At 26.4% G+C, this 144,179-nt stretch overlaps 11 protein-coding genes and 1 non-coding gene across 14 annotated transcripts; 6 read left to right on the forward strand and 6 right to left on the reverse strand.

Moving 5' to 3' along the window:
- Nucleotides 1–4,046: 4,046 nt before the first annotated feature.
- On the reverse strand, nt 4,047–16,891 carry LOC113553099 (adiponectin receptor protein-like). Of its 2 annotated transcripts, XM_026956249.1 has the most exons (9): nt 16,643–16,887; nt 16,401–16,557; nt 10,963–11,119; nt 9,751–9,816; nt 9,333–9,600; nt 9,077–9,257; nt 8,831–9,018; nt 6,912–7,105; nt 4,047–4,365 (listed from the first exon to the last, which is right to left on the reverse strand). In XM_026956249.1, the coding sequence occupies exons 3-9, from the start codon at nt 11,086–11,088 to the stop codon at nt 4,237–4,239; spliced, it is 1,152 nt and encodes a 383-aa protein (XP_026812050.1). In that variant the 5' UTR covers nt 11,089–11,119; nt 16,401–16,557; nt 16,643–16,887; the 3' UTR covers nt 4,047–4,236. The 2 variants fall into 2 exon arrangements, with proteins under 2 accessions (XP_026812050.1, XP_026812049.1); XM_026956248.1 differs by having other exon boundaries at nt 16,401–16,891.
- Nucleotides 16,892–23,549: 6,658 nt separating this feature from the next.
- On the reverse strand, nt 23,550–29,344 carry LOC113555127 (phosphoglucomutase). Its single transcript, XM_026959462.1, has 10 exons — nt 28,963–29,344; nt 26,912–27,074; nt 26,710–26,828; nt 26,492–26,648; nt 26,081–26,271; nt 25,385–25,539; nt 25,210–25,320; nt 24,827–25,151; nt 24,542–24,700; nt 23,550–23,814 (listed from the first exon to the last, which is right to left on the reverse strand). The coding sequence occupies exons 1-10, from the start codon at nt 29,197–29,199 to the stop codon at nt 23,749–23,751; spliced, it is 1,683 nt and encodes a 560-aa protein (XP_026815263.1). The 5' UTR covers nt 29,200–29,344; the 3' UTR covers nt 23,550–23,748.
- A 13,618-nt stretch (nt 29,345–42,962) lies between these two features.
- Nucleotides 42,963–60,196, forward strand: LOC113555128 (sodium-coupled neutral amino acid transporter 9-like). Of its 2 annotated transcripts, none has more exons than XM_026959463.1 (12): nt 42,963–43,234; nt 43,308–43,460; nt 43,515–43,596; nt 50,617–50,657; nt 55,938–56,095; nt 56,327–56,488; nt 56,587–56,640; nt 56,905–57,081; nt 58,368–58,582; nt 58,652–58,756; nt 59,675–59,913; nt 59,995–60,196. In XM_026959463.1, the coding sequence occupies exons 1-12, from the start codon at nt 43,116–43,118 to the stop codon at nt 60,158–60,160; spliced, it is 1,671 nt and encodes a 556-aa protein (XP_026815264.1). In that variant the 5' UTR covers nt 42,963–43,115; the 3' UTR covers nt 60,161–60,196. The 2 variants fall into 2 exon arrangements, with proteins under 2 accessions (XP_026815264.1, XP_026815265.1); XM_026959464.1 differs by having other exon boundaries at nt 42,966–43,234; nt 43,308–43,418.
- Nucleotides 60,197–60,900: 704 nt separating this feature from the next.
- LOC113552136 (protein N-lysine methyltransferase FAM173B) lies at nt 60,901–66,385 on the reverse strand. The gene is made up of 5 exons (XM_026954846.1): nt 66,096–66,385; nt 63,010–63,119; nt 62,746–62,918; nt 62,461–62,649; nt 60,901–61,169 (listed from the first exon to the last, which is right to left on the reverse strand). The coding sequence occupies exons 2-5, from the start codon at nt 63,116–63,118 to the stop codon at nt 61,014–61,016; spliced, it is 627 nt and encodes a 208-aa protein (XP_026810647.1). The 5' UTR covers nt 63,119; nt 66,096–66,385; the 3' UTR covers nt 60,901–61,013.
- A 624-nt stretch (nt 66,386–67,009) lies between these two features.
- Nucleotides 67,010–70,775, forward strand: LOC113551062 (beta-ureidopropionase). Its single transcript, XM_026953092.1, has 10 exons — nt 67,010–67,190; nt 67,301–67,455; nt 67,684–67,782; nt 69,059–69,213; nt 69,275–69,369; nt 69,435–69,635; nt 69,704–69,828; nt 69,898–70,090; nt 70,388–70,474; nt 70,540–70,775. Exons 2-10 carry the CDS (start codon nt 67,364–67,366, stop codon nt 70,597–70,599), a joined length of 1,107 nt encoding a protein of 368 aa, XP_026808893.1. The 5' UTR covers nt 67,010–67,190; nt 67,301–67,363; the 3' UTR covers nt 70,600–70,775.
- Nucleotides 69,852–82,207, reverse strand: LOC113551061 (integrator complex subunit 10). The gene is made up of 14 exons (XM_026953091.1): nt 81,803–82,207; nt 81,672–81,739; nt 81,483–81,616; nt 80,455–80,570; nt 79,518–79,599; nt 79,216–79,340; nt 79,046–79,158; nt 78,814–78,965; nt 78,432–78,644; nt 78,187–78,362; nt 77,929–78,102; nt 77,549–77,805; nt 77,290–77,470; nt 69,852–70,088 (listed from the first exon to the last, which is right to left on the reverse strand). The coding sequence occupies exons 1-13, from the start codon at nt 81,941–81,943 to the stop codon at nt 77,290–77,292; spliced, it is 1,932 nt and encodes a 643-aa protein (XP_026808892.1). The 5' UTR covers nt 81,944–82,207; the 3' UTR covers nt 69,852–70,088.
- Nucleotides 70,930–71,549, forward strand: LOC113551063. The gene is made up of 2 exons (XM_026953093.1): nt 70,930–71,317; nt 71,380–71,549. Exons 1-2 carry the CDS (start codon nt 70,956–70,958, stop codon nt 71,522–71,524), a joined length of 507 nt encoding a protein of 168 aa, XP_026808894.1. The 5' UTR covers nt 70,930–70,955; the 3' UTR covers nt 71,525–71,549.
- LOC113551064 lies at nt 74,276–75,018 on the forward strand. The gene is made up of 3 exons (XM_026953094.1): nt 74,276–74,588; nt 74,656–74,809; nt 74,886–75,018. Exons 1-3 carry the CDS (start codon nt 74,393–74,395, stop codon nt 74,992–74,994), a joined length of 459 nt encoding a protein of 152 aa, XP_026808895.1. The 5' UTR covers nt 74,276–74,392; the 3' UTR covers nt 74,995–75,018.
- A 371-nt stretch (nt 82,208–82,578) lies between the features above and the next one.
- On the forward strand, nt 82,579–83,437 carry LOC113551456 (coiled-coil-helix-coiled-coil-helix domain-containing protein 7). Its single transcript, XM_026953706.1, has 3 exons — nt 82,579–82,822; nt 83,078–83,176; nt 83,277–83,437. The coding sequence occupies exons 1-3, from the start codon at nt 82,781–82,783 to the stop codon at nt 83,376–83,378; spliced, it is 243 nt and encodes an 80-aa protein (XP_026809507.1). The 5' UTR covers nt 82,579–82,780; the 3' UTR covers nt 83,379–83,437.
- Nucleotides 83,438–83,461: 24 nt separating this feature from the next.
- Nucleotides 83,462–92,410, reverse strand: LOC113551454 (AP-1 complex subunit beta-1). Its single transcript, XM_026953704.1, has 15 exons — nt 92,273–92,410; nt 91,974–92,106; nt 91,772–91,897; nt 90,373–90,543; nt 90,063–90,308; nt 89,799–89,992; nt 87,792–87,966; nt 87,524–87,711; nt 86,756–87,460; nt 86,343–86,675; nt 86,191–86,277; nt 84,774–84,903; nt 84,523–84,694; nt 84,156–84,310; nt 83,462–83,938 (listed from the first exon to the last, which is right to left on the reverse strand). The coding sequence occupies exons 3-15, from the start codon at nt 91,877–91,879 to the stop codon at nt 83,864–83,866; spliced, it is 2,739 nt and encodes a 912-aa protein (XP_026809505.1). The 5' UTR covers nt 91,880–91,897; nt 91,974–92,106; nt 92,273–92,410; the 3' UTR covers nt 83,462–83,863.
- A 3,506-nt stretch (nt 92,411–95,916) lies between these two features.
- Nucleotides 95,917–97,707, forward strand: LOC113551455 (transmembrane emp24 domain-containing protein 3). The gene is made up of 3 exons (XM_026953705.1): nt 95,917–96,243; nt 96,314–96,559; nt 96,634–97,707. The coding sequence occupies exons 1-3, from the start codon at nt 96,082–96,084 to the stop codon at nt 96,874–96,876; spliced, it is 651 nt and encodes a 216-aa protein (XP_026809506.1). The 5' UTR covers nt 95,917–96,081; the 3' UTR covers nt 96,877–97,707.
- A 45,220-nt stretch (nt 97,708–142,927) lies between these two features.
- On the reverse strand, nt 142,928–143,009 carry Trnas-uga. The gene has a single exon. It is a non-coding gene; the product is annotated as a tRNA-Ser (tRNA).
- Nucleotides 143,010–144,179: the final 1,170 nt, after the last annotated feature.

Below are 144,179 nucleotides of genomic sequence, written 5' to 3' on the forward strand. Positions count from 1 at the left end.
GTCAATTACAGGCGTCTAAATAGACAGACACGAAGGCAGAACTTTCCACTACCGAGCATGGACGAACAGATTGAGTCATTTGGAGCCGGGCACTTGTTTGTACAGCTGGACCTCGCAAACGAATATTTCCAAGTGTCGCTAGCGAAAGAGTCTAGGGAAAAGACTGCCTTCATTACACCGGACGATACAACCATACAATTGATAAACTTAATAGATGTTGTGACCAACAAACTCAATATCAAATACAAAACAGCGGCAACCTTCCTAGACATCCAGAAAACCTTTGATAAAGTCTAGCACGAGGGCCTTATGTTTAAACTATAGATATCCCTCATCAACTTATCAACCTCCTCAGATCATTCCTTCAAGACAGAATATTCAAAGTCAAAATTGGAGACTCATTTTCAACTACAAGGAAAATAAGTGCAGGCGTCCCTCAGGGCTCTTGCCTATCACCACATCTTTCTATATATATTAAAGACATGCCAAAAGATCAAGAGGCCAACATCACTCTTTTTGCAAACGATACAGTTTTCTACGATTCAGGCCAAATAAACAATGCAGTAATTAAAAAGAGTTCAAAAACAATTTTTAATCATACCCTTAAAAGTCACGGACAATCCATAACTGACCATAAGTCTGTCACAATGAGAGGGAAAAATGGATTAATAAAATACTATCCAGTACTCAAACGCATTATAGGACATTAAAAAAAGTCACCAAAATACGTTTTAAAATCACTAGCCCAACGCATTTTTCAAAATTGCCCAAAACACAAATTACCCATTTTTATATACTTACATTATGATACGAAATTTTCAATAATCCTGAAATATCTGATATAATTATTAAAAATTATAATTTTTAATAACAAATATTCATCATATAGATATATTTTCACACTTATAGGAACGATATAAAATATACTTATGTTCACCCATCGAATATATAAACGCTTTACCTCTGCAAACGTCACGTGCGAACAAAAATTCGCTAAAACACTCACAGCTTATTGCAATGACAAGTGTTGAAGCTTATGTATGAGCTATGTTGTTGCCGTCATACGTAAAAGCCAACATTAATATGACAAATATCAATCCAAATTAAAGTATATAACCTAACCTCGGTACATTTTTCATATTTTTTCTGTAATTAATTGTTTTTATTTGAGCAAAAAAAACAAAAATATTATGTAATCTATATAATATTGATAATTATTTATTATTGTGTAGGTAATTTTTTAGAAATAACATACTCTTTTATTATAAGCGCCGACCAAAATATAGTCATTGCGATTACAGTATAATGTATATTACCTATATAATAGTCTAAATATTACAATATATTATATTAATCATAAAATTTTATTATCACAGCGATAACATATTATATTATATAGTATAGATTCAATGCAATTACATTATTACAACATTATAATCGTAGTTTATACACTATTTCAAAATAAACGAGCATACAATAATATAATATATTATATTATAATATTATTCATGTTTGTATACAATCTAGCCATACATTCTTTTCACAATAATGATAAAAAATTATTATCATTACACTTTCAAAAAAATCACCCCATTCGTAATACTAACAATATTGAACATACCCCATAATTTTCTTGTTTTAATAATAATAGTATTCGTATGTGTTTTAAACGAAAATCATTATTTGTACAAAATGTGAGTGTGTATATTACTATAATATAATGAAGTACTGTACTTTTCTTTGTAAATTAATATTTTTGAAACTATTTTGTTTTTATATTATTTAAATTTATTAAAAAAACATTTGTATTGTTATTTATTTTCAAGCTATTACTTTTTTGAATAACAATATTCAATATACTTATTTTGATTTATATTCTAAAGCAGAAATTTTAAAATATAAAAATTGAATTTTGAATCAGTGGTTAAAAAAAAGGTTAAAACTTATAAGTGTTTAAAATTTAGATGAGTAGAATGGGTAATAAAAACCTGCAAAATTCATGCATGCACTAACTACTGATTTAAATTCGATTTTTATAATACACATCAACATTTCTCAAAGAAGTATTCTTCTTAAGAATATGAAATTATAAAAATATATCTATTTAAAAAAGTAAAAACTTGAAAAATAATAATACTAAACACAATAAAAGGTACTTATCAGATTACTATAGTAAAATAAAAGAATCTATTGTGGTATTAAAATATTTACTAAGACAACTTTATAAAAAAATAACTTGAAACAATACGGTCACAATTTTTGTTTCAAAAACTAGATAACAACAATATAATATAGCAACTGTATTATTAATTATTAAAAGTAAATTATTGTGTTTAAGATGTATAGAAATCACAATCATAGATAGGTAGTCTATAATTATGATAGAAAGTAATGTACAATGATACTCATATTCCAAAAATGAATTATTTTAACACATATAGTTATTATAATAAAGTTAAAAAGGCAATATTATATTTTTGAAGTTGTTGTCTTAATTGTCTTTGCTACAATTTGTGGTTTTCTGTTGTTTAAAATGAAATATACTATGTACCTACTATTATGACTTAAGTTTACAATAATCTGATTTTATAGCAATACTTAAAAATAGGCTAGATAATAATTAGAAGAATATTACAATACTATTTTTTTTTTACTTTCATAATTTTCTAATGACTAAATTTTGATTTAATTTTGTAACTGCTGTTGACATTATGTCAATCAGTGGTGTAATTAGGAATTTTCCATGGGGAGATTTTTTTTCATAGAAAATTGTTCTTTACATCAATTCCAAAAAAAAAAAAATAATAACCTTTAACTCTATTAAAAACACAATTATTTATAATATTATATTTGGATTACTAATAAATTATAATATAAGTAAAATAAAGCTCTGGGGGATCTATTCCCTTCACTCACTCTTAATTATTACATTTCTGACAAATACATGTGTAAGTATCATAGTTTGTTTTAAAAAATTATTATAAATAAAACATTTTAATTTAAAATGCATTAAAAAATATAATTATTAATTATTTAAAACGAATAAAAAAAAATTATTATGCCATTAACAAAAAAAACTAATCGTTTTAGTAAAAAGTATAGATAGACAAACAAATTTCAAAACCACGGCAGTCATAATAATGAAAAAATGATATAAACTACAATTTTAAAACCTATACATTTATTTCAACTTATATATTATATAAATTGTTTTTAGATAATATAGAAAAAGTGTACACTAAAATGAAATTGTTGAGCGTACATAATTATTGCACCTTTAATTTGTATTAATCAAAACAAAATTATATTTTAGAATAGTAATTATAAAGGATTGCTAAAAACAAAAGCATAACCAATCCTTTGAAAAATTAAAAAATAGTTTAAGGTATACTTAAGTTACGACTTTCAAATCAACTGTATTGTTCAAAAGTTTTAATCAATAATACAAGCAACATACACATATATACAGTGGTTAATTTTATGAAAAATACTTGTAACCTAAACAATGCTATGAATAATGTGTTACATTTAATGAATCACAGTGTATATAAGACATATATAACATATTGAATATGTACCAAATGCACTATTAAATCCAAATACTATATGATTAAGTATAAAAATTCAATGATGTATATTTTTTTCATAAATTTAAAAAAAATCAAAACAGTTAGTTCCATTTATGGAATTGATTCATGATTGATTAATAAAAATAATGAAGTTTTAAAAAAAAGTTTTAATAAAAATTGTTATTAAGGAGTAAGGTGAAGTCATAGAGCAGTATATTATCTATATTCCAATACCATAGTTCAAACAACATTTATACTTTATAACATCAATAATTTTGGTACATTATTACCATCTCTAATAATATAATGTACAAGATAGTAACAATATAATTATTGAATGAAATCTAATTTTAATTTATAAATGTATACTATGAATTTTTATAATGATACATACTATAAACATATGTATAAGTAGTAAAAATATATGCATATTTTTTTAATTGAATTATAATTTAAACATAAGACTACATAAAAAAAAAACTAAATTTTAACGTAATCTTTAAAAAAAATTTTCTTTTAGTTTTTAGGTTATACATTTTTATCTGAATTAAATAACATAATTGTATTTTAATCATTTCTGTCAGAATGGAAACTCGGTTCTCCTTCAAATTGGACAACTAACAGTTGAATAATTTAAAAGAAGTCCATCACCTACCAAAATCTAGTACTAAACAACAGCAGGACGTACTTCACATTCACCTTTGCTCAGCCGGTATTCTGCCATTTTGGTAATACCGTGGTAATGAACAAATGCCGCCAATATAACAAGTACGTGGAATATCTGATGACTTTGAAACTATAAAGAAAAAAATGGTCAAAACATTATAATATAATAATAATATTATATATTGAATATTATATGTTTTCTATATTTTGAAGATTTTTATAAACACTAAAATGTGAGTTTTGAAAACAAATTTAAGTATCTATTTTAAAAAAAATTAACTGGTTCATTTATGTTAACCTAATTTTATCAGGGATGGTTTGTAATATTACTTTTTAAATTATTTGTTTAAAAAAATAATGTAATACAATAATCGTGATGAAATAATGAAGTTATTGACATATTATCTAGTACTGTGCATTTATATACTTTTTTCTAGTGTATTTTAATTTTTAATATATAATTAGTATAGTATTATATTGAAACATCATTATAGCCATTTATAAGTGTACGGTGTACGGGTCGGGTAAATTAAATATGCGTGTATTACAGCCGATAAGTAGGCACCGGTGGTAGGACAATACGGCAATGATAATGAATAATCGATTACACACACTAATGTTCATTCACTACTCACACAATGACACCGTTCAAATATGCATGTAATATAAACTGCTTAAATACTTATGCTGTTTCAGATTTATAAATGAACATCTTAGCAAATCAATGTTCAACAGTTTAAATATTGTGTAATAACTTTAAGCTAACAGTGTTAACATATTATTAAACTTTAAAATAAGAATATATAAATGTTCTTACTTTTAAGTACGATAATAGGTAAATTCACTATAATATTTAAACTAAGAAAATAAATTTGAAACTACTAAATATAAATTATGGAATTGTATGCAATAATAGGATGAAGAAAACATATATAGGTATGATATCCTCCTTAATATTTAGTTTTCTTTAGGGTGAAATACAAATAAATAAATAAGTAGATAAATGAGTATAATATAATATGTTATAACTAACTAAGATAATTAAACTGAGAGAGTGCAACTACCATTAAGTATATTAATAAGTCATCCAGTTTTTAATTGTAATCCCATGCCTAACGTATTCATTGTTTTTAATTTTATATTTATTTATAAAATATAAATACCTGAGACTCAAGTAAAAATACAAACTAACAAATTGTTATAACATTAATTATTTTTTTTTAACAAAAACAGAGGTGAATGATAAGTAAATAGATATTTAGTTAACTAGGATACATAACATTGGATAATTAATACAAAAATATTAAGTAATATTACTTATGATTTTAACTTTATAACTAAGAAATCAAATGAACAGGATACAAATATGGTTTAAATAAAAGGTTTATTAAGTGACTAGTAAAGAATGAGTTTTTAAATATAAATCTTTTATACTAAATTTTTAAATTTGTCAATTTATTACCATCATAAGCCATACAACCAAAGCAGTTATTACAACTGTAGGAAATATGATGAAAGGAAATAGATAGGGACAGTGGCTAATATTGAAGTACATGAAAATTTAATGATTGTATTAACTCAAGACAGGATATTATGCCATTTACAAGCTTGACTATAAAACAAATAACATTGTATCTGCGTATAGAAGTAAGAAAATCAATATTAATTAATTTTAAAAAGGAAGAAAGCAAGTAATTATACTACTATATGGTAGGAGTCAAGTAAACCTCACCATTGATTGGACAATAGGCATTGTAATGAATCTAAAATTATTTAAATTATTTATTTTTAAGAAAAAAAAATTCTCCCAACTACTACTATCTACTATTCTCCTATCTATTATAATATATACAATAACTAAAAACTTTCTATGTAGTATTGTAATTGTGTATCATAGAATGAAACAAATTATTTGGCATTGGATATATTAAGCCAGCCAAAAAATCTAATTGCCAAACTTCTATGTCATCTCAACTCTCAATTTGATAACCAACCTTAACCTAAGTAATATAATTTAAGTATAGATAGATACAAAGTAATTCACCAAGCATGCTCAATCCAGTTTTCTTCTTCAATAATACAGTTATTAAAAATCTGATTTTAAGATTTTTTTTTTAAATATATTCACTAATTATTCAGACTAAATTTTAAAAATGTTGAGATTTTAATATTACTTAAAAGTTAAAGAGCATATAATGGAAATTTAAATCAAAAATCTCAAGAATTAAAAAAAAAAAGTTTATATTCAAATTTTCCAAAACTGAATTTGATTAATTTAATATTAAATGAAAAAATAAAATTGAACATGATTCAATGAAACAGAGACAAAATTATTAATATAAATCCTCTATAAGGCATCCTAAGCAGTAAAATTTAACGCCTTATTTTACATGAATAGTTTTCTGTACTTTCAAGATTTGATTGTATGGTTATAATTAAGGTTATCAAACCTATAATAAAAGTTATTAATATTATTATTAATCAGTTTTGTTAAAGGTATTTTTTTTAAATTTCGATTTTTAACAAAAATAATAATAACTTTCACTATAGATTATGATATATTTAATTCCAATCACAATTTTAATATAAAATAGGACAGCAGATTTACTATACACCACTTGTATAAATAGAGAACTAATTTTTCTTATAATGTAATATATTAAAGTATATTCTCACCAATAAATCACATCTTCCAGGAAAAAATCTTTCTGGTACTCTTAACGCATATAACAAAGCACCAGAGATATATAAAAAGCCCATGAGTAACAGCCAACCAAGACTTATCAATGTAAAGTTAGAAAAGAATCCTTCGACAGCTCCATAATGAAGTGCTGGTATAACACCAATCAATCCAAATGTTGTAAAAACACCTAAAATTAAAAAATTAAAATAGACTTTCACTTAAAATCATTTTATTAACTAACAAAACTAAATAGAAAAATAGTTATTACAATTTGAAATATAAAATTAATAATAAAAGATAATTTTGCAATTCCACATAACAAATTAACTAGTAAAAAATATAAGGTAAATAACAATAACTAAAAAGTTTAAAATGATATGTATATATGATATGCATTAAGAAACCTTAAAATATACAACTAATATGCTATTAATTTTAAATATTTATTTTAAAAAATAAGCAAAAATATTTTCTTCATAAAAATATTGCCTACCATTCCTTCAATAAAAATTTAACTAATTTTTGGTTAAAATTAAAAAAGATAAATTTAAATTTTTTATCATATGGATAATAAGACAATTAATAAACAATTAAAAGCATACATAAAAGTTAAAGCAGTCCTTTTTTCAAATATTATTCAGTTAAAGATTTTCATAAAATTATAAAAAAAATATGTTATATCACATATCCTTTATAAATATATATATATATATAAGAACAAGCCTTTTTTATGTTTCAATTTTGTGATGTCACTATTTAGTTTTTACCATTTTTTTTCATAGAGATGTTCCAAATACTCTTTCGAGTGTCACCACGTCGCTCGATTTTTCATTTCTTTTGTCAGAAGAGAGGGAGAGGGAGGTTTTTATTTAAAGGTTATGGTTTTTTTGCATATTATTTAAATAATTTAATGATTTTTTTTTCACAAGGTTGTGAACCAAATGAGCCTACGAGTAAATCACTCTTATTATTTCCAATTTCATTTTATATGTAATTTTAGTTATAAACATAATAAATTAAGTTAAATTATAAAAAATATATATTACATGGCTAGGCTTTAAATAGTTTAACTAAAATAAAAAACCAATTTATATACAGATCGATTAATTAACACTCAAGCAAAGCTAGGTTAAGTTAGGTTATATGACATATGAATATTATATCATATGTCACTTATAATTTAACAAGTGCTTTCCTATCAATACAGCCATGTAAAATCTAAAATTCCGGAATATATAAATTTTAAAACTAAGAAATTTTATAATTTATTTTATATACATAAAAAAAATATATATCTTTTAAATATATAAAATTCTTCAAATAAAAAATATGTATTCATATGCAATTTAACTATATTTTGTATGCACTTAATAACTTGTATTCATATATTCCGTGTTGATAAAAATAAACATTTCTTATTGAACAAACTTTCAAAAAAAGTAAATGAAAATGCATATAAATATAAATCAAATTGTACATAATATAAAATAAGATGTATACAAAAAGAAGTTATGTGGCAAAAAAACAAACCAAAATGTATAAAATATAATCATTCATGATAAAATCAAAAAAAGTTAAATTTTGTAAGTTTGCTTTAAAAATATTAATGACACTGTTGATTTAATTGTTATTTGAAAATATGATATAAATGGTTTTTAGAGTAGCAATAATCTACTAATACACTGTTCAATATAAGGGACTCTGACTATTTGACCATATTTTTAACTACTGGCTCTTGATATAATACAGCTTATTGTCTTGGTAAAGGTCTTATAACTAGTAATGGCAGATATTCCTTTTCATACCGAACAGAATGAGTAGGTACCCAACTGAATTTGTAATAGGATAATTATTAATAAACAACTAACTTTTACTTTATAATCAACTATACATATTTTTAATATTAGTATACCTGCTCTGAGTGGCCTAAGGCCAGGATCACTGAATTTGTCCCATAGTGCTACGACCATTGCCACCATTCCCAGTGCAACAATCAATATTAAATACAATATCCATGAATATGGCTCGCAATAAAATCCATAGTATAACCATGGCACAAATGAACCCATTATTAGTATGGCAATTCCACAATAATCCAATCTTCATAAATATATAATTAATTAATTTACTATTAAAATAATCAAAATGATTTATTTACTTGCTAAAAAATTTGCCAACAGTTTCTGAATGGCAATGAACAGTATGAAACACAAATGAAAAACCCATGCAAGTAATTGCTCCGATAAAGTATATAATGAAAACTAATTTGTCTTGAAACGAAAGTTCTTCTTCAGGTCTAGATGCAAAGTAAAGAGTCATAACAAAAAACGCAATACATCCTGTAAAATAATAGAAATTTATTAAATCTCGGTTTGTCATAATAAATTAACGCAATAAATAATTTTTATAATCACCTAACAAATGTGTCCATATGTTTCCAGTTTCAGTATGAATTCGAAAAATAGATTGAAAACATGCCTGAAATGAATTCAATGGTGGTCTGTGCCCTGTATGTAAGAAATCATTATCCTGGAGCCATTGAGGTAAGTTGTGGAAATTACACACATTCCACATTTTACGGCCAAGATCACGGGCTTGAGCAGCAACATGCTGAAACTCTGCTTGGGCCATAGTGCCAATATCCATATTTTCATTTGTTTCATTGGATAAGCTACATACCATCTAAAAATACAACGCCCTCAACTATTATTTTATATAATCAAAAATCATTATGTTGAAAAAGTATAGTAAATTTCAAAAGAACAAAAATAATAATTCCCTATGAAAAATAAAAATAAAATCAGTGATTGTGTGTATAAAATAAATCCTTACATCATTGTTTCCATTTGAAGGGCCAGATAATAAATCAGTTTTCTCTGCTATTAATTCATCTGATTTCTATAAAACATATACATAAAACAGCATACAAAAGCAAACAAATCAATATTATTTTTTGGTAGAATGAATATGTGAAAAAAAAAATATCAATCTTACTCAGTATATTCATCCAATATGTTAAAGTAACTTTTTTTTTTTGTATACATGTGTAAAAAAATATCACAAAAATAAAAAATAAATACTGACCAAACACTCAAAACCGGCCTACCGAGTTTTATTTGGTAGCTCACCAGACCAATCTGGCCCTGGTGACACATATTAACATGCTACTAACACATTATTTATTATTCTAGAGCAGTGGTGGGCAAACTTTTTTAATGGGGAGCCACAAAGTTTAAGAAATTCTAGAGGAGAGCCAGAATTATAGAAAAAATGCATTTTGTGTTAAAGCTTTAAATCAAATAATATTATAAAAACATGACACTTTTATACTATGCAGACCATATACTGTCCATGTCGATGGACCCTTGGCGGACCAAATTAAATACTTTTGTGGGCCATAATTTGCCCATCACTGTTCTAGAGCATAATTGTTCATATTTTTTTCTAGTGTAAAACAAGTATTTTTGGTTCATTTTAGAGATTTATAATAATCTAAAGTAAATTATGAATAATTCTGTAAAATTAAATATGCCTTCAAAAAATTTAAAAGGCAGAACACTTCTGATCCCCTTTAATCAGGCTAAAGCGTTATTATTTAGTAGACAATTTATTCATATAATACAATAAAGTAATTAAGACATATTTCTCTCCACTATACCTAATATTATTACTATAATATACTCATTTACAAAATAAATATCAATGCTGACAATATGACAGATAAAAAGTTAATGCTTACTATAAAAATATAAATAAATTATATGTACATTGACCTTCTTTTTCAAATTTAAGATTAAAATACCTACTAATATTAGCAGCTTGATTAACTCCAATGATAACTTAAAGACAGATATCTAATATTTGTATACATCTGAGATTTTTGATTAATAAAGCCAAAGGTTATCTTTCTATATTTTACCATAAAACAGTATTAAAACTAAAATACCTAACCATTTTTTAAAAACGATATCAGTAAGAAAGATTTTAGGTTTTTAAAAATTGTATAGTTAAACTAAATAAAAAAATTATAAGGAATATACTTACATTATTTAAATCAGCAGAGGGTATTTTACGGTGTCTAAGAATACTATTTTTTTTTGCTATTGAAGTACTATCGGCTGCATTTTTTTCAGGCTTTGTAATTGTTTCAGTCTGTACACTTTCAGACATCTTGAAATTAAATTATATATCACTCAACAATCTGAAATAATTTTTTTTTTACATTTATTTTATATCATTCTTTAGTTAATTAAATAATTTAAAACTAATATCTTCAAACAAATAAATAATAATTAAGTTTGGAATTTATTAAATTAGTTAATTGTGAATAAACTATTCAATATGCTTATAACTAAAACAATTCAATTTATTTTACTGAAATTTAAATTATTTGATAGTTAGAAATCTAGTTAATATATTAAAGGTACCCAGTTAAAAATGAAGTACAAGAAGTACAAAAATAAATCAATTCTGCAATCAACTTGGGAAATCTAAGCTATTGATAATCAACTTCAGTAGGTAGTTAAATGTTGACCTTCAAAAGTGTTTAATTCAATTTTCACTAAACAATTAATTCTTTGACATTTATTCAAAACAGAATGGATTAATAATATAAACCATCATTGTTTTAAACCTTGAAAAAGTATGCTAACATATGTTTTTATACATAAAACAAATAAATTAAGTGAGATAATTAATGCAGACATTGCAAATAAAAATGAAATACAATAAAACTACTTTAGACAAAGATATGACTTATTATATAAACAAAAAATTAAGTATTTTTGGTAAGAAACTAAGAATAAACTATTATTATTCACCTTTATATGTTCTATATTAATGATCTACTATTAAAAAATTGTAAATATTATTTAATAAATAATACATATTATATATTAATGTTACACATTTTCTAATTCATAACCAAAGTATAAATTTGGAATTCAAATTTATAAATACCTATAAGTTTTGTATACACCTTTCAAAGATATTGGTTGATCAATCATCAGCAATTTAAAAAATAAATAAATTTAATATAGTTTATAAGTTAAGAATAGATCAAAAGTATTGAATAATATGTATTATAAGTCCATAGGGCATCACAAGTATTTGTCAGGAGAGCCGTAACAAAGAAGCAAAAAAAATTGTTATTTTGTTAAGACATTTGGGTAATAATTTTAATTTTTTATGCATAATTATTATTAAATTTGTTCTCTTGTATATTTAATATATATTATCATAAATGATTAATTATTATAAACTGTGTCCTAAATAATTTGAAAGCTACCAAAATTCTATGAAAAGAATTAGAAGCTGTGAGAAGAAAAAATTTGAATACCTCTGGCTTATATGTAATATAAATCAAGTTTTACCAGTTATATTTATGATAAGTTAGACGACATCATACTTAACATTCAGGTTAGATACATTAAACTTGTAGAGTTATAAAAAGTTTCTAAGTGAAGGGAAGGGGTGAACTTCCCCTTCTTTTCTATTGGCATAGTTATATTTTTAATCAACAGTTACCTCAACTATATTTTATACCAGTACAAAACTGCATGTTTTATAAAATACCAAAATCTATTTTAATTTTTTTTATAAATGTAATCAAAAATTAAAAATTAAAAGATCTTTTATTATTTTTTAATATTGTGTAGCTTTTATTATTTATTAAATTAATAGTTTATAACCTCTCATTCATCGATATATCAGCTTTACCGTTTAATTAATGCCATTTCTTTTTCTCTCTAAAATAAAAGCTACTGCTCCTGCATGTTTTAATTAACATTTTAAATAACAAAAAAATAAATATATAACAAGTTAGGGCAGTGTTACCACAGGGTAACTCCTTCTATTATACTCAGTACTCGTGTATATATAAAAAAAAAAAATGCTGTAATCAAATTTTTTTTATTTTTCCTTGGAGAACAGATTGTATATATATTTAAATAAAAAAAAAAGTGGGAAAGTGGGTATCGCTCTGCTGTATAGTGAAGATGAAGAGTAGGTCTCTGGTCACTATAATGGATGTATTAAATTTGATTGCAATGACAGGTATCATTGTATACGAAAAACGATTCTGAACGGAGATGATTTGTCAGTCAATGATAATTAATTGGATGTATATTATTACCTATATTTAAATTTTAATATATCGTTATTAATGCGATTTTGTAAAAAATTAAATTTCATACGCTCATAAAATGTTTTCTATATTGACGCTGGAATTTATTTTTACACACATCATTGTAAAATCAATACATTCATCACTCTGTTCAGAATGTAAAATGAATAAATAACAATTGTTTGAACAAAATTTTTTTTATAAAATAAAAAAATATAGTTTTTCTAGCATAATTTATTATTTATTAATTAATTTAAAATCGAACTATTTATACAATATACTATTGATCAGGCATAATAAATAACTTATTTACATAATAATATTGTTTAATGGTGCCAATGTGTAGCTACATGTGACCAGCGAAAGTAGCTAAATGGCCTATTATAAATTTTTAGAATAAAATATGGAAACCAAAAGTAAGTTATTGTTTAGCAATTACCAAATTTAAAATTAAATTCATGTTTCTAATGATTTAAAATAATAATTGATATCACTGAATTTGTAGTATTTTCATTAATTACATGGTAAATAATTAAAATGACCATCACAACGGTGTCATAATGTAAATACTGTAAGTATATGACAATAAATAAATCTTTCTTAAATTTGAATTGAAGAAAAGCAAATAAATAATAAATTTATTTAGTTTGGCGTAACATAATGTTTCATACGCTACAGTTATAGAAAATAGTAAAATACATATTCCATATTTATTTTAATACAAAAGCATTCAGTATAAAAAGTCAAAACAAATAAAACCAACAATCAATTAGTTATTTTAATTTTTTAGTTGTAATATTAACTGATTTTATATCATGTTAATAATAAAAGAATTTTACAAAATTAAAACATTATAATTTAACAATTAAACAATATAATGATCAGAAAAACAAATAATTAATTAGTAATCAACTACCTATTATTTTTTTTTATCCTAGTTTTTGAAAAATAATAGAATGAAAAAATGTTTAAACTAAGTATTTTTTTTATCAAAAGAAGAATGATTGTGAATGCCCATCTTTTTAACAATTTTCATTAAAAACTTCTGTTTACATAACATTAGTTTTAAAAAATTAAGACAAGTCACACCTTGTGCTCAGTGTCAACCTGACACACCAGAGGCCCATGGGTCAGTTTTTTTAAGGGGCCCCCATAAAATGTATATGATATTTTATTGAAACAACACATTAAGATACTTCTATAAATATCTTTTACATTTTTACCAATATGGATCATAATAAAAATGTATATTATAATCATTAATAAACTTTCATAATATAATTTAGTGTAAATGCATAATAATTAATAATGATATAAGCAATTTTACAACTAATTATTTTTGACAGTAAGAAATAAGAATTCTTTAGTAGTAAAACCCAATTTTTAAATGAATATTTTTTTTAATTCATTAGATGAATAAGTTATTGTCTCAATCAGTATTTGAGTAAAAATAGCTATTTTTTTTTATAGCTATCAACATTAATGGGGTAAGGTGATTTTGGTGTAACGTTGAGCAAAGTTTGATTTTTATGCATTTAAGCTTTGAAAATACCCTTTCACAAGTTGTTTGTGTTGATGGCAACAACAAAGCAAACTTATAAATGACAAATAAATTTGACTGGAATGATAATTCTTGTACAATTAAAAATGCATAGTGAATACATTTGTTGCATTTATTACAATTAACTGATTTTGATATTTCATCATTATTATATTATACAGGTTTAGGCGTATAGTATTGTAAATTAATACTTTATAAATATTTTTGTATGCAATATTTGTATGATCGCTGAATCCAACAGTCTTTCATGGCCTCTACAGGGTCAGGCAAGCGGGGTCCTTGTCCAAGCTCATTGTTATTAAGAAGAAAGATAAAACCTAACTTAACTTACAGTAGTGTAATTATAATAAAACATCCTCCAACTTGTTACTTGACAATTGTACTATTATGCACTGCTCAAACTATAGGTAATGGGCAAGCATCTAATTATTGATTCAATTTTTAATTTCCTAGGCCCCAAAAGAAAAATTGCTCTTCAAAATTACAGCTGAATATTTCGATAAATACTTTATAGGGTCCTTATTATCTATATATCTACCAAGAATAAAATTTACAAAAAAAAAAAACGGAGGGGCTCCAACCACATTTGCTGCCCAGTGTACATGGCTACTGGTACCTATTATAAGTATAATCCAGTATTAATAATAAATGTAGTTATATGTTTAAACTAAAAACTATATCAAACAAAATTACATTTATATCCAATAATTTCTAGATAAATTAATAACTATGAACAATTAATTTCTTACAATAGAATGTATATAAGATTTTAGCAAACGATTTAAGTTTGTCAAAGTATATAGGTAGGTACCATCTAACTTAATGAATATTTACCTACAGTATATTATATTAGCCTGATTGGGAATTCTGTAAATATTTTTTTAATTTAATAACTTAATCAATTAATAAAATGTAAAAACAAACAATTTAAAATTCATAAATAATTGCCTAGACCTGATTATGTGTGACCTCTCATTGTGATAATATTTCTCAAACAAACTAATTACTTATACCTATAGTACAGTATTTGGACTAATGTTATGAACTATTAGTTATTACTATTGATCTATGATTGTAACTATAATATGTCCGGCGAGAGAACGCGCCAATTCTGTGCAACCCCCAGCGTCAGCATGCTATCAAAAACTGGTTTGCTAATGGCTAGGTATCATTGGGGAATGTGCAGAAAAACTGATTTTGGTCGGTCTACGGCGTGTTCTGTCGCTGCACAGAGTATACTTACCTCAGTAAATTGTATTCATTCATATATTATTAAACTTAACTATAGTATACTGTATAAATAATTAACAAATAAAATAACATAAATTATATGTATTTTTTAAGTAATTGAATTCAGTAAATTAAAAAAATAATGAACACCTAATTTTTTTATACATTTCCAAATAAACAATTTACAAACATTATAGCTTAAAATATAAGATCACTTCGGGCAGCAAGATTTTAGCTTTAATTGACGTAACTTATCAATAGTGATCGAAAAAGAAATCAAAATCTAGAAATACTTGTACTGGTTAAACCCATACTTAGTTATCTTCTTCTGATCCTTTTTATGTTCATTCAACGCCGGTTTAAATAGGTTTCAAAAAAATGTTAAGTATCTATAACCTATATTCAGTTTCAGTTTCATAACTTTACTAACATCGCTTACACACAATTTACCAGGATTTCAAATACATTTGTGATCACGCTTGACAACATTAAAATAGAAAAATGTAAGGTATAAATATATGATTATTACTTACCTAAATAATAATATTAAAATAGACGAAAACGTACCTGTTGCAATTAGTTGAAAAACTCCGTAGACCGGCCAGGAAATCACAAAACCATACACTACTCGACAAGTCGTTTAATCGTCGGCAATCGATTGACCGACGACGCGCGATAAATTATACTATTAATGAGCTCGCCGTAAATAATCGCTACGGTACGACTAAAAAACAGACAAGTTACAACTTACAACGTGTTATCACTACGAGAGAAATGAATAAAATACGTTTTAACAATAATTTTATTACGTAAAAAGGCAGCGATGTGCGCAATGTCCACTGTAACAAGTATCGAACGCCGTTATCAACAATGACAACAACAATAATAATAGGTACTCAATATGTAGTAACTAAATAAATAATGAGGATAGTAAAAAATGTGTCTATTATTGGAGGGGGATGGTAGTAACTGGTATTTGGTTGTCCAATGTCCGGTAGTAGAATGTCAGACGGTCGATCCAGCCTTCGCGGACATCTATTCTGTCGACTGTCACATTGACTTTGTCAAACTCATGGAGCTGTAACAAATAGTGACCTAATCAGACACCGGTGATGGGCTATGAGTAAAATGTGATAGGTGTTTTAAGTCGTTGATAATTATTATCTATCTAATAAAATAGTAAAATACCCGCTTGGGCCCGTAGAGTAATTACTCTTACTCTATAGCTTGGCGCAGGCGGTAGCTAGGAAATAAAAAACCGACAGACCTGAGTGAGTTGTGACGCACATGAATGTCGCAGAAAAGAAACTTTTTTTGATTATAATACGCCGCGCGGCGAACGGGAAATATCAAATGATAATGATAGTAATAATTTAATTCGGTGATAACGGGATTATAGCATTCGACATTTCGACCCCAATGTGTACTCTGTAATAATCTTATTATATATTAATAAATGAAATAATTATTAAATATTAATTAATGTTGACTGATGATCGTGGCTGTGGCTGTAAAAAAATAATCTGTAACTTTTTTGAGAAGTGGTGGACTATTACAACCTATTTTACAACTCGCCAGATAAATGACGTTTTATGCTGCTGCCTACTCGAACCTATTATCAAAATTAAATATTTGAACAAGTTGTATACTAATTATATATAACAGATATAATAGTATACTGATTATACGTGTGTAAGATAAATATGTGAAAAAGTGAGATATATGTTCCCGTTGTTTCAAGGAATGGCTTTCTTGTAATAATAATACATAATAATATATAAGATATAACATCTGTATATAATTGTTGATAACCGGTAAAAAAATACCCGAAGCTAAGAAGGCCGGTAATTAAAAATCCTGAAATTTTCAGTAAAAATTAAAAAAAAATATGCTTTGAAAGATTAAAAATTCAAAAAAAGTATAAATTTATGAAAACATTTTAAATGTTTGGTAACACTGTATAGATGCATAATTTAGCTGTAACAAAAATAAAATACCACGTTCATGTCATTCATGATAAAAATGTGGTATTAATTTTGTTAACTATTAGGCCATATTACTGCCATGCTATTAGGTAAATGACTATTGACTAATGAGTATCGGCAGTATCGCTCTGCTATGCATTATTGCAGTGTATGTTGTGTATAGTGTATATGAATTATTATTTATTAAGTATCAAGTGGATGGTGGGTCACTATTATAGTCAATATATGTTAAATTTGAATGTAATGATTAATTTTATGGGTATCAGGCAGTATATAAATTATCATAATTCATTTTATACGAAAAACCAGTGGCGCACTTGCCCCCCTGACAATTTTTTGAGAAATAAAGGTATATATTTTAACCGGAGGGAGGAGTGTTAGGGTTTTGATAATAATACATTTATTACATTCATTATACATTGCTCCCCCTTAGATTTTTTCCCAGTTACGCCACTGCGAAAAACGATTGAGTGGAAATACTGGAAATGGTCTATCAGCCTATATCACCAAATGATAATAATTTTTTGAAATATTTTATTTTGATATATTAGCAGCTAATAAAGTCAATTATTTTTAACATGGATCACATAGTCTATTTTATATAGAAATCTGTGGTTCATTAACGCTAACCGGCTGATAACAGATTTTATTACCGGCAGAATTTCGCCAATTAACTTAAACCGCACATTGTATGAACGGCCCTTGTAAGTTAATATCATTTTGCCCAAAAATATTGCATTTATAATATTATTATTTATTATTAGTATTTAATTATTATAATAATGTATATTTTTACCATATTAGATCAACTAATAAAACTCAAAATATTATTAAAAACATCTTTCTGAAAATACCGATTTTTTTCACGATTTTTAACGAATTTTGTAAAAATTCTAACTTTAAATGCATATAAAAATAAATTTGTGCCTATGTATTTTTTAATATTTGTATACAAACATAAAAATATCTTTTATAGAAAGGATCTTGTATTAAATTTTCAAATATTTCTAACCAGCAAATAATTTTTAATCGACATTTAGAAAATGAGTATACCTTTATAATAAAGGGCAGTCTGCAATTTTAAAATTAAATACCTTGTAAAGCCTTAGCACATTACACATCTTTAAATTTTTGGCTATTTTAAAGTGAATCAACTTTAAAGTGTATTATTAGTTGTTTGGTAGATAAGTCGATTTTATTTGTTTTGTGCATGGGCGTTTTTATGGGGGGGATTTCTGGATAAGGGGGTAGATCCTCCCATAGTCTATTTTTTTAAAGTTAGTAAATACAACAAATAAAATATAAATAAAAAAATTAATTTAATTAATATTTTAATCACAAATATATGTGATAATTTAATAAATTTTGTTTTCATATAAAAAAAAAAAGGGTGTGTGGGGCTTAGTTCTCGCGGTTCATTTTTTAATATATTTTCATATCCCTCTCCAATAAAAAAATCCTAAGAACGTCACTGGTTTTGTGGGCTAGTACCTGTAGGAATCAATTCTGAAGTTCAATTTTGGTTGAATAAATAAGTTAGGTATGGATTCAAAAATTTCAAAATTTCTAAATGATTGAACCATATTCTAATTTCTAGGATAAAACGAATTAAAGAAAAATATAGGTAACATTTTTCGGCAATTAAGATTATTGAACTTCGATAGATACATTTCTTTATATGAAACCAAATATACGAAGAACTTTATTGCACATTGTATCTATATTCTATATGGCTATTAAAAGATAGATCACTTGATAATAAAAAACTTACATTTTTTATTTGTGAAACAATAGTTAAATCAGATCCATTAATTCTGCATTAGAATTTTAAGTTTAACTAATAAGTGACCACGTGAAAGAGATTTGAGAACATTTCTCAGCGTTTATACTAAGGGCGTTTATTGAGTAGGTACCATAAATAAAATTAATCAAACTCATATTGAAGTTTATGACAATCATTAAATGAATGAATAGGCATTTTGCATTTTTGCTTATAGATTTTCCGAGGAATTTTCTGAAAAAATCTAGAAAAAGTAGAAAAAGTACAACTTAAAAGACGAATGTAGGTAATATAAAAAAATGTTATTTGTATTAAATATACAATATGATGTAATGTATCATAAAAAAAATTTCATTGACTATAGAACCATTGAACTTAGGTTATTGCAAAAAAAAAATTTATTTTTTATTTTTTATCCTGTGTATATTTAAGCTATTTTTTATAAGTTATAACTAAAAGATAAATAAATGTATAAATGTTAAATAATAATAATAATTGGTAAAAAAGGTGAGCAAGTGGGTATCGATCTGCTGTATAGTATAGAGATGAAGAGTATGTCACTGGTCACTATAACGGATGTGTTAAATTTGAATGCAATAACAGATATCATATTGTATACGAAAAACGATTCTGAACGGAGTTGATTTGTCAGTCAATCATAATTAGTAGAATATATTATATTATTAAATATATTTAAACTAAAATATATCGTTATTTTAGTTGATTTCGAAAAAAATTTTCATTTCATAGATACGCTTATAAAATTGTTTCTATATTGACGATGGAATTTTTTTTTTACAGTAACTTGAAGGAAAACTTATGGATAACCTTATATTGGGTTTTTTAATCTTAAGTATAAATCACAAAATTTTTATGAATTTTCAACTTCAAAATTCCTTTCAAATTTTCGCGATTTTGATATATTTCGTAAACATTTGAATATTAAATGCTGCTTATAAACAAAAATTGTGACTAACGATTTTTGATTTTTTTTTTTACTACAATAAATCAACTTATAATAAACCTTGTATTAAATTTTAAAATTTTTTTGAAAAGCCAAATTTTTTTATCTGGATTTCAAAAAAAAATTTAGAAAAATCGAAAATTTTAATGGTTTATAAATAGTTTAATAAAATTCTAAATATTTTGAAAATTTAATCGTAAATAGATAACGCTAATATAAACATTTGGTGAACAATTTCAAGTATTTACAATGATTTGTTTTTGAGTTACAGCAAAATCAAAAAATCGATATTGTCGAAAAGTGGTTATACGTACGTAAAAATTCCCGTTTTCCGTTATTTTTTCAGGGTTTAATTAAAGTACCAACTAAATGAATTTTCCTTTTTAAAGAGGGGCTGAAGTTAAAAATCAAAGCATTATTACTACTCCAAAATGTGATGACAGACACAAAAATAAAAATGAAACACACACATTATTGTAGAACCAATACATTTATCACTCTGTTTAGAATCTAAAATATTATCTACATTTTGAAAAAGAAAATTTTATTTACAAAAACCAGTCACTAGATAATTATATTTATCAAGTATATAATATATAAAGTATTACAAAAACGTCAAAAACAACAAACAGTTAGATAGTTAGAATTAATATTACATCAAACCCATAACAAATAATATTAAAATACAAAACTTAAGACATAAATATAGTTATTTTCTCTTAAATTTCTATCTTTAAGTGTAAATTGAATTCAATTATATCTCAATAAGACTAACATATGTAACAACAATGAATAATACAAATAGTTATGTATTCTAAGTACCTACAACATAAAAACCTAGGCAATGGATAAGAAGTAATTAATAATTATTAAGAACTAAGAAGTAAAAATGAGAATTTATTAATACTTCATGTATTAATACTTGTTATACTATGTTGTAAATATAAATATTTATTTTTTTAATATTTTATCTCCATAAGATATTTTTATTAGTTAACATGATATATGATAATCAATAGTTAAGAATATACATATTAAGTATTTATTTATGAATTTTTCAGTAACTACATTCAAAGTATAGTTTTATAATTTATAATATTAAATTATTAAATATTTAAAACAATTTAAATTTTAATATACATAAAAAACAATCTATGTTCTTGTAGATAAATTACAATAAAATATAATCCTAAGAAAAAAAAATGTGTTTTACATGTGAGTGCTTATCTTAAAATATTAATAACATTAGTTACACATAAATAGTTGTTTTAATTTATTATCACTTATATAGTTATATTAATTTAGTGTTATACAAATACATTTTATTTTTGTTAAATAAAATATCTTTTTAGATAGTTATCAACTAAAATATGTTGTGAAGTATCAAGTAAATATCTAAGGACTTAAATTAATTGTTATTCAATAATTTGAAACATACTCACATAAATGTAAGTATATTATAAATTGAACAAATTGTTAACTACTAAAACTATTAATTAAATAGCGCAGACACAATATATAGAGTTTGACTTCAAAATAAGTTAAGAGGATGTCAGCACTCTATTAGTATTATCTTAGACCAGCGGTTCCCAAACTTTCTTAGTCTCAAAGTCTTTTTTTAAGTAGAAATTTCTCATGGAGCCTCCAAAAAAATATTTAATGTTAATTTTTATTTACCTGTATTCTGTGTAAATGTTTTGTGGTATTATGAATGGAGCCTATGTTAAGCCATTGCAGAGCACCAAGGACTCTGCGGAGCACAGTTTGGGAACTGCTATCTTAGATCTACCAAACATAGCAAATTTTCATTTAACAGAATCAATCTTGTATAGTTAACTTTAATATTTAGGTGAATTGTTCAGATTCTAGTACAAAACTTAAAGTTAAGAAAAACATCTGCGTTGGTATCTTGGAATTTTTTTTTATATTATTTTAATAAAGTGATATACTTATGAGCATATTTAAATTGTAACAGTTTGAAATATTACAAAAAGCCAATATACAAATACAAGTTTGATTTAATATAGATACATTTAAATATTAAAGTTAACCATACAATGTTAAGCGCAAATTTGTAATGTTACACATGGACTAGAGATAGAAAACAAATAGTACTCCTAGATCCTTTTAGATAAAAAATAATACAAATTTATTTATTTAAACTATGTGGTTACACATATTCAAATATCACATTTATACTATTACGATATTTAATTTATACAGTACATAGCATATTATAATTTTAAAATACGCTATATATAATATACAACTAAAACACATTTAAGATTTATATTAGAATAATATTAATAATTATAGTTTATAACATTAATCGAGTCAACATTTAAAATCCCATCGGGCAAATTAGACTCCACAAGCTATTGGCAGTATCAACTGGTTAAAGAGTTTTAATTACCCTTTACAGATCAAAAACAACATCAACAAAAACTTTCAAAGGTAACCCCACCTAATATTTTTAAGTTTTAGAGTAAGATTAAACTTACAAATTAATAACTGATTTAAACAAATTCTTAAGACTTAGTTCAAAATACAGCTGTACATAAATATAGCTGTATTAAAATATTTTAAAAACAAAATAAAATAATTTACATAATGTGGTAATTATAAATGAATCAGATATGATGAATTATTGATGATTCAAGTTTTTTATACTGAACTTGGTCTATAGATTTATTTGTATAAAAAACTAATAACAAAATATAATAAGAATCATAACAAGACTTAATAAAAGAAAACAACATAATACAATTTTATGTTTAACAGTTTAAAAAAAAAATATTGAGGAGAAGGATTTTTAAAACTTTTATTCATCAAAATTATCATTGTTTTTAACAATAATATAATAAAATTTTATCAACATTCTTTCAAATAAATAATAATTTTATAAATTATATATATATATATAATATATACACATATATATTATATATATACACACATATATATATATGTAGAAATAAATACCTTTAATAAATATAATGTATTTTTATTAAGTATTTACTATTTATAATTAGTTAAAATATAAATTACTTTAATCATATTATTTAACGGATAACTAATATATTTATACATTAACTAATTAATTGTTATAATATGAAAAAATCACAACATTTTAACAACAAACATTTTTGAAGAAAACTAAATTTTGAATAAAGAAACTCAGGATCCTTACGTAATCACAGTTGGAGAAGTACGTCCAGTAAATTGCACCAATTTAGAAATCTCTAATGCTATCTGTAATTTAAACATGTCTTTAGTCAATAATATATATATATATAATTTGTTTTCAATAAGAAAGTAATTGAGAACATAATGTTTAAAATTTAACATAACTAAGTATAGCAACAGACCAGTAGGGTATATTAGATTTTTTTTTTTTTTTTGGTGGGGGGGGTGTCCAAAATATCACCAAGTGGAAATTGAACAATTCCTGGATATTCCAATAAACTTTACAATTTCAGACCACTTAAAGAACTATTAATCTGTCTTAGATCACTTTCATTTTAGTCACTTTAATTATTTAATATTTGTTAACATTATTAAAAAGAATAAAAATTAATATATAGTTAGTTCATTTCATAAACTGTTGATTATTACCTTTACAAACAGTATCACTAGTATCAGTATACATATTATATAACTTTTAGTTTTTACAATATTATTTTTTAAGTGTACACAATTTATGTTTATTATTTATTTAATGGATTTATATTTCAGTTCCCATCTCAAAAAATATTGATTATACTCCACGCCACAAGAGAAGTAACCCGTGTCCCAACCAAAATGCAATTGAATTCGCGCATCCCCCATTTATTTAACATACCGTCGTCATAGCCGCTGTTAGTCTGCATACGCGAAACGGGTTCCTACTCTTGTGGCGCGGAGTTTAGTATCATAATTGTTAACTTTTATGAAATTTATAACTTTCCCTACTACTCTATATTTATTTAATACTACATACTTGAACAAGAGGATTAAGAGCCACTTGAGCATCTTCTAAAATATTTGAGGTTGGTGGTTCATATGATTCAGCATATAAACGAATAGTAGCACCACTGCTGCCAGTACCACTTAATCGAAACACAAACCTGGATCCATCTTCAAATAACACTCTTATACCCTATTTATAAATTAGACAAATAAACCAATCAATCACAATATTTTATTTTTATTTTTGTTATTAGAGTATATATAATTAAATTTTTCTCTGCAAATTATCATTAATGTTTTCTACAAACTTATTTACCTGTTTTTTAGTGACACTATTATCAATCGGATCACAATATTCAAAATTATCAGCTTGCTTGAATACATAAACCTTTGAACCATAAATAAATTTCTGACCCTTAATTGCAGGATCAGTAACTTTTTTTTCCAAATCTGACATAAGTTGGTTAGACGGTTCAGATTCACAATTTTCATAGTCATATCTAGTGAAGTAATTACGTCCAAAAGTTTTCCAATGATTAGTAAGTATAGTTTCTACAGACTCTCCAGTATTAGCTAACACTGATAACCATGCCAAGACAGCCCATATTCCATCTTTTTCACGAATATGATCAGAACCAGTTCTACAAATAAAATGTAAAACAATTATTTTGAATAAACATAAGAATATCTCAGTATTACCCAAAGCTTTCTTCCCCACAAAGTGACAAACGACCTGCATCCATCAAATTTCCAAAAAATTTCCAACCAGTAGGTACTTCAAAAAGTTCTTTTCCTTGCTTAGCAGCCACCCTACAATATATTTTTAAAATTATGTAAAAAAATATATTTGAAAAGATAATAAAAAATATTTTACCTATCCACAGCTGCACCTGTTGGCATACTTCTAGCAAACCCTCTGACACCATTCACTTTAAAGTAAGGGATACATTCTAGATTGTTTGCTAAAACAGCTAATGAATCACTGGGGTTGATGAAAAATGCTTTTTTACCAAGAATCATATTACGATCCTAAAATCAAATCAGATAAATTAAAATAAAAAAGTAAAAATATATAGTTATAAGTATTTTACTGTTTTTTTTATATAAATGCCTAAACTCCAAATCCCAAGTTTACCACAATATATTTTCTAGGTTTCAATTATTTAATCATAGAACCCTTTTATGTTAGGTTAAAATTAAACAATTTCACTTAATTATCTTCTAATTTTATTATATTCAAAAATTTAGTAGTTTACAAATTTAGATTATGATCTACAACATTCAATATACTTTGATTATTATTTCTTGTTTACTAAAACATATTAATCTACAGATTAACAAACTACAATAGGGTTTCAACAAGTTTTCTTTTTTGGATCGGCATTGGTTTTAAATTAGAAAGTTACTCAGTAAAATAATATTAACTTTTAAACTTGAAAAAAAATACCTAGTTTGATTCAATAAACGCCTAGGTTAAAATTCAGATTAATTTAAAATGTAAATACTAATTTGTTCTGTTAGTTCATAGAATGAATTTTAAATTATCATATTATGTTGTACAAATACTTACACCGTCTCCATCAAAAGCAGCACCAAGATCATACTCCCCTTCTTGTAATGCTTTTACAAGGCCAAAAGCATAAGTAAGATTAGGGTCTGGATGAATTCCACCAAAGTCAGTTAAAGGTACTACATTGATGGCATTATTAGATGGTGCACATAATTCTTCAATAAAAATCTTCTTTACATAAGGTCCAGTAACTAAAAACATGAGTATTTTTAGTTTTTTATTAGATAAATTGTTACTTCATTTTTTATTTTAAATTTTTTATTGGAATAAATTACAAATCTAAATTTGGTTAGGTCAAATTAATTATAGATCAGATAAAATTTTAACTATAAAAATATAATGAAATTATACTAAAGTATAATAAATCAATTTGATTGAAATCATGCCAATTAACATGTTTTATATTTTTACCTCCATTCATTGAATCAATAAGAATATTAAAAGGTGCTTTATTATTGGACCCTTGAATTAACTTGCGGATAACATCAAAATCAAAAATGCTTTTCATCAACTGAAGATAATCCACAACAGAGTCAATGACTTCTACTTCAAATTCTTTACCACTAACCTAAAAATAACATTTTTATTTCTTATTTTCAAGATTATAAATGGGGTGTAAAAATAAATACTTTGAAAAATTGTAAACCACAATATTCTATTGAACATTTCAAATCTGGTACAATACTATAAGAAGTGATATTTTTAGTAAGCTCATATATGGCATTTGTAACAGATTCTGGAGCAGGACCTTTAAAAAAGAAAAAAATTAATATCAGTATTAAATAATTAGTATGGTTTGTAAAATTTGTTCTACCAGAAATTAGAACTCACCTCCATTAGCTGTGTTGTACTTAATACCAAAATCATTGTTAGGACCTCCTGGGTTATGACTAGCTGTAAGTACTATACCTCCGGTTGCTTTATATTTTCGAATGATGCAGGATACAGCTGGAGTTGATAAAATTCCTTTGTGTCCAACAATTAATTTTTTTACCTGAAAATTAAATAAAAATAAAATTTTAAACAGATAATTTAAATAGCAAACAAACTTAGCACATAATTACTACAGTATTACTAAAATTCTAAATTTTCATATTTAGGAGCATTATCAAATAATTTAGCTTTATACTATCATGGAATATTAGTAGGCATGATGTTAGTACACTTAATATTCAATATTTAAAAATAAAGAATTACATCAAGTATTATTTATAGATTATACAAAACTCATTAATTATTATTTATTTTAAAAGACAATGTGAAGCCAATGGTTTTTAAATATCTATTTGCTTACTACTTATTTTGTATTTATAACTATTTAATGTGAACTTCAACCATTTATTTACATAGTTAATAATTTATCACTGTATAAATATTAAGATTAAATATGTATACAACAAATACATTAATTAATAACTTAACTTATCGATAAACAAATTTTATAGATATTATTAATATTGACAATTCACCTTCAATATTTATTACAAAATATTTTTTCAAAAATAATTAATACAAATATAAGAATGTATGTTTTTTAATACTGGTTTGATCACCGTTCTATGAAAGGAGAGTCAGAAGCCATGAGCTTTTTATAATATATCCAATTACTAAAAAGTATTGTACAAGACTAAACATTGCATGATTTTATAGAAACACATTGGAAATTATTTTAACGAGGGTATCTGATCGTACCTAAGAGCCATGTAGGTATCTTGTAATCTAAATTATTATTGTAAAATATATCGAATATAGACTTAAGTATCAACTTATTATAAAAAATAGTATTATTATTTTACGTATTATATAAAACTGACTATTGACGTATTATGAATTCGATCAGAAAAAATATAATAGAATCAATCGAAAATCATTTTTTTTTGTTCGCAACGACGTATTATTTCTATAGTATATCATATATTATTATCATTACCGCCATTTAACGGCATTAATAAGGAGGGGGAAGGTTATATTTTGTGTATTATTAAATTATAATATTTATCTTTACATACATATATATATATATATAAAGAGAGAAATAGAGATAAAGAGATAACACGATGTAATTTATTCATAGCACAAAGCTCTGCTGATATACGTGTATTACGTTATTAGGTGCGAGTCTTATCGTGTAATTAAGTAATTTTATAATTCATATTACAAAAAAAGAATATTGAATAATACTAATTCAAACTCTGTGTGTTAGGCTGTTTTGGGTTTGATATTGATACTAGATACTATACAATTATTTGAAAAACTTAAACGCCTACTTCAAAACACTGATGACTTACCTACTATATATATAGGTAAATGATAAAATAGTTTTTAAGTATAATATTAATTATTAATACACTTATATTAAATAAGAATTGAGAGTACATTTTCAAATATCTACTATCGAGTATAGCTAGTTATAGTATTTAATAATACTAATTGGTGTATTAATATTATAATAAAGACACCCGTGTATCATTACCATATTTTTATGTAAGTAAATGACACAAACTTTTAAAAATAAAACCGAGCATGCCATGCATACTGTGATAATATGGAATAAATGCAAGGAAACCAAAAAATAAAACAACTAACTACTTTTGTGACATAAATATAAATTTCAAAAAATCCGTAATAACCAACAAACAGTGTCGAAAAAAGCAACAGTTTACCGTGTGGATTTCACGGAAAAGGAAAAATAAAATGTTTATCATTCAATGGTATCTGGGTGCTTCGGTTACGCGAAAAGGTTTTGAAATCACACCGGTTCAAAGGTGTAAATATAAGTTTGAAAAACGATATTAAAAAAACAAAATTGCAACGGCGCTATTGAATTTTGAAATAACTGACATAAATTAAATTATATAATATTCTATAGTCACATCACATACCCCATTGGCAGCAGCGATTTTAATTATCACGTCCACGGCTTCAGCGCAAAAGAACCGACCGTCGCCGCCGACAACTAAGGTGCTACCAGCGGCCGCCGGTTGGACGGCGCCGAGCACTGCCTGCACGAAGTTTTCCGTGTAATTGGGCTGCTGAAATACTTTGACAGCCTTGCGTAACCCGCTGGTTCCTGGCTTTTGGCCTTCATATGGCGTTGTTTTTACTACCACCGGTTCCATGGCGAAACGAAATACGAGTTAATACCGAAGCACTCAAATGGGAATGAAGTGATCGGTCGTATTCAGTAACGGAAGACGACGAAAGCGGAGCGATAACTGACAACACAACTGTGAACGTTCTGAATGTCTGATGTTTAGTCGACTTCGATTCCGAAGCGCGGCACGCGCACGCCGCCGTCCCGTCAGCTGATTGACGCCTGTGGCGGTGGAAGGGGCAGTTTCAAGGTTGTCGGTGACGTCTTTTTTTTAACAACAATATCGCTTTTTGCCTTTTATACTGTATTAACAATTATTGTTGTTGACGTTGTTATTGTTGTTGACGACTGTCGATTATCAGATTGTACATTTGTACAATGTACAACAGGACTATTTTTTACTTATACAACTTATTATATAACTATATAAGTTGTACTTTTTAAACGCACATTTCTACAATAATACTCAATTTGGTTTTCTTCAAAAGCCAGAGTGCCCCAGAGTTCAACCCTCAATTTAGTGAAAAGTAACGAATTTAGTACTTCCGTCGATTAAACATTTTCTCCTGAAATCCATAAGAACTTATCATGAGTGAAAAATTAAATTTGATTCGGGACAAACCACATTGAGATCAATCTACTCATAAGCGTATATTTAATAAATTAAAACTTATGATTCAAATATAACATATTTTCCCTTAGATATCATATAATTTAATATCATTATTCCTTAAAGAGTGAGATCACCTAACTATACGAAACAAAATCAGAAATGCAGGTTAAGTGCGCGATGGAAATGGGCATGTGGCATGCGCCCATGGGCGTCCTCATCAGGGGTCAAGAGGGGCACTTGCCCCCCCCACTAGAATATACATAATAATTTACTATAAATAAAATGTAAGTATGAAATGTATAAAAAATCTTCACCTATTTTTTTAATTAATTTTGCCCCTCCCCTAAAAAAATTTCAGGGGACGTCCATGGTCTTTATAAACACGGTCTTACAAGTTACAGTTTACTGTTTAATACTTTAATGACAATTATTCTTCTATCTTATGAAATCCGCGCGTCTCGGGATTTCTCATGTTCTTGCTTCACGACATTCAGAGACCCGAACGTTGAAAGCAATATTTCAATAATAGAGTCATGAAATATGAAAATTAAATGATTATTGACCGCCAACGGTAAAAGACAAAGTCACGCGTATGCCATGCACGTAATACCATTGATTATAATACCTGCCTACGTATATTGTGATAAAATAACAATACTACAATAATTGATTTAAATATATATAATTAGTATATTTAATCAATGATATAGTCTATAGTCTATAATTGTGAATAATACTTAAAATATAACTATGTGTATGACACTTGTGGCTTATAACAGTTGTAACATTTAACGGAATTTTTTCATGTATCACCGACGATGTAAGGTTTACGAGGTTCACGTTCATGTCCCATGTATAGGTATTGTTTCAATGACATTTTTATTTCTATTTATTTATAAGCTTAATAATATCACGTGTTTAGCAGTCATGTTATTAATGTATTTCCCTAGATGGCTAGATCTAACATTTAAAATATTCCCATGAAATTTGTGATGATAATACTACTACCTATGATATAGTACAATATGTTTTAACATTCTAGTATTAAGATGTGAATAAATTAACATCAATTTGATATATCATAGTATTAATTATTGGACTAGATATCTCGAAGGTCGAATTAGGATGAAAACAAAGTTTGATATTTCCACTTTCCGTCAGAAATAGGTAATTATCAAATGGATGAAAACTATTGATGAATGCATGATTGTTATTATTTTTGAGATTAGGTATTAAATTATTATTCTAATGAGCAATGACTTATTAGATGCCTACTGCCAATTTATCTTGAAATTAATTTTATATTAAATGTATTAGCTAATCATTTTATCTACACTTGAATAATATAATCAATAAATTATATCACATATTAATAAATAAATTAAGCAAATGAATAAATGATCCAACCTAACCTAACACAATATGGCTTGTTATTCTAAAATAGTAAAATACTAAAATGGATATTAATCATCAAATGTACAATATTGTACAAATAGGTACTTTAAAATGTTTATATTTAGGTAGGTACCTATCTAGTAGCATTCTTTCGAATTCAAAATAAGCGAAGTATTAGGAATTTCTCGTAGCCTACCTTATAGTAGGTTATCTATCATAGCATATAGGTATCTATCATATTATCTACAACTAGTCCTCGAATTGTGTGGGGAGGGGTGCGCAGGGGGACGGACCATCTCTACTAATTTTTTTTTTGCGTACTCCAACAACAGTGCTGGATTTAGAACAGGTACCTCCCCTATCCTAAGAAAAAATGTATTATTTATTTCTAATGAATTTATTTAATTTTTAATTTTTAAAGAAATTAGGTCAGTATAGTCATTATAAACATAACAAGTAATTATAAATTCTAATAAACAATAAACCAATGTGTCAAATTCATGGATTTACTTTTATGTTTTTTAAATATATATATTAAATATTATATAATATTAATTTACGCAGTTACATACATGCATAAAATATTTATATTATTTTTTTTCCATTTCTAACAAAATTTGACACCCTAGGCCCGGGCCTCAAGGGCCTATGCGTAAATCTGGCCATGCCAACAATATTTTTTCACTAAAACGAGGAGATGGTAAAAATGTATGTTCAAAATAATTTTTACTAAAATGTGCATTTCAATTTACGTCAATTATAAAACGAATTTTATGATTTTAATATCAAAAATAATAACTATTAATTTTATTATATATTTAGTATATTGAATAAATTATGTTTTTTACTGTAACATTTAGGACGTAGGTATTACTATCAAAAGAAATTATACTTGGAATTTAAATATCTGTGTAGCTAAAAAGTTGTATTCAAAATATAAGTAAGGTTGGTGAGGGTTTGGGTTTAAGTAATTGTGCACTTATAACGCAGTTTTTAAACGTTGGATTGAGCTCCTTTACTTAATTTTTCCTAATTCGAGTATTGTTTAATGTCTATACAACAGACAATAACAAGCCTGGACATTAACGAGTTACTTTTATTTTCATAAGTAACTTCTAACTTAACGAGAAAACTCAGAATGATTTTAACATATTACCTCGTCATACCCGCATGTGTGTTGTTTCCGTCTACGTCATAGACAAGGGATGGGCAACTGAAAGATATTAAAGGTCCAATTTTTAGAAAATTAAAATTTAACAGGCCAGAGTATAGAGCAAAAAAAAGTCATTCAAAATATGCATTTTAATTTAGCATGGACGTAGAATAGAGTATAGACGATTGACTTTGAAATTGTAATATTGTATGATGTAATTTGAAAATGTAGCGCGGGACAGATAAAAAAGGTTTGCGGGCCGGATGCGGCTCGCACAGGCCCCAAGTTTCCCACCCCTGAGTCATAGACAATATGCGTTTACACAGTCTAAGTAGAACTAACTCAATTTTGGTTCTAGAGTAAATATACCTATTGGCTATTATACAATTAAAATATGACAATATTTTAGAGGGCAAGACTCGGTTTTTTTTTTTTAAAACTAAAATTTTGAAAAGGTAAAGGTTGTTTAAAAATTTGAATTTTTCGCTAATTCTAAACGATTATAATATAATGAATGTTATATTGAGAATAATGGAAAAGACTCCGCGTCTTTTCTTCCGAAATATTGTCATATTTTATAACTTTATAATAGGTACATTTACAATTTACTATAAAATCAAAATTGAACGAGTTCTTCTCAAACCTAACGCGTTTTATGTCGTACGTGTGTAAGACACATGGGGTATGACAACCTCTTAAGCAATAAATTCATCGTGTCGTCAACAATTATTATTTGTTCATAACATTTTGTTCGTATTGCTTCCTGTGACCTTTCATGTAATTAATTTTACATGAAAAAAAAGTAACTTATTTTAACGAGTTAAATAAATAAGAAAAGTAACTTTTAAACAACTTATTTTTTTCTGTATTAGTTAACTTTCCCAACCTTGGACAGCAATACAGTTATGTCAAAATCATAGAATAGGTAGGTAGATAATAAGAATATAATATATAATATATAATATATACATCAGGGGTGGCTAAACTTTTTTTGGTCATGATATCTACTAAAAATATATTTCACCTTTGAGGATCGACTTTCATAGAAAATGTATAAAATATATAAAAATTATACAGATAAAACTTATCGACAATTTGTTCACTACAACCTTGATTAATTTTCGTGTACGTGGCTCTAAAAATAAATTCTAACATGATCGACTTTGAAATTGTCCGCGTTTGACCGTTTGGCCGCCCCTGATATACATAATACATAATAATATAACGCTATATACTATTCTTATAGACTTATGGTAGTGTGGTCTAAGAATGTTAAGATACCGAACTAATACAAAATTATTACTACACTAATAACATAAACATTTTTTCTTTAATAAACAAACAATACCCATGTTACCTAGTCTCTAAATGGACCGTGGCAAGTCCTGAGTTAAAAACGCATTTCACTGTATGTACAATGATTATTGAACTGATTAGAAAGTATTGCGTTTCGCTGTACTACATGTACCAGTAAAATATGTATGGCTTCTTTCAAATTAAAATGTATATTTTTATACGTCGCAAATCGCAATACTCACAGTTATAATGAATTTCTAAATTGTTCGTTTCGTTTCATACAATATTTGTTACAAAAATATAACCAATGTATCCAAAAAATCACACTAATTATACGATTGGTTTTTACTCAAACCATAAAAGTAATACCTACTTAGTAAAATTAAATACAGATTTTTAAAATCAACAACTGCTTATAACATATAGAGGGTAAATAATGAATATAGAGGATAATATAAACTATAAAATAATATATTGTATTTGTCATTTCACTACATTCACTAAATAAAAAAAATATTTTTACAAATTTGAGGAGAAAATTAAAAATTATCATTCATTTTTAAACTAAAGCCATATACCTAAAATTTAAAGTAACAACTGAGACAAAAACATTTCAAAGAAATAAAGTATTTTTTTTAATATTTGCAAAATAAAATAGTAAAAATCATTAAGAATCCTAATTTATACATAATTATTAACACCGCGAAACACTTACTAGGGCATCTAGATCACTAGATCTATAGTTATGTAAAATATTAAAACTATAAAATACTACGAACTCACTTTAAAATTAAAATATCAATAAAAGCTTTGTATACAAAAAAACATACAATGATATATCATTGAATTCAAATTTAACAGACCTATAATAGAGATCAACTCGACATAAAGTACAGCAGACGTGAGGTACCTTTTTTAAAAATTAATAGATTTTTTTTTCAAGAAATTCAATAATAATTTTGAATAATACATATTGTTTGAAAGTATAATCAATAATATAGAATTTTAAAATTAATTTCCAATTATAAGTACACGTTTTTACTTCAAATAATAATCAACCACACTTTTTTTTCAAAACAACTGAATCTTTATTACGGTTAAATGCAACTATTTTTGTATATTTTAAGTAAATTAAGACTACAATATTATATAGCACAAAACATTCTTACTGCGAAAATTGTTTGACTTATTCATTTTTAACAAAATGTTTTAAATTATTATTACAAACACAGTCGATGGATGATAATCGATGGAATTTGGAATCAGATTTGGCACCGTTATCTTTAATAACCAATAAAAGGTACGATGGTTTATAAAAAATAACCTATCAAGTTAATATATTTTATATTAAATAGGATATAAAAGTCACGTAGACACAAAAAATTACATCACATCAGGATCAGTTGCATTAGTTGCAATGATCACAAATGAAAAGGAAATAAAATATTAATATTATGACAATGGCATATAAGTACAAAAGAAAAAATAACATTATGGCTACTTATTTTATTGATTATAAAAATGCATTTTGTTGATTTTACTTCAAAAATACATTACTAGAATAATATATTTGTAGAAGCAATCAATTTTGATTTTGATTTTTTTTAAATAATTGAGAGAAATATTATATATTATCCAAAATGAATCTTGTTTTTCAATATTTTATTATCAAACTTTATAGTATATCTTCAAAAAAATTCAGGTTTAAACCTTTTTTTAATAAACTCTTTTAGTATTCTATTTCCATACCAGTATACCATTATTTAAAAAAAGATAAGATTACAAAGCGGGCTGTAGAATATATTGTTGGTACCTATCAATTAAAAAATAATTGATCTAAAAATATTCAATTGACAATGAGTTATCCTTTTTACTGTGGTTATTTACTTATTTTCGTTTACCGAAATGGCCAATTAAAAAGTTCATTATTTGTTAGTATATACTACCTATGTTATGAACATATGCTTACTTTAGATAGTTTGTAGAATCCTTTCTCCAACCCTCTAAACCACCAGAGCATTACAAGAAAATATAGGAATATGTTATAATGTGTATTATGAATAGATATATTTAGTATACAAATAATGTCTAATGTCTAACCAAAAAATAAGGGTGACTAAAAACAAATATATTAAAATTTTGTAAAATAAAATAATATCTAAAAGTTAAATAGTTAAATTATTATAGTGATATGTTTAGTATTTACATTTTTGTAAAAAATTTTTTACATTTTACATAATTATGTATTTCTATCAAAATATGCAGTTACAGATAGGTGATAAGGTATAACCTATTAATAAGTACGCAACTGAAAAACGAATAACCGTAAATAGATCAGTGGTTCTTAACATTGTTTTTATTCGTGTCACTTATTCTTATATTTAAAAAAAAATATACAATACGCAGAAAAATAATAAGTGTACATTTTAATTGAGTTGTTAGGTTCAATAAATATTAACACTTCAAACTTTAAATTGAAAAACAAAATAAAAGGAAAAATAATAATAATTTGTATAAATTTAATGGGAAAATTGACACTGGTGGAAATTTTGTGTCACCCCGATTGAGAACGATAGCAACCGCAGATACTTAAAATTATTAGCAAATGTTTATATTATCAATTTAATCGTACAGTAAAATTTTAAAAATATTTAAAATATTTTGTCCCTTTTTTAAATATTTATATAAAGACATTAAAAATGTAAGACATTTTTAAAAATTATTATTAATAAACAATTTTTGCTGGGTCAAAAAGCATGATTTAATAGAAAATTTCACATCATTTTTTGTTATTATAGCTGTATAAAAATAACAATACATATATAAGCCCGATTTCTTCTTACATACATTTCAAATTCAAATTTATAAACAATTGTCAAAATTATGAACATTCATAAACTATTTTGTAGTTAAAAAATCATCTTCAATTTTTATACTATTTATAGTTAAGGTTTTGATTTGATACAATTTTCTTCATAGCTATTTATTACTTGACCAAGAAATCCAAAAAATTTATATACCTAATTATTTTTTATAGACATAATTTCAACATCACACTTGGACAAGATTTTTAAACGAAGAAAATTAGAAAAACGATTTTATTGATTTAAAACTTATACGTATGACGTACCTACTCAATAGTATAGTATTATACTACATATTATATTAATTTTAAACTATGAACCAATTTATATTGTTTTATGGTAAGGTGGTATTGACAAAGTAAATAATAATATTATTATGATATACCAACATGGTATAAATATATAATTATTATTATAATACTGAAATATTAAAATACAATGTTTTCGAGCATAATTGAATCAACTTACTATGTCCTACTATTAAATTAATAGTAAAATATATTAATAATTTACTTTAATAACATTACCAAAATCATATTTTCATGAAATATACTTCCTGTTATAGGTTGACTGATCCATTCAGTTAAGAATATTTTTTGTAGACCATGATATATTATTGAATTCAAATTTAACTCAAATAAAAAAGGGTACATTTTTATGACCACCCATTTGCGCCATTTAACTTGCATTATACAAATAACTGTCAATAATATTTTTAATATTCTTTTTAATAATAAGTTATAACTAATAATACAATAAAATAATTTCTCTCTTCAAATTATTGACTATTCATAGTTAATATTTTTTTTTTATAGTAGTTAGAATACCATATTTTAGAAATTATAATAAATGTATACCTAGGTTTTTTCTTCTTAAATACATTTTTTTTAATTATTGTAAATAATATATTGGTATAAATAATAATCAATTACGCACACAAAACATATCCTCATCTTTATTATAGTTAAATGCAACTGTTTGTACAGATTTATTTTTTTTTACATAATTATAACGCATTCAATTTTTGTTTGTATAGTTATCTGAATTTTGTGATGGTTGACCTGATTGAGGTATTGTATAATGGTATTGTATGGTATGGTATGGTATAATATAAACACTTGTTTGAACTAATTTAATGAAAATTTCTAAAATTGTAAAAATATTAGGTGCATCTTAATATAAATTACAATTTTATAAAAATTTTCATTCAAGTGAGTGTGAAAGAATTCATAGTTATTGGAGGGTTCTAAACTTTAGTTAAATTTGTATTATAACTATATTAAAAAGTTAAAAGTAAAATATATTTAAATGGTTATTATTATCATGTAAAATCACGTAGATAATATTTGACGTATAAATAGATGATCGAAAAAAACGTACCAGATGGGGTGTACCCAAAATGAATTAATTTTTTTGGCATAAATGGCCAATGGCCTTTCATACATCATTGAATTGAAATATAACACATCCATTAAACCATACAGTGATTCACTCGACATCTACTGTCCTACTGTACAGTGAGTGGTGTACACGTCTTGCTCTCCTTTTTTTTAAAGTTAAATTGATAAATTTATAAAGTATTTATATTTATGCGTCATTGTTAGAGATTTGCATAGCAGAGCCCAGTGCGCTACTGTGTTGTTAAAATAAATTATATTCAAGTAAAATAATTGGAAAAATTGAAATAAATCAAATCAAGATTAATAATTTTTAATAGAATATTTAATGAATTTTAATTTGTAGATAATATACGCTATTTTAGGATAGTGCTATTACTTAATTATTGAATTATATTCAATTTATAATAAAAAATAAAATTATTTTTATTATTTATAATTTTACCTTTATGTTATAAGATAAGCAACTAAACTTACATACAATTAAAATAAAAACCAGTAAAGTCATTGATATATGTTGTATAATAGGCCTAAGACAAATCGGCGCGACTTATTAATTAGTTACCGGATATTTTCATATTCATTACCATAATTAAAAAAATATTAAATACTCATTAAAGTCATAGATTCTTAACTAGTGGTACCATTTGGGGGTCCACGGAATGACTATAAGTTTTTTTTTTTTAAATAACCAAAAAATAAATGTGATGAGTTTTTACAATTTTCTATTTCAAAAAAGGAATCCATGACCCAGAAAAAGTTAAGCACTTAATACTTATGTCTTATGCTATAAGTAAAGGAATTAAAATAAATCTAAAAGAGATAAAATAGTTGGTCAATGTATAATTTAACAGATTGTCACGAGATACATGTTGTTATTTTGTACTGGTATTTTGAAGTTTGAGTTCATTCGAATAAAATGTCCAATTAACTAACAAATCGTGGTTGTGACATTTTTGTACCTACAAAATGGTGTTATATACATATTTCATATTTGAAAAATTTAATTTTAATCGTATAAAACGTTTTTGGAGATGTCATAATAAAGGTAATTCTCGAACATTTAAAACTCCGCACCGAAAATCCCATGCCCTTAAATAGACGTATAAGTCAAGGCCGTAACTGAAAACAATGTAAAGGGTCCAACATTTTTTTTAAATATAAATGCTGAAAACGTATAGTCAATAAACACTGTATTCACAACTAAAATATTTCTACTTTTAAAAATTCGGGGGGGGGGGGGTCGGACCCCTAGACTCTCCTCACAGTTACGGCCTTGTAGATAATTGATACGATTACGGAACTACCTACCTCAACATTCAGTAGGTCACTGTGTCTGTAATGGATGTATATAACTCATAGAAAACGATGTTATGAAAAACAATTCTGAACAAGAAGCAGCAAGTTATTAATTTTCTATTAGTAGTACGGTATTTTAAAAAATATTTTTCAAAAAACATCAAATACATTGTATAATAATCATTAAAATATTTTTTGTATTAATTTATAAGTTAACACCAACACTATAAAGTATTCAATTAAGTAACTTAGAATGTACTAAATACTAATATAGTGATCGTGATCGTCTTATAATTTTCAAATTTTCTGATAAAATTATTAGGTAAAGATCAGGTTAAACAAGTTAAACTATATTTTATAATTATTAATTGCTAGCAACCTAAAATTTCCTCTACAATTTTATTGGACATTTTTTCTTAAGCTTATAGGGATACTATAAATCTAGCATACCTATTATACAGAGAAAATAAAGATACGACCTCTTAAAATCGTCAACTCAATCATCAATCACTATCACCTTACAATTTTTTTTCATAGTTCATACCATATTGTCTATTTTATATATTTATATTCTATATTATACACATTTTTTTATTCAGTATTCATAAATGTGCTACAAATTCCATTAGAGATCTTTTACTATACGAAAATGTTACATAAAATACTTTTAAGAAAATGTTATCGCAACAAAACTAATATAAACCTCTCAATATGCCTATGTATATTTATTCCTCTCAATGCAAAAATAATCTGAATTATATTAATATACTCTAAAAAAGAGACTTATTGAAATTTATAATATAATTTATTATTATTAATGTTGTGTATTTAATATTTTTAAGCTTATAGGTAAATTTTTGAGTCAAAGCAGCGTGAAAAATAGTAATCACTAATCAGAAACAGAAAATTATAGGTACAAAACAAATAGTTAAACATAAAAACATGATACGAAGCTATACAATATAATTGATATTTTTATGCGAATTGTATAAATTGAATAAGAGCTTGGAATAATGTATAGTTTGGTGGCATGATTTGGTCTGCACTGTTTACAGCCACCTGATAAATATTATTATAGAATAATTCTACCACATTCTACACTACTATTTATTAGCAATCTTTAAGCTCGTTATTTTAATAATATATTATACATATATACATATATATGGATCGTCTTATCAATAAGTTTTATCTTCCAAATACTAATACTTATTTTAGTTTTGTATTTCAAAATTTCCTAATCATATAATGTTATATCAATAATATACTGATCTAGTGATCTGGATTCTATTCAATATACACATATAGTATACAAATAACATATGAAACATTAACAGACCGTAATTCTATATAACGAGTAATTAATAATGACCCTCACGGCCATATTATATCGTGCACGTTTGGATATCATAATGTTGCTTATTCGTACAGATTTACGGGTAAATTAAATCCACCCGTATTCTGATTTTTGAGTAATAATAGTAATATACAACGATTAAAATATTAAATTTACCAAGTTTATTAAAAAAAAAAAAAAATTTAATTTATTTTCAATACAATTAATACAAAATTTATCACATCTAACCTAGAACCATTATTATTTATGAGCTCAGATCAAAGTCCGTTTAATGGATGTACACCTCTATTGGTAAGTAATTTATATTAAATTTTTTTACCCAATTACTTATTTATGCAATAGTATTACAAACGATTGTTATTAATTATACTTAATACTTTTTAAAATTAAATTAGCCATTTTATTTTAATTGATAACACTTCGGTACTATAAATATAACTATACGTATAGCTAGTATAATTAAAATTATTTTTTTATAAAGAAATAAAAACTATAAGTAATTAGGAATTATACAACAATAATATTAGCCAATATAGGTAATTACTAATTAGTAACTACCGAATATAAATATTCACTATATTTTGAAAATTCTAATTTATTATGACTGTTAGACCGTTCATAGATATTAAATATTGTAAATTGTAATAAAATATGTGATATAATATTATATATTACCATATTCAAAATATTCCTACTTGAGTTTTGTGTATGATACAATTTTTAGATTAAATCATTTAAACTTATTAACAGTAGTGGATTTAAAGAAGGTTCACAAAAGACTGAACCCCGTTCCCCATTAACTTAATGTATAACGTACCTAACTAGACCAATTTTTAATAGTTGTAATTTAAAACTACGAATACTAAAACTTAAAATTTAAGTAAATGTATTAAAATTACAAAGATTCTATTAGTTGCTCTTAAAAGTGAAAGAACACAGAAAGATGTAAAATTCACTAACATTTATAATCGAACAAATTCTATTAAGTTGATACTTGATATTGTCATATATTAAAATGTCGTGAATATGTTATAAACAAAAAGCTACCGCCTATCATCATTCACTACTCAAATTAAACGACTTCAAAGATAGAAGAGTACTTTAAAATTATTATAAATTTCACAATTTTGAATAAATTTATAATGTTTCTCCCCCAACCCAAAGAAAATTTTAGTTCCACTACTGTTCCTTTATGAAGTTTGATTTTATCTTTAATCCGGCAAGACAGCTATACGCTGCAGACAATAACAACTCCCACCACCGCCATATAAACAAACTATAAAAATAAGGATGGTTTATTATAAGTCATCTAAGATTAGTTTTCTATCCATACCATGTCATATGTACATCATACGTCACCTCTCTGTATAATAGAATGTCAAACTAGTCATAAATCACAGTAATATTGTACATAAACACTTTGTATCATACACGTTTATATAGACTATATAGATCTACAGTTTAATGGTTATTATATTTGTATCTTCCAACAATTTATATTTTATATAATATGTATTAATGTATTATTACTATAATAACTCTTTATACATATTTTGTATAGCATAGAATCTAAGCTGCAACCTGCAAGATGTAAATGTGATAAGTATAATTAATTATTATTTTTTAACATTTTAATTGACTCAAGAATTATAATAAATGAACCAACTCTTTGAATAATATTAAAGTTGGATTAATTATTTATCTGCTCATTACTTTTAGCTATATGCGTCATGCTTTCATAGTTTATGTCATGATTTTTTATTTATATTACTCGATATTTTACTTAAAAATACTAGTAAATAAGTACCAAATAAACTATAGGATTTGACTAAATAGGTTATGGGCTATTGATATTAGCTAACATATATTATATATAATATATTACGTCTAAGTATGCACCTATATATTAACGGCATATCACGATAACATGTTATTTAGCATCTATAAATATCGAACTGACTGATTGGCCATGAAAATCGTTTAACAATAATATAATATCTAAGATTGCACAAAATACGTTAGCGAAACGCACTTAGTACATACAACATACCTTAGAAATAATTAGCAATTACATTTTTATCACGCAAATGTATAGGTTTTATGCATTATATTATAGGTATGTACATCGGTATTTGGTGCTGACTATATAATAATTACTGAATTTAATCTGTCCTTGTTTTCAATCTCAGTTTTTGCATAAGCATTGTTATTATCTTTTGTAACCACGCCTTCTTTTTTGCGCCTTTGACCAAACTGATTAAATGATAGTATAATATAATATTGCCCGAAAATTATTGACGATATACTATAATATAATAATATAAACGCATGTGTTTCCATAAAGTAGGCTACGAGTACAAGGTGAATAGGGTTCAAGGGTCATTGTTGAAATTGATAAGATTTGAACAACATAGTTCAGTAGCAGTAGTGTAAATGGAAAAATAAAAGACATGGCTCTGAGTGAGTCTTACGAGTGCGTTAGATATGAAACCATGTGGAGTAAATATATTGCATTTTATTATTAAAACAATTATCCCATTTGTTTTTATTATGAACACTTAAAAGCAATGGGTCGAGTTTCTAAGAAATCGTTTAAAAGGTCTAGCAGACCCAGAGCTAAGTCTATGATTACAGATTGTGAAATTCAACCATTATTAAATTCAGATTTGAGCAGAACAAGCATAGCGTAAGTCCACTATTTTTACACTATATTGTACACAGTACCAATAATTTATATGACAGCTTATTTTTTTTTTCAGAGACAATGGATTCATATTCAAATATGATTCAGAAAACAGTGATTTAGAGAATAATAAAACACCTGCTACTCCATCAAAGGCCAATGAATTATTATATCCGTATTACTTGAGGTATGCTCGACATTCAGATACATTGTTAAATACATGTTCTAAGTAAATATAGTAATCATTTGTTAAACTTATAACGTGAATGTAATTATTTTTCAGGTCTTTTAGTTTGGACTATGATATATTAAACAGGCCAAAATTTTATCGAAAACTACAACCTTACATTCCATTAGGCGATACAGTAAGTTTACATTTTTAATTTTTCAGTAGGTATACAATTTTGTATAATCTACAAACGAATAATTAATAAAAATATATTACTTAACTTAACCTAAGTTAAGAACTCAGGTACATACAACAAAATAATAATGTTATTTAAGAAGAATTAAATTAATTAAATATAATCATCAAAACTAATTAATTACTAATATTTTTATTTTTTAGTATTTTATGTTTAACAGTTACTTTAACCTAACGTTTTACATTTTGTATTTACTTTTGTTGGCATTTATAGCTTATAAATTATAACAGTACCTATATTTATAGGTACCTAATAATTAATTTTAAATTGATTATAATTTATTATAAACTAATATTTACGATAAGCAATATACTGATTATTAATGTTTGCTATACATGCGTAAGTAAGTAAATACAAATGTATGAATAAAATATATTTATGATACATTTAAAATAAATATGTATTTACATAACTATGTGAATAAAAAAATAATTGCATATTATTTTTATGTATAGATAATGTCCATTCGCTATGACGCTATAACTAAAATGTTAGTATAAACTATAAGATATTATATCCGCATGTTTGTCTCCGTCTTACACACGTACGATATAGACAAAACGCGTTTACACAGTCTGAGTAGAACTCGCTCAATTTTGGTTCTAATATAAATATACCTATTATAAAATTAAAAGATGACAATATTTCAAAGAGCAAGACGCTGAGTTATTTTTAGAAAATTAAAAAATTTTAAAAAGTTAATGGTTATTCAAAATTGTTGAAAATTTTGTTCATTCTAAATATTTATAATGAAATATTAGAAATAATGGAAAAAACTCAGTTTCGCTCTCCGAAATATTGTCATCTTTTCATTTTAATATTTTATAATAGGTATATCTACTCTAGAACCAACATTGAACGAGTTCTACTATTAGACTGCATAAACGCATTTTGTCTATGTCATACGTGTGTAAGACGGAGACAACACATGCGGGTATGACGTCCTCTTATTTATTACGTAATAACCTTAGGTACTATAGTTTCTATGTATATTATACAGTGTCCTGTAAGGATTTACTTATTGCAATATCTCCTGAAATAACGAAGATATAAAAAATTATTTTTATTTTATAAGACTTACAAGGACAAGGACTGCAAGTATTTTATATTTTAATTTAATAAAAAGTTTGATAAAAAGTTAAAAATATAAATTGTTATTTAATTATTTTCGAAAAAAATTGAAGAACCATTTTTTAAGGTTTATTTTTCTAAAAATTATGACTTTCAACATTTTATTTTCATTAATCTTATGAATTTTAATAATTTTTTTTAGTTTCCAGAAAAATAATGAATTATAAGTGTACCTGTAATAATACAAAAATATTCTTATAACTAAAAAAAATATATTAAAAATCACAAGATTAATGAAAATAAAATGTTGAAACGTCAATATTTTGACTACAAAATGGTTATATTCGATTTTATTGAAAATAATTAAAAACAATTTATTTTTAATTTTTTTTATCAAAACAATAAAAACATTTTAAAAAATATAATTTTAACATCTGCATTATTTCAAGAGATATTGCAATGAGTAAGTCCTTATGGGACACTGTATATAGTTTTTTTTATACTATGTTAGGTATTAAATATTATTAAATATCGTAAATATAAATATGGTATATACCCTTGAAAATAATATCGTATTATATTTTTTCGTGGCGATTATTGATCTGGAATCAAATGAAAAGGGAATTATTCATTTATTTATAAATTTTATTTCATATTTTCTGAAAACTTTAATTTGTAAGTTAACAGATTAGAATATTATTTGTATATTAGTTTATCATTTTTCAATTTTTATTATTGAAGTTTTATATTTTCAAAGAAAAAATAATATTTTTGGTAAAGTTATGCTGTAAATATTAATATTGTAGATTCTTATTGAATAATATGTTAATTATAATATTATTATTTGATAAAATAGAGAAAGTTTATATTCAAAAAAACTAAAAAATAAGATATTTACTTATATTAGTTATAGCTCCTACTCAGTACTCATCTCTTCAAACTAAAATTTAAATTATTGTTACTAATTATAACATTTATTAGTATTTGTAAGGTATTACAATTCATACATTTATAAATATATTTTTTATTTATTTTTTTTTACATAAAAAGGATTTATTTAGAATATAAAAGTAAAACAAAGTATAACAAATAAATTTGATGAATGATGAGTGATGGTTATGTAACTTATGTTAGGTATACATATATAACATTATAGTAAAAAAATATTAGTGATTATGGGTAGACATTCAGTATATTATCACCCAACCTGAAACTAAATTATTTATTTTAACAATGAATAACAATGTTAATTATTTTGTTAGAAACATTATTTATGGGTACTTTTATATATACATTGTATTATTTTAAATTGTATTAATCGCAATGAAATTTTTGATTAAGTTTAAGATATAATTTATTTATATATAAATCTATTTTACATTGTAGCCATAAATATATCGATTTTACAATAATAGTTTTATTTTTAATTTTTTTTGTGTTTTTGTACACGATAAGAAGTCAATAAAATGTATTGATTTTCAAAAATGGAGGTGATTTCTGGTAGAAAATTGAATCCAGTTGGTACTTTCATAATCTAAAAATTTATATATCACTTTTTTTAAAATCGGGAAAAACAAAAAATTAATAATGAGAAACGGAAATATTTACGCTAAACCAGTTTTCGACCCTATTAATTTTTTTATTTTGTTTTAATTCAAAAACGAATATCCTCAGAAACTTGAAATTTATACCAAATGTTACATCATCATTTTATATATAAGTACTGTAAAATTCAAAAATATTTTGATTTTTTTAAAGTTATTAATAGACACCATATAAATTCTTAATTTTTTTTAGTTTTTTACCATAATTATTGAAAAATTATTCACCGAGTCAAAATTCTTGAACATTTAAACTGCAGCAAATTAGTATTAACCAGGAAACTTTTTTCATCATTAATATTTTAGTAATTTGGTATGTTGAACTAATTTTTACTAAAAATATTTCATGCATTATATAATAATTATTTTAATATTTTATCTTATGGTCCGTTTTTAAAAATAAAAAGTCTCTGGCTAAAACCAGAATACATCTAATATGTCCAATTCTCAATTAATAACCAATTATTAATTTATAAATCAATATTTAAATCTGAACTTACGGTATTCAAATATGGAGATGTTCTAACTTTACACCTTCCCAAAAAGGAATCATTTAGCCATTTCAAACAATCTTCCTTTGACAAATAAAATCTGTACAATGTACGTCTCAAATCTCTCATTACGTTGCAAGTACTTAAGTTTCTAGTGTTTCTCAGTGGCGTGTCCAAGAATTGTTTATGGAGGGGGATATATGTTATAAGAAAAGGCCGGATTTAATTGCATCAAAAACACACAAAAATTGTATATTAAAATTGTAATTATACCAGATAATACATAAGAATTGCACTGTAAAAATACAAAAGTCATATAAAAACTTTAAATTCTTAATTATAATTAAATTAATTAAAAAAAAAAATTGATTAAATGTATTACTTTTTAGAACTAAAATTGATAATTAAATATATTTCAAAATTATGTTCATTAAAATTAAATCTCTTATTATCACATACAAATATTTTTGTACAAAGACAAAATACGTTCTACTTTTACACTAGTTATTGGTGCATGTTTTAAAAAATTCAATAAGTTAGTCGTTATATCTAAATAAACATCTGCTTTCTGCTGACATGATTTCATAGTAAGATTTAATTGTTTTATATCCTTTATTTTTATTCAATTACAATAATTATATATTAGTATATTACATACATTTATCTTTAGTTTTTTCCATTTGAACCAAGAATATTTATTTATTTTTATTTATTTATATAATTATATATGCCCACAATTGGGCTCAGAACAGTTTTTTTTTTATCATATACGATATACATAACAAAAATAAAACATAATAACATAGACAAATTAACTGAATATTAAACAAATTAGTTTTACATATTATATCAGTATTTATATTTATAATACATACTAGTAGGTACATTATAGTACTGTTAACATTTGAATAATATTGATTTAAATTTGATTAAATTGTCATGGAAAAAATCGAAATTATTGATTGAGTTACCAGAAATTAGCATTCTATTGATCGGCGCGAATTGACTATAATTATTACGATAAGTAGGTACATAAAATGTTTTTAATACACGACTATTAGTTTGAGGGATATTTAGAGGTATTTGGCTAAGTAGTTCTGGACAAATTATTTGAGAATTTAGAAGTTTATACAACCAAGACACATCATGAAAAGTTCTTCTATTCTTAAGCGATTCAATATTGTATTCACTAGCTAGCTACTCGAGCGAGACTTCAGTTCTATTAGACTTATATGCAAGTACTCTTAAAACCGTTTTTGGACCCGTTCAATTTTACTTATTAGTCCAGTTTAGTACGGATTCCAAATAACTTAGCCATATTCTAGAATAAAGCGGACTAAGGAACAATATAATAATTTAAAACAATTAGGGTCATTAAATTCTAAGCTGTTTCGTCGTATAAAACCAAATACTCTGAGAGCTTTATTATACGATATGGTTATGTGATTATTAAATGATAAGTCGTTTGATAAAAGAATACCTAGATCCTTTATCTGGGTTACATTCGTTAAATTAGAATTATTCATTTTATATTGAAATTGGGTATTTGTTTTTCTTCGCGAAAATGAAATTTGCGAACATTTTTCGGCGTTTATAGTCAACCCATTTACCGAACACCATAAGCAAAAATAGTCTAAATCGGATTGTAATTTAAGGCAATCATCGTGAGAGTGAATGGGCATATATAGTTTTAAATCGTCCGCAAACATTAAGAAATTACTGCTTTTAAAGATATCTTTAATGTCGTTTATAAAGAGTGTAAATAGTATAGGTGATAAGTGCCCGCCTTGAGGGACTCCAGATGTAACATTGGCAATGAGACACTATCACCTAGTTTTACTTGCTGAATTCTACCATTCAAGTATGATTTAAGCCATAATTGCATTTTTCCAACAATACTGACATATACTAATTTTTGTACCAGAATAGATAAGTCAACACTATCAAACGTTTTCTTAATTTCGGTATATACAGCATCAACCTATATACCTTTACTAATTAGCGATATGAGAGTATAGTAGATTAATAAATTGATTGTTGTTGACTTCGAATGTCGAAACCCGTGTTGGTTATCTGAAACTACTTTATTAAAAACTGTTATATTTGGGTTCTAACAATTTTTCAAAAGTTTTAGGCAATGACCTTAATTGGGAAATAGGGTGGTAGCTTAAAACATTATTTCGATTACCTGATTTAAACACAGGATAAATAAAGCTGGATTTCCATTGATCAGGAAAACAACCAGATGATAAAGAAAGATTAAATAGATAATCAATAGGACGCGTTAATGAAAATTAACACTTTTTATATATTATTTCGGAAATTTGGTCTGGACCACCTTTAGTTTTATATGATAAATTACAAACCTAAAATATCTTCAATTTTTCTAAATATATTCATACGTTTAAGTAGCTCACTATTCTATTCTTCTAAGTTTGTAAGATTAATGGATAAATCAGATAAGTTTCATTTTATGAGTGCTATAAACCACATTTGACTGATTATTTTGTACAAGCTGTTTCAGATTTTTTACACTTATCAGGATTAACATTGTCTTTTAAACTTTTAATCACAATTAACAATTTTTCAAAACTATTTGCATAGAAAAGTGCAGCGTTTAACCATGTCCTCCACCTTGTAACAATAGGTTTGAGAGGAAAGGTACCTAGCATTTCTTTTCTGTATTTATTTTTTCTCGGTGGTATTTTTAGGAAAACTTTTTTTCTAAAAATAAACGAAATAAGATATAAATGTATTTAGACTTTATATACTAAATTAATTATAATTGTTAAATAATTTACTTATTTAATAAACCTAACCTTAGTTTAGTTAAGTATTTTTTTCATTAAAACGCACAAAATTTAAAAAAAAATCTAAAAACATGGGAAATTGCAAAAAATTGCATTTTAAATTTAAATAGACGGATAATGAGAGAACATAAAGTATAAAGATTATATATTTGGTCAAATTTAATTTAACTTAACTGCAAAAGAAGTTGCAAGGTTAGTCTTCTACGATAAATATTTTTATAATTACAGCAATAACATATTTAAAAGAGTTAAAGAAAAGATCGTATTTTTTTAATTAAATTTCCAATCTTATCAACATTTATAATATCCAAATACCTATATACAAAAAAAAAACTGTTAAAATTAATTTAAGATACCCATTTCTTAATTACTGTATGATTAATTTCGTATTAAATATTAAGCTTATTAACACAGAAAAAAAATAGTCTAGAGAATCATAATATTTAGTGAATATTTCAAGTACCTGAGGTAGTTTGTTTTTGAGTTACAACAAAAGTTGTGTAAGTATTCTCATTTTCCGTAATATTACAAAATTGATCCAATTTCATACCAGAAATTAGCTTTAAGGATGAAGATTGGAGCATTTTTACTTTTTACTTTTTCAAAAGGTAATGACGGATATTAACATAAAAATATATATAAAAAAATAAAACACCATTATTGTTAAATAACCTATATGCTATGTTAGAAGTTACCACTGTCATCATTCAAATCAAAATTAAAAATAACATAATATAATTTTAAAAATTTAAATTATTTATACACATATGTATAGCTGATATATACTATTATGTCTAATGTCTAATATATTATAATGTATATAACTTGATTTAAATCAATAATACTATTTTAAACAAAATATAGATTAAGAATTTTATTTTAATGAATATTTTTACAAATGTACTAGTTATTAATTTATACAATGACACATTGTGTCACTTTACATTTATTATTAAATTAATAAAAATATGTTTAAATATTTTATAGATTACCAACGAACCATACACCCAAAATAGTATAATTACCATGTAAGTATTTATTTTAAATATATATTAGATTTTATTATCATAAATTTGTATAATCTAAGTATTAAGTATTGGGTTTTTATTTTACTAATTATGTTTCATGTAAATCAATAAATCACAGCTCAGGTATTTTTAAAATATCCTACATAGTACGACAAAAATTATGTAAAATTAAAAAGATCGAATAAAATTTTTAGATTTATCTTTTCGATCTTTCATCGCATTGCAATATGGCTTAACATATTAATAACGAAACCAACGTTTTAAAATCGATTAAATTATAGATAATTATTAGTTATTACTTATTACCTAATAAATATTTATGTATAAAACATTGATATAACTTGAAAATTGTATTTAATGTTACGACATTTGCTAAAAAGAGTTAAAAATAAGTCTATACTATAGGTATATCACCAATAATACGCCACTAATTTTAGCAAAAGTCTATCAACATTTTACTGTAGATTATACTGGTAAATTTAAATGTATAAAATAAACGAAACAATAGGATTCTAGAGGTTTAAAAACTTAAATTAGAATAACGTATAATCAATATTTCTAAGAAAACAAAAATGTTTTACCTTTATACACATAATATGTATAATATTATCCATTGCAACTTACGGCACGTGGCGACATGCAGTGTCGTCTATTAAATTTACCAATACATATGTAATACTTACATTAAGTCTACTACGTATTTACGTTTTAAGTCATAGTACATTTGAGTCTTGCGCAGTGGCGTAGCCATAGGGAGGGCTGAGGGGGCTGCAGCCCCCCCCCCCCGAAATATCAAGAAAATAAATAAGACTCTTACGTGAGTTATGTGTACAAATCATGCGTGTAAATTGGGTTAAAAACAAAATTCAGGATTTAGTCCAGAGGATTTTTTTAAAACCACATACCATTACAATTCATATGCAATATATTATGTGTATTTGCACAATTAATATGCGTATTACTGTATTAAATTACATACTGATTTAATTATACACACGTCTACTGACTACTCTACATCAGTTAATATTTATGCGCGTGTGCATTACCTTACTATTCGATGTAATCTGACGTCTACTGTTGCAGTTTCATCCCCGCCGAGGTTGTGTATAAACGAACGATTATTCTGTATATATTTTAGAGATGGAGAGCTGACAAGATAGAGAAAGATCGTTAAAAATGTAGACACTGATAATCTATTTATTTTTTATTGCGGTTGAAGAGTGACGGAAGTCGTAAACAAGCATGTCTTGTATATTATATGTATATGTATAAATATATAATAGTGACCGCCGACCGGCCGGCCGGTCGGCTCTCGATGAATGAAGGTAAAGCCGCGGTACAACGTCGGCGACGGAATGCGCACGGTTCCCCGAGACTAACGTAGACAGTGGCGGCGGCGAAATGGGGTTTATTGATCTGCCAAACTAACCCCGGAGAGTCTGGGGTCGTTGCACCTCATGCACGCTGGGTCTGCAGACGTAGGGTTCAACAACCCGTAAAATATAAGCGACTACAGGGTTTCACTATATATATATATATATATAATGTAATAGTTTAATGAATTAATAAGTAGTATATAGAGGACACTCGAATTTTCAAAATAAAAATGCAGTATTATTTTTGCACTAAGTTGATCATATAAGTTAAGTCATAAAATGTGATTTTTATGAGCATTGACGCATTGTAGTCTACACCCAAGGTCAACGGAATATTTACGTGACAAGCAAAATAGGGTTATGTAGAGATAATTAGATTAATAAAATGCTACAGCTACACCCGCATGTATTGTCGCCGTTTTACAAACGTACAATATATTAGGCAGGTATACATTTGCTTTTTGTAGATCCGATTTTGTATTGTTAACTTTAAAATTAGAGCGAATTGAATTATTATCAAATTATTTAAACTCATAGAGAAAAACGAAGAACATTATCTATTATCCTTCGTCAGTTTTGTACAATATTTTAATTTTTAAGTAAATAATGAGTTCAAGAGGTAACAGATAATTTTTTACTTATAAGTTTAATATTAAGTCAATTTGCTTTAAGCTCTAATATTAAAGTTAACTACTAAAAATTGGTTCTATTAAAAACAAATTTTCCGTGTTGTGCGTTTATGAGACAAAGACAATTCAATATTTGTATAACATCCTCTTTATTATAATTATTCACTCACACAACAAATGTAGTATTATAAAATATTAATGAAAAATTTTAATATTATAACTATAATTAATAATTATACGAATTTTAGATTTTAAAGTATTTTCGTAATGCTTCTTTATATCAGATGGATAATTACTTCAGTTAATTATATAAATTATAAAGTAATCGGTTTACAATGTGATCACGATTTCAGATACCATTAAATATCTCATCCGGATGATTTTGTATTGAAATGTGATTTTCAGGATATGAACGGTAGTACCAAAATACAAATTTTAAATGTTTAACACTATTTTTTCTATAGATTCTAGTAGATTTATTTTTAAAACTATTTTTGTATAAAGTTCTTTTCTAATTACAAAATTTGCAAGTTAAATTTAACGTTGATGTTTAGTACTTACGAATAATCTGTTTTTGACGAAATGTTAACTATTCTCCGGTTATAACTTATAACTTGGGAGAAGATCAAATAAACGCTAAAATGTCACAATTTAAAAAAGTTAGTTGTATACAACCCGAAAGGGTTAACAATTTGAAATTTGTTTAAAAATTAAAAATGTGTATTTTAATATTACTTTTCAAAAATTTCATTTCAATACAGTATAATCCAGATAAGATATTTAGTGGTATCTGAAATCAAGATTATAATATATACATAATATATAAATATTGAATAATCATCATTAGTAAAGGTCTTTAGATTTTAAATGGAACGATGAATGTATTGATTTTACAATAAAGGTTTATTGGTGTATTTTTTTTTTTTTGTTTATGTGTACACGGCATGTAGGTGATAAATGCTTTGATTTTCAAACATGAGAGTTGTTTTTGATAGAAAATTTAAAACAATTAAGGAAAAACAAGAATTTTTACGCAATTTCAATTTTCTACAAAATCGTTTTATTTGTGTGTGTATGGGTAACTTAAATGAATAACTGTAGATACTTGAAATTTTTAACTAAAAACTAAAGTATCATTTTTATTATATTGATAAAATTATTAAAATATTTTGATTCTTTTTGAGCTATTTATGTACATGAGAAATTTTTAAATTGTTTAGTTTTTTTTTCTATAGTTGCTGATAAAAAATTATTTACTTGATCAAAATTTTTGAAAACTTAATGCAAGATCCCACATAAGTAATTAAATCTATATACAAGTATTAAAAGTTCGTAGTCATAATTTTTTTCTAAGCATTTGAAGTTAAAATTTCGATACAATTCGTTTGTCGTCAAAATAACAATAAATTTCAAACTATTCTGTAATTTACGTAGATATATTTAAATATGTATTACGAGTTTTTTACGCAATGATATTTTTGATTTATTTTAAGATATTATCTATTTATACAATGAATCTATTTTTACTGTTTTATGGTGTTTATAGGAAAATCATACTAAATTTTGAGTTTAATAAGTTTATATGATATAGGTAAATATATATTATTATAATAATCAAATACTAATAAAATAATGAATGCAATATTTTTGGAAAAAATTATATTAACCTATCATATTGATAAAACTAAAATAAATTACTTCAATATAGCTATGTTTATCAAAAAAACATATCATGAAAATTGGCCAGTACTGAAAGTGGCAAGTTAAACAAAATACATATATTAATGACGTATATAATTTGATTTGATTTGATTAGTTTTTTTTTTTTTTATTAGTAAAAGAAGAATATTTTATCTATAATAATTTTTATTGAATATTGAAACTATGTATTTATTTTTACAAGTACCTATTACCATTGTGGCATTTAGAGTTGCATAAAATTCCAGTAGCTTTACATTTGCATCTTCTTGTTTCACATTTCTGGCTATAAGTACAGCGGCCATAGACCATAGTCAGTAGCGGCGCTAGGATTTTTTTCTTGATAGGACCAATGGGAGGCTAACAATTATATGGTAGGGCCACAAAAAATTAAAAATGAATACACTATAATGTCTAAGGTTAGGCCAGTGGTACCTGCAGACGCCGCCACTGGTCATAGTTATAAAATATAACACTCTAAGATTATAACTCTAATATTCACATTGCCTACGCCAGTATTAGCATTGTTTACTAAAAACATTGTATACAGTGACTAGTCTATATGGGAATTACATACCTATATATTATTTACTTTGCCCAAACATCTTAGACGTTGTATACTATGTCCGATTTATCCATTTGGACCGTAACATACACACATTGTGACCAGATGCATTATTCTTCGTGGGGAAAGTATTCTTTTTCGATGCATGTCCTAGTGTTCTTAACAATAGTGTTAATCACATCAAAATGTACTCTTTTTTTTTTTTTGATAATATTATTATGGGCTAATACATGTTTTTGATTTTTATAATTTGATATTAATTTATATTTTATGGTTCGAGCTAATACAATCTAATTGGTTGGTAATATAGTTAATTTAATTTGTTATCTGTTAATATGTTTCCTACATATTGTATTTATTTATTCAAATTTTACACGTAGTATTTTTACCAAAAAAGAAACTTCTTTTAAATTTTTATATCTGGTCACCATGTATATACATGCAAAGCGGTAATTTAAACATGGTTTAAATATATTCCTAATACATCAGTTAAAATAATAGGTGTAAAAGAATAAAAGGTACAAAAATATAAATAAATAAATATTTTTATCATACATAAAATAAAATAAAATATTAAACACTTGTAATCCTTGTCTCTGAGTATTATAAAAAAAAAATCACGATATCTCCATTATCTACTTCAGGAGATATCGCAATAGGTAAATCCTTAGTCACGGTACATTGTATAAAAAAAAAGTACTTGGTACCTATATAAGTTAAGTAAATATTAAATAACCACCACTATTTCCCCCTAAATAAAATAAAAATTATACATTAAAATTGTTGATTATCTAAAAACATGAACAATCACGATTAGATATTTTATTACCGTAAGAGTATATAAAATCAACAATCATCTATATAAATCCGTGTATTTAATTTTATGTAGAAAATTATCAAAAAAATTATATCGACCTATAATAATAATGAGTGTCGATTCATCCTGTACACATATTTATTCAATAGATAGTAGGTATTAGGTAGTATAAATAATGTAATTTTTTGATTATAGTTTTGCAATATGGAACACGATAATGGGAACATCTCTATTAGCAATGCCTTGGAGCGTGGAACGAGCAGGACTATTGATGGGGTTATTACTAATGTTCGTTATAGCTGCACTATGCTTATACACGTCCAATCGTATTCTTAAAGTGCAAGTACTTCACGGTAAATAATATTGAAAAACTATGATTATTTAATGATCTGCGGCTTATTATATTATAGCCCAAAAATAAAACTGGTAAAAGATAATTGATAGATATTAGTGTTTACCTATATCTATATTGTCATAAATGAAAAATGTGATAAATATTGTCTAAGTAAAAGCGATTGAGCGATAAAAAGATTAAGCAATTATCATATTTTCTAATATTGTGATGTTCATTTGTCTTTTTTAAGGGAACGATACCGGCGAAGTAGCACAATTAAGCAAAAATTTATTGGGCCCTTGGGCCGAAGTCATAGCGAAATTATTTTCGTTCATAATTTTACTTGGTGCAAACATAGTGTACTGGATATTGATGTCAAACTTTTTATATTATTCGGTCGGATATGTTCATGGTAAGGCAAATTGTATTGTTTTCCAAACAAAATTATAATAATATTGTGACCGACTGATAAACCTATATTCATAAAATAAACTTTTGGCGTGGATGCAGATTTGCTCTTTGCAGACGAAAACACTGGGGTGTTCGAGTTCAACACTACTAACCGTAAGTTGGGGTATTGAAATTTAAATTCATTATATATGCCTCCGAATAATTTTTTTTCGACATTTCGACTGCATTATTATGTGAACTTTTAAAGTTTTGACGTAGTGGTGCAATTTCAACAAAAAAAACGGAAGTGCTGAAGCGCTCTTTATTTTTCAGTTGGTCTATAAATAGTATAAACTATAAGCGTGCTAATCACGCTAAATCCCCTTTAAATTGCGCTTATACGTAAGTGATATGTAAATCGGAATCATTTCATTTCAGTAATATGCCCAAACAATGCGGACTACATAAATGCTATATCAAACTCAACCAGGCCGTGGACATTGTATGAACGAATTTGGGATCTCAACACGACAGTACCCATATTTCTTGTCGTGATCGTTGCTCCGCTGTTGAACTTCAGATCAGCCACGTTTTTTACGAAGTTTAATTCTTTAGGTAAATTAATGAGCATCCAATTGCACACGTGGTGTTTCTATGTATCAGTCTGCAGGGTAAACGGACACTTTGCACTATCTATTTTTTGAGTTGCATACCGCGGTCACTTTGTACGGTTAAAATAAATATGAAAATATATTTTGCAAGATAAGATTAAAACTTTAGAATTTAGATCATGAATCGTGATCGCAATCAGTATGACACATGAATTTTGTGATACAGTAGAACATAACTTATACACTCTGAAATGAATCAAAACCAAACTACAAAACTAAATCCAAACATTTTTAAATGTGGTTATGATTATACCACTTAAAAATAAATAAATCAAATATTCGTTGAACGTATTATTTCACCTCCGTTGTGTACAACTATAATTATTATTATTTGGTTAAAATCAAATGATTACATGAAAATATTTATCAGAACATCAAAAATAATATATTTGTATATTACCTAAATTTGATCATTGATTATATAAATACTATAGATCGCTCACTGCAGTATAAATATTAGTCTGCACAAGTGGCGGGCGCCGCTATGTAGTGCCTTCGTCGCCCGTCTGGTTCTGCCAACCACCTCGCGGCATCCGCCACTTTTTGCGCAGACTAATTTATAATTTATTTGTAGACCGTTTATCCATTTAATCTATTATCTATCCATCAAACGAAATATAAGATAACATTCACCAGTTTGTGTTGACTGTTGGTCACTCATTATTCCACATCATAATACCTATTTGATTATTTTATTATTGTTAGTTATTAGATACGGTTCATACAAAGTTATCGAAACAGGGGCGGATTGGTGAATTTCTTCGACTCGGGAAATATGGATTAAACCGACCCATGTGCCACAAATGTAATTTTCCCCTCTCCCTACCATAACAGGACATTACAAATTCACTTAAATTTCAAAATGTCTTTAGTTTCACCAACGGCGTAACTAGGTGGTCAATGGGGGGCTTAACTGTCCTGTAAGGTTTTACTTATTAGCCTCAATCAGCCTTCAAATTATTTTTAATTTTGGTTTTCTAGAACTCTAGCCCCTGTAACTAACAAATCCTAGTTCCGCCCGTGAGTTTCACACCTAAATTAGTAAAAATATAATACCTATAATTACAGCTATAACAGTCTTGGGTTAGTCAGATGAGGTTAATCTATTCTAACTTGAACTTGAAATTTGATCTTGTAATATTTTTAAATATACACAAAAACACAATAGAACACTGTGTATAACTGTTAACATCCACGGACAACTTAAATACATTTAAATTTATTTTTTAGGAACGCTGGCTGTGCTGTACCTATTCATATTTGTCATAATAAAATCATATAGTTGGGGAATAAATATGTCCGCACCAACGATAGGAGGATTAACAGACTATTCTGAATTTTATAAAAACACATTTCCTGCAACATCTGGAATGCTTACGTTATCGATGTTCATACATAATATCATAATAACAATAATGAGAAATAATGAAAATCAAAAACACAATGCAAGTAACCATATCATTGCCTATTTGAAAATTAAATAGTAATTGTGAATTTTTTTTCAATTATTTTAGGGCCGCGATCTATCAATAGCATTCACTCTAGTTCTTCTAACATATATATTAATTGGAATTACTTTCTATGTGTGTTTTCCATTAGCTAAATCATGTATCGAGGATGTAAGTATGTTATATCTAACCTTAAACCAAACAATTAATATACAGTAAACTGTTTTATACTGAACACTCACGGGACTAAAGTACAGAGTTCGTTAAAACTCATTAATATAATATATTATAACTGTATTGTAGATTTGTAGATAATATAAATATATAATACTGTAAATAAACTAGAATAATAAATAAGAATATAGGTACATTTTAAAATTTAAATTTAAATAAATTATTTCATTACCTACCTACGTTTTACTTTATATTGAAAGGATATAACAGACCTAACGGAAACAATGGTACTATTGGTACTTACCTATTTAATTGTAGAAACCTATCTAAACAGCATTAACTATTTGTCAATTTGCGATAAAATAAAAACTGCGCATTACTTATTCAGCTCTATAGAATACAATTATAATAAAAGTTCTTTTTTTAATTCAGAATTGTTGAAATTTACATTTTTGTTAGTTTAACATTTTTGTACATAATCGAATCCGATTCAACAAATTAAATACTTTATAGACTATAAATTATAGTTCATTAATTATTGCCTAACCTAATCTAAATTACTAAATTAGATAGGTACCTACTGTAGGCATATTATTAAGTGAACTTCATACTCGTATTCATATCCACTTATAGTTATTAGTTGTATAGATTTTTACAAATCAAATTACAACGTAAAACATACCAATTTTGCGTCAAGCGTGTTGTGAATATTTTTACATTTTAATATTTTACAAATTCGTAACATGCATAACAGTTATTATTGTTTAGGGAGGAAGGAGGGGCTATGCTTTATTTTGAGGGGGATTAGCCCCCCTCAAATTGCGCTTATGTAAATACATACTACAAAATAACACAAATAAATTGCTAAAGTAATAACTAATAAATAATAAAAACACTATAAATTTTTTTTTTCAGAACTTTTTAAACAACTTTCCTAGAACAGATGTCTTTAGCATTATTGCTCGAGTTTTTCTATTCTTTCAATTATTGACTGTCTATCCTTTGATATCATACATGTTACGAGTACAAGTGTTTGCAGCCCTTGAACTATCAATATATCCAAGTGTTTTACATGTTATTGCACTTAATTGCTTTGTAATTTTTATATGTATATTGTTTGCAATTTTCATGCCACATATAGGAACAGTAATACGGTTAGAAAATCCTTATATTTATGTTTTATAACTATGTCATATTGATTAGATCTGTGTATATAATTACTATTTTTTCCTTAGATTTAGTGGAGCAATTTGTGGATTTGTATACATATATACATTACCAACCATGTTACATTTGGCATCACAAAGAAGACGCAATCTTTTAACATTTGGATCAGTCATTTTTCACATTTCAATATCATTAATTGGACTAGCTAATCTAATTGCCCAATTTTTTGTTTGAAGAATAAATTAACATTTTGTTAAAAAAAAGTTAAAAGTAAAAAGTGTAATTTATTATTGACATTACTATATCCAATTTATTTTCATTTTATTTACTAGTTGTCTTTAATTTTTCATCAAAAGGCATTTTTTTTTTTTTTTTTACTGTGATCTCTTTATGATAAGAGTGTTATATCCAATGACATTTAATTGCGTATTTTTTTAACTTAAATTATTTATTTAAACTATTTTTTATTATTATCTTATTATATAATAAAAAAAATTAAAATACATTGATTTGATCCTATTTTTATTTTATTTAAAATATTCAGTTATAGGGTAATTATATAGTTAAATTGTATATATTAATTGTTTGTATCATCACCTATTAAATACCTGTTATTTGTTAACTACTTTAATATCTACTATATATTATACGATACAACTTAGTAAGTACTATCAGTGAAATATATACATATTAACAAAATACATAAAAACTTATTAGTAATTCATTTTAATTATAATAAATATAGAATATTTAAGATATTTTAAATACATATTCTGAGCTATCTAAACTAAAATTTTATCTCCACTCATTCAAGGTTAGGTTAAAATTACATAATATAGTCATATTAAATTATTCATTTGTTTCATTTTTTGAAATAATATTATTATTTATTCATAGTTTTATTAATTAACTCATTTTTAAAATGTAATTAAAAATTCAATAACTAATTTTGTTCTAAATATTATATTTAAAAATCATTAATTTTATTTTTTATTTAACTATACATCAAAAACGCATATCAGTTTGTCAGCTATATAATAGTATACTAAAATAAATAATAAGATTAGCTATAACATATTTTTATGGATTATGGTTTGGTCTTAGATATTCTATATGCCCAAACTCTGTCAATACCTGTACCAATGACTAAATAAGGTTCTAAATTTGGGAGAGGAAAGCGACAAGCAACTATTACTGTTCCCTCTGATAATTCTGCAGCAAATTTTTTTTCTAGATCCATCATCTAAAAAAAATGTATTTTTTATTTTTTAATTAAAATTTACAATATTTAGACAATTGCATATTTATAATTAAATTATAATAAAGAAAGTTTAATAAATTAACTAAATTTTTAACTCTTAATTATGCGTTTATGGACATAAACACACTAAAACACTGGTATGGACAAGCTAAATGTATCATATTTAGGGCTAGGATTTACGAGTATATATATTAAAAAAAAAATAAATAAATATATATGTAATAAAAAATCGCTTTATATGTGACAAAAAAATGAAAATAAAAAAATTAAGATACTTGAATTGAAATTAGTAAATTTAACCTTATACATCTTGATCTTGATAGCAATGAGATAACATATATATGCTCAAATTGTCAAAGTAAAATATCTACATTCTACAGTTTTGTCATAACACAGATTTGTATTGACTTCAACAGAGGTAATGAGTACAAATGTCATATTAGCAATGACCAAAGGATTGAGCTCAGCCTGCAATATTACCCCATTCATTCCGAAATGTATACATCTAATTTATTTTAGGCAGTCTAAACCAGGATTTTTATTTAATACATTGTAAATATGTAAGAAATAATGGAATTATTGAGAAATATGTAAAAAAGTATAAAATAAAATATAGTTAATTTCATTTGAAATTGCTTGAAACAAATTTATTACTTATCTAAATTCATTTATCATGTCACAGTAAAAATATGTACTTACATATAAATCCGAGCCCTAATCATATTTAATCAATTTTTAAATGTTATTATACCAGAAATGTTGACAATTTATGAAATGATGAGAATTCCTAATAGCTAAAGGAAATTATATCATTGTTACACCTAACCTAACCTGGTACATACACATACAGTAGAGCCTCGATAGTCTGATACTTTGACGAACGTGGTAATCCAGACGGTAAATAAATCTTTTTGTTCGTAAATACAATGAACTTATTTAGTTTATTCGGAATTCCCAGAACCTAATTATCTACAAAATAATATTATTATTAACAAAAACCATTTCGTCATTTTTATTACCTATAGGTTAGGTTAGTTACTTAACCTAAGGTTAATGTATTTTTTAGGCATATTAATTAAGGTATATCATTTAGGTTAGTTACCTAACCTAACCTAAATATAATGTAGGTGGAAATAAAAATCATTAGTAATTAATATTAATTAGTAAGTAATCTTGAAAAACCTCTGGTAATCTGGACGATGCTCAGTCTGAATTCGTTTGGACTATAAAGGCTCTATTGTATACTCATTAAACTTATTAAATTACTACTAACCATTTCTTCAACACCAAATATTACAACATTTGAGAAAGGTCCCAAGTGATATTTCCACAAATCTGTTTGAATAAATTTCGGAGAAGGCTGAATTTTAGATTTCATGGCAACTAAACGTGAATATAACACTAACCAAAAATTCAACTCTACACCAACTGATTCAAACCCTGCTTTTGCTGTATTTATAACCTATGTAAAAAATTATTTAAAAATTTAAAACATAAATATAGTTAAACAAAAGTATACAAAACTATAAATGTATAAACAATACTAAATATCACATACTATTCTTCCATCACCACTGCCTAAGTCAATTAATTTCCCTTTTCGTCCTTTAATTACATTCAAAACATTTTGGATTTGCAAGTTGGTTGCTGGGACATATGGTAAACATACTTTCCGTAAAGCTGGTGATATGAACGGATAACAAATTATGCTTAGTGCAATAGAAATACCACCTAAAATAACCAATAACAATAATCTAAATTTAAAAAAACATCATGAAACACTAACATTGTAGGAATGCAAGAGAAAAATATTAATACATACCAGTTAATCCCACTAAAAACAATCCTTTAAGACTTCTATTATTATTATTACTAGCTGATTGCACATTTTCAAATAATTGATTTGAATCAATAGGAAAATCACTGGTCATACTGAAAGATTAAAAAATAAACCATTTGTATAAATAATTAAATACTAAAAAATTATTTACTTAACTATTAATGTTGCCATAATTTTGTATGTCACAATGTTTAATTTAAATACACTGTAGTATAATATTACAAATAAGTATAATTATATAATAATATTGTTTATTACAGAAAAAAAATTTCAATTACATATAAAATAAGATAAATTTAAGTGCATGTACACAAATATATAATGAATACTAATACTATGTATATTATTATATAATAAATATAAATATTAAAGGTAATAAATAAACACAGTCAAATCTTTTAGTGAACTAAGTGAAGTATGAAATTTATCTTTATTTATAAAATTTCTTATAGACATAATAAAATATTATATGGGGACAATAACATATATTTAGCTTATATTATATTCATCAGTACATAAAATAGAAGTTTAGATCTAGAGTTATAAGTTAGTTTTGAGCCTTAATCATTCAATGAGTTCTGAAAAATCTACAACAGCGGTTCCAAACCATTTGTTGTGCAGACCATCAATGTTATAAAAAAAAATCTTTGAGGCTTACTAATAACTAATAGCACACCTTATTTTAAATATATATGTTACTAATGTTAGTATTATATAATCCACAGCCCAGTTTCAAGCTGCCCACGGTCAATGGTTTGAAAACCACTGATCTATAATATTATTTAATAATTTGTACAACAATTTTAAGTTAAATAGTTGAATCTATTAATTTAAATGAGGAGCTCTGTTTATTTTACATAAAAATCTTAGAAAATTTACGTATTCTGTACTAAAGTCATTACTCATTATTCAGTGTACTAAATTAGATTTGCATGTTCTAATCAAGAGTATACCAATGAAAAATATAATAATATAATGAGAATAATGGAAGTTTTTATAAATACGTTTTATTAATCCTAGACTAGACTACTGATGCTTTGTTAATAATGCTATTGGTATGAAGTTTAAGGTTAAGTTTTGAATTAAAAATAAAACCTAAATCTTTAATTGAATTTACTTAAAGTATTTTAATAATCTTTAAGTTTTAATCAAAAATAAATGTTTTTTTTTTTAAAGAAAAAATACTAGTAGCACATTTTTCTATATTTATAGACGTACCATTTTTTGGAATGGAATTAACCCATCTGAAAGAAGTTAAATATAATTTTAACAATAAGTTTTTTTAAAATATTTTGAAATTGTTTGCTAATAATAAAAAGTAATAATAATAATCCCTCTTCTAAGTTCCTACATACAATACATCCTATGGAAAAAATCACCCTTTACATAGAATGCTTCATAGTATAAACTTAATTTTGATTTTAATATGTAATTAATTATATTAGTTATAAGTTTCCTATATTATAGTACGATATTACCATTTAGTGAATATTGAGTTGTCTTTTCTACATGTTCTGTGTCACCGTATTTTATTAATATCTATCACTTATACACTAATATTTAAACTTTTATCATAAAATTGCCGTTTGGCGTTTATAAATAAATAAATAATGGTGATAAATGATCTTCTTTAGAGATATTTGATACAACACCAATATTATGTGAAATAGTTTTCATATTTAACAAATTGAGTACCATTGTGTAAAAAAGATTCAAAACAAGTAAGTAATGGAATACAAAACCAGGAGATTTTCAGTTTTAAAATTAGCAGTTTACTATGATTTATACATTTATTGTAATATTTAATTGTTTTAGAATGTTTTAATAATAAATATTCATGTTTTAAAATCAGAAATGACTGTAGCAAGAAACTACACAAATCAAACCTTTTATCAAACCAGATTTTGATATTAATGATATCAGAAAAGTGATCGAAAACATGTTTATTCTAATTTTTATAAGTTGTTACAAGTAGCAATAAATATTTCCATAAGCTCAGCCACTTGTGACAGATCGTTTTCTTCTATGAAGCGTATCAAAAATTGATTACGAACCCGTATGTTACAAGACCGTTTCACAAATTTGGCAGTTCTGAATATTGAGAGAGATGTTGTTAACTTAATAAACAATGAAGACATTTTAGAAGTGTAGTATATAGTATATACTGAAGACAGAACATTTTTATTAAAATCATTGAGTTGAATTTGTATATATGTATTATTAATGTGAATTACAGTGGATATGGGAGTGTAAGGGCTTAGCTCCGCGAATTTGTGTTGTTTTGGTACTTTTAGGATTTAGCCACCCCCCCCCCCCACCAAAAAAAAAAAAATAATAAAAAAAAAAAACTAGTTGCGCCACTGAGAATAAGGAATTCAAACCACTTCTAAAAATGTGTAGCATTATAAACAGTGAATATAAATCAAAAGAAAAAGTTATCACTTAAAATCTAGGACAAATTACGTCATTTAAATATACTTCAACAACATTGTGTGATGTAAAAAGGAGTTTCAGCCAAGATAAATCTATTCTTGATCTAATCACTGGTCATTCACATTAGAGAATTTTAAAAAACATAATAATAGCATGTAATAATAATGATTAATAAGTAATAATATAAACTAATACTTAAAAAAAAAGTTGTTGTAGCATATTTTACTGCATAGAAATCTTAGCACTATTTATAAATTTAAAAATATTTTGGGTTTAATTGTAAATTTGAGATGGATGATAATTTAAGTTAAAATTCCTATTTTTGTTTTTATGAACAAGTGATGTGGAATTTTTATATTATGCTGTATTCTTCACTTTTTCTTTATTTTTTAATCAAACAAATATAGTTAATGAATTATAAGCACGAATTAAAATTTAAAATATTATATTTTAATTATTATAATTTGTGGTTATAAGTACTCATCTACTTTAAAGTGTTCATGGATAATAACAAATAAACTGATAAATGATTTACGTTCACCCTTAGATAATAATATGTACAATAACAATAGTATCTAAGCGTTTACCTTTCTCAATAGTTTTTTCCTAATACCGATACAATCAAAATTACTTACTTAAATGTTTTGGGGTTTTGTAACAATTCATAAATGATTATTTAATTGATACATAACTTGTTAAGATATCAAGTACGATTTATTTATTGACTAAAATTCGACTCCAATCTTGAAATTCTAAATCAGTCTTATTCCGTTTCCTAACTATGAAATATGAATTACAAACTACAACTTATATTTACACAAATCATTATTAAATTTATTCATTACAACCTACAGGTTTTAGCTGTTTTAAATTTTATATACAGGTATACATATCTGTGGTTATTCACTAATAAAAAAAACATGTGTGAAATTTGATGATTATTTTTCAGACTAGTGATAAGGTTAGGTATAAAAAACGATATTTTTTTTTTCCAACAGTTATAAATAATAGAATTAAAAGTTTGAGAACCCATACTTAAAGATTTAATAACACTAAATTTTTCACTTTTTTAGTAACTAATAACTATAATGTGTATATAGGTACTAAACTACTAATTACTAGGTACATTCTTTACAGTTAAATAACAATTGTACATTTACAACTATTTAAATTAAAACGCACGATTTTTTTTAAATCCAAAATTCATTGCTCAAGAATACCAAATTACCAAGATTTAAATGTTTTAAATATTGAAACAAAACAAAAAGAAAATTTCTTATTATTAAATAATGGAAAAAGGATAAAATTATTTTTTCGTGATACCAAAATAGTTACATATAAGTGAAATCACAGATATATACTAATATAATATATTAGTATATATCTATGAGGTGAACATAATATGTGTTCCTTTATCATACTATTATCTATAGCTGTGGTAATCACGTGCTCGTATGAATTTTTTCTTATCTAAATTCGTAAATCGCTTATCAGGTTGTTAAACTAATTTGGGTGGAGTATTATTAAATATTAATTAATATTTATTATTTAATTAATATTATAAATATATGATTGTATTAACTATGATTTATGAAGTACTTATGCACTATGCAAACTAAAAAGTTTAAACGTCATTAATCTCCTTATACATCGGGTTGAATTTTAAATACTTACTTATAGTTCATTATTATAATATATACTTTTATTCAGCATCCAACTGGTTTATAAACGTAAGTGTTTATAGACATACATAAAACATAACTATTGAACACCTACATAATATTTCTATACTAAAGTAATCGATGTATTAACATTTTTATTATTTTATTATTTTAACAAGATATCCTAAGGTATCACCACCAAGACATTCTATAGATATTTTGGCTGCACACTACATTTGAAGATGTTTCAAAATCTTGAGACTTGTTTGGAGAAATATATTCCACAAGAAGAATTAAATCATGTACAAAGGATTTTATATGGAAAAAAATTAGAGTGAGTTTATTTTATCCATTGTAAATTAGGATAAAAAATAATAATTTGATGATTAAACCTATATCCTGTTGGTAATAGGATGTTTATTATCTTAATAACTAATGAAAAATAAGCAACAAAAACTAGAACAAAAAACTTGATTTTTAAAAAATATGTTCAATCCATACATAACTAAAATTGTATTATAGTTATATATTATGTGATATAGTTTTAATCTATATTTTTCAGAGAACTTCAGCTACCAGAATCCTGTTTAAATAATAAAGATGATGTGGAAGTTAAAGGCTTCAAATTTGATAGTTTAACTGAAGAGTTACGAGAAAAACGGTATCATAATTTATTGACTGTATCTTAGTTATGTTCTTAAAATCTTGTTTAATTATACATTATTAAATAAAAAATGTGAGCAAGTAGGTAGCATTGCTGTATCAAGTAAATGTTGATTATTTTTCATTGTTAAGTAGGTCACTGTGACACTATTGAACTTTCAGACTGTAATGGATGTATTCAATAATATTTCACTATATATGAAAAAGATTCTGAGTATATCCAATGTAACAACTCATATTACTATGTACATTTTATCATACATTTGTATTGTTATTCATAGGCGCTTAGGGGGTATTAGCACTTCCAATTTTAAAGTAGCACCCTAAAATATTTTTTTTATACTATTACAATCTATGCACAGAAAATGAAGAGATTAAGAACCCTAAGTTTTTTTTATTGAAATTGCGCCTATGTTGTTATTACTTAAAGTAATTCATTTTACTATTAGTAATACATTATAAACAAAAAATAGCTTAAGAAAACTCACATGTTCAACATGAGTACATGTTGTACTCACATACATGTGTTTTCTTTGTTTTAAAAACACATACCAATCTGTACCACAAAAAAATAACCCCATATGAGATTTTGTAAGATTTTGCAAATTAATCTAAATATTAGTATTAGGTCATTGTGTATAATACAATTGATATAACATACATACGTACAATTTTTATGTCTCCACAAATAATATTAAATTTGGATTCAATGATAAATTATTGTTTACCTACAAAAAATTTATGAAAATTTTGACTATTTGTTTAAAATTATTATATTATTGAAATTGTATTATGCACTTATTGTGAATTTTTATTTATTTATATATTATTGACATTTCAAACTAATTACCGTGATTTAAAATATTGATTATTTGTTTTATATTTATAAATTTATAATTATTGACATTGTATTACACATTTATAATTAGGTAGAAACACAATCATTTTCATTATAGGGTTATCTTTTCCGTGGTTGTATTTTCATTAAATTTCTACTGTTATTTGTTTATGAATTATAATAAAATAGGAAAATTTATTTTATTGTAAACTGGTTTTATACATAAATTTCTGTTTTCCCCAATCATTGAGAATATAAGTATTGGATATTTTTTACTTTTGACCCCCTTAAATATAAACTACCAACTAGATTCACTTTTTTACCAACAAATTGGGGTTAAACATTTAAACCATTTTTATTTTTTACTGCTTAAAAATATGACAGATATAATAATAAAAAAACATATAATTAAAAAAAATATATATTATGTTATAAGGATTGTAAGAGTTGGAGTTATTCAAAATCAAATTGTCCTTCCAACAACCGCCCCTTTAGCCGAACAACGTAATGCAATTTATCAAAAGATTAGCAAAATAATATCACTTGCTGCTGAAGCAAATGTGAATGTGTTATGCCTTCAAGAAGCCTGGCGTAAGATACCCATGATAAATGCATATTATGTTTACTTTTAAATAAAATATATATTTTTTAGCAATGCCTTTTGTGTTTTGTACAAGAGAAAAATTTCCATGGTGCGAGTTCGCAGAATCAGTTGAAACAGGGCCTACAACTTTATTTCTAAAAGACGTAAGTATTGCATAACATTACAATCCATGTATTTAAAATTAAATAAATTGTATATTATTCAATAGATTTGTAAACAGTACAACATGGTCATTGTATCACCAATTCTAGAACGTGATGAACAAGAAGTGATATGGAATACAGCTGTGGTCATAGATAACTTTGGTAAAGTAATCGGAAAGCATAGAAAGAACCATATACCTAGAGTGGGTGATTTTAACGAGTCTACTTACTACATGGAAGGAAACACAGGACATCCTGTTTTTGAGGTATATAATTTCTGAAATTAGTCTAGAAAATAAAAACAACAAAAACCCCCAATAGTAGATTAATTTAGACAGCGTTTGGTCGAATTGCAATCAATATTTGTTATGGACGTCACCACCCACTGAATTGGTTGATGTTTGGGTTGAATGGAGCTGAAATTGTTTTTAACCCTTCAGCTACAATTGATGGTTTAAGGTAATTATGAATAAAATGCTTAAATTAAAAAATTCAAATTTATTATAATTAATTTAATGTTACATGCAGTGAAACACTTTGGGGAATTGAAGCCAGAACAGCTGCAGTTGCCAATAGTTATTTTTCTTGTGCCATCAACAGAGTGGGTACAGAAACCTTCCCATCAGAGTTTACTAGTGGTGATGGTAAGCCGGCGCATAAAAGTTTTGGCCATTTTTATGGATCAAGCTATATTACTGCTCCTGATGGTTCAAGAACACCTGTAAGAAATTTTATTATTTATTATAGAATATTATATTAAAATTATAAAAAAAAAGATTCCAAATCAACAATAATATTTAATTGTTCACAAAAATTATATTTTACTAGATTTTACTAAACAAAAACAAAATTTATTATATAGCTTATATATTATATTATGTAAGATTTATTTATTGATTATGGAAATAGGATAAAGTCGTCATTTATCACTGTCAAGGATTTTTGTTTTTAATAACAAAAATATTTGTTATTTTAGGTTTATTATAATATAATATTATTATAATATTGTACGTTTTAGGGCCTTTCTAGGACTCGTGATGGATTATTAATTTCAGAAATAGACTTGAATCTTTGTAGACAAGTAAAGGATCATTGGGGTTTCCAAGTAATATAATTATTTTCAAACCAATTTTTGGAATAAGATTTTTTTAAATATTCTATTTTTTTTAGATGACTCGAAGACTAGATTTATATGCAGATTCATTGGCAGACATAGTAAACTCTAAATAATTATATTAATTTCAAAAGGGAATATTAATAGTTAATAAACATTATATCTAATATATGCTTCAAATTACATTGCTATACACTTTAAGTCTGTCTACTTAGTTTATAACACATTGTCATTTTTTATTTTGAATATTATGATCATATAATATACAATAAATAACACTTATTTGTCAATATATAAGGGTACTGTGTTGTGTAATCAACATTTTAAAACATATAGTAACTGTTGTTTTCAGTTTAAATACACACCTTTCCAGCTAAGTCCCCACCCAAAAAAATTATACCAATAGACATATTACATTAGACCGGAACTATCATTGTATGGAATACAGTTACCATTTCATAGTCTCGCAACAATGTTGGTCTACACTTTAATGTATTTGCTCTTTATAATTGGTCAATGTTTAGCATATAACAGTCAATGGGTGCCTAGTTTTTACTTGGGTACTTATCCTGAAAGGTTTCAAACATTAAGAATGTCTCGGGGATCGTGTATTGTTTCTTTGAACACTTTTAGAACCAAACATTATAATGTAGAAATACCTTTAATCAATGGATCGACACCAGCAGGTTTTTGTTCAATATTGATTAACAGCATTGAGAACTCAAGTCTAGCAATAGCAATAGATCAAGGATTGACAGACTTAAACAACAGTATAATGAATCAAAGCATCAAGCTATTTAGAGTCAAGAATGGAAATTTGAACCTTATCCAAGAGTAAGGTGTCATTCATAACATTAATAGCTATATTTATATTTAATTTAATTTTTATGTTTCAGTGTCTGTGGATCAACTCGATCAACTGATTTTCCTGGTCTAACATTGGCTGAATCAAATATTGCAATACTTTTAATAAAAGCAGACCAAAGTATTAATTTTTCATTAAGCGTATACACTTATCAATCTTTAAATATTAAAATGTAAACAGACTATTTATGATAAAAATAGCTTTTCAATCAAAATTTTATTGTGTATTGAATATTTATAATAATATATCTAAAATGTATAATAAATAATTATTTATAACAGAATATTATATCGTGTTTTTATTTAAATAAAAAATTATCATTTAGAGGTTATGTATTAATTATTAGTTATGTGATATTGTAAAATTAAATGTATAATTTGGTTGACATTGTAAAATTGATAGTTTTATTATTTGAAAACCCAAATGTCAAAAAAAAAATTCATACTTATGTCTTTATTATTGAAAGATCAACTTACAAAATAACTTCTAATAACAAATTTTTTTTTTTTAATTGTATAATGTCAAGTATAAATTATATTCTATTAGTTGATATGCATTAATTAGGAGGTATAATTAAAAAGTCATTCTGTCTAATTATGTTTCGTAAAGTAAATAATTTTTTTTTTTTAAAGTGCAAAAAAAAGTAGTCCCAGCGGAGGTTCAAACGCTGGATACTTGGCTAAGAGGATGTCAGCACACTGTTTTCTCTTTCTAGCCCACGCGCAACATAGACAAAAACACATTTATGCAGTCTGAGTAGAACTCGCTCAATTTTGGTTCTAGAGTAAATATACTTATTATAAAATTAAATTTTGATAATATTTCTGAGTACAAGATGATGAGTTTTTTCCATTATTCCCAATACAACGTTAATTTTTTTTTTGACCTAAAATACATCGACAACTAGGCCATTAGTATAAGAATTTTTGATAAATTACATTGTTAGTATTTACATTTTTTTTTTACATTAAATTATACAATTTTGTTTTTTTTAAGAATAAAATTAAGTTTTTTACGTCCTGTGGGTTTGGTCCAAGTGCTTGACAAATTTAAAAATACTTTAATCATATCATTTAGAAATAGCTATAAATTACTACAATTTTAAAATTTAAATTTTTTTAAAAAAACTCATCGTCTTGTACTCAGAAATATTGTCAAAATTTAATTTTATAATAGGTATATTTACTCTATAACCAAAATTGAGCAAATTCTACTCAGACTGCGTAAATGCATTTTGTCTATATTGCGCGTGGCTAGAGAGAGAAAACAAACAGTGCGCTGACATCCTCTTAATTTTACTGCAAAGTTACCACTGTGCAGCAGTTCAATATAAAAGAGCTCAAGCAAAATGGCTATTTAAGGATTATAGTATAAACAGAAAAATTCAATTAGCTATAACTTTGAAAGTAAGTTTGTGCCCCAAATTCTGATTTCACCATCATTTTTTTTGTCAAAAATATGACAAAGTTCCTCCAAAAAATGAGGTGTCCCATTAAGTAGAAATGTTCCTACAATATTTTCTTTTTAGTCTGCATGAAGGATTTAGAAATTATGCCTGTCTTAAGTTTGCCGGTTCTATTGATAAGAAAGTAAAAGTACAATATTTTGAGGTTTCAGGGATTCAGGCCCCACCTGAATTTATATTCAGTTATGGCCATGAAGTAAGAAAACTAATTCTCACACAAAATCATGAGTGTGGTTTTATTAAACACTAAATATTAATTTATACAATTAAAGGTTTGAACATAAAAATCATAACAGTTTTCAGACATTTAAATTTTATTGTCATATTTGAGTGTTTAATTTGTTTGAGGTTGACATATATATTTGACCCAGTTGCACAGCCATTATTTTCACAGAATAAACCAACAACCATTATTAAATATGTCTTTTGTCTTATCATTAGACAATATAAAATTATATAAAATAACACAATAGGTTAGGCAAGGGCGTATTTAAGAGAGAAGCCTGTGCCTCCCCTCATTCACTGTATTTTATAGATATTTTTTTTACTATAATATGAGATATTTTACAACTCTATGCCACATGTATGCAAATTTGAACTTTTTGTTTGTGCCTCCCCTATAAGACATTTCTAAATATGCCTCTGAGGTTAAGTATATTATTCCAATATTTTGTTTGCTTAAAGAATATTGAAAATAATAAAAAAAAAAAAAATATTTAATTTTAATTTAAGAGTAGAAATCTTCACAGAAACAACTGTCTCCTTTGACTCCTCTCTCATGCACATACTTATGATGTCAGTTATATGTTTTATGATATTTGTGATATTGATGAATTAGTACAAGCCTGTTATTTTAAGTAACTTATTTTATAAAGTAAATAGTTTCAATTTTAAAATTAATGAAAAGTATTGAACTCAATACATAATATAAATGTATAATATACTGTATGTATAGTATATTTCAAATGGAAAAAACATTCAACTAGAATGCTAGTATATTACAAGTTGGGGTGGAGAATTGTACATGTATTTATAGATAATTGAATTTCAAGTAATACTTCATATTTTTTTTAGGAGCCTAAATAAAAAATTTAAATTTTTATTATTACAGTATACAATTAACATTGTTACAACATAATATTTTGAGAAACAGTGGTCTAATGATTAAAAACATAACGCTGAGTGAACTCTAAATATATTGGACAATTTAATAACCATAAAAAGAAAAATATAGAATAAATTATAAATTATAAAAAATAGACTTTTTCATTTAAGGTCTTGTAAATAATATAATTTCATAATGTAAAACTAGAGAGAAAAAAAAACACCCAGACTAAGTAAAAACAACAAAATAGAAAATGTATGTAATCAAACATAAATACATTTTACATGATTATTTAAGTATGTTAATTGACCCTCATATTATTTTCTATAGATTGTACTGCCCATATAACTTATACAGTTTTTCATATGGGTTCTTATAAATATTATATTATTTAACTTTCACTATTTAGTTTTACACTAAATCTAAAAGCTTAACATTTATTATTACATATTTTAGTTTGTAATTGATACAAAAATGATATTCTTATATGAAAAAATGTATTTTGGACAAATCTTTTTTATATTCTTTAACTTATATAGTAATAGCATGCAATTAAATTTCAAATGGCCAGAAAGTCATATACAGTTAACTCCTTGTCATTCAACATATACAATATCTTCAGGGAATTATGTGTTAGACTATGATTCAAAAGTAACTGGGAATTATCACAGTAAATATTACAATCAACTTATTAAAATTAACAAATATAATGCAAAAATAATATATTTATTTTCTAGATGATTGCACTTTTTTAATAGAAGGCCCACCAGGAACACAGGTTCAATTGAATGCAACAATTACGATATTAAATAAGACAAATGAAGATGAATGTATGGACTGGATTAAGTTTTACGATTTCTATAGTAATACAACATTAGTACCTTTAGGAGAGTAAGTAAAATTATTATAATTAAAAAGTTCAATACTAATAATTAATTGTATGATGTTATTATTTGTATGTTAATAGATATTGTAAATCAACAAATCTAACCAATTTATTAACATTTTCAAATATCATGTATATTGTTATTAATATTTCACCAACCGATTTATTTCAATTAAGTATAATTACTTAAGTTTAGATAGTTTTTAAAACTAGCAGCAAATAAATTATACTTGTTTAATACAATTTTATATATTTTTCTACTTATTATTATTTTTATTGTTATAATATTGAATTTTTGTAATACAATTTTAAGAACTAAATTTTACAATAAATTTTAACACTAGATTACAAAATTATGTAATAGGATAATTATATTATTTAATTATTAAAACAGTCTTTATTTTATTTAAATTTTAAATATCCAATTTACTTTTACACATATTTTATACTTTTATCGGTATTTAAATTAATATGTGGTACTACCAATTTGTTGCAATCATAATTTTAAATAAATTTATTTATTTTTAGTTAAAAAACAATAAGAATTGAATATTAAAAACATTTACCTAACTTTAAAATTAGATTTTTGAAAGTAACGGGATCATAGGAATAGTATAGAACAGTGAACCTTACTCATGACTAGAGGTCGGATTTATATTCTTTTAAAATACTTAAAATATGATGTATGTTTTTATGTCGTTTAAAACAAGCAATATATTCTCTTAATATTCTTTTAAAATACCAAATATATGATGTTTTATGTCCTTAAAAATTCAAAATATTCTTCCAATATTAAATATATATATATATATTTAGTTTAAATTTATTATTTATTAACTTGTATTATTAATTAATTAATTAACATCAATTGAATATTTGTGACAGCTAACAAAATAACCGGTGTGCTATTCACCATCGATAAGGAATATTTGATGATTAATTTATATTAGAACCCAGAAATAAATCGTATAGTGAAAATTGCATTTATCAAAATGCCGATATAGATGAAATATTCTCAAATATTCTCTAGCCCCTAAAATATGTTTTTTATGCAAAATAAATTTTTTCATATGAATTCTGTGTCTTATAAATCGCAAAGATGTCTTACTCCTATTTAACTGCTTACACTAGGAACAAATATGCAAAATCACAAAAATCTGACCTCTACTCATGACATAACCTCCTGATTAAAAACTTGATTTTTCTGCACACGGTTTTTGTGTATAAATCACCATATCTACATAGGTAATTATACGAGTAGGCAACCCTAAATAAACTAGTTTGGGACTATCAAGGTGGTCGAAATTAATTAATGGAAATTATATAGCTTGTCATGACTGTGGAGAAAATAGTTTAAAAGTAAAGAAAATATAGCTCATGAACAGTTGGAGATATAATAAAATGTTATTTCTTTATGAATAAAATTTAGAAAAATTATTTAAAATTATGTTAATTATTTATATTATATCCGTTCTTAGTCTTTCATTAACGGTATATCTCTCTATTCCTTAATCAAGTGCGGATCTAGGTATTATCCTATTGACTGATTTACCCTTTAGTGCCTATTTTAGTTTAATAAATGGAAAAAGTCTACATGTTTTAAGGTACATTAAATGCAGCACTGATTTCAATGATCCCTTATGTATGAAAGTATTGTATTATTCACTAGCAACTTTTGTGCATAAAATATTGAATGGTGATATTGATTGTCCTGAATTATTACAAAAATTAGCCTTAAAGTACCCTTATTCAACTCCAGATTTAATCTACCGTTTAAAATATTTCATTCAAAAAAAAATTATTTTACTAATAGTCTAGTGTGTTACTTGCTGATAATGTATAAAATATTTTAGTTACCTATTATTTATTTAGTAAAATTATTGAAATTTAAATATAAGTATGATAAAAAAATCGACTTTTATAGTTTATAACTACTGGTCTTATAGGCGCCAAGTCCACGGGGATGATCGCCCCCCGTGCATTGATTTAACGGGGACAAAAGTATTATTTCGCCCTGTTGTGTATAGCAATAATTATTTGGTTAAAACCAGATTATAACATGAAAATATTCATCAGAACATCAAAAATTGTATATTCACCACTTTTCGCGCAGACTAATTTTTAACTTATTTATAGACTTAACTAAAACTAAAACCAATAAAGAAAATTAAAATAATATACATATGTAATATTTTATTTTGCACCCTAAAGGCTCTAGCAGACTATTTAAAAGGAAGTTACGGGGCAATCAGGTAATTACCCCTTCCAGTCAGCAAATTGTAGAATATTACAGAAATTTTTTTTCGATTAACAGAAGGGTTTGCCCCTGCACTAATATCTAAAATTTGGTATAGAATTAGGTTCTTAGAGTTTAAGATAATTTAAAAATAATGTGTGATTAAATAAAAAAATAATTAGATATATATGATATTATATAACCCATAGTAAAAATTTGTTATTATAAAAATTAAGAAACAATACTCACTTAAAAAGTTAACGATTTTTCCATAAGAGTAGCTGTTTTCATTAAACTTTCTCTTTCATTCTTAAAGAATAATAACATAGTTTCATCAATGGGTTCCGACCATCGTGTTACTTGTTTTTTCAATGCTAATCGAAATTCTTCTTTTACTCCTTTTCCAGCTCCTCTGGTTGATATTCTTGGACTATGAACACAAATAATTATTTAATTATTAGTAATATTTTTAGAAATATACATCTATGTATTAAAAAGCATTATTTACCTTAATGAAGAAGCTACACATGGAAAAACATTTAAGACACATTTATCATTTTCCATAAACATAGCCATAAAGTGCTCAATAATATCTATGTTAGTAATGTAAGCTGAAAATTGAGGATACGTAAACAAAGGAAGTTTTCCTATATGGTTATACATATCTTCAGCAATTATTTTGCCTTCAGGCCAAACCATTTGTGACAATACTAAAAGATGACCAATTAGAATATCACTAGTTGATGGATAATTGGAAAGCTGATTCTAAAATTAAAAAAAAATTTTACTTTGTATTTTACATAGGTAGGTAGTATAAACTAAACTAAATTTAAATAAATAACACCAACAATATTCAAATAAAATCATTAAAATATAAATAATACTCACGTAGAGTATCTGAGTCATTATCTTAACACAATACTGTAAAACAGGCAATTTTGCTATTTGGATAAAATACATTTCTCTATCTTCGGGTGGATTAGCTATTTCTGTAGACACACTTCCATACAAACTGAGATTTTCTATTTGCTCTACTACCTTGAATATGTGCTCGGTACATTTCTACAGCAATAATAGAATAATTATGTTTCTAAGTTTTTAAATAATTGAAAATAATAAATTTTTAACAAATTACTAATTTTATACCTTAAATTCTTGTACACAATAGTATAAAGTCACTAATGATAATGATTTTCTAATACTTTCATTAACTGGAACAGCTTTAAAAAGATTCTTGTACTTCCCTTGATAAAATTCAATATCATTAAGGAATTGTCCTATGAATGTATCAACTTTAATTTGAGCACTTAATTTCCAATAATCTGTAAATATTTTAAGTAGGTATTATGAAACATAGTGAATAACAAAGAACAAATATTATCACAGTCTACCAGTGCACATTGGTTCTTTATTAGTAAGTAATTCCCAATAGTTGAAAGCCATTTTAAAATTATCAAGAACTTCAGATGACTCATCAGTAATACCAATCAATGATTCATTTAATTTAGTGGCTATGGAAAGTACTGCTTGTTTCAAAGGAGGTTTATTAATTTGTACTTTTGGACCTTTTATTGCTTTAACTAACAAATATTCTGAACCATTTTCTAAAATGAAAAATAAAATTTACAATAAATATTAACTAAATTATACACTAATACTAACTATTTAATTAATTATAAGTTAATTATTAATGTTAAAAATAAAATTATAATAAAAATATAGCCTCTTTAAGTTTCTTTTAAAATAAATTCAATACTATAAAAAATTACTCACCAATTTTTAAAGATTTATTGTAATCAAAAACATGTCTTACAAATAATATCATTCCACAAAACACTAATTGTTTGCTAAGTTCACTGTTATTTGAAGCAATTACAAACTTTTTTGCAAAACTTGATACCTTTTTCCATGCTTTTCGTTTATCACTAAATTATAATATAAAAAAAATTAAAAACTGAAATTGTAAAATTTAAAATAAATATACTATTACTATTGGAATAATTACCTTTGACTTAGAACAGATCTTAATTCCCAAGAAAGTTTTTTACCAATACGTTCACATGAAGCAAATAAATCTTCCCAAGGTGTTTTAATATAATTTTCTGTATCGGGCAAGTTCTACAAGAAATATTATTAGAAAAATGATTGAATATATTGGATAGTAAACCATGTTACCTGAATAATAGAATGTCCTCCCATCGCATATGTAATATAAAATTCAGTAGTTTTTGTCAACATTTTATAAAGATTTTTCTGATTTAATGTACTTGTTGATACTAATAAAGGACCAAGATCACATACTGTAAAAAGTATTAATCGTAATTAATGGAATTAATTATTATATTAATTAAAATACATTCTATCATATATATTTTAGTGTGAAAAATAAAGTTGATATTATTGATAATACAAATTTAAACTGATAATTAAATATAATAATATAAAATATAAATTAATCATAAATCTATACTTATTACCTAAAATTTTTCTGTAACAGTTTATAACATTTGGGCATTGATTGTGTTTTTCTGCTGTAATCATTGTATCCATGAGTTTTAACTAAAACAGTTAATTTTGCACATGATAAATAATCTGTCAAATTTTTAGTAAAAGACATAAACTATATATTTTAATTGTTTAATCTTTTAACCATATTTTAAAATAATATTTTATCAATTTAATAGACAAATAATAAAAACTAGATAGTTTCTAAAGATTAGTATATTGAAATTTTATTCCAAAAAAGGATTTATAATTGATACTCAGATGTAACAATGTAATTCATATTTTCTTATATAATTTTATTATTACTCATTAATTTCTATATTAGCAACTAAAAAAAATAATTTGTTGTTTATTACTATTTATTTAAACTTTTAAAGTGATGTCAGCATAGTATTTGTATATTCCTTGACCCATGTGGAACATAGAACAATATGCATTCATTGAAATTTGCTGTCTGATAGTTTTAATATTAAAATAAAAATAAAAAATATTTAAAAATATTATCTGTGTTTGTATTTTAATTTTAAAGGGATGATATGATCATTTTTATAAATTCATTTTTTAAATCGAAATATTTTATATACGCATAAAAATTGAAGTATCATAAAAAAATTAATATATAAAATCGGATAATATTATTAATATTCATTTAATATAGTTTGATAAAAGTCAATTCACTCTAATGCAAAATCTAACAATACATGGTTTGTTCTGGAAAACAAATTTGCAATGTTGAACGTTGGTCAAAGAGAAAATGAATAGTGCAATGACATTCTCTTAAGTATATTAAAATATTAAAACTTTCTTCCTTGTCTAGAGTACTAAACTTTGTTTATCATTTTTGTTTATATTTTTCCAATAAATATAATTAAACTTTAGACTACTTATAATTTATAATGCTATTCTTACTGCTAATTCAGTTGATGATTGAGGGAAACGATTTAGAAGTAAAAGTACTAGACGGCAATGTTCCATAGTGTCTTCACTTCTTTCAGCACATACTGACAATAATTTCTGTTGAATAGCTATGACAAAAAATTTTAATAGCTTTTTTCTAAACATATGATATTATTAAACAATTAAAAAAAAAAAAAAATATATTGTTAACTATTTAACTAGACTAAAATAAGCTATATATTTTAATAACTATACAGTGCTTAAAAATATAAATACTTAGTAAAATATTGATATTCTAGTTATTTAATACATTTAATTTTAATACTACAAATAATAACAAAAACCTTTTAAATTATGGATGTTTTATTTTTTTTAATATAATTTTTATAATAGTTAAATGCTTTGATATTCAACTTTGAAGGTGGTTTCTAGTAGCAAATTACATCTATACTCTATTCAACATAAGAAACACATTCACCAACAGTCAAAGTTTGTCTCATTTTTACAGAGTTAACCTTCTGTATGCCTGTATGCAGTGAAAGTGTTTTTCTGAAACTAGTTGTTCAGTAAGTTTCTGTTAAAATTGAGTAAAGACCCAATTTGTTATTGGAAATCATCTTCAAAACTGTAGATTGAAGGTTTTTTTAGTATAAAAAGTATATTAGGACATAAAATAATACATGGTTTTAAAGCAATTCATTGCTTCACTAAGAATTTAAGATACACTCTGAATTTTTTAAATTAAATCAATCAACCTTTGTAAAATAGATATTATATACAGTTTCCGATTAATCTATAAGCAAATTAAGCACATTTTAAGGCCCTCAAAAAATTTGGCTTGAAGAAATGATTATGAATTAAATATTATTTATATTTTATATCCATAAATAAAATTATAAAACATGATATTTTTTTTTTAGTTTGTAGTTCAGAAACACCCGAAAGGACTTAATCTGACACTGATTGTATATATTTAATAGATTGAGCTAAATAAATAAAGTCAATATTTCATGTCGAAGAATGTTTTATATTTAGCTTACATAAAGGGAGTGCAGAAAACATTTTTCTAAAAAATGTTTGTTCTTCTGATAAAGAAGATGTGTCCATGCATAATATTGGTGTAAAGTTTTCAATTTCTTTCCAAAGAATTGGTTCATTTGGAAAATCTTCAAGCCTAAACCATAATCAGCTATTAAGAAGTGGAAAATTAAAAAAAAAAATGATCTTACAGACAACTGAAACATCTAGCTGCTCTTTGAACACAACGTAAATTTTTTTCTATTTCATAACATTCAAACTGAAAATCACATAAAAAACATAAAGTCTAATAACAATATTAGATGAACTAAACATTACATACATGTATTCCAAAATTACTAGGAAACATTGATTTAGCTGTAAGTAACCATGATCTACATCTATAGCAATCAGTCTCAAGGAAACTTTTAGCTTTCTGCATCATGTACTCTTCATCAGTGACTGACACTTCCATAGGCTCCATTTTTAATTTTACTATAAGTAGGTACTTCTTATTCAAACTGTATTTTTAAACATGAATAGTAAATAACAATGTAACAAAATATATAATAGTATAAATCAATATTTAGTAAAGAAGCTTTTTAGTTTTAATTATAATTATTAACATTTAACAATTTAACTAAAATACTATTTAACATATTAATTAAATTAACAGTTTTTAAAAAGTAAAAACCAGGGAAAGTCTAGGCTGAGTGGGCCGGGCTGTATGCTGTATGTACCAAACTAATAACTACCAACACCACCAAAGTATCAACACTAAGAGCCTATGCCCGTATCATAATGATAAATTATATTATGATAATATAATCTTGAAGTCTATCATCGACCAAAAAAGTATAACCACGGTCTTATATATATATATAAGATAATATATATTGTATATAAGACCGTGGGTATAACCAATTTATTCTGTAGTATACCTAGTATATTATCTTAGATTTAAGATATATTTAAATATTTATTATTTTTTTATATCTTAAATCGTTATTATGTCACAAATTAGTTTATTATCCATATCCACAACTGATATAATATATTATTATTATATGATATTATAATATTCTATATATCTGTGACCGTGATATATTTTATTCTGTGTATCGTGTTTATAAGTTGTTGTTCGATTGCACTAATTGATAAGAAATATATTTGATCTTGATAGTCAATATTAACTATTTATTTCTTATTTTAACTAAATATTTTACTTTCCATTTTATGCCAGCAAATCGCAAGCATAAAGAATGATTTTATAATATTACACTATCCTATACTAAGAACGTTTTGTTGAATTGTAATTAAAATGTCTGAAGCGAAAAATGGAGATTCAAATCCTTGCTTGCAGGTAATATCATATAATTACAGTTGACAGTTATAAATGTATTATTAATGTTTACTTTATCATGATGGTCTATTGATCTACTAAATAGTCCATAATATGCATAAATAAGTTTATGACTAAAATAAAATATATTGAATAACTCTAAATATCACTTCATAATTCATTTACCCACTTTTAGTGATAATACAAAAAATTCTGTTTTCAATGTCAAAAACTAGAATACATGACATTTAACTTTATATTTTGCTGTACATTTAGGAACAAAGGTTATCATTCAAATGCTTACAAGATAATTTTGGTGATAAAACTCAATGTGAACCGCAAATAGAAAATTACAAAGACTGCAAAACATTTTGGGTATGTTTTTATGCACAAAAATAAAATTAGTATCATATTACATATTTTTTTAAATTTTTAACCAATTTAATATGAAAATGTTAATTTATAATGTTTTCAGTACAATATTTTCAAAGAACGGAAAAACAATAAAATAAAGCCATATATGCCATCATTAGAAGAAAGGATAAAAATTAAGAAGGAATACATGAGTGGTCAATAAAACATTAAAATATTGCATAACTAATAATATGATGTATTATAATATATCGTTTACTATAATATTGTCTATATATTTTTGTGTTCATACCATATATGATTATAATTATAAATTTTTATTTAATACTTGAATAAGGTTTAAATAAGTGTAGTATTGTTTAAATTAAATAAAAATATTAATAATAAAAAAAAAAACGACAATATTATTATGATTAAATAATATTTGCATGTATAAATAACAAAATACATAATGGAAAAAAAATCAACAATAATATTGTAATGCTTATATAAAAAGAAGATTAATTTTGAGACAAATATAATTTAGTTTACTATTCATGTATTGCAAATAATAATAAATAAATAGGTAGCTAATATTTTAATTAATTTACTTTACTATATATAAGTGTTATAATGAAAGCTTATAAGACTACCTACTAACAGTTATAAAACTTATACAAATACTTGGAATCAACTCGTTAATTTAAGTTTCTATGAATGAAGGATAGCATCATATGCTTGGAAGACTCCTTGGGCCACTTCCATAGCTAGTAACTTTAATGATAGCTAAACATAAAATAATTAAGTTAGAACAAAAAATTACAATAAGCTTGGTTAGCAATCATTTATTTTGCTGAAATATAAATTTATTTCAAAAAGTTATAAAATAATTATTTTTAGAAATTATTAGATATTCCATGTATAAAATAATTTACAATACAATTTTATTAACACTGAAGGAAAATAAAATGGGTTTTTGAACAATACAACTTAAATTACTTACAGTTATGTTTGGATTTCCTGGTTGAATTTTAAGCTCATTCAACACCCAATTGCCATTAGTCAACTTTAATGATTGGTATAACATGTCCTGACCTTCAACGTGCCTTTTAGCTATTGTAAACACATTATTTTGTGACATCTTCAAAACAATAGCCTCTGAAAAGTATTAATATATATACATTTATAATAACAATAACTGCTAAGGATATTGAACAAAATTGTAAGAAATAATAAACGGATAAATTTAAATCCAAATAAAAAGGAGAAAATAATTAAATTGGGGAAAAAAATTTTATTAATGAAACTTAATATTACAAGAATTTTAGTCAAATATTACTTTATATGAAATTATTGAATTTATTTTCTACCTGTGTTACAAAGAACATTTTTCAAAGTGAACTGGACTTCATTTTCTGCAGGTATATCTTTCCAAGTTTTCAAAAAAACTCGTTTATCCATTTGACCATCTTCGATAAAGAATACATTCATTGGTATAATACAAGCAAAATATAAAACATCAATGTTGTTTTTTATTGCCACCTATAACATGGTAGTGAATTAAAATATTTATTGTTTTTTGTAATTTATGTCACAGTAGGCATATTAATTTAATTTATACTTGAAGATTAGTTATGGGTTCCATTCGTTGAATAAGTCCAGTGGTCGCAAGAGCTAAGCTGGTTTCATAAGATGCTGTAGGTAATAATGGGTTTAATACTTGTAATGGGCGAGATGGTGTCAAGCCAAAACTAAAAATAAAGAGAAATATTAACAAAAAATATAATGCAAAATTAAATATTCTATCGCGTAGTTCAGAATTGTATTGTAAAATGTTGATAACTTATTGAATATGTTACTATATTTTAAAACTTATATTTAACTGATCATTTAAAACTTTTTAATTTTAAATTCTGAGCAAAGTGAGGAATGGGTACTTGGTTTTATAATTATGTTTATTGACATTGTTGTATGACCAATATACTTTTTAAAGTTAATGATATTACCTAGTCTTTTTTGTTATTTTCTGATACCATTTCGACAAATAAAGAGCAAAATAAATCATGTGAATTTAGGAGATTACTAGATTTTATACAAAAAAAAATATTAGTTTGCATTGAATGAATACAATTTTAAAATATCCTTATAATAGTAATACAGTTTTCATTATTTTACTTTTTTGATAAAATATTCTCCTTTTTTCTTCACTTAGATTTAAACAATGTAAATTGATTGTAACTAATCCCAACATAGCCAAAGTTTTTAAAATAAATAAAAAATGTATATGTATTTTAGATTCTGAGAGGAGCTATAAATTTATTAATTTTGCATTGATGTATTTTTTGTAATTCGAACTTTTAAAAACAAGAGATTAGGTAAATCTTAAGATAAAAATTATAACTTATCAGTATCGGTAAAAGTACAAAACTTTTTACTAATTATGTGATATTTTTTTCCCTTGCTATTTACTTGTATATATATTAAAATATTAAAAATTTACAAACCTTTTTGCAGTTGAAAATGTATAAATTATGCAATTTTTATATTTAAAAATTAAAAATTGAATACTAAATATTAATTAAATTTAATATTTAAGTTTTTCATGAGAATTTTACAATGAAAAAAAAACATATAATCATAATTTTGTTATAATTTTAAAATATTATTCAGAAGGACATAAAACATATACAAGTATTATTATACTTTACACACAATGATATTTTCAAATGCAATATTTTTAGTAGAAAATTTGGATTATTTTTTTATTATTAAATTCAAATTTAATACATCCATTTCAGTGACCCACCCAATATCTACTGTACAGTACAATGGTACCTAAAGTTTTTTATTTTATATTTTTTTAAATATGTTCATAAGTTTTGAATCATAATTCTAAAAACTAAACATTATCATAACTTGTGATTATAACTATAATTTGGTAATCAATTTTAATATGCTTCATTAGAATAAAAAGAAATGAAAATGTTTTTTACGTACATTATATTTTTAAATTATTTATCTAATACTCTAATACTTACGAATTTTTGTTCAACTGAATAGCAAATCCACTCATTGGTTGCATAGCTTTGTTCTTGAGAGTCATGTCCATACTAATTTGACCATTCCTAAAAAAAAAGAAAAATTAAATAATATAAGACTTGTATAAATATATTTTTATTTCAAAACATACTTTCTCGAAAATGTTCCCATAATTTCTAATCCTTTGCCATTTTCACTGGGTAACCACAGTTGTTTGGGTGGAGAATAAGATACTGGTGTTGGTGTGAATCCAAAAATGTCACCAAGCAAACCTGTATTTGATGATGAAGCTGCTGGTAAGTCAGATGTCGTTAATAATGAATCCAACCCAGAAGCAAGTAAATCAACAGAAGGTGGTTGAACAGACGTATTAACAACAGCTGGAGTAGTCAGATCCATACTAAGAAGATCTCCAATCAACGATTCTTGTGGGGCAGGTATGACTGCAGCTTGTGGAACATTACTTGCAGAAGAATTTTCATTTCTATAAACAATGCATGTTAGTTGAGTATGCACTATATTGTAGTAAATGGAAATTAATAATTATAATAATAATTTCTTTACCTGGCTGGTAAGGATTTTCGTAATCCTGGTCGTCCTTCAACAAATGCATTTGGTGGCTTATGATAAACACTGGCCAGACTAGAAATATGACATACAAGTTCATCAAGTAAGGTTGGTTCTAAAAGATCAGTTTCCTCAGAAATTAGTGGTTTTTCAGCAAGTACTACATCTTTGGCTGCACCCGGATCAGTAGACAGCAATCTCCAATAAATAAAACCACGATCACGTAAATCAGGATTATCTGAATCTTGTGTAGCTAAACTTAAGACTTGTTGTACTAATTCTTGAGTGTCAGTAGGTCTCTTCAAAAACAGTTTAACGATAGCAGTTAATAACTGCAATTGTACTTGAGTATTTTCATCATGAAAACCTTCTAAGAAGCTTTCTAATAATTCATCAGCATTATCAATACGTTCAGCATATTCTCCAATTATCCAAATCATAGATGCTCTTGCTTCAGGCTCATCAAGCGTATCCAAATTTTCACATAATAAAGATATTATGCTTTCGTACTTGTTAGGATATTTTCGGAATATATCTTTAATAACAACAATTGCTTCTTGCACTACATAGTTTACTTTTGTTTGTATGAGGTCCAAAAGTGTAGATACGCAGCGTTCAGCAGACTGCTCTACTTTAATTGCACATCGACCAATTGCACGAACTGCTTTGCGCACAAAATCAACATCAACTTCAGTGGCATACCTAAACAAATTTTAAATTGAAGTCAGATAAACTTAAATAGTTAGCTATAAAAAATAAATTTACTCTTTTAGTTCTGAAAGAACTTGTGCTATATTTGCTTGTGATGCTAAGCGTATCATAATATCCAATTTTTCTAATTTTACATAAATAGGATCATTATATTTCACAAAAAAAACTTTCATTTCATGTTTAAGTATATCAGGCCTCTTTTGCACTATTAAATTAATATTTCTGAGCGCAACATATTGAACCTATAAAATATAAATTCATAATTATTTGGTAAAACTTTGGACATATACAATATATATTATTATAGAAATATATATATTACTTCTGGTTCAGTAGACAATAAAGTAACAAGTGGTGGAGCAAGTTTTTTAGTCAATGTAGTAACAAAATCAGAATCAGTTGGTAACATTTCCATTAGTTTCATTAACACTTTAATAGCAGACAAAACAACGGCTGCATTAGCATGAGCTAATCTTGGTGTTATTCTTTCACATATGCTAAAATAAATAAAACTATCAATTATCAAATAAACAGTACATTTAAATTAATAACATGTTGTAAAATTTGTGGTAGTGGACATTTTTAATTTTAAAAAAACAACCAAAATAATTATAAACAAATTGAACAAAAACAGAGTTCTTCAAGAAATGGAATTTCAAAAAAAGTTAGGCAAATGGATGTGTTCAATTTGGCATTATGGTTATAGAATTACTAACTTTATAAAATTTTTTTTTTTATACCTAAGATTTGAAAATTCAGTACAAGGTTCATTATAATTTATAAGTTTTTTAATACATACATAAAAAAAATTCTAGTGGAAAGTAAAATAATTTTTTTTATAACAGTTTCAAATTCAAATATTAACAACATTAGACATTTTCTCATATTAAAATACTTTTCTTCCAACTATATTTGATAATGTTTTGTAATTCAAAATTGAACAACTGTAAATACTAGAAAATGTTTATATGATTATTATTCTATGCATGAAATAATTTCAAAAATATATTGACACTTTTTAAACTATAAAAAGAAATTATGAATTTAATATGAAACCACACATATGTGTTTCTTAAATCTGTATAAAATTACAAAATTTGTTAGAATGAAGAAAATTACAAACTACAAGTATTTTGTAGTCAAAAATTTAAGTTTTTTAATTTTTATTATTCTATGTTTAAAAATGTAATAAAATATTTCTCATACTGGAACTAAAAAATATTCAAATACAACTTTTTTTTATAAATGTTTGAAATTTAAATTTGGATAAAATTACATATTTACAGAACGTATAAAGGTTAATTATTATGTTATACATCAAAAACGTAAGTCACAGAGACTTAAAATATTTACATAAATTATATTACTATGAATTTCACAATACTCAATGTCATTTTTAACTTATTTTAAGATATTATCTATTTATACTTATGATCCTACTGTTTTTACAGTATTTAGAGAAAGATCATATTAAATTTTGAGATATATAAGTTTAAAGTTGATATAGTATGACTATATATTATAAATAATAATATATAATTAAATATTAATATTATTTATAAAAGTCATATTTTCAGAAAAAATTATATTAACCAGCAGAAATATTAAAATTTAAAAGTAAAATAAACAACTTTAAAAGCTATAATTAATATATATATCATAAAGTATACTAAGTAAAATAGGCTGACAGATGATCAACTCTCTCAGAATCTTTTTTCATAAAACATCATTAAATTCAAATTTAATACACCCATAATAATGGCTCACTCTACTTCACCTAATAATGTACGGCAGAGTGGTACCAGTTTGCTTATATTTTTATTTATACATTTTAAAGCAGTGGTTCTTAACTTTTTATGGTTTGCCGAGATTACTAACGGCTTATACGGATATGGACCAATATTCTAAATTAAAATAAAAACTCTTAATTCAATATTTAGTAAATAAATAATTTATTTGATTCTAATTTCACTCTAACTATTCTGATTTTACGTGTCACTGGAGGATACTGTTTTTTTATTTTTTCCATTATTCTGCATTTAAGTGCTTTTAAGGACTGAAAGGTCCCCATGAGGCAGTACTGTCCATGTTGAAAACCACTGTTATAAAGCAATCATGTGTAAAATGCTAAAAGTTATTTCAGGGATAGTTAAATATGTTTAGAAATACAAAAGTAAAAAAGGTTATAGTAAGATATTTTAAAGTATGTATGTTTTTTGAAAAATATATTATTTGTTAGTGCAAACTTAAGTTGTACTATTTTATTAAACAATATACATAATTAAGTCAATAAGATCTAATAAAATGTATACTTTTAATTAATATTTACCTTTGTGCCTCTCGATCATCTTTTGGGCTGTAATTAGCTAATGAATCAAGAATAAATACTTGACCCCATTCTGTACATTCATTTAACGCAGTTAAAAGTTTATTAATGGTTTGTGAATTCATTTCAATCAATGGAGAACCAGTTATACTAGCTTCATTCATTTCAGATAAAGCTGCAACAGCATTAGCAACCACCTTTTTGAAAAAAAATAAAAACATATTGTCATTTTCAGATTAAAGTTTTTTTACAAAAATAAATATTTACCATAGGATTAGAGTCTGATAAGAGTTCTTTTAGTTGTTCTAAAAATCCTTGGTCGTCAACTAGTTGAGCATTTATGTCATAGAGTTTAGCAACACAAACAGCAGCAGTTTTACGTACATATGGATCTTCGTCTCGCAAGCATTTACGCAATGGTTCACATAGATATTCGGTTATTTTTTCCACTCTGATGCAACCCATAGTACGCACTGCTAAAGCACGTATTAGTGGATTTGGATCTTCACAATCCTGTTGAGAAATAAGACAAAGTTTATATATTTAAAATATAGTAATAAATAGTGAGAAATATTACCTTAACAAATGTATTGACAGCCATAATAGCCATATCGGGATTGCTTTTAGCATAATTCATCAAATACAAATAAACAAGTTTCTTCAGTTCTAAGTTATCAGTTTGCATACAGTTTACAACATCAGGAAATAGAGCAGACACATCTTTACCAACTGTCATAGATGCTATAACCTATTAAAAATAATAACAAAAGTATAAATATTATAACTTCTAAATAAATCCCAGCTCGTAAATAATTATTCATAATAATTTAATTATACTTAACACTTGGTTACAGTATAATCTACATAAATTAGACTTTTGTAGAAAAACCTTTTATTTTTTTTAAGCTTTATGTTCATAATTTCCAAAAACCATAATAGAAAAACATACTATCAGTAGTAAGTTTCTTTAAGAAAGAAAGAAACTAACAATTAGTTATAAATGACATATTAGATAGATCTTTAACTTTAAAACATAAAGGTATTAAAATATATTTAAATATCTAAGTAAATATAATAAATCTATAAAATAGTTACAAACATATCCGTTCTGCTGTACATTAGGTTGGAATGGGTGTGTAAAATTTGAATTCTATAATATATTAATGTATATGAAAAATGATTCTAAGCAGATGGTCTATCAACCTATATCACTAAGTATATTTTATGTTATGCTTTTTTTTTTAATTAAGCTCTTAAAGTAACTTATTTTACTTTAAATATAGCTATGAATTGATATATTTTTTTCCAAAAGTATTGCATTTATTATATTTTTACTTTTGTTAGTATTTCATTATTAAATATAAATTTATATCATATCAACTTATGCGGTTCAGAATTTAATATGATCTTTTTCTTAGTACTGTAAAACAGTAAAAATAGGACTATAAGTGTAATTAGATAATATCTTAAAATAAATTAAAAATTTCGATGAGTATAGTGAAATTCATAGCAATATGGTACACGTAAAAATTAATTATCCACAAATAACGTTTTTGATTTCTTTTATTTTAAAAAGTATTAGAAATTTTGAACCCTCAAAGAACCAAGTTCATCTAATTCACTAAACTACACTCTTAAGTTGAAAATTGAAGAATTTTTAGTGCTTCAAAAGGTAACTACAGGTAAGGCCTACTACATACACATAAAACATGAAATGTATGTATACAAAAAATTGCAAAACAAATTGTTTTGCTTAAAATCTAAAAAGTCGATACACAATTATTAATCTCAATATAAGCTAGTGCAGTTAGTACTGATTCAAATTCGAAATGTTGATATAAGTATTTTATTTATAATCTAAATTATTCAAGACAACAATGACAGTTTATTACAATTCTAATCAGCTTATGATTACATTTTTGGGTAAAATATTTAATCAATAATAAGCTTAATAGTATTATTTTATGGACTTTTACCTTTTTTACAGCTTCTCTCTTTTTTTCTTTTTTGTCGCTATTTAATTCAGATTTCAGTTCAAATATTTCACCTTTTTTTGTGGTGGTGAAGTATTTGCTGTCTGTCATTTTGATATTTTAACTTTTCTGTAAAAATATATTTAATATTTCAACTATTATTGAATATTAACTGATAAATAATAGTACACGAATACAACATTACCTTACCAGTACTGTTAATAGTATATTAATATGAAAGTGTACACACCACCTTATCTTCTTGAATAGAGGGGCGTGCGTCAGTAGCAATCTGTTATCGATACAATTTTAAGCAAAATTACCTATTTTTGTAAATCCTGTGAAAAAAATAAATCAATAGCAGGTAAATTTCGTAATTAGTTATGCAAAAACGCCAGAATCTGATGATAAATGATAAGTAATGTATAGTGTACTATTATTGTTATTATGTATGTAAATAATAAATATAATAGTATGTCGTATTGATATTATTTGCTTTATTACACTAATTTCTATTCGTCCGCCTCTCAATAGATATTATAGTTGATACGAATGGCAATTGCCCGATGCTCGAATACAATATGCACTAAATTATAGTAAACGTTATTTACATTACAATAAACTGAATAAACATTAATACTGATAAATAATTAAAAATTAACATTGATAACACGTATTGCAAATAAGACAGTGGTACAAGTAGTCGGAATGAGAACATAATTGTCAGTGTTCTCCTTCACGTGTGGATAGGCAGTGTTGCAAATCCAATAATTTTAAATTGGTATGATCATAGAATGGATAAAAATAAAATCACGGTCTTGAAAAAAATTTTTTATTTAACTTATAATCTGTGGTTTTTATATTTTGTTTTAATTTTAATAATTTATGTATGTAATTATTTTATTTTTTTCAATTTTGTAATCTACTATATTATATTTTCATGCACTAAATTATGTACCTTATGTAATTGGTTTTTTTTTCTAATATCTATGACTCCAGACTCACGAGTAACCACGATTTAAGATAGTATCTTAAATCGTGCGAGTAACTGCACAGTTTAATTAATGGTATACCGTATACCGTAAACCTACTACCTTACGTACTATCATTGATTATATACAATAAACACATTGACCATATAGTCAACTACTGATTTAAATTACTAAAACTAAAAGTTTAAAACATTAATTTACTCTTTTAAAATAATTTGTCTATGTCGTGCTATGGGTGCGATGTCCTCTTAACATTAAAATAAATATTTAAAATAAACATAATCTAACCTAAACGACATAATATCAATAGACTAAAATAACGCAGTACGCACTATTGTATAATATTATAAGAAATATAATGGATAAAGTGGCATAAAACATAAAAAAATATTTTTATTGATATAATTTTTTTGATTAACGACAATAATTATTAATTTTAAATATCGTAACAATTATTGATTTGAATATTTTTTAAATTTAGATACGTCTATGCCTATAATTCTATATTATCTTAAATCGAGATCACTATACTCACTAGCTTCAAATTTGGATTAGATTACAACCATGATTTAAGATAATTATAGAGATTGGGTTATCAAGATGTTCGAAAGATACCAGAGATAAATATAACTCATAAGCACAAATACATTCTAGCTACAACCTAAGTACTAGGTAATATCAACATTTAACCTACATTCTATACTCCTATTGACTATTACACTCTTACCTGTTTCATAGTCAAATTGCTACTCTACATTACTAGATAAACTATATTACTATATTAGTAATTAGTATCGGTATTTTACTTAAAAGTCCGGCTTGTACTTATTTTTAATATGAAATTGGAACTTGTGTTTCGTTTAGTTATAATTATATTTTCACTAAAAAAATACCGTTATGGATTTAGATTTTAAACACTATAAGGATTTCACAGACACAGATGACAGATAACACATACTGATCGTTTGCCAAAATAACCAAACTATTATCCAGAGAAATTCATTTTTAAAATTAAAGAAAGTTAAGTAAAGATAATGTATAAAGATGTGTGTAATAAATTTGTAATCTACGACTTTCGAATTAAAATTATAATCTATAACATTAGGTATATAATATGATTAGTCCTTAGACCTAATATTATTAGGTGACTTAACTTAATAACTATTACATTTGGGCAGGGCCCGCACAAGGAGGGGGGTCAAGAGGACCCATGGTACTGGGGCCCGGCGTCCGTGCCGGGCTAATAATAATTACTTCAAAATATATTAGAAAAATGTTTTAAATACTTAAATTTTTTTCAAGATTCAAGTATAAATTATTTTCGGATTTTTTTAATTAACTTGAAAATCATATGCGAAATCTATAGCTTATGATCATATTCTATATATTATAATATCACACCACTATTAATAACTTGAATACAATTGATCGCCTATGAAATTTTTCCTTCTCTTTCCTTAACTAGTAACCTAAGTTGGTTTATTTATAAATGTATATACGTAGTATTTTTGTTTGTAATAATTTAGTTATGTCATATTAATTGAATAATATTTTTCTAGATATAAATGTTAGTTTATATTTATATATTATATCGTTATGTTATATTATTGTCATACGTTCGTAAAATCGTAAATATTATAATGTCTTCAATTTATAAGATACCTATAAATTTGTTGATATTTTATTTTTTAATTATACCTTCTCCTATAATTTATACTTAAAACTAATATTTAAGGTTAAAGGTATATTCATGTCGAAAATGTATTGTTATTTAAGGGAGGCCCGGATTTAGTTGTGTACCCGGACCAAAAATATGATGTGGGGGACCTGCATTTGAGACTTTTATTCTCGAACTTTTTTTACCGGACTATTATTCGGGGATTCGTCTGAGCAAATAGGGCAAATAGGCAAATACATCACAAATAAATTATGTATGTTTGATAACAAAAAGTCCTACATCCGTCGCAACGGTCATGATGAACGAGCATCTTCACTGCATGCAAATATATCGGGCATGTATATGTCTTATACCTACTGACTAATTTACCAATATTGGTTATATCTTGTATGTCATATCTATAAGACTCATTAGGTAACCTACAGGTGGTTCATAAGTCATGACGTCATGAATAACGATTTTCGTCACATAAATTTATAGAATGACCCTGCCATAAAACTATACATGCCAAAAAAAATTCAGGGGGGATGAGGGTTCATATACATTTTTTACAATTATCAATATTACATATATTTTTTGTGGGGTGTGGGAGGGAGGGATTTTGAACCCCCAAAAAACCATACAGTAAACGTCAGGTCCAGACAGTCCAGTGCTCGGAATGAAAAATCTTTTGAACCAGAATGCCATGCATTATTATTAAATATATTTAATTTACGTACATAAGTACACGTAAAAATTATGTCTATTGTACGGTGGCGGATTCACGGGGAGTTGTTTCCTCCCCTTTGAAAGTTATACCATATATAAATATATGTATATATGTATAATGTGTATGTTAGCCGTTAGTCCTTACTAATATATTTGTAACTTATCAAATCCTAAACATTGTGCTTATAAAGTTATATAATATCTTATATAATAATTAATAATATGAAAAATGTTAGGGGCCTTTGCAAAAATAAATCCTAGATCCACCATTGCTTTCGTAAAAATATATGTTTTTCCACATTTCCTAATGATTTTTCTTTGGATAAATTGTTTTATATTTAGATACATAGTTTCAACGTACTTTTTTTTATTTGTAAAAAAATCATCACCGTCGTCATTATAGGTTTCTTTTTGATTGAATTTCGTAAAAATAAACTTATATTTTTAACTGTTGTGGTCTACAGACTACAGTCGAATAGAATTTTATAGCATATAGACAAAATGTATTAGTGTAAACTATTAAATAATATAGTAAACAAATTTGATGAGAGAAAAAATGAAAAAGAAAAGTTTTTAAGTGAAAATTATATTGAAAAATATTTAAAATTTTTAAATACTATTATTTTACATCGTGATATGAGCCTATAACCGTGGTCATGAAAAAATTAGACATAATGTTTATGTTATCATTTTATTCTCGCAGCAATGTCACCGCCAATCAAAGAACACGTAAGCAATCAATGACGTCAACGATTCGCTTGCACATTATCAATAGCGTTACAATTATCTCGCCGAATATTTTAATTTCAAAGTTTGAACAGATAAATAAAATATAATTAAATAATAAAACAATAAATAAAAAACGTGATATCCAACTAAGAACTGTGAACAGTTTAAATGTTTCGCTCTGTAACAACTATACATCAACAGCAAAAATGATACCATCGAATAAAAACTCGCTTATCGCATTTTTATTTTCATCGTACTGCATCTGTTTGGTGAAATCAATCGAGTTGACTTTTGAACTTCAGGACAAAGCAAAAGATTGTTACTATGAGAATATAGAGAAAAACACGTCCACCACTCTGGAATATCAAGTAAGTGATCTGCTGTTTATAGTTAACACATTCATTTTATAATTAATTTTGTGTTTGGTTCCAATTGCAGGTTGTCACTGGTGGTCAATACGATGTTGACGTGATAATCGAGTCCCCGACAAAAGAAATTCTATATAGACAAGTGAAATCACAATTCGACAGCCATACATTTGTTGCAACGGTGAGTGGACCATATGCCATTTGTTTTAGCAATGAATTTTCAACGTTCTCGCACAAGCTTGTGTACATGGACTTGCAAGTTGGTGAGGAAGACTCTCTGCCTGGTATAGGAGAACAAGTGACTGTTATGACTCAGGTATATTTTCAAAATACTTCCTTTATTGATTGTACCCTAATATAGAATATAAATATTTCATTATGTTGTTTTAGATGGAAACAACATCACAAGATATTCATGAATATTTAAACAAAATTATCGACTATCAAACTCATCATAGATTAAAAGAGGCCCAAAGTCGTAAACGTGCTGAAGATCTAAATCACCATGTAGCTTTATGGTCAGCTACAGAAACTGTTGCAATATTATTAGTAGCAATTGTGCAAGTATTTATGTTGAAAAGATTCTTTACAGAAAAATCACCAACACAAATTCAATATAAGTCGATGTATTAAAACTATTAGGTTGAGAATAAAATACATTTTATAATATAATTTAAATACCAATAATAAATTATTATCTATTTTCTCGACATAATATTAAGATATGTTTACCAGAGACTTATGATTGAAAAGTGTTTTTTGTGTGTTAATTAATATTCATTAGTTCAGAGTTTAACAAAAACTATTAAGATTAGTATGTACATATTATTGGTTATAAATCATAGTGATTATTAAAATGCAAATAATTTATAATCATGCTTTGTACATTAATGTTTATGATGTTATCAAAATCAAATTGTTTACCTCTTTACCTACATGATATTAAGCATTATTTAGTCATCAAAACATTTTAATACTTTTAAAGTTTTTAACATCCATACATTATTTATAATTTTAAGTATTTAAATGATTTTTAAAATATATTATTTAAACTTTTATGTACCATATAATTTCTTATTTTGGATTTGGATCATTAAATTAATGAATTTGTACATTGACATTTGTTAAATTGAATTCTGTGTGAAATTTTAATTATTTTATATTGAAATATAAATAATTACTAATAAGGATATATTACACTTTTTTTTTAATTGTATATTTTTCATACAAATTAGGTACTATAAATACTTTCATTGTTATTAGGTATGTTTAAAAATTAGATACTATTATAGCATTTATAACTATTTCGAGGATACCCACGTGTGTTGCTTCTATCTTACAAACGTATATCATGACACATTTTTGTCGAATATGATCAATTTTATGTGTTTAGTTTAAATATTAAAGTGAAATCACCTATTATGAAACTTAAATGTAAGAATATAAGCTATGTTATCGTGTTGATTTTTTAGTGTTTTATTTTTACGCCAGTTGTGAGTATATTTATATTTAAAAATGCTCATAACTCACTTAAAAATTAAAATATCGTAAAAAACTGAGATAGGAATATAATTTATATGTTAGGTTAGAGCAGTGGTAGCCAACCTGTGGCATGCATGGCTTTTGTGGTACATTTATATTATTGATTGATATGCTAGAGTCAAATAAAATAACATATATGTTAAATTATTGTGAAGTAAATATATGTGTTAATTTTATATGGTACATTCCGATTTTGATTTTTTGACACAATATAGAAAAATGTTACCCATATCATAGGGTTTTATTAATATTATAATTTTAAAGTAACTTGCTTTAAAAGTTTAAAATGATTATATTAATAAAATCCTATGAGATACCCCAGATTATATTCTTACTTGATATAATAGTCAAATTTACTCTAATATTAAAGCTAACAACATACAATGGATTCTGCTGAACGCAAATTTGTTATTTTGTACATTAGTATATGTGGTTATGACATTGTAAATATTACATTATTTAATTGAGATGCAGATTGACTGATCAATACTACAAGTGTAATGTAATAGCCTTTAAGAACAGCTCATATGGGACTGTGTATTACATTTTCAAGCTTTTCAACCTAGCATACAATTTCTAGGATTAAATATTTTAATCGCCTATTAATGGCTTAAAAATGGAATTTTTCAAATTCCTACGATTTATAGTTTTTGAATAAAAAAAATACTATTAATTATTATTATCTGTAATATTGTTTAAGTATGCAATGACTCCAATTTTATCAAAATTTGAATTTTATTCGTTTATAAAAAAAATTGTGGTTTTAGAATAAACTTTTTTTGATTATATCCAGTATTAAAAAGTTTAAAGAATCTTGAATTATGTTTCAAGTCTTAGGTATGAATATTAAAAATCTTACAAATTTATAATTACAAAATAATTTTCAAATTTTCGTGATTTTGATAAATCTTGTTAAAACTTGAGTTTTTAATACTTATAAAGAAAATACATTATCGTAATTTACAACGTAACAACTTAAGAGATTACTAGGGCTTTTTGTATTAACTTTTCAATTTCTTTTACTAAAAATAAAAATGTTATAATAAATATTATAACAATTTTATATTTTAAATTGAATAAGAAGGAAAGAAAAATTTTGAAAATGATATCGTACCTAGAAAATCTTATTAATAAGTTGATAACCTTAAAAACATTAAAAAATGACCTAAAAAAATTACAAATATTTGTTTTAAATTAATAAAAATACATTTTTTTTTAAATTGTGCTCTATTTTACTATAAAATTCTAAATACATTTATCAAAACTTACAAATTACTCAAAATATAACATAAAGATGACAAAAAATGTCTTCAAATATTAAATAAAAAAATTAATATAAAAAATAATATTCACTACAACACGACAACGACGACTGCAATTGGTGAGATAAAATCGGATAGGTACTAATTAATATATACTAATCTTAGTCCGCGGTAATTTCAAAATGTTAAGTAAGTTATCGACATAATGACAATCTACAAGAAACAATAAGAAGTGAACTATTGTGAAATCAGTAAATATGACTAAAAATGTGGGAAAATGACCTAAAAATGTCAAAAAATTACTTTAAAAGTAACAAACACCAAAAAATTCAAAATAAAAATTAGTTGCTCAGATTTATACATGCTAATGAAACACATTTATGGCCAGGAGAGCATCGTCTAAAAAGTTCCAAAAAAAAAAAAATGCAAAATGCATCAACTTCCGAGCCCTACTTATTATCAATAATAATTATTGATGAACATTTCAAATATCAATAAGGTTATTAATTTTTTAATAATTATAACTAAATCATTTTTATCTACTGGTTTTTAATTGTTTCTGATTATTTTGAAATTTTACTTTTAATCTCAAAATTAAAAACTAGATCAAATACTTTACTAAAAACCATCCTTAAAGACCTAAGTTGAAAATTTAAGTAGTTTTATTACATCTAATAGCGAAAGGTGCTTAGTAGTATAAATTTATAATGGTTTGGCTGGTCTGCTGTAGCACGATTATTCGACCTCACGTAAAAAAACAACAGTGCTTTGCCTTATCAACCCAAATTCCAATAGATTTAATATACTTTAAAATCAGAGGAAGGCTTAGTAATGGAGCTGTCATCGAAAACATAAACAAGAAAGACGAAAAAATGAAGGAAATGATGAGGACAATGTAAATTTTTTTTTTCTGACGAAGATAAAAACATTAAAAACGATAAAATAAAATCAAGAATAGAATCAATTTCTTTAAATTGATCAAATGCTGCTGAAAATCTTAGCCCAAGCTAAGAAAATTAAGAATTTGTCTGAAGATCGCGTTTTTTCCGGGAAAAGAAAGGGAAAATGTTAAAATACAAATTCTTGCAGATGTGGATTAGGCAAGATGTGATCTTCAGAGTATTATTCTAGGAGTAATATTTTTTTTTACAGTAAAATGTAATTTATATGAAATTGATACAAACGAAGGTAGAACTCTTCAGTCGGAATTAATTCACGATTTGCTAATTTCTTTAAGAGAAGTGGCATGAAAATGTTCTGATTCGGGTGGCCAAATAAAATAATATAGATAATGTTATTCCTGTCCTCTGTGTGCCTTACATTACTATGATAGTTATTTACTATACTATTCATATTACATTAGTAATATTTAATTAAAATAACTATAATTTATTGATAAATAACATTCATGTCAAACCATTTTTAGATAATAATATTAATTCTTCAGCAGTAAATAGGTATTTAATTAGATTTTAGATTTAAAAGCAATTAATAGGAAACTAATACTTGATGCATCTACTTCAATTTTTTTATGCCTCCGTATAAAATCCCCGGACAAAGTTAACTTATTCCAACCTTGCTCTCAAAAATCGGGTACTGTGCATAATGCCCAACCACTACTTTGCCTGTAACAGATACACTCTGGCCACTACCAGAATAGACGATAACGTGCTCGTAATATCGTACTATTAATACATGTGTATTGTGTATTTATGTGTACATTATAGTAGCGAAAATCGATAAAGATAATAGTATATACATTTTATTATATTTTATTATTCGTATATTAAAATAGGCAGTGGCGGATCTATACACACAGGGCAACCTGAGGCAGCTGCCCCAGGGCGCCCAATGGACCAATGAGTTGACTCTATTTTCAAACAAAATTTAAGTGTAGACTAGTCTGTGGCTGATGTAAAAAAAGTGTAAAGTTAAACGTTGGCTGTGGTAGCAGGTGGTAGCAAAATAATTGATAAAATAATCAAAAATATAATATGTGTACATCGTACATGTGTACTGTGTAGATAGCATGAATCACATACAGCATTGGATATACTTATGTGTGTACGAATTTGTAAAGCGTAATACTAATAATACTGAACAAGTAACAAAATTGTCCAATTACATACTCGTATTGTACCAATTGATTATCAAAAACAAAAACATATTGGAGCAGAGCTCGTTAAAACCATCGAATTTGATGAAGTGATTAACAAGTTTGCTTCAACAAAAGCCAGAAAAATATGCATCCTGTATAAGGTTATAACTTATAATAAAATATTTGTGTATATATAAATTTATAAATTTATAATATTTCTATATCGTTGATAATAATAAGTTACCAATAATAGTCATTTTTTAAAAAAAGTATCCATATAGGTCACAACTTTAGTCAAAAGTTTGGCGATCTGTCCAGTTAAAGTTGAAATATTTTATACAGACTAGTTAAGAAGTGGGAGGAGGGCGCCAAAAAAAACTGCCCTTTAGTGAAAAAATGCGTAATCCGTCACTGAAAATAGGTATAAGTGATACAATAATACTATCTAAATCCATTTACAATATACATTGTAATATGTAAAATAATAACAAAAATAAAAATTTCAATTACCTAATCTTATTTTAAAAACAAGAAAATGGAAAACAGATTTGGAATCAGTATAAAAAATTAAATAGCTTCACTGCTTCAGTTTAAATAACTCCAATAAAATTTGTTGTTTCTTAGTGATTAATGGTTATGGATTATATAACTACTCGTATAGTTGTATATCTTTGTTTGTTTTTCTTTGTTAGGTACATATATATATTCATATATTTATGATTATTGAGTATTTCTATATATCTAATTATTTAACCGATTAAATATATTCTGTATAACTATGATTATTATAATATATCATAATAGTTTTTATAATACTTATTAATTAGTTATTATACCTACTCAGTTGCGTTATTTCAGTTTTTCCGAGATTAGTGTAAATCATTTATTGATATGCCGATTCGAGTTTTTATACGCTGTTTTAGTTATATGGTGAGCCAATGACGTAGCTAGGAATTTTGTATAGAGAGACTGAGTCTCTCAAAAAAAATACAAAAATTACAAGTACAATATTATATTTTTTTTACTATTATTATTATTATTATTATCTTAATACAATTATAAGGTCAACACAATCAATGGGAGGTCTATAGCCCACTTAGCCTCCCTGGCTACGCCACCAACGTCATCCAACCAATTTATAAGTGCAAAATATCAACAAATTTGGCAAAAAAAAAATTGAAGAACAATTAAATTATAAGTACAAATGTGTAAATAAACCTTTTGTAAAAACACTTTTTAATAGTGATTTGCAAAGCATATGTTAATAAATCACTATTTTTATAATGAATTACAAAAATGTAGCACATAACCACCTAACTACCATTTTATAACTAAAATATGAATTTTTAAAATATTTAACTGTGCTGAGAAAAGGGATTGATATAAGTTATTTACTATAATATTAGAACTAATTCCAAGTCTTAATGCCAAGGTCGTACCTCATATGAATAAAATGATTGTAGTTTAATATTTGATTTTTAATTAGCGTATTCATAAACCATTCACAAAGTTGATTTAAATAGTATTATAAATTGGTCGAGGTGCAATTAATGGATCATTGTGCGTATTGATAATATATCACTTTGTAACAAACACTTCGTGAGTAACAAGAGTATTTGAAATAGATATTACTTAAAATCAAAATTATTTATTTTATAATGAAAATGTACAAGTTGGGCATCAAAATTTGTTAGCTATGTATAATTTATATTACTGTTATTAATAATCATTTAAGACTAAAAATATAAATTACACTATACAAGGTGTAGTACTTGAATGGAAATATCTTAATATTCGTATAAATATCCCAAAAATACAAATATAGTAAACTTGACATTAAACCTATAGAAGACCTATAAATTAAATCATATTAAGAAATGTTACGCTCATATTTATTTTTTCTGTCTTATGTTACGTGTGCAATGTGCGTTGTGCTGTGTGCATAACATAGACAATTTACGCTCAACAGTTTACGTTTAGCTTCGTTGATTTAAAAGAGTGATCTGACGTATAATGTAAAAACTGTAAGAACATTATTGTTACACAAGCATTTTTAAATTGTACTATTTTACATACGCAAAACTCGATAAAAAGTTGAATTATCGTAACCTATACATGAACACAATTAAAGTTCTTACCATTAAGTTTCATAATAGGTATAGATTCACTTTAATATTAAACTAACAAAGTTAAACATGAACCGTTGAGCGAATATTTGCTATATTATCAACTTGTTCGACGGAGACAACAAATGAGAGTATACAGCGTATTAGTGTGCATTTTAAAACTATATTGAACTCCGATTTCTTTATTTAGGTATTTTTAGACGAAAGGCTGAAAGAATATTACCTAGGTATTTAAAATGTATAAATGTATTGCATATATTATTGTGCTTTGTGTCTATACATATTTTAGTCTATAATGCTCTAAGAATGCAATATGTAACTTTTACCATTGAGTATATTATATAAATATAGATACTATTGGTTTTGGTTGCAATGTTGCAGAATTAGGTACTTCTTATTTTGCCGTTTATTAAAAATTATTGTTTTACTCGTCGTGCACTCGTGCGTATATATACTTCACACTTTTGCAACGCACATAATGTAATATATATTTTATAAATCACTGTCGTAAACGACGAACTGACAAAAAATTGGTTTTCGATATGCTCTCGTAAGTCGTAATATAATATATATTAATATTGTTATGGTATGACAGCGTGGGGGGACGATATCGCAGTGGAAAAGAAACGCTGTTGTATAGCGGTGGCGTGAGGGTGTCTGCGAGTCCTCTGCAGTAGACCGTATTCGTATATATATATGGGACGATCGTGCGGCGAAGTCCTTGGAACGTCAGTGGCGGCGTTGTATGATAAAAGAGCCGGGCGGGCGGCGTGCGTATAAGCGGCGATGGCGGCGACTACCGTCTTGTATGTATATAGTATATATAATATAGTGGCGTCGTGGTCTGAGTGTGCTGGCGGCGGCTAGCTGCGGCGTCAGATATTGTATGGCGTCGTCGTCGGACTTCGGATGAGATATGCGGAAAGAAGCTTTCGTCGCGACTTCGAAGGGGGCACCCACCATTCCGTCTCGTCAAGTCACCCCTTCACCCTTCCACCAAACCAATGCGACGGCTGGCCGCAGGCGTCAACCGTCTGCAGCGTTTAAATACTGTGTGTACGCGCCATGCGTGCCTGCAGCATGTACACGTGTGCGTGCGTGTGTTTCGGCGGCGAGTGGGGTCGCAAAGGAGGAAATTGATTGTTCGATGGCAACCTAACGGGCGAAAACGTGTATATACATATATTTAATATATATACTCGAGGGGAGGGGGAATGAGAAAAAAATAATATAAGAGAGGAGAAAAAATAACGTACGCGTACGATTATATTATACTATATATATATATATACGTGAAAGAGGGTGGTGGTGAGATGAGATGTGTATATATATATATTATATACATATACGTACGAGTATAAAGGACAAGGGAGGTAAATCGTTTATTATATATTGATATACATATTTGGTATAGGTCGTACATTGGTGTATAGTGAGTAATCGTAGAATTCGTAAACTTGTATTTTGTACATTGTACATACGGTTTTAGGAAAAACGGAAGTGCGGTGACTGCTACAACCAGTCATCACATTATTTTGAACTAAAGTACCAGGAACTGCATCGTAGTAGTGAAATAGTCAACTTCCTACAGCGGTAGTTTTTTGCAGGATGCAGTAAAATTTAGATGCGATGTGTTGTATGTAAACTTTTTACGGTAAACATTCACGCAACACACAAACGTGACCCGAGTGGTTTCTTAAAATGTTCTTAAAATAATAATGTTAATAAAAACGCTTACCAAGTTAGAGATCGACATGTAAACTTTCTTGATTCTCAATTTTTAGAAATTTATTAATTGTATGCAATGTGTATGTATAATGTATTTTATTTTCATTTTTATTTAGTGAGATAGATCTTCGAAACCGAAGAGCGGATTTTTTTTGTTTGGAGTCTTGTTAGATTCACATTGGCTTGGAGAAGTGCCGTGAAGATTTTCAGAACCTTATCTTTTATAGTTAATTCACTACAGAGCTTCAAAAAAAAAACATTAAAACACATTTTATTGGGCGTTTTTTTAGGTTTTACAGCTTTATAGCTTTGTAGTGAATTAACGATTGAAGATAAAGTTCTGAAATTTTTCACTGCACTTTTCCTGACCAATTTAAATCTAACAAGAACTCAAGTATTAAAATTCGTTCTCCAGGTTCGGTAATTTACCATGCTAAATGAAAATCTAGCAAAAAATAACTATATTTTTTTTGAAAATTTTTAATCTCATATTTTTGTCTACTTGATAATCCCTTTTTAATGAGCTATCAACCAACTTTTTAACTACCTATAATAGTTTTGGAGAAAAGTTAAAAAATAGAAATTTTGGGACTGTTCACCCCGATATTTTTGTGGATTCAAATCATTATACCGCTTGGGTGTGGTATCGGATCTCTCATTAATATGTTAAAGCTTGAGTTACATTTTTATCATTTTTCTACTTAACACAAATTCTTGAAGTTTTAAAAATTCAGACTTTTTTCATTTCCATGACAATACTTACCTGATTAAAAATCAAGAAAATAAAATATAAGCATTAGTTAGTTTAAATTTAATAATTTATAAAGGGGCAGCTAAATATATATTGGAGATGGAAAACCAAAAAATTTGGGCCTGTTTTAATCGTGTTATTACTTATTATTATGATATAAGTACTAAATATTTTCAAAAACTTATTTTTTTTTAACTAAATTTGATTGTATAAAACCATATAATTTTATTTTAATAAATACATAATTTAAAATATATTGCGATACAATATTATTGATACAATATTTTAATAAATTAGTAAATAACTGTTTGAGTTAGTGTCTATACTCTATACTCAGTCTGTAGTATAGAGTCTATAGTCTATACCAATGTTGTACAGCAGAGATTCTTACACTTTATTCCACGGAGCTGATGCTCAGTAATTGTTTTCCTATGCCTCTTTTTGTTTGACCATTAAAATGTAATAATTTAATAACTAATCGTAATTTAAAACAAATATATATATTTATTTTAACAAGACTCCGTCAATTCAAAAGTGATAATTCGCCGATACGTATACAAACAACAATAAAAATCTTGATAAAAAAATATAACGTAGGTTGGTAATTATTTAATGTTTAGAATCTAAAAGTAAACCCATTCAAAGGAAATATTATAACCGTTCAATAAAATAGAACATAAGTTACATGAAGTTACATATAGTTACATGAAATTTGCTTTATACATATCGCATGTATAATAAACATATAATATAGGTATTGTATTTTTTACTGGTACACATGTTATCTTGTTAAATCTTTATTTAAAAATATATATAATTACTTAGGAAGGAAATGATTTTAGTCCGCAAACTGCAATATTCCTCTCTACAAGTTACAAGTTACAAAAGATGAGACTAGTACATTTTATTTTTTGTCACCCGAGGTCAGTGGCTTTTCCATTCATTTCTGCTTAACTAAACTTTTATAGTGTAAGTGTTTAACTATCTAAGTATAATGTATAAAACTAATAACTGTAAATTGTAAAAACTTAAATTCAACAATTGGATAGCACGATTACGTTTTAATTGTAAGTAAATAAATATTATATATTTTAATACTTTTAAAAAAATATCATAAAATTGGTAAATATGTTATAGATTAGTAGTTTTTATTTACCTCATACTCTCATCAAGCATATAAAAATATATAAATAATATGAGTATATTTAATAATAAATGTATAATTTCTACTTAATTTAGTGGTTAAAATACCGTCAATAATATCTTACTTAATTTAAAATTATATTTTTCCTAATTTTTTGAGTACTATAGAGTATCTCATCATAAGATTTGCTTTATATTTACTGAATGTTTTAAAGAAACAAGATTTATAAAAATATATTATATAATTATAAAAAAATTTCATGAGATGACATTATCTAGTTGTCATTACATAAATATAAAAAATAATAAATAATGTATTTCATAGAACTGTTATCTGTGATAATTTTGAAATTACGAAATAACTATGATATGAGATTATTAATAAAAATTACTTTTATTATTTTGACACTCTGTAATACTATATTAACATAATAAATGATAAACAAATATAATAGGAAACGGCCTATAACTATATAATAGGTATATAATGATTATTGTTTCAGCTAGGGTATTAAATAATAATATTATGTTTAATTATTTTCACTAAATTTGACAATAATAGTTGTACCTAGTAGTTATAATAGATACTCAACAATAATTTGGTCGATACAATAATTCAATCAATTTTCAAACTATATGTGCTGAAATATAAAAAAGTGTCCCTATTGTTAAAAGCAAAATAACAATATAAATAGAAAACCGAAAAATGTACTTAAAATTCATTATTGGCTATTACATCTACAATAATCGAACTTGCCTGCATGCAAATATTGTAAACTGTAATATTGTAATTATTTCTAAATAGTACACTAGCTATATATTATTATATGTGTCGTAGGTACGTCATGCAAAGGCATTTGTTGATCCCCGCTTTATTGCTCCGTATAAAGTAATATTTCGTTTTTTAATCATTCATATTTCATATATACAACATTACAACGTATGCATATAGTATATATCTATTATCTACCAGCTGTTTGTTGGTAGTTAGTTTTTGAGTACTATAGTGTACTACAACAAATAGGTTTTGTTAATTTTTTTTTTGCATAATATTACAATTAAAATTTTAAAATTAAAATTAACTTGTTTTTCAAATCATAGAACTGTTAATAATTGACACAGAAATTAGTAGAATGAGTTAGTGACGTAAGTTATATAGGATAATTTATTTAACACACATTATTCGAAAAAATTTATCGTTTTTAAAAATATTTTTGTTTAGAAAAAAAATTAAATTGAATTAATTTTTAATTATTATCATGATATTTTTCGCTTTTATGAATGACGCTTTGCATTTATACATTTTTAAATCATGTGTTTAAAAATTTACAGTAAACAAATACAAGTTCCTAATTGAAAATATTTAGTGTTGCTATACATGCAACATGTTATTTTTTAAATGTTATAATAATTCCTATATATCTGATATCGGATAAAATGGTTTCTTAAAGCTTACTATAAATTTAGAAATTAAATAACTATATTATTAATGAATTTAAAGACTAAATATCATAAAATGTATTCGGCATCCTTCTTGTTCAGGTCTCGCTGGAAACATTTTTTTATGTGTAAATAATGTGAAATAATATGTAAAATATTATACTTTTTAAATTTTTAATCGACTTGTCATTTTATCAAAAATATTTCAATCAATTCACTGATCGGTGGTGGTGATTTGTTTTGTCTGCAATAGTAATAATTTGCGAACAATAATTGTTCCGAACCGTGTATATGGGCAATAATTCATAAACACAATACATGGTATTATAAGTGAGGCGGCCCAACAAATAAGTGCACCCGACAATTACCGGCTTCCCCCATATACACACCTTACATGTTACCACTTTCCACTCTAGTTTCATACATTATTGTGGACATTGCGGTGCAGGTGTTGGCGGTGTTCGTATTTACCGAAATACAACCGACCGTCGAACGGATTTTTCACTTTCTCGTCGTCACCGAGTTATTTGATCTGCTGACTGGACGTTTTGACGCCGCCACCGTCGACTTGTGTAAACAACATCGGACCCACGCGAGGGTTGTATTGCACGGAAACAAACCGCATGTGGGACGATACGGTGTACAACAACTGTAAACAGACAATGCTCCGATAATAATATAAATATACGTAAATATGCAATAATAATGCAGTACACATATTATGTATTAGGCAAAAAACCGCGAATGTGTACATTTAGAAAAATACTAAAACATTGACGCTCATTTAGGTACATTCGATATAATAATAGCAATAATAACAATAATAGTAATAATTTACTGTATATACTTTTGCCGCCGTGGCGCCCCCGAGCCAACCGAACCGTTAACTATTTTTAATATCATCCACCCCGCACACGACACCACTCACACACAAGACACAACATAATACCTCGAGGGGACTGCGACTGCCCTCTCGTCGTTTCCGCACATACACGCGTCGTATCACTTGTCTATTTAGTGTGTCGCGCGCGCGCGTGTGTGTGTGTGTGTGTGTATACATACACACAATAATATGAACCCACACACAAACATAATGGAAATATTGGCGACAGAATGATGTTGGCGTCGCCCGACGGTTGCCGCCGGTGCGGCTAGTCTGGACGTCTTCGTGGCGGACGGCGGCACGACTGGCGCGCGCGGGCTCCGGCCGGCTGGGCGCGCGCGCGTGTATGTGTGAGCGTGTATACTCGGTGTATACGCGTGTGCTAGCGCGCCCGTGTGTGGGTGTGGAGCCTTTCGCCTTGGCGTCCGACATCTTTTAAGTCTGCCGCACATGGCAGCAGCAGCAACAACAACAACAACGCCACAGCCACCGCCGCCACATCCCCCTGTATAGTACATATACATAATATACGTGTGTATAGTGCAGTGGTAGTGGCGGTGATGTATTAATATATATTATATATACACTGCACAACGACGTGTCTGTGTGTGTTTATTAATACGCGAGGGCAAACCACTCCATCGTGTTGGTGTGTTGGGGTGGGGGTGGAGGGAGGGAAGCAACGGCCGCAGCAGACTACTATTGCTATACTGCCACTACGACAAGTCATGTGATGTCGGACGAGGGAGGAAAAAATGGACTAAAAGACTATATAATGGGTATACCGTGGGACGGCAACGACTAGCACGATGGCGGCACGCAAGAGGATTCTGTTGCAGAAATCCGTTGACGCTACTTCGATTAGATTATTCTGGCGTAGCAATGTTATATATAGTGTTAGGATGTTTATAATTTTGCGTATTTTTTTAGGTTGTCTAATAGCTTCCATTCTTGTATAGAAATGTGTTTCATGCAATATCTACATTCAAAATATAAAAATTTTATTTGGCATATATTTGCATATTTTACCATTTTTTATTTATAAGTGCATATTTTGTGTTTTTTTCTGTTTTAAGCGCATAGTTAACGGTTTTCAGTGCAAAACACTGAAAACACCGTATTTTTATATTTTATTAACTGAATGTAATCTAAGTTTGATTATCAGTATTTTATATCGGTTATATATAAACAAATTATCATCACTTAATTATTGTTGAAAATTCAATACGGTTATACGGAGTAAGGCACCTACTTAAATATAATTTTCGATAAACCTCGTCGATTGTGATAATCATATAATATGATAACATTTTATAATATAAATTAACATTTGTTAAAATTTGTAATTTAATTGCTTATAATAAATTAGAAAATTAGTCTCTATATTTATTGCATCCACATTTCTTTATTTTTAAATGCATATTTTCCAAATTTTTCATGCATATTTGATTGTTTTTTAGTGCATAAATGCATACATATTTATACATTTTTTAGTGCGTATACCTAAACATTCTAACCTTAGTTGTATATACATAGTCATCCTTATATTTTATAAAGACTATTGATTGCTCGATTATGCATTATAAACATCACGGGAGATTTTCTCGTCAAAGTTCCATTGTATACATCATACGTTGTGCATATTAACTATTATACGAATTGGTGCAATGTATAATAATATAGTAGCGTGTCAGTACGCACAGGTAAACATCGAACAGTTGCGTCCTTAGCAGGAAGATCATCATCCGGTGCAACGACTGGGGTGTATAACTGCACTTCGTGTAGTCGTATATTTGCGGTGAGTGGTGCGAGTTATACATATATATGTATATAAGAATGTAAGAGTGTGTGACGTTTGTTTATTATTTTCAGCTAAAACGCCTAAAACTAATAATATTATTCAAACTCGCAAAATCATACCACTCGTACCTTCTATGGAGGGTTGATTTATAGCAGACACCACCTTATCCTTGAGTGCGTATTTACAGCATTCGCTTCATATTATATTAAAATTGTTTCTTATTCGTAAAATACTGTAATTAATAGGAAAAAATAAGTTTTAAAAGATATGAGGTGAACACATTTACGTTGAAAACCCTTAAAAAACGCTATTTATGCGCTACAGGATGAGCTTCGTATATAAACAAGTACAGTCTACAGATATTTATATACATCATAGGTAACATCGTTATTTGTTATGCACATCGAAGTTCATATAATCATGTGTTAATCACAATTTTGAATTTATTCTTGTATTATCGGAAATTCAGTAAACATTTTTTAGAAGATGTACGATTCGTAAAATATTTAGAATACATCAGCTCCGTTTCCTCGTGTTCGGGGAGATGTACAAAATTTTATTTTGGCTGTACATAATTGAACAAAATAAAGTACTTACTACTGGATAATTTTTATATTTAACCCAAAAGCGCAAAAATAAATAACCCATGAGCGCAAAAAAATAATACCTTTTTAATAATCCATAAGCGCAAATCAATTTTATAGAAATGTGTATTTAATTAAAATCATAGTTATTATTAATATTAAATTAAGAATTCACAGAGATATTAGAATTAGTGATATTGATATTAGTTCAAAAAATAAAAAAAGCTAGTAATAAATAAAAAATATAATTTTGTGCATTATTTTAAATTAGTTAAACAAGTATTAAAAAATCAGTAAAAAATAAAAAATATAATCTTAAGTATTATTTTAAATTATTTAAACAAGTAGGTATCACGAATAAATAAGTAAATATGTTAAACTAATATAGTAATGAATATGTACCTTAAAATTAAATTTAAAGTCCACTGTCTTCAATAGTATCTAATCCAATCTAGAAATTTTTTTTCTTTATACAAGGTCCAAGTTTTTATATTAGAGATAGAAGATGACTTTAGATTTGCGATTCGTTGTTTTTCGACCATTTAACTGTAATTCTAAATAAACTTCTGCTTGTCGTTTTTTAATCACTTAAATAAAATTATTAATAGATGGGTGTGGGTTATAAAATTGATCTTTCAAATGACGGTGATATGATTCTGGACCATTGGTTGTCTTTGGTTCGTCCGAATGTGGCTCAGCCCAGAGATGTGATGGATATCTACTGCCATTTTTAATAAAATTCGCTAAAATATACTCTGAAAATGCTGATATATCTTCTGATTGTCAAGAACAATAAAAAATAGTTCATAAAATGCATCAGAAATTTCAGTAGAAGGTAAAAAGTCCAATCCAAAGAAATACTTTAACCAATGTGAAATTTCTGATTCATTTTGGTCGTATTCAATTTTTAGTCCTAATTTTGCAATCTGTCTATACCAGATTTGCCCGAGATGAAACCGGCAACACAGACAAATGCAATAAACATCGCGACGCGTTCCTGCAATCTGTCGTGGAACGGAAAAGGCTACGGTTACATGGAAAGCGTCGAGCGTCGCGCATTAGGTCAGTAAAATATTGTATCAGGTAATACGAGTACAATTTATTTTTGCGTTTTTATCCCACTACCAAGTAACTAAAGCGCAACCTAATCTAATATTAACTAAAATAGCGAAGGCCATGCCTTCGCGGCTACTCACTGCGGGCGCAGTTGCGTTAAACAACATAGATGTCCAAAATAAATTGAAAAACAAAATTGAAACATTAAGAGTAAAATCTTGAGTTACCAACGTAAACATTTTTTCTATGTGCCATAATAACCATGTATAATAAACTAGGTATAAGTGGTGTGTTTATATTAAATAGTCAAATACATTTATATAGATTAGTTTGACAGTTTGACATAATAACCGATAATAAAATACAAGTGTTTCGTCATACTGGTGTCCTGGTGGCACGTGGAACATTAACTTTACTATAATTATATTAATTAAATTAATTAGATAATGTATTTGTACTATTGTCGTTAGAGAATCCAATTTAAAATATTTATATAATTTAATCATTTGTTGATCTTAGGGTTTTACTAAAAATTGTTACCCACTCAAGAGTTACCTATCTACACTTACGACTAACTACGACTATATAATATATTATACATATGTGTGACAGTAATTAAATGTTACTTTGTGGTTACTGTTAGGATTCCTTACATATTATTATAGCAATATAGTATTATAAGTATATTATTTTAGTATAGTATATATAAGACATTATGCGTGTATTGGCGAATGTGACATTTCCACGAACCAGTCGCTCAGTGGGGACCGAGCCTAAAGAATGTGTTGATTCAACCCTTTAGTGGCTCACTCGATTCTTGGCTGGACGACGCATTTAGTAGTAGTGGTATTGTATAAGTAACAAGTGTCCGAGAGCACCCATACTGTTCTTTTGTTATATCTAATTATAATAAAGTAGTGCAGTGTTCCAAGAGCGCGCGCAACGTTACCATAGGATGGTTCGTAGTAACTTAAGAGGACGCTATACCCGCATGTGTTGTCTCTGTCTTATACACGCGTAACATAGTTAAAAACTGTTTTGCGTGGGATAATTTTACTCCCTCAATATTTATATCAAAATCACCAAAATTTTAAATCGCATTGAGAAGAACTTTACCTGTGTTGTAGCGTTTTAATTTTTTTGATAGTGGTAACCAATAATTTTTAATAATTAAATGAAAAAAACCTAAAGTTCTCAAACCGATAACTCTAATTGCATTAATGTTATCAAAAAAATTAAAACGCTACGACACAGGTAAAGCTTTTCTCAATGCGATTTAAAATTTTAGTAATTTTGATATAAATATCGAGAGAGTAAAATTGTTTCGCACAAAACAGTTTTTAACTATGTTACCTACGCGCATATAAGACAGAGACAATACATGCGGGTATAACGTCCTCTTAATGCAAGTTTCATTGTCAAATAGTTCAGCCACGTTGGCACAAAAGTCATCTATGTTACTTATAGGGAGGAATGGCTGGAAAATTGTCGATTGGATTGAAAATAGTTGTAAATTGGACGGTCAACGGTCAGAGATAAAACGGCAGTGACAACCTACGGAAGTTAAACAAAGTGAGGCTGGTGTCGTTAGTGGTGAAAAAGCCACTTAACAAAAAATATGACGAATATATACCCATATACATTTTTTAACAAGAACTATTAGAAAATTCTTTTATATCCTAAAGGATATTAGATACATATATAGGATACAACATAAACGCATTATATATCTATCATTAGTTCAATCAATCTTAAATTTTGGTATTGAATTCTGGCACTCCACCTATACTAGCCATATAAACAATTTATCAAGAACAATTTATAAACTAATTAAATATATTCTAAACAAACCATCATCTAATATTATTACTAACATCTATAACTCCTTGAATATCGAAAATTTAGATTAACTTTATAAAAAACGCTTATTATTATTAATTTTCCAATATAACTATTTACTTATGCCAACAAATCATAACTACAGTACAAGATACTACATAAATATTAATTTGACCAAGTATACTTGTAACTCCAATTTTGGTAGAATGAACCCATTAAACGTTGAAATCGCTTTGTGTATCCAATACATATTAATATATTAAGCTTCCAAAATGTTATTATGTATAAAAAATTTATAAATTAATTAATATTATAAATACATTATTACACTTTTAATTTAAAATGTAATTACTATTTACTATCATTTTTATATATGTACCTACTCTATTTGAACAGCTATAAATTATTTTGTTATCCACACTGTTGTTATTCAAACTGTAGTATTATTATCTAGTAAATATCAACTATTAATTTATATTGTATAATTTCATATATGATTAACTCTATGTACTGATTATTATATTATAAATCTTATGTAAAAGGTAAAACAACAGAACTCTTAACCCCACTACAAGCTATGGCTTATAGGAGTTTAGTAACTTTTTATTTTATTCTATTTTATTGTATAATGTATATATGTTTGGTTACAATAAATTAATTATTATTAAAATACAAAAAACAAAAATAATGCTACATCTCAATGGACGACAGCTGGGAGTCGTTCGTCCCAAGTGCCGCAGTCGATCAACCAGATCTCAAAAGCAGAGATGGCTGGCAAGGCCTTTGCCAATAATGATGCTACTAGTCCCGAAACAGTCATGCTAGACAGTGGACACACATGTTCAGTTGAGAAACGTTTATAATATACAAAAGAAGAACGAGTTAAGTAAGTCGCAAATTAAATTTATTGTTACAAGCCATATAGAGAAGGTTCTATAAGGTTCTAAAGTTGGCATAAAGAAGGTAACCATAATATCAAAGAAAAAATGAAAGCAATGATCATAGGTACACCTGAAGAAGGAACATTCTGTGCTGATCTCAATAAGAATGCAAAAGAAGCCGTATCAAACCTAATAGAACTGGAAATTAACGTATTTAAAGCAAGAAGAACATTAGCAGATGACGTTCTTCTAGAAGTTGGAAGTAAGGATCAACAAACATCCTTGTTTGAAAATTGGGAGAGATGGTTGGCAATGGGGCACGAGTGAGGTTCCTTAACACTACTATTCCTATTTCGTTTATGGGTATAAAAGAAACAGCCACTGCTGAGAAGCTGAGAGCCAAGCTCTCTAGCTTCTATAAGCGTGATGCAGAGTTGGTGTTTGCCAAGGCATTCTCCATCCATCACGGCTACAATGGCTACCGTACGGCCAGAATGGATGTGTTAGTTGCAGCAGTTTTAATGCTAGTTAAAGACCCAATGTAACGATTGGCAGGAGCATTTGTAGGATTAAATTCCTTAACGATAAGGTTAGATTTAGTTATCGTATTATAAATGCCTCGAGAGCGGACATGTAAGTAGAAGCGGAATGGAACAATTATGGGCGCGGGATCAAGTGGGTACGAGTGAAGTGGAAGCTAATATTAATGCTTTATAGTCTATATTAATAGTATTATTATTATTATTATTATTATTATTATTTTCAATATTATTATTGTTAATTTTGGCATACCTTTTTGGTTTCTCTCTTTTTTTCATTATTATTTATTAAAAAAATTTAATTTCCCTGTATTTAAAAATTCATTTGGTAATTATGTGCTATCCCTCTTAAATATTCAACAATGTCTCTGTTATAATAGCCCCGAACAATCGTTAAAATATGTTGATCGGCATCCCTGTACTTAGTGTACTACTTTAATTTCACTGGTGGATTGTGTCCAGCAACAAAGTGTTCATAGTAAAAGTCACGATAGGCTTGCACTTTTCGTAAGCCGTCTATAAGCTTCCAGATTGCAAGATGATCCATACCTAATTCTGTTTGAATGCGACGACGAGCTGTTTCAGCATGGTTATTAGTTCTGTCCTGTTGGTTTAAAGTTTTATTGAAAACATTCCACATTTCGCGAGGAAAAAAATACTGTCTTCGCCCATTACCACTTCTATTCATTCTTCCGACACAGTTGTCCTCGAATCAGTCTAAAATTGGATGCATGCCGTTTGGTACGTTTTTAGATAATGATAACAAAGCATATGCCTTCAATTGGAACAAACGCCATAGCCGTAACTATTTTTGCGTACAACAAAAAGTACGGTTAATTTATTTTTATAGCGACTTGTTAAGCCTAATTAACATAATTTTTTTATCATATTGTTCACCAAATTAAAAAAATAACCTCAAATTTCTGCAGTTGGAAATATTTCTGAAATACTTTTAAAAGTAACCATTTCATAGTAACAAGTTAAAAACTTTTGATCAATGTTTGGCAGTAACACTTTAATTATACTAAACAATTTGTTGTATGTTTCTCTGAATTTATTAGGCAAAAATGCATAGAAGAAAGGGTGAACATCTCCAAATTTTAAATGTCCCATCCATAAAAAAATCATCGCAGCTTAATGCTATTTCTAGATTTCGTTGAGATCCAAAAATTACGATTCTGCATTCGGTCCACTATCAGCTAACAAAAAGTTTTCAGTGTTTCCCGGTTCTGACTCATACATTTTATAACATTCAGAAATTTCGAGGTCAGCCAGATTTTTAGGACTTGATGGAACTTGATGTATTTTATTGCGTTTCTTTCTGATTAGTTTCTTTAAAGTTTATTGATTGGGAAAAGCTCCTTGACAAGCGACATCAGTATTTTTGGTACATTCGTTTATTACTTAGTACGTTCATTCTTGTATTTCTAGAGCTCTTTTTTTAATTTTTGTAACGATTTTGTCCGTTGCTACTTTAGCTGCAGATAGTTTTTGATTATTGGTTATGCATATTTATAGTTTTTTTAACTTCACTTCATTGCACGCAGTGACGGCTCTAGAGTTTGATTTGGGGGGGAGGGATAAACATCACACAATTTTTTAAAAATATTTTATAATATATTTATTCAAATTAGTGCTATATATTACCCACATTAGTCATTAGTGCAAAATATTATACAAAATAAATATATATATATAATAATTACATTTTATAAAACGAATTCTAATTTTCGATTTTATTTTTAGCAAATCTATATCTATAGATATATCTCAACGAATGTGCATGAGAGCGAGGTTAGGTTATAATTATCTATTGCTTTTAACGTTTTTTCTAAACTGAGATCAAATTATGGTTTTTTTTTTTTAATGGTTAATGATTTTATGTTATTACTGCTGTTATTGATTTTTATATGACCATATTATGTTTGATATAATTTGACTAAAACTTCCAAAAATATAAAAATACCTTTTGGGAATTGGGATGCTATTATAAAATTGTTCATTAAAGTGAGATTAAAAACATTTACAGTTAATGATGTTTTACTTAAATTTATATCTATATAACTATATGTCTATATTATGTCTAATGTTAAAAATAAAAATATATTTAATTGATTATATTACCATATACAATTATTGTACAACGCAGGTAAAATGGCCTACAGTAGTTTAAAAAACTTTAAAATACATAATAAGCACTATATTTTTTTAGCATTTGAAGTTAGAATTATTTTAAAATTGGTCAAAATTCCATACTAATAATAGAAACTTAATTCCGTCTTCGTTCATTCCGTTCACAATAGTTTTTTATTGTACACAACAATTTATTATATATAACCTTTATGGATTATTGTAATCATTGAAAACATTAATTATAAAAACATTTTTTTTTTTTTTTTTTTTTTATTTGATAATCTAAATTCTAAAATTATATTATAGTAAACACTTATTTAAATGAAATAAAGAGTTTAGAGTAAAGAAATTAATCAAATAATTTTAAATTTAATATGCTGAAATAATACGTATCATTAGAATGCAAATTGCAAGCCGGAAGTTAAATTTTCTACAATGGTAACTATTTTGGTCGTCTGCTCGCGTAAAATAGTTGTGGTAAAATGAAGCTACAAAAATTAAAACGTTTAAAACGATATAAATCTGAAAGTCTGAACATGATAGTCATCAAACGGTCAAACATATTAACAATAAGAAATCAACCAAATTAGAAATATATATATAGAAAATCCAAGAGTCCCTATTGGAAAACCATTTTCATACTACAATACTACATACTAGTGTACTACGCGAAAATATAAGATAACGACTAACGAGAATTTACAATTAAATTATATCTAGTAAACTTGTAAACTAATATAATATTATAAACCGTAATAATATAAGCGTATCATATTATACATATTATACTATTATTAAATTCGCCTGTTTTTTTTTTGGATTTTGGGGGGCCACGGCCCCCTGAACCCCTCCCCTAGAGCCGCAACTGTATACAAGCACATTTTATAATGTCGTTATTCTTCACATCGCCGAAACTCAGTTTTTTCGTTTGCAGTTAGTTTGTCAATTATGTACAAAAATCCGTTTTCATAAATTTTTTTACGATTTCGCTGCGACTTGATATTTTCCATGTTGAATGATGTTTGAACACGACTACTTCGAAGACTAAATTTGATCTATACCTTTAGACATAATCATTATCCACCTATTTTCTTTCTTTTTTTATTTTATTTTGTTATCGTATTTGTTTTTATTTTATCTGATTGCCGCTACATACCACCTCATCGTATAGCGATTAGCGAGATATAGAGTAGCGGTACACCGTCTCAGGAATGTATGAAAAACCAACTTGTAAATTATTTTTGATTGATTTTGTATGATTAATATTGTCATAATTATTTTAGTTATACTCTAGATAGATTTAGAACATTTTCATATAATTTTCGCTCCCACTTGTCTTGCGTCTACTTGACATGCGTCTTCTTGTCCCTACGCCTTGTGAGCGGCACCGAGTTGGTCGTGCCCAGTTGGCGACGCCCACTTGTCTTAGATTGAAGTAGAAGATAGGACTGGGTGTTGTTTTAAGTACCGCAAAACAGGTCACTTAGTCAGAAATTGTAAGGAAATGATTGTGGAAACGAATCCTAACTTTCAATGATATGTTTTATGAAGACTAATCTCAACTACTGCCGAAGTGCCCACTACTTACTGAGCTAGGTAGTTGTCGTTATTATTGGCAAGCTCAACAAAAATATAATAGAAAGGTTGTCAACTAGGGCTCTTGACTAGAGTAGAAAAGCAGCAATAGGCGTATTTAATAGTTGTTTAACACTTTCCGATATCAAGTAGGGAGACGGTTCATTGCTGCTGAAGTAGGCGGACAGACCATATACAGTTGTTACACTTCACCAAATACGCCGATCGCAAGCTTCCGTGCTTTCTTCTACACTGTATTTAAGTCTACAAAATAGAGTACAACGCACAGCCAAAACTGGGTAACATAATAATAGCGGGTGACTTTAATGCTAGTTATTCTGCATGATTTGACTCAATAATGAATACCAGAGGTGAGGAATTATTGGTAGATACATTACAGTTGAAAGTGGCAAATACAGATACATGTTCGGGGTCAATAGTAGATGTAATCCAGGTATCTGAATCGCTGATAGGACAAATACAAATAAGCCAATAAAAAGTACTCTGAGAAAAAAACATGAGCGATCATCAGTACATAGAATAATAGTGCAATAGTAATAGAGGGCGAAAAGCCTTCGACCACTTGATCACAGGGGTTGGATTACTGCAAATATCGAATAATATCTAATGACTAGGGACCGGATTTATATACACAAAAATCCTCAAAATATGCTTCTAAAAATGTTGTAATATGTTATAAAATATGTATTTATTTTTAAATATGCACTTAAAATTTTGTTTAAAATTATCTAAAAATATGTGAAATGTATTAATATGTAAATATTTTATGTAAAATTATGTAAAAATATTTATTAATTAATAAGGTATTAAAAAAAGTATAAAAAAGCTTTTAAAGTATTTTGTCGTCTTTGTCGCCATTTAACATTTTGTATCTTCAATCTATAAAGTATTAGCTCACATTAGGAGGACGCGTTATACCCACATGTGTTGTCTCTGTCTTACTAATGTAGATCATAGCAAATTTTCGTTCAGTAGAACAAATTTTGTGACATTAGTTTTAATATTAGAGTAAATTTACCTATTATCAAATTTAAAGATAAGAATATTATCTAGAGTAACTTATAGACATTTATTGATATCTTAATTTTTAAGCGAGTTATGAGCATTTTAAAGTTTTAATATTTTACATAACCATAACTCACTTGAAAATTAAGGTATCAATAAAAGCCTATGAGATGCCCTAGATAATATTCTTAACTTTAAATTTGATAATAGGTAAATTTACTCTAATATTAAAGCTAACATCACAAAATGTGTTCTGCTGAACGAAAATTTGCTATGATCTACATTATTAAGACAAAGACAACATATGCGGGTATAACCATAACGTCCTCTTAATAAAAACAAAAAACAAAATTTGAATTCATTTTTAATTTATTGCATTGTATGATCAGAATAAGTTCCTTAATGTGTTCAAACGTATATTATGTGGCTGTGAACGTGACAATACGACGAATAACGAATATATGTGTTATAAATAATAATATGCACTATAAAACTACAAATATGCATTCAATATGCATTTAATAGATATAAACGTTGAAATATGCAAAATATGCAAAACAAAATAAGAGTTATTTATTTTAATGAGAATGATCTAAATCGGGGACAATGTTCATCAGATTTCAAAAAGCTTATTCCAATACATATATGTATTTGTATATAAATCCGGTCCCTACTAATGACAGCGGGGTTACGCCCTATGGTTGTGAAGCAATTAAGCTAAAAGAAAAGTTAAGCTAACGTGTAACTTTTTTCTCAAAACAAAATAATCAGTGTACCGTGGATAGAGACCTGTACCCTGTAGAGCATGGAGATAGCGTAAGCCAGGAAAGAATGTATCCAGTAGAGCAGAATATACTTCGTGAAGCACGCAAGCAGTTGAACCTAATAATAAAACAGAGTAAAGAGAAGTGTTTGTTGGGACTGATATGAACTGTGGATGACGACCCTTGGAATAAACTCTACAAAATTGTGATGAGAAGAAACTTTAGGGACAAACTGTTTCCTCAGCACCTTTTACTTGTGAATATCATACCAGAAGTAGCGTGCTTTACCTAAGATTTAAGTTGACAAGTTTCATCTCTGATTTAACACAAATCATTAAGGTCTGACTACATTCCAAACAAGATATGGAATGTAGTGCATAATATCTCTCTCTCTCTCTCTCTCTCTCCTAACTGGAATCTCAATTTCTGTCTTAGATCAGTCCAGTTTCTATAACGTCAGAAGCGTTCCTAGCTTGTACTCCTTCAAAAAGGTCAGAAGCCCAAATGGATATCTTTGTCATACAGAACACTGAGTCTGTTAAACGACATAGGCAAAATCACTAAAAGCCTCCTGACCAGTATGCAGGAGAAACACCTACGCATTTTCGGAAGGTTATCGAATAGACAATTTTGTTTCCGGACGCTTTAAATAAAATGGAAAATATAATATTGCTGGTTAGTAATTGCGGAGATTTTAGTGTAGCCATCATTCTAGGTATTAAAAACGACTTCAACAGTGTTGTGTCTGTGTGGGAGAATATCCTAGTGGCATTGAATAACCTTACGTTGAACCGTATCTCGTGCGCATGACATACGATAATACTTAGCTGATAATATCATCGAGCCATTTAACTGTATAATCTGTATAACAACAGACCATTTATAATAAACAAACGAAATTTTGCATTAAGAGTTAAATGCTTTGCTAAAATCTATGTAAATAACATCTGCTTATCTGCTGGATTCCATTAAGTCAGAGTGCATGAGAGTATTTTAAAATACATTAAATTAGTTTCTACAGAACGCCTTCTCCTGAAACCTTCTCTTGGTTTTAATCTGAAAGGTTTTTAAAAATAAATGATCATGAAAGCACCATTTATTTTTCCATAAGTTCGATGAAAATAAAAAATATTGTTTTTTTGGTATATAATTGGTTACCAAACTATTATTACTTGACTTATGTACCTTATATTTATATTAAATTGTAATTTTAAATTCGTTTTTCATCAAATAAAACTAAACTACAGTCGATTACATTTACTTCACCCCAGGTTACATTATATACGATTAGATTACGTTCTTGCTCATAACTTTTGTCATGAGATGTGTACATTGTTATATTAAAATCATGATTAAATTCAATTTATATGAATTTAAGATATAAAATTGAAATTTTAAATACCATGAAATATATTTGGTGGGCCACAGTAAAAAGTTCCGAGGGCCGCGGGTTGCCGGTGCCTGCTATAGCCTATAAGATATATTCGGGCATGTCAGTGCAAAAACTTAAGATTATGCTATATCTTCCTAAACTTGTGTAATTGAAGGTTTCGAATGAATCTCTCTTTGTAATTTGTATGCACACTTCACAACCTCAATAATAAGATAATCATATTGTCAATTGGTTAATTATTGTAAAAATAGTGAAGTCGATTTAATTTTTTTAAATTTATATCGTACAATTTTGGTAGAATTCCTATTTTAAGAGTTTTATTATCCTGATCTTAATAAATATAGATTGTTTTCATCCTTTTTTAGTTATTTTAAAAAATATTTGAGAAAACATAACTTAGTGTGTAAATCAGTATTTCCCTACCTTAGGGGGCGTGTACATATTGCTAGGGAGGCGCAAGCTGTTATCACGAAGTAAAATTTGTTTTTTTTAATTATTTATAAAAATGGAAATCTTTATCACGCATATTTCTTTGAAACTACTCATTCAATATTTTGATTTTTTTTCAGTGGAAGAGTATACCACGGAGCAGGCTTTAAGCCTATTTCTAATTCTATAAGATAATGAAAAATCGTGTTATTAATTTTTTAAATAATCGACATTTACGTACATAAAGATATTTGTTTTTCATCCGTGTTACCAATTATTGTCTATTATTAGAAATTAATATTTTAGTGAATACTGAACAATAATTATTAAATAATAATAATTTTTCATTATTTTTGGATCATACTTTTGAAGCTTTGCGAGCTTGTGATTTTTGGTTAAAAATTAAAAAAAATTTAATTTGGGTCATCCAACAAAAAAAAAATAGTTAAAAAAATGTAGCTATTAAATGGTACAAATAGTGTTAAAATGCATGTAATATACCTAAAAATTTGTAGTATTCTTATTTGATCTAAATTTTAAGTGGTTACATTAACTAATTAATAAAAAAAACTAATCGTTTAATATTCAGTATTACTGGTATTTTGCTCTAGATTACAAAGGAAAAACAAACGTTTTCAAAGAGAACCAATCAACATTTTTAATAGCTATTTAGTGTATTCCTATACCCCAGGTATTAAACTTATGTGTCTACACTCATTATTTCAAAAAATGCAAATAATATTTTTTCCATCGACTTAATTTGATTTCATATCAAAAATCAAAACAACATTTCTGAAAAGGAGATTATATTTTTATTTTTTTTTTTTATCATTAACATTTTTAAATTTTTTACTTTTTTGAACGATAAAATATAAATTTAACTCAATATATTTTGTTATTATTACTTTAATTTGTATTAATATTGTTAATAGTAACTACTAACTAAATTATTACTGTTACTAATTATTATGGTTATTTTATTTTGCTAATTACTTGAACTCAACTCAATTGTATAAAAGCTTTGATTTTTTATTGGGTTTTACAATATTGATCTTTCTTTACATTATAATATTTTATTTTGTTTGTTGCAATAATATTTTATTATTTATTATATTCCAAAACAGGATAGTATTTGGAGTACTTCAATTTACAAAAATCAAATTGTAGAGATATAATTTATTAGTTATCAGTATAGGGTCTGGATTTCAATATAAAGTGCATCTCTTTTTGAATGATCTTATTAGACAATACTTTTCAAGTATGACATAATTCGTTTCAAGTAATGGGTGTTTCAAAGCTAAAACTTTTATTTGAATTTTTTTTTGTATTTTTTACAGAATATTTTAACGTTTTTACATTTTTAGAGCATTTTTTAGCATTACTGGGTTATTTTGTTGGTTTTAATGCTTATTAAATTTGTTTAATATACTATACTAACCTATTTAAAATATTATCTTAAGATAAATTATTTTCGTTCAATAGGTTTATCGGGTAAATATTTGTTTATATTGAATAATACTGACATAACAGTTGTTTATGTAAATATCATCAACGCATCAAGTCAATTTTTCAAATTTTAGTTTTTTTTCGATAAAATAATAATTCTACCTTATTTATAAATTACCAAATTGTACAAGAAAAAATTATAGGGAATTTTTTAAGTGCATTTTCAGCTATTTATTAGAGCATATTTGTATAGTTTTAAAGGCATTTAAATCCAGACTCTAGTTTTAAGTATTTAAAGTTTAGGTAAATGAAGTAATGAACCACTATTTTGTATGCTACCCCTAAACCCCTTTACCACTACTCTTCTTATATAAACTTTAAATGCTTATATAACAATAATTAATTAAACGTTTGAAATTCAATTTTTATGTATCGAAATACTTTAAAAAATATTCTGCTTCGGAACATGAAATTAAATATGTGTTTAATCATTCAAAAAAGTAAAAATTAAAAAAATCAAAATTAATTTTTTCAAAAACGTTATTTTGAGATGACATCAAATTATCATATATCAAATATGTTAAAACGGTTAGAACTTTTCGAAACACTGAGCTTAAATGGATCACTTAGTATTTATAACTACTGTAGACTAGGTATAGGTACTTTAGTACTTACCTATAATATGTGTACTATTTAGTATTTAGTATCAATAGACACTTGTCAGTTGTCTTAATAAATACAGAAGGCATTAATACAATATAAAATGATAACATAATATAGTTAATGTCATAATAATGTGTCTTGGAATTGCTTAAACTAAAATATAAAAACAAATAATAAAAATGTATATGTACTTCAAAATAATGAACATTATCTGTCGCTGAAAGAATCACTCTATATTCGTCATTCCCTGTGTTTCAAATATAATTTAATGTATTACAGTACTTGTGAACGCCACGCGATTCAAGAAACCATGTGGCGATAATGTACGGGACTGGTATAGGGCGCCAAACTTTCCGCCGTGTCGTCCGCGTGTAGTGGGCGGGACCAACCGGCGTCCGCGCGTTTCGTCGTATTCCAAAAACGGAGAGGATTCACGCGTGGTCTACAAACAGTGTGCTTGATGCTGCCGATCTGTCCACCACGAAGGGGCACCAAGGAGTATATTATTTCAACATTATAATACATTGGAGTTAACTTTAATTTACAATAGTCTTACACTATAAGCATCGCAATTTTCCGAGATTTCTTACACGTTGTACGAATGCCGTTTGTCTTCCGTTTCAGGTAATTACATAAAAATATACAAATATTACATATTACTTATATATTACCTAAACGATAATATAATATATATTCTGAAAACAAATGTATTTAATTTTATATTGAGCTCAAATTTAAAACTGTTGTCCGTCAAGGCGTCAATCACCAATCGAAGACTTGAAACTAGGCTATAGACCTATAGTATAATATATAATGTATTACATTTCATTACATCATCTATTAAAAAATAGTAGACATTTTATCACCATTTTGACACCATAAATGCTTCAAAATGGTGACACGTTAAAATATCCTAAAAACAAAATATCCACACAAAAATATTCTATGAAAAAATATCCCGTATAAAGATTAATTCAAAATTTTAACCTTTTTATAAAAGTTACATTGCTATTATTACAATACAATTATTATTAACATTTATAGAATACAAAAAAAATAATTAAAAAATGGTTTAAAAAAAATATTAAAATGATAAGATTTCCATCAAAAATTATCATAGTTATTATAAAACTAAGTTATGTGCTATTGTTTTTAACTACTTATTATTAATTCGTTTCATCATATTCTCTTACAGCAGCATTTAACCGCTCACCAAATTTTTGATTCTGAACGAAGTGATAAATGTATTGATCTTACAATGATGTATGTTTTTTTTTATTTGTGTGTCTGTCATCACGTTTTGGAGTAGTAATAGTGCTTTGAGTTTTGATTTCAGCCCCTTTTTTAAAAGGAAAATTTATCTAGTTGGTACTTTGAGGGGTCAATAAAAAATAAAAAAATAAAAAAATTTCAGTAGCTTTCAAAAGCGTCAGGAAAAACTTTAAAAAAGGTAACGAAAAAACGGGAATTTTTACGTATAATCAGTTTTTGACAAAATTAATTTTTTTATTTTGCTATAAGTTAAAAACGAATCGTTGTAAATACTTGAAATTTTCACCAAATGTTTATATTAGCGTTATCTATTACTCAGATGAAAAAAAATTGGAATTCCAAAAAATATTTAAAATTTAATAGAAGGTTTATTATAAGTTATAATTATTTTAGTAAAAATGATACCTGTCATTGCACTCAAATTTAACACATCCGTTATAGTGACCCACTTGCTCATCATTTTATTATTTTCGTCTTTTCTTTTGTTGATATAAAATTACTCACTATACAATTATCAAAATAACGAATAATAAAACAGACATCTAATCGCCACTTTTATAATAAAGGTTAACATTTTAAATTATTATTTACGCGAGATATTTTAGTTTGTGGATATTTTGGCCGGGATATTATGTCATAGAACTCTTCAAAATGACTTTATTGTCCTTATTCGTGTATATAATAACTATATTTTTTTATAACTTTATATTATATCCATTCAAATATTACAGTGATAATAATACCATTTTTAATATATCTAATAATATTTTGATTTTTGTTTAATACTATATGTATATAATAAAAATATTCTATTTTAATTTCCCAACCTTTGAACTCTAAATCTACGAAATGCTACAATTATTCTGTTATACTTTATAAATGGTGGGTATTTATTTTTGATATTATATGAAATTGTATACTTTTGATCTTAATTTCATATATATTTTTGTAAAGGGTATTGTATATAGATACACAATTTTGTAACAAATATTTTACAAAAAGTATTAAACGAGTTTTAAAAATGTCAAGCAATCAATACATAATTTTCACCAATATTCGTAGTTTAATTTTTGAAAAATTTAGTTTATGTATATTATTTTTAAAAATAATATTTTCATTTTTGTAAAATATGTGTATGTGCAATTAATTTTATACATATACCTAATACAATTTTAAAATTGTTCTGCAAACTTTTTAAGTTTTTCAAAATGGTTAATGTATAAGTAATTTCATCATTGTCATTTGTCGCTTAACTACTAAGACCACTGTGAACAGTAAGTCAGAAATGATCAATACAAAATAATAGAATATATACATCGACAAATAACTTTAAAATAAGATAATTTAAATCGAGTAAATAATTAAAAGTGCATAAAATCTCAAGTTATAGGATTTTTTTAAAATTCAACGTAGTTTGACTTATACGCACAAAAATTGATTAGAGGTAAAATAATAAGATTGATATTATATCATAATTCATTATGATAAAACGATACACATATTATTATATTTTTACTGTATTATATATTTATATGTAGTTATAAATATCATTATACAATTATCAAAAATATAATTTTCACAGAATCTTAATGTTAATTGTTAGGTATATTTATTAGAATGAATATATACGTTTTCTACATTCTACTTCTGCAGATTTTATTTACATCGAAAGCGAATATTTTTCGTAACACTAATAAATGTCTTCCAATATTATATATAATATTGCAGTTAATACACCTTTTAAAATGTAAATAAATAAAGAGTTCGATTTTTTAGCTACAGTGTGCAGTTGCATTTTACTATTACTAAGGCACGTAGTTGATGTACTATACTATTATTATACGACTCGTAAGTCGCACACCACTGTATAAAATATATTACCGCTACCTGTTGACGCTGTGAACAGGCGTTTTATTTTATTGCCTTGTGATAAACAAAAATGTTAATCGTCCATAAACGTGGCGCCAAAGCGTACAGGCGTGTAATGCATTTTTTTTTCACGTAACGTGCACGTATAAAAACAAAGTTCAACGATACGGAAAAATGATAATAACGTGTGCGTATAGTATGGGTAATACTCGTATAATTACGAACGCCGGAAAAAAATAAATAAATAAATATGCGTACGTCACAGAGAGGTGATGGAAAGAGAGAAAACGACGTAAAACCGTCGCGATGCTTATGTCGTTTATGATATTATATTATTATTGTAAACGCGAGGCCCAGACAGGCCGTGTGTGGAATTAATCCCTAACTTACAATCCACTGTCGCCACTGATGCCGACCAGTGATGGTAATATCGTTAAAATATATGCGTCGCGCGCATTTCATTATTCAACACTGACGATGGTTTTGCCCATTTTCTCAGCCGCTGCGAGTGGTGCCTAATTCAGAACACGTTTTGCGCGTTTAATGTTTATTACCAACACCCACCTCCTTGTAACGACTTAGACCGCAATAGTATCGTATGTATTGCGTTGATGTACATTGTTTGTCTGTATAATAATATAATAAATAATGTTATTATATAAGTGATTATAATTTATAAATTACCAATATAGTACAGATATAATATAGTAGTATATTAGTATACTAGGTATTTGATGATCATTAATGATGATCACTGGTATATTGGGAGTCACACACAATTATTTTATTTTATTATTATTTTATAACAAATTATAGGTAATTACCAAATTTTTTAATATATTTATTATAGGATTATCCTTCATCTTGCATTGTGTTTATGGTGTTAAGATATAATAAGATATAATTTCTTGGTTTTGTACTGGTTTGTTCTAATTTTTTTCTAAATTGTTTATTTATTTTTTAAGATTGTTACAGCTTCAACAAAACGACTTATACAATATTAATAATATAATTAATAGATCTTGATTATTTACCAAAATAGTACAACGTGACATTATTTAATGGCAATATTTCCATGTATATTATATATCCAAATAAATTATTTGTTTTCCAACCAGTTCAATGTTTAATACATTATTTTTAAAGACGTCGTAGGTATATGCCTAGTTAGTAGTTAATATTATCATTTTATCATAAAAGTTTCTTAATTTAAATAATTAAATATAATATAAAGAATTTGCCTATTAAAGTTTAGATAGTAGAGAGATCATGAAAATCTATACAAATATCGCAGATAATAAATAGTTAAAGTACAATAGTAAAAATTGCTATACCAAACTGATATTTTACTTACCTATATAGGTATGGATTGTAATTAATTTTACATTGGATCAAGATGTGTTCAATAAAAAAAAAAATAGATACCTATTAGGCACCTAAAAACTATACACTTGTTTAAATCCAAATTTAACTACAGTAATTTGTTTTTGATATTTAATTATAGTTGTATTGTTATAAATAGGGTGTACAAATAGAACTGACTTTTTGAATAACTTTTGTTTTAATAAATATTTTTAATTTTTTTTTTATTTATCATTAATAAGAGACCTTAGCGCTGCATATATAATTTAATTTTTTTGTTTATTTTTTAGTACTGAAAATAAAAAAAAATTAAATTTGATTTAAATTTTTTTGGATAAATTTAAAATAGCCAATTTCTGAATCTGATTATAAGAACAATTTTGGTGGTAAAATGATTTATCTAAGTTAAGTAGTTTATTTTTTAGATTTTTTTTTAAAAATATCAATATTTTTTAATCAAATTAATTTGGAACGTAATAACTTTTTTAAAATATGATTTTTGAAAATTTGCTGAAATGAGTAAATTTCTTAAATTATTTACTCATCATATAAATAATAATGTTTGTCTTATGTTTAAGTAGCATAATTTTTTTTTTTTTGGTCAAGTCTATTTGCTACACTCTGTATACACTATGACTAATAACATAGTATTATAAGTACAGTTTCAAAAATTTTTAATCATACATTTTTTTATTATTATTTTCTTTTATAGAATTATGATTATTTAAATTTTGAAAAACTAATTATAAATATTATAACTCACTATATTATAATTCCATGGTGAATCTAGTTCCTAATCTAATGATTTATCATCGAAAATTTACGATTACTTTTATAAAACAATAGTTATTAATAATAAAATTATGGTGAACGAAGCCTGAAATTTGTTGAATATCCAGTTACTGTTTTCATTTCTTATATTATTTAAATAATAAAAATAAAATCATTTATGGTCAACAAAAACCACTACTTATTTATGTGTTTAAATGCACGTTTAGGGAGTATAGGTGACTAGTAATAATGAAAGGTCAGTCATCAATAAATGGTTTCTAAATCATTAGCAACTATCTTCATTATTCATTAATCTATCTGTAGGTATCTATTTTTAGGTGTGTCAAACCCGTAATTCAACCATACGTGTTACATAATATTTATTTCACTAATAACATACAGCTACACAGGGTGATCCTTTTATCATTGTACACTTATTATTACAAAAAGTATTCATGTTTTTGAAAACATTTTTTTACATAGTTTCAAATTATTAAAAAACAACATTTTTGTTAAAAAAATATATTTTTTAAGTTTATTATTTTTTTGAATGACAACATAGTTTTAATTTCATATTCCAAAGCAGAATCATTTTCTGAGTATTTTGATACATAAAAATCGAATTTAGATCAAGTAGGTAGTTTATGAGTTATAAGTATTTAAAGTTTAGATGCGCGGAGTGGAGTAGTACGGGGTTACCCCGCAAAATGTTTGTCCACTTTAGACTCCACTTGTCTATACTTTAAATACATATAACTCATAAACTACTCGCCATAAATTCGATTTTTATGTATCAAAATACTCAGAAAATTATTCTGCTTTGGAATATGAAATTAAAACTATGTTGTCATTCAAAAAAGTAAAAAACTTAAAAAAAATAAGGATAAAAAATATAATTTTTTAATAAAAAGTTGTTTTTTAACAACTTGAAACTATGTAAAAAATATTTTCAAAAACATGAATATTTTTTGAAATAATAAGTGTACAATGATAAAAGAATCACCTTGTATAGTATAATAGTATTCTTTAGTAATTTACTGGATATGATGTAAGCTAATTATTATCAATTACATATTTACATGAATATTTGTCCTATAAGTAAAACATAATAAATTGTATGATTTATTAGGATTAGATTAAATTTACTTTTCTAGTATACCAATTATTAAATTTCCATTTAAATGATTGGTATATTTTGAAAGTTATTCAATTAAATAATGATTAATAATTTGTTTTTATAAACTAGGATGAGTTATTAAAAAAAAAAACATGTATTATTGTACTATGCTGTTTATGCACATAGTTTGTTAATGTTAGTTAGTTTCAATAATAAATATTAATTATCTAAAAAATGAGTTTTTATCATTAGATTAAATTCCAAAAACCTTTATAAACTACAATAAATATAATAGAATAGAATAGAATATTGCTATTATTTTGATTATTCATGTTCAGATATAGTTAGTTACTGTTGAGTCGTACTGCATAATATTATATTGTTATTTTATTAACACTGAAATAAATGGACTATTTGGATAATTATATCGTTAAAACAAATGGTAAGCGATAAAAAATACGAAATAATGTGACAATAAAGACAATAAAGTCTATTTTACAGACTGCAATGAAAAACAAACATCTCTAAAAACATCGGCATTTAATCCAGTATAACAATAACGTGTCGTATAATCTTAAACCATTACTCGGTATTTGTGTTTTAACATTATATACGTTGAACGGTTAAACCAATGCCAATATCTTGCGTCGCATTTATTTTGCATAATATATTCAGTGAACAACATTGCACGCAGAAAAGGCGTTTTGATTTTACATTTATTCACATTATAGTAGTACACATATACAGTTTTTTAAACGCTTAACAACGAGATCTGTTACGAAATTTCAAATATTTAGACTATAAAATATTTAAGTTGTAAAATAATTTTAGTATTTAATATTTATGTAAACTCTTGTTGTGGTTTGTGTTTATCACATTCAACACGTTTGATGGTAATTCTTTAGACACCAGATTAATGTTGTATTTATTTTAAAACATAATCATACAACAATGAAACTATCCATCCCATTGAAATATCTTAAAGCCATTAAAATAACACTTAGATGGTTCCATTTAATATCTCCATTCCTAATGACCCTTTTGTTGACCCCTGCTTCAATATTACAATACAATGTATTGTATTGCACTTTGCATATTCGGATATTCCTAAAAATTCTATAGACAGAAGTAGTGATATCATAGAGACATAAAATGTAAAATAAATATATATTTTTTTTATGATAGAGTATAAGACCACTTTGCATTTACCTATTATTACATATTGTTAGTATTTACAAATATTTTATAAACACTAAGTGCATTTAAAGCTGTTTTTATTGACATTATTTCTATTTTTGTTGTCGTTGCCAATCAGTTTAGTATTTTTAATATTCACTTATATGCAGGTAGACGGTAGTAGGTAGTTTCTCTATTTGGCAAGAAATAATGAAATATAAAAATTTAGTTTTGGTTTGATGAGCTTTATAGAAAGATTAAAATTGATAAACATCTAAATTAAATTATAACCATTTATATATGATCACGGAATTACTTAATCGTTTACTAATTTTATTAGCCACGATTTTATAAAACGTGACAATGTGAAATGTATAATATATAGTCATAGTGCCTATAATGAATGTTTCATACCTCCAAACATGCAGAAACAAGTTACGTAACGAGAATATAATATTATTATAAATTTAAAATTATGTGTTTTTTTTTATATTAACAATTACTAAAAATTATTAATTAATAATTACTATTTATAATTAAATAAACGTTTTAATAACATCAAAATATGTTTGTTATTATTTCTTCAAATTTAATAATAGCTACGCAGTAAGGAAACCATACATAATGCTCCATAACATAGTATAAATTAAATAAAAAAAAACATTTTTGATATTTTGATGACTTATTAATTATTAATGGTATTTGATATTTATTGACTTTTAATATTATAGTACTATATATAAAAAAAGTTCAAATCAAATTCTTCGAGGCAAAGTTTTGCATCGCGAAACAAACAACTAAATAATTATAATATTGATGTAAATTATTTTTATAAATACTGAATAAAATATGTATACTGTTATTAAATGCGATGCTTTAACTTATTAACTTATTATTATACATCATACACTTTCGTATTTTATTATTATGAATACTATCAAAAGTAATGTCGGATAATGAGCTATTTTTTTTATTTTTCTGCTCGACGACGCACGTGATCATGATGAGATGTTATTTAATACTGTTACCCACAAATTGCTTTTCATTAACACAGTAAGCTTATGTATGAAATGTTTATCCTAGGGACCTAGATTAAAGGCATATCTATAAACAGCATTTTGGCGAAGAGCATTTTTTATTTATTTATTTTTCTGAGCTACACAAACCTGTTGATTCGGTGGCTATAGGAGAATTCGTATTTTTTGATTTGCAATGTTTATACAATATACACATTATACACTATATTATCTTCGATATCGTTACATAATTTTTTATGTTTTTAATTATATTGTGAATCATTTTCTTGTGTTTTTTTTCAAAGCATCTAAAAATTGTGTCTTTAATATTATATAAATGCAGCGGAAGGGTTTGCGTTTCAAGAATTAACTTCATAGAGTTCTGCAACAAATGATTAATAAAAAATCCACCGGGATAACGTTATTGACACGTGATCGAAATATCTAAAAAGAAAACAACCCGTGTTAAGTGTTAAGGTCCGTTTATTCGTCTAGCCGATTATTTTCGATCAGCGTTGACGTTGCGCGCCGAATTCTCATACATACACCCGCAAAAGGTCATTGCCTTCGTGCGAGTACACCTCTCTCCCGCTCTATACGCCCGAGGACCTCGGTGTCCCCGCCAGGTAGAGGTATATCGCACGTCTCCACTGCTACCACGCACCGTGCGGTCGGGTTTCTTCCTGCTCTGCGTGCGTTTTGTAGGGCAGACGGTGAAATTTCGTGGTTCGCGTTCGTTGCGGTAGTGCCGCCGCCCGGCGCCCGTCGTCGTCACACATGCACGCGCACACGTCGCCTCGCGCCGATGTCTCAACGACAAAAATACGATGATGATATTTATAACGATCATCATGATCATCACCACTGCTGATGAAATAATACCGCACGTACACTTCGTATATTATGTGATTACGCATGCGCACACCGTGTATATATATATATATATATATATATATTATACATATATACACATTTATTCTGTGCGTAAAGACAAAAGGTGCTTGAGATGAATATGGCGCCACGTGAACAGGTGAAACGGCGTCGATGGCGGAGGTAATTATCCACCGGAGGCGACCCCGTCGCCATAGTCGCAGTGGAAGTCCGCAGTCTTCGGAAACAGATGGATGACGATGGCCGTCTACACGACTGTTCTCTCGTACATAAATATATGATATTTACACGCACTACATAGTACATAATATAATTTTGTATATTATTATATTTATGTGTGTGTGTGCACAGACGGGCGACGGGCAGACGGAAAACCTACAACGCGACGATGCACACCCGCACTTACCGCCCGTCATCACTCCCGCACACCAGCTGCCTGCCGCCACTTTAAGCGCCGCCGGCACCATTGTTTTCGTCTCAATGCTACATGGTGGCGTCAACCATGACAAAACGGACGCGCGCACACGCACACCACACGCCGCCGCCGCCGTCATCGTCGTTATACATCAATAGCACCCGATTGTCATGAAATTTATTGCTTATTTCCATCATTGCCGCCGTCTCGATATCATCGAGAGGGGCGAAGTTGTTGAGGGACACGTGTCCGAAAGATTCATTAGATCGTATATAAATACTGGATTTTCTTTTTTTTTAAATATTTATTTTTACCTATAGATAAACAATTTTATGACACCGTTTGCGATGCCCTTCGGTGAAAATTCGAGTAGATATTTTTTTCGTTTTTGTATGATGTGGTTTTATTATTTACTGTCCTTCAAACGGCGTTAACCCGAACGTTTTCCAAAATGACCAATACCATACTATCATCAATAGCACAATGGTTATAGCTGCAGACGGACAAATATCGTTTAAGCATAGGCATATATTATATTAAGGTACATTGATATTTTTCGGTCAGTCCGCTTTGTTTATAACCGACAATAATAATATCTGTGCTCCTAAGTGTAATGTATAGATGCCGATAATGACAATATCGGATATTATGATACGTGAATGTATATATCCAATTTTTTTTTTTATTCCTTTTATATTAATATATTATACAATATTTTTACTCGACCTTTCCACGAGTTCGTATGCATTGTACGAATGTAGACTCGACGCCATCAGATAACTTGATTATTATCATTATTACTATTATGTTACGTTATGTGTACTTATATTTAAGATCTATTCGGTTATTGACCATTTTTTATATTCGTTTCGAAATTACCCGGAGGTTACCAGCCACCGGGCATAATAGTATAGTGGATAATATATGATACCTACATACCTTACCTAAATAATATAGACTGAAACTAATAATGTCTAAATAACAGGGTAAGCTACAATATCCCAGTCGGTGTGTTTCAAACGTTATATTATTAGAAGCCTTTTTAAATTATATCATATTTATATATATACGTACATTTTTCTATTCTAACATAATATAAATATTAAATAATACATTACGAATACCAACATTAGTGTTCCTACTTAAATTACTATTTAAGATTCTTTTTTATATTATATGATACTGGCGGTATAAGTAATTTTACATACCGACAACTAATTCGTTATTATATTCGTTTGTTTGTTGTCGAACAAAATTTAAATCATTCAATGCAATCTAAAGTGCTATTTATCTATATTCTATATACATATATAAACAAGTATAAAAAAAATATCTTGATATTAAAACAAGAATTCAAATTTAATAACTTTATTATTATAATTTATAGCTGTATGGGTCTTACGCAAAAAACGATTATAATGGAAAAAATCTAAATTAAACTTATAATATAATAATTAGTGGGTCATTTTATAAATTTACTTAAAAAAATTTAAGTAATTCCTATTAAAAACTAACCTAACCGAATGAAAATAAATATATTTATTTTTTTCATGACGACCTGTTAAACAAGATTTAACGCAATAATCGAAGACTTTGCATTGCAAACCACGATTATACTCGTAGGTATAAAATCGATAACGAGTACTAATAAAAATATAAAATTTGAATACCGACATATTGATAAAATATACTAAATCTTAAAATTAAACAATTTAAAAATACAAAATGTATACTAATATTCATAATAAATATATCTTATTAATTATCTATATTATTTAGGTATTCTATTTACTAGTACAGGGATCGGGAACCTTTTCGTAGGAAAAAGCCGTTTTTTCAAAAAATTACAAAACTATGATATCCAGGGAGCCGCACAGGTTTGAATAACCTTTTTTTTAAATTGTGTTGCATAAATTATTACTTTATTAGTACATATATTAGAATAAAGATAGTATTATTATTTCATTGAGAAAATGGTAGGCAATAAAAACATAATAATACGTCTTAAATTTAGAAAATATAGAAAAACTTTATTTATAACGATAATAACGCAGATATAATAAAATTTATATTTTACGGATCTCGATTGATAATTATCCAAAGAGCCACAGGTTGCATGTTAAAGAGCCGGCTTTGGAGCCGCAGGTTTCCGACCCCTGTCCTAGTATGTATTATATGTAGATATCTGACTGTATAATATATAGGTAAATGATATTTATCTTATTATTTTTACACAATTTTAAATTGTTATTATACTTAACGTAATTATTGATACCTATTCAAAAGTTCTACCAAGTATTATAAGACAATTAAACACACAAGAAAAGTAAATTGCAAGATATGATAATTATAATAGTACTAGAAATTAGTTAATTCGGTATCATGTAAAAAAAAAAACTAACAAAACAGCTGCATCAACAAGTAACATATATTAAATTATTATAATATTATGGTATTATATACCTCCCAGAGAGTCAGAGAGTTCGTATGTTTCGTGTCTGTTGATCTCTGCATTTTGACCTCTGTGTATGAAAAATACTTCTTTAATGTTTGAGCACTGTAAAAAAATATTCAGTTGCATACATATTGTACAATCGAATTATTAAAACAATTATTTTTATTTATCTTTATCTTTAAAAATAAATACTGTTATTTTAGTATTCGTAAAATACGAATAATACCAAGTATTGCTGCTTACAATAATATGTTGCAGAAGTAACACCATAAATTCTTCATAATTGCGTTTTATTATTTTTTTACAACATAAAATGATAATTAAAGACTATAGTGCATAAAAAACATTTGTATAATAAATGATCTATTAATTCTAAGTGTTCTTAAATATTTTTTAACTTTTTAATATTTATCTGCAGCATAATAATTTTAAAAGTAGCTATGTTTGTGTTTTATGGAAGAAAAATTATAAATTTATTATAATTGTGAATAATATACATTAATAAATGTATTTGCGATTGTCAGAGTCTGGACGTTATTTGAAAATAAATGGTAACCGTAACTATTTCAAACAAATAAATTATTATGAAATATTTTATTAAGTATTATCTTGATAAGATACCTTAATATAAGAATGTACATATTGTACATAGTGTGGATAAATATATTTGTATCACGTTTTAGACAAATCATAATTCATTATAAATTGTTTTTAAACTAATTTCACAATCCTTGTTTAATTGTATTTAAATTTAGATAAGACTGTAAGGTAATATACTAGTATTCTACCATTTTCTTTCATTATATATAATATGTTTATTATATAAATATATAAAAAAATATTTCACGTTGTACAATGAACGTATAGTTTATAATATAGTAATTAAATAACTGATCTAATTAGTCACCTGTATATTACATTATGCGGTTTAATTTTATCTTAATTAAATAATTTATTTTACTAGGTATTACTTTATACTATGTAAATGTAGTTCATACAGTAAGAGTGAGAAATTAGTGCACTTCTTATACGAACTTATTTGTTATGCTAAAAAAATGTAACAACTTGTAACCTATTAAAATAAATAATATATATTTTTTATTGGAAATTATATGAGTTAATATATGTATAAAATATAGCCACTTTATTTTGATAAATACCATACAATACTTAAAAAAATTAAGAATTTTCGCTTCAATATCAAAATTGTATTAACTATATAGAGCTCAAACGAAACAAAATTTTCAAAAAGGTCAAGTTTATTAAATCAATTTGACATAAAATCAATAGGTAAACTAATTGTAACATAATCATAATGTTATTATTATATTGTGTCTTATGTTTATGTCAATATCCTATTTAATGCGGATTATGATTTATGAGTGACCGTAATACTATAATCTATTAAGACATATAGATTATTATGTGCTCCCTTCTATCTATTCTAAAGAAATTAGTTTAATTTTATAAATTAATAATTATACAAAATATTTTAATAATTCGTTAGTGAATAGCGTGGTCGGTTCCTAACCATCCTGGAAAATAAATCCTGCATTCGACGTTTAATACTTAAATATAACAATAAATAATATGCCTAAAATATACATAGTATAATTGTATATTAAATTATTACTATATCATCGTTGTACGATATTGTCTATATATATTGATAGATGCACATCACGATACTAGTTACTATTTCGTCTCATAGGTAGGTACGATACGTATACATAAAAATTATATTATCTGTATCATGCGTGTCTATAATAGTTTATGGTACAATATATTTTTTTTTTGTAATTTTGTTTTTAACAATAATAATTTTTTAGAAATACAGGCTTGAGAAATCATGGTCTCTAGCTCCTCTAGAGCCTCAGTAAAATATTTCATATCTATAACTATAAAACAAATTCAAAAACACTTATAGAGCCTTCCTGTGACTGTAAATGATGCTGTTAAAAAACAAACAACAAATAAACAATAAAACTATTTTTATCGGTGACAATAACTGTGTAACAATAATAATAACATTATTACATTATTATTAACCGACACTCTTTTTATATGGTTCAACACGCAAGTGGCCATGCCATCAAAATACCATCAGTAACATTGCCCACCAGAGGATAATAATTAATAGCCAACGGGTATATAACAGGGGCGGCCAATAATGGTCGATCGCGAACAATTTCAAAGTCGATGATGTTAGAATTTATTTTTAGGGCCACGCGCACGAAAATTAATCGAGGTTGTAGTGAGCAAATTGTCGATAAGTTTTATCTGTATAATTTTTATATATTATATAAATTTTCTATGGAAGTCGATCCTCAAAGGTGAAGTATATTTTTAGTAGATAGTGACCAAATAAAGTTTGGCCACCCCTGGTATATAATATACATTGATATATGCATTATGATTCAAGTAAAGTCCTTTGCTTTGCTTTATCTTTTTCTTAACACAATAATTATTCTGACTGGGATATACCTATATATATTATGCGTATTACGAGTATATTGCAATATACAACACTTATTAACGATGCACCCTGAAGCGCCAGGAGTTAGAAGTCGTTCACATTTTATTGGCACCAACATAAAAACCTATAACATCATGTACATACTCTTCAACTCTTGTCGTAAATTGGTTGATGAAACACAGTGGGATGGAAAAAAAATAGAAAACTGTTTAAGTACCAGTACACTGCCACCATATAAATAGATTATATAATCCAGCCACCCTTCTGTTTTTTACCATTGTTTTAGAATCTTGTACATTACAATTATGTCGTATACATGTATGACGATTGTCTTTCGAAAAATGCTCCTGATTTCTGATTACTTTATATGTATATAAATTCAGTTAAACGCATTAATAGATTGTAAACAATCTCAGAGATTATTAAATACATCACATACTTTATAACAAGTGTTATTTTATCGTGATAACAGTGCAGACATCACAGTCGGGAGTATTACTCTGCAGGAAAGTATGTCATGTACGGTATATGTTCGAATTTATGATAAAGTTTAAGCATTGATATTTAATATTTTATCAATTTATATTATTTATTACAGACAGAGGTGTGCATCATTCGAATACAATTTTAATTAGATGATTATTTAGAATTGATTTTATTCGAATAAAATATTATTCGAATAATTATTTCACAAATATTCAAATAATTTTCAAACATAGTTATTCAAATGATTTTTAGTAATTTTATCTTAGTTAAAATATGGTAAGTTGTTGGTATAATTAAAACATTAACGAATTAAAAAATAATGATTAACATTGTATTTCGATTTTACGGTTGTAAATCTTTTATTTGAAATAAATAGAAAAATATTATAAATGAAACAAATATATAACTATCTAAAGAAAAAACTAAAAAGTAATGAATTCGAATATATTTGTATTTTGTATTAGTATTATGTTTAAAAATTATTCTAATAATAATATTTTTGTATTATTCGAATACATACTTATTCAAATGATTATCTAGATAATACTTTGCCCAACTCTGTTTACAGCTCTGTACAAGTGTAAAATTGTCTGTTTATTGATAAGTTATTGTGCATCTTATATATATATATATATCTTAATATAAGACTATAGCGTCTATAGCTACAGACTGCTTTCATATATTCATATACTTTAATTCACCTAAATAAATATTTCGTTTAGCAATACAAATATTTATAATCATATTTCAGATAATTATAAATTTGTTTAACACTGTTTTTACCCACAAGGTAAAAAGCAAAAAAAAAATTTCAAATAACAAAACTGAGATCAACCTCAGACCTTCTTCCCACTTTTTGACATTTTGACCAAACTAACAACTTTACTTTAAATAGGTACTAAATTCACGTTTATATTTTCCTATCAAATAATCGAGAACTTGAATAATGCAAACTGCTACACATACACATTTGTCTTAAACTATAATAATAATGTTTAAAATATTATTTTCTCTATCTCGAAAATTACTCATACCGATATAGTGCCATTGCAAAATTCGTGACTATGGTTGTTAGGTCAACAGTAACACGATTTTAGGTGTTGTTTTGCATTGTCCGGTAGTGGAAATACTAACAAAAACAACGGTCAATAACGTCTACTACATCCAGATTATCTCATATTTGTCGCACATGCACATAACAGTAACAATATTATTATTACCTTTACATATACCTTTATATCTTAATAAATAATATTAGAAGATAATAATTAATAATTATATTATATATAAATTTACATGTATATAAAATATATACATACATTTTATATACACGTGATAAACGTACCTAGTGGCTAGTATGCGTATTCACGTAATAATTAAAATATTATAATATACGGCAGTGGTGTGACTGTGGCGGTGACCGTTATAATATATAGATACCTACGATGTCGGCATAGATAGTGGCGACGGCGGAAAGAATCGCGGTCGGTTGTTCAACTCTCTAGTACGCGGTGGCGGAGAAGGAAAACGTGAATGAATTATCGGTTGGTTGTCGTATACGAATAATAGTAATAATAATAATATTGTATGTGTGGTGTACCTATGTGTACAACAGGTAGAGACAGGTAGTTAGAGAAAGAGAGAGAGAGAGAGAGAGAGAGAGAGAGTGAGAGAGAAAGAGAGAGAGTAGTACAGACTTCTCTTCATGGGAACGGTTTCTTGAATGGATACGAAAGGACGGGAAGGCACGTAATCCACTATAGATAAAACATGCAAATGGACCCATTAGAGAAGACGACACACACATACACACACTGTCCTTCGTGGGCAATAATGCATACTGTATACATGTAAAGTGTGCGTGCGTTGTGTATTGTATATTTGTATATAATATATATACCTATATATCTTTATATTATGTGTATTGCCGGATGACGACTGATCACCAGTAAAACCTGTAATATACCGAAGCCGGATAAGTTTATATTCACTTAAATTTATATTGCTCGTTTTCGAATCCCGAGTTAAATTTCATATATTATGCGTACGGATCAATAACGTGCTGCGCCTTATTTTTAGTTTGGATTTTGATTCTTTTTTTTGTATGGATAATACATAAATTCATAACATTATAACATTTATTGTTTTGAAATTGCTAGTAAATATGTTTAGTTTTATAATGAATAAGTTAGGTCTTAGATGTGTAAACTGTTATTAATAAATATTGATTAGAACTATTATGTTTTATTAACATTAAAAAAAATGCAAAAAATCAACGCTGCGGGCAGGACTCGAACCTGCGCGGGTAAAACCCATTGGATTTCAAGTCCAACTCCTTAACCGCTCGGACACCGCAGCATTGGAAGTATAAGTACGCATATTTTACATTTAAGGGCAACTTCAAACTAGAACATATTTACTTTAGAATGGTGTGAATAGCCGAATCAAAGGCGGATACAAGGGAGAGCAATGAGGGCAATTGTCCCCCCTCCATTCACAAAAGAAAGTATCATATATTCCAACAAACTTTTTTTTTTAAATAGATGATGACCTTTTTTAGTTGATAACTAACAGATTGCTCCCCTCCCGTTTAGGATCACTGTATCCGCCCTTGAGCTGAATACGGAATAGGAACGTGATATAAATATAATATAAATTTGATTAGATTTTTAAAAAATGTTAAATTAAAATGTCTAAAAAACACAATTTTCATTAAATATTTTTTTGGATTTGATGGGTCTAGTATGAACTACTTATTATAAATCTTTTATTAAATTATTAAAATTTAAAAGTTTTTAGAATGTTATAGCAACAAAATTGTTTGTCATTTTGATGAATTTTGACAAAATTATAACTTAAAATGCATATAAAAAATAATTGTGATTTATGATTATATAATGTTAATATACAGATATAAGGATAACTTAAGTGAGATCTGTGTTTATTTTTCAAAAAATTTGATCCGTCGAGTATTTTTTTTATTGATATTCATAGAAAAAAAAAAAACTAGAAAAATTAAAAATCTCTTATGCTTATTAATAGCTAAAACGAGTCGTGTATTCGTGTATCAATCACGAAAAAACACGCATAATATAACTAAATACATTCATCGCTGCACCTAGAATCTAAAATATTAAAAATATATATTTATATACATTAGAGTATATTAATGGAAGGCTGTTTTTGAGCACTATAGTTCACATTTTATATCCTTGCCTAGACAAAAATTCATGTCCATGACGACTATAGAAAAAAATGAAAAAAACCCAAAGGTGTTTCTATAGGACTCTGATCGAGAAGTCCACTAATGGTGGTATACTGGTGTACCTATGTAAGAATGTTATGATCCGCCTGATCCAGACGAATGATAGTTCAAAAAAACACTCGTTTCCGTGAAAAATCGAACACTGTAATTTTATTTAACTGTTAAATAATATGCATGACAATTATATGTAGTTATCTATTTTAGACTAAGTCCTATTAATGATAAAAAAATTAAGGATGAGTATAATTTATTTATATTATAAA

This window comes from Rhopalosiphum maidis, chromosome 2 (genome assembly GCF_003676215.2).
Source record: "Rhopalosiphum maidis isolate BTI-1 chromosome 2, ASM367621v3, whole genome shotgun sequence".
NCBI classification, from domain to species: Eukaryota; Metazoa; Arthropoda; class Insecta; order Hemiptera; family Aphididae; genus Rhopalosiphum; species Rhopalosiphum maidis.

Bases quoted from the DNA above. Each gene is read 5' to 3' on its own strand.
- LOC113551062 (XM_026953092.1), top strand. From the start codon at position 67,364: ATGTTTCAAAATCTTGAGACTTGTTTGGAGAAATATATTCCACAAGAA. The intron at 69,370-69,434 runs GTAAGTATTGCA...ATTATTCAATAG, and splicing joins CAACTTTATTTCTAAAAGAC to ATTTGTAAACAGTACAACAT. The intron at 69,636-69,703 runs GTATATAATTTC...AGATTAATTTAG, and splicing joins CAGGACATCCTGTTTTTGAG to ACAGCGTTTGGTCGAATTGC.
- LOC113552136 (XM_026954846.1), bottom strand. From the start codon at position 63,118: ATGACCAGTGATTTTCCTATTGATTCAAATCAATTATTTGAAAATGTG. The intron at 62,650-62,745 runs GTATGTGATATT...TTTTTTACATAG, and splicing joins GCAGTGGTGATGGAAGAATA to GTTATAAATACAGCAAAAGC. The intron at 61,170-62,460 runs GTTAGTAGTAAT...CATTTTTTTTAG, and splicing joins TATTTGGTGTTGAAGAAATG to ATGATGGATCTAGAAAAAAA.
- LOC113551454 (XM_026953704.1), bottom strand. From the start codon at position 91,879: ATGACAGACAGCAAATACTTCACCACCACAAAAAAAGGTGAAATATTT. The intron at 87,967-89,798 runs GTAAATATTAAT...TATTTATTTTAG, and splicing joins GATGATCGAGAGGCACAAAG to CATATGTGAAAGAATAACAC. The intron at 86,278-86,342 runs GTATGTTTTGAA...CTTTTTTTTTAG, and splicing joins ATGGGAACATTTTCGAGAAA to GAATGGTCAAATTAGTATGG.
- LOC113551455 (XM_026953705.1), top strand. From the start codon at position 96,082: ATGATACCATCGAATAAAAACTCGCTTATCGCATTTTTATTTTCATCG. The intron at 96,244-96,313 runs GTAAGTGATCTG...TTCCAATTGCAG, and splicing joins CCACCACTCTGGAATATCAA to GTTGTCACTGGTGGTCAATA. The intron at 96,560-96,633 runs GTATATTTTCAA...ATGTTGTTTTAG, and splicing joins AAGTGACTGTTATGACTCAG to ATGGAAACAACATCACAAGA.
- LOC113555127 (XM_026959462.1), bottom strand. From the start codon at position 29,199: ATGGAACCGGTGGTAGTAAAAACAACGCCATATGAAGGCCAAAAGCCA. The intron at 25,321-25,384 runs GTAAAATATTTT...AATATATTGTAG, and splicing joins ACAGGTGCAGCTGTGGATAG to GGTGGCTGCTAAGCAAGGAA. The intron at 23,815-24,541 runs GTATGTAGTATT...TTTAAATTACAG, and splicing joins CTCTTAATCCTCTTGTTCAA to ATAGCATTAGAGATTTCTAA.
- LOC113553099 (XM_026956248.1), bottom strand. From the start codon at position 11,088: ATGTCTGAAAGTGTACAGACTGAAACAATTACAAAGCCTGAAAAAAAT. The intron at 9,817-10,962 runs GTAAGTATATTC...TATGTTTTATAG, and splicing joins CCTCTGCTGATTTAAATAAT to AAATCAGATGAATTAATAGC. The intron at 9,019-9,076 runs GTAAATAAATCA...ATATTTATGAAG, and splicing joins GTTGGCAAATTTTTTAGCAA to ATTGGATTATTGTGGAATTG.
- LOC113551064 (XM_026953094.1), top strand. From the start codon at position 74,393: ATGATATTCTTATATGAAAAAATGTATTTTGGACAAATCTTTTTTATA. The intron at 74,589-74,655 runs GTAAATATTACA...TTTATTTTCTAG, and splicing joins AGTAACTGGGAATTATCACA to ATGATTGCACTTTTTTAATA. The intron at 74,810-74,885 runs GTAAGTAAAATT...GTATGTTAATAG, and splicing joins ACATTAGTACCTTTAGGAGA to ATATTGTAAATCAACAAATC.
- LOC113551063 (XM_026953093.1), top strand. From the start codon at position 70,956: ATGTTGGTCTACACTTTAATGTATTTGCTCTTTATAATTGGTCAATGT. The intron at 71,318-71,379 runs GTAAGGTGTCAT...TTTATGTTTCAG, and splicing joins AATTTGAACCTTATCCAAGA to TGTCTGTGGATCAACTCGAT.
- LOC113551061 (XM_026953091.1), bottom strand. From the start codon at position 81,943: ATGGAGCCTATGGAAGTGTCAGTCACTGATGAAGAGTACATGATGCAG. The intron at 81,617-81,671 runs GTAAGATCATTT...ATTATGGTTTAG, and splicing joins GCTAGATGTTTCAGTTGTCT to GCTTGAAGATTTTCCAAATG. The intron at 78,966-79,045 runs GTAATTATTCCA...ATTATAATTTAG, and splicing joins AGATCTGTTCTAAGTCAAAG to TGATAAACGAAAAGCATGGA.
- LOC113551456 (XM_026953706.1), top strand. From the start codon at position 82,781: ATGTCTGAAGCGAAAAATGGAGATTCAAATCCTTGCTTGCAG. The intron at 82,823-83,077 runs GTAATATCATAT...CTGTACATTTAG, and splicing joins ATTCAAATCCTTGCTTGCAG to GAACAAAGGTTATCATTCAA. The intron at 83,177-83,276 runs GTATGTTTTTAT...TAATGTTTTCAG, and splicing joins AAGACTGCAAAACATTTTGG to TACAATATTTTCAAAGAACG.
- LOC113555128 (XM_026959463.1), top strand. From the start codon at position 43,116: ATGGGTCGAGTTTCTAAGAAATCGTTTAAAAGGTCTAGCAGACCCAGA. The intron at 56,489-56,586 runs GTAAGGCAAATT...GCGTGGATGCAG, and splicing joins TTCGGTCGGATATGTTCATG to ATTTGCTCTTTGCAGACGAA. The intron at 58,583-58,651 runs GCAAGTAACCAT...CAATTATTTTAG, and splicing joins ATGAAAATCAAAAACACAAT to GGCCGCGATCTATCAATAGC.